Source organism: Hemitrygon akajei, chromosome 4, assembly GCF_048418815.1.
Source record: "Hemitrygon akajei chromosome 4, sHemAka1.3, whole genome shotgun sequence".
In the NCBI taxonomy this organism is placed as follows: Eukaryota; Metazoa; Chordata; class Chondrichthyes; order Myliobatiformes; family Dasyatidae; genus Hemitrygon; species Hemitrygon akajei.
In genome coordinates, this window is record NC_133127.1 from 131,424,832 (window position 1) to 131,569,010 (window position 144,179).

The 144,179-nt window shown below is 40.9% G+C and overlaps 3 protein-coding genes across 8 annotated transcripts; 2 read left to right on the forward strand and 1 right to left on the reverse strand.

Moving 5' to 3' along the window:
- Positions 1–14,834: 14,834 nt before the first annotated feature.
- Positions 14,835–26,437, reverse strand: ankrd49 (ankyrin repeat domain 49). 6 transcript variants are annotated; one of them, XM_073043322.1, is made up of 4 exons: positions 26,309–26,437; positions 23,209–23,357; positions 18,852–19,247; positions 14,835–17,567 (listed from the first exon to the last, which is right to left on the reverse strand). In XM_073043322.1, exons 3-4 carry the CDS (start codon positions 19,170–19,172, stop codon positions 17,103–17,105), a joined length of 786 nt encoding a protein of 261 aa, XP_072899423.1. In that variant the 5' UTR covers positions 19,173–19,247; positions 23,209–23,357; positions 26,309–26,437; the 3' UTR covers positions 14,835–17,102. The 6 variants fall into 6 exon arrangements, with proteins under 6 accessions (XP_072899423.1, XP_072899425.1, XP_072899424.1 ...); XM_073043324.1 differs by having other exon boundaries at positions 26,322–26,428; XM_073043323.1 differs by having other exon boundaries at positions 23,209–23,380; positions 26,322–26,391.
- On the forward strand, positions 26,376–105,489 carry mre11a (MRE11 homolog A, double strand break repair nuclease). The gene is made up of 19 exons (XM_073043319.1): positions 26,376–26,597; positions 37,459–37,591; positions 44,198–44,358; positions 45,785–45,872; positions 46,738–46,879; positions 51,517–51,631; positions 52,319–52,504; positions 55,307–55,478; positions 57,226–57,306; positions 58,856–58,982; positions 65,303–65,406; positions 68,389–68,562; positions 73,984–74,046; positions 74,530–74,746; positions 78,984–79,088; positions 81,043–81,089; positions 87,012–87,079; positions 95,920–96,010; positions 104,600–105,489. The coding sequence occupies exons 1-19, from the start codon at positions 26,578–26,580 to the stop codon at positions 104,651–104,653; spliced, it is 2,148 nt and encodes a 715-aa protein (XP_072899420.1). The 5' UTR covers positions 26,376–26,577; the 3' UTR covers positions 104,654–105,489.
- A 14,415-nt stretch (positions 105,490–119,904) lies between these two features.
- Positions 119,905–127,018, forward strand: LOC140726659 (G-protein coupled receptor 83-like). The gene is made up of 4 exons (XM_073043327.1): positions 119,905–120,504; positions 121,914–122,039; positions 123,671–123,804; positions 124,947–127,018. The coding sequence occupies exons 1-4, from the start codon at positions 120,124–120,126 to the stop codon at positions 125,569–125,571; spliced, it is 1,266 nt and encodes a 421-aa protein (XP_072899428.1). The 5' UTR covers positions 119,905–120,123; the 3' UTR covers positions 125,572–127,018.
- Positions 127,019–144,179: the final 17,161 nt, after the last annotated feature.

Below are 144,179 nucleotides of genomic sequence, written 5' to 3' on the forward strand. Positions count from 1 at the left end.
TCTGGGTGAAAAGGTTTTTCCTGAACTCTGTTCTAAATGGCCTACTCCTTATTCTTAAACTGTGGCCTCTGGTTCTGGACTCCCCCAACATTGGGAACATGTTTCCTGCCTCTAGCGTGTCTAATCCCTTAATAATCTTATATGTTTTAATCAGATCCCCTCTCATCCTTCTAAATTCCAGTGTATACAAGCCCAGTCGCTCCAAGCTTTCAACATATGACAATCCCGCCATCCCGGGAATTAACCTCGTGAACCTACGCTGCACTCCCTCAATAGCAAGAATGTTCTTCCTCAAATTTAGAGATCAAAACTGCACACAATAATTCAGGTGTGGTCTCACCAGGGCCCTGTGCAACTGCAGAAGGACGTCTTTGCTCCTATACTCAACTCCCCTTGTTATGAAGGTCAACATGCCATTAGCTTTCTTCACTGCCTGCTGTACCTGCATGCTTACTTTCAGTGACTGATGAACAAGGACACCTAGATCTCGTTGTACTTCCCCTTTTCCTAACTTGACACCAGTCAGATAGTAATTTGCCTTCCTGTTCTTGCCACCAAAGTGGATAACCTCATATTTATTCACATTAAACTGCATCTGCCATGCATCTGCCCACTCACCCAACCTGTCCAAGTCACCTTGCATTCTCCTAACATCCTCCTCATATTTCACACTGCCACTCAGCTTTGTGTCATCTGCAAGTTTGCTAATGTTACTTTTAATCCCTTCATCTAAATCATAAATGTATTGTAAATAGCTGCGGTCCCAGCACCAAGCCTGCGGTACCCCACTAGTCACTACCTGCCATTCTGAAAAGGACCCATTAATCCCTACTCTTTGTTTCCTTTCTGCCAACCAATTTTCTATCCATGTGAGTACCCTACCCCCAATACCATGTACTTTAATTTTGCCCACTAATCTCCTATGTGGGACCTTATCAAAGGCTTTCTGAAAGTCCAGGTACACTACATCCATTGGCTCTCCCTTGTCCATTTTCGTAGTTACATCCTCAAAAAATTCCAGAAGATTAGTCAAGCATGATTTCCCCTTCGTAAATCCATGCTGACTCAGACCAATCCTGTTACTGCTATCCAAATGTGCTGTTATTTCATCTTTTATATGTTATGTACCCCGTAACTGGGTGTCTTACCAGCAAAGATAGAAGTGTCCGTTGGAGTCTGGTGATACTATTTTCAACAATATTTATTAGCAAAAATATACAAAATAATATCAATGCGAATATACAGAGAATATACGTTAGCAATACTAAACCTAAAAGTGAGGGTATAAAAATAATCACTAATGAAACAAGCTCTATCGTTGTCTAGGGGATAATGAATTGTCAGATGGAAATATAAAGTTCAGTTCAGTTCATGCAGGCTGCGGTAGTTGTTTGCCGATGTGTTGCAATTGTTGGAGAGAGAGAGAGAGAGAGAAAACGTGTGAACAGTAACAGCTATTATCTTGCCAACCTTCCTTTACGATTTTGATCTGTCGATGTGTTGTTGTGGCCATTCACGTATGACCCCTTCGTCCTTTAGCTAGACCGTTCTTCTGTGGTGGACTCGTCACCCAGGCAAGGGTGGACACACACACAAGCCCCCACCGGTCTCGCTACAAAACACTGTGAGTTAAAATTTATCGACCCTTTGTTCGGTCTCCGATCTCCCACCCTGTCTCATGGGGGGTTCTGATGCTCACTAGCATTTCTTCTGGTGCGTCTGAGGGGTGTTACCCCAGACCTCACTTTTATCCCCACTCACGAGGTCTCAGGTGTCAATCAGGTTGGGATGATGTAACCCATCAAACCAGCCCACTCTGGTTGCCCCCTGAGGGGTTTCAATGAATAGAACAGTACCAAGTAAACAATCCTTCCCCAAAAGACAATAGCAGTAATCAATGGTTCCGCTCCTCTTTTGTTAGCTGTGTCTCTCTCTCATTAACTTTCATGAGCTGTTATCAATAACAACTGCCCTGGCAGCTTTCCTTTGTCTCTCTTACTTCCTTGATAACAGCATCGAAATAGTAGCGATTTGCGATTCTCCAAAAGGGGGGGGGGGCATGGGCGACTCTGCACCCTTCTGCCCATCAGAGCTGTTCATCCTTCGTAACATATAATTGACTCCAGCATCTTCCCCACCACTGATGTCAGGCTAACTGGTCTATAATTCCCTGTTTTCTCTCTCCCTCCTTTCTTAAAAAGTGGGATAACATTAGCTATCCTCCAATCCTCAGGAACTGATCCTGAATCTATAGAACATTGGAAAATGATTACCAATGCTTCCACGATTTCTAGAGCCACCTTCTTAAGTACCCTGGGATGCAGACCATCAGGCCCTGGGGATTTATTAGCCTTCAGTCCCATCAGTCTACCCAACACCATTTTCTGCCTGATGTGAATTTCCTTCAGTTCCTCCGTTTCTCTAGGTCCTCTGGCCACTATTACATCTGGGAGATTGTCTGTGTCCTCCCTAGTGAAGACAGATCCAAAGTACCTGTTCAACTTGTCTGCAATTTCCTTGTTTCCCATAATAAATTCACCTGTTTCTGCCTTCAAGGGCCCAACTTTGGTCTTAACTAATTTTTTCCTCTTCACATACCTAAAGAAGCTTTTAATATCCTACTTTATATTCTTGGCTAGCTTACCTTCGTACCTCATCTTTTCTGCCCGTATTGCCTTTTTAGTAATCTTCTGTTGCTCTTTAAATGTTTCCCAATCCTCTGGCTTCCCGCTCATTTTTGCTATATTATGCTTATTCTCTTTTATTTTTATACTGTCCTTGACTTTCCTTGTCAGCCACGGTCGCCCCCTACTCCCCTTATAATCTTTCTTACTCTTTCGAATGAACTGATCCTGCACCTTCTGAATTATTTCCAGAAACACCTGCCATTGTTGTTCCATTGTCATCCCTGTGAGGGTATCCTTCCAGTCAACTTTGGCTAGCTCCTACCTCATGGCTCCGTAGTCCCCTTTGTTCAACTGTATTACTGACACTTCCGATTTTCCCTTCTCCCTCTCAAATTGTAGATGAAAACTTATCATATTATGGTCACTACCTCCTAATGGCTCCTTTACCTTGAGTTCCCTTATCAAATCCAGTTCATTACACATCTCAGTCCTAAACTCTGCCATGAGCTCCTTTACCACTCCCCAGGGTTGGTTATCAGTGGTCACCTCAGCCAAGGGGCCCACTACCAAGGACTATACCCTGCAGATGAAGGCCTCCTGCACCTCCATCGCATTCTCCTCCCCTCTTACTTCTCTGATCAGCTCAACAAATGAGGGAGGGGGATGCATCTTACAAGACATTCGGAGACCCCAAGCGATCAGGTCCGGTGAATGGGTGCCTTTTGCCATTTGGTCCATTCGTAATTGATTCACCTCAGCCTTTTGAATGACCCCTCTACGCCGCAAGCAATTTATCTGCCTCTCTAGCCAAGAAATGTAGTCGGAAAGCTTCTCCCCCTTCTCCCCCCTCACAGTCCTCAGCAGCCCTGTGTCCACCGTGGAGAACTTCAGGTTCCTGGGAACCACCATCTCTCAGGATCTGAAGTGAGAGCAGAACATCAGCTCCATCCTGAAGAAGGCCCAGCAGCGGATGTATTTCCTGCGGCTCTTGAGGAAATACAGTCTGCCTCAGGAATTGCTGCTGCAATTCTACACTGCAGTCATTGAGTCTGTCCTGTGCACCTCCATCATTGTGTGGTTTGGAGCCGCCACCAAGCAGGATAGAACCAGACTACAGCGCACAGTGAGGACTGCCGAGCGCATTATTGGAGCCTCCCTGCCCTCTATTGTGGACCTGTACTCTTCCAGGTTGAAGAAGAGGGCGGGGAACATCATAAAGGACTCCTCCCATCCTGTGCACGGACTGTTTGATCTGCTTCCGTCTGGTAGGCGCTTCAGATCCCTCCGGACTAAGACTAATAGGCACTGGAGAAGTTTTTTCCCTACTGCGGTCACTTTGCTGAACAGTTAACTGCCGGTTAACTGTCAGCTAACTATTACTTGGATTGCACTACCTGTATGTATAATTTATATTTTTATTTATATTTATCATTATTATTGTTATGAGCAGAGAGACAACATCTGCCGGAAGTAAATTCCTTGTATGTGCATAGGTACTTGGTGATTAAAATCTGATTCTGATTCTGATTCTGATTGGGCATCCCATCATGCCAAATGCCTTTTCCAGTGCTTGTGTGTAGGCCATAGAGGTAACAAAGAGGTTCTGTGTCTTTGCTGATCTCACTACGTCAACAGCCAGCCCCTTCAAATTTTCAACCAATCTCTGTCTTTTTTCGTCATCAGAGCACTCCAGCAACCGAGAGGACTGCTCTGCCCAAGTCTCATACTCCTCTTCCTCTTTAGGGGGGGGGCTTCGTTCCTGAGAACAGGAAAAGCCTACGATAGCTGGGACTTTGAACCCGGGCATTTTGCCATTTATTCGCCAGGGAGGTAAGGGCCGCTACCAACTCAGAATTCTCAGCCCTCGCTGGAGTACTCATTAGACATTTCAAATCAGACCACTCCTTCCCCTCGCTCCCCACAGAAACAGGAACAATTTGTCTTTGAAGTCTCCACCCCCAGCTAGGGGAGACTCGGCTTGTGATTCAGCACGCTTGCCTTCACTCTCCTCCTTCCGGAAAGAACGTATAGCCCATGGCCCCCATCTCCCGGAGCTCCGATAGTACCTGGCAGTTCTACTGCTATTACATCAGTGCTAGTCTGAACTAGAACAAAGTCTTTGCCTGCCCTTTTATCAAACCTCCACTCCAGCCCTGCAGCACCATAACAACATAACCTAATCATTTTACCGAACAATAGTTTAACACAGACTTAAACACACAACCCACTGGATCAATGCTCGGGGCAATCTCGCAGCATCCAGTGAAAGTGATCCCGGACAAGCCCCCACAATGAAACACCCTGGTTTCCTCGGCTGCGTAAGTCCAGGAAAGACAACTTCCAGCCCTGCCAAACCTGTGAGATTGAGGCACGAGCCCCTCGCAAACCCTCGGTTTGTGAGTTTGCTGTGTCATTTGCTACCCTGTTACAAATTAATGCCATGAAATAACAGACAGCACACTGCATATGATTAAAGGAATTATATTTACGAATCTTAACTAAAGGGTTTGTAAAGAATAACAAAAGGAAAATGGCTCATTCTAATGAAACAGTCAAATGTGCACAAGTTGGAGCTCACCTTGAACTTCTCTGTCACTCACACGCTGGGCCCTCAGTAAACATGAAAACATACACTACCACCAGGCTAGTGGGGAGAGTTTAAACTGGAATTACTGGGGAGGTGGGAACCGAACTGAAGAGATGGAGGAAGGGGCAGTTGGCTCTCAAATAGAGAAAGCTTGTAGGCAGTGTGAGAGGGAGGATAGGCAGGTGATAGAGAAGGGATGCGCTCAGACTGATGGTTTGAGATGTGTCTATTTTAATGCAAGAAGCATCATGAACAATGGAGCATGGATCAGTACTTAGAGCGATGATGTTGTGGCCATTACAGAGACTTGGATAGCTCAGGGGCAGGAATGGTTACTTCGATTACCGGGCTTTAGCTGTTTCAGAAAGGACAGGGAGGGAGGCAAAAGAGGTGGGGACATGGCACTGATGATCAGAGATAAGTTCACAGCTGCAGAAAAGGAGGAAGTCATGGAGGGATTGTCTACGGAGTCTCTGTGGGTAGAAGTTCAGAACAGGAAAGGGTCAATAATTCTACTGGGTGTTTTTTATAAACCACCTAATAGTAACAAGGACATTGAGGAGCAGGTAGGGAGACAGATTCTGGAAAGGTGTAATAATAACAGGGTTGTGGTGGGAGATCTTAATTTCCCAAATATTGATTGGCATCTCCCTAGAGCAAGGGGTTTAGATGTGGTGGAGTTTGTTAGGTCTGTTCAGGAAGGTTTCTTGACACAATATGTAGATAAGCCTACAAGAGGAGAGGCTGTACTTGATCTGGTATTGGGAAATGAACCTGGTCGGGTGTCAGATCTCTCAGTGGGAGAGCATTTTGGAGATAGTGATCACAATTCTATCTCCTTTACCATAGCATTGGAGTGGGATAGGAACAGACAAGTTAGGAAAGCATTTAATTGGAGTAAGGGGAAATATGAAGCTATCAGGCAGGAACTTGGAAGCATAAAATATGGAACAGATGTTCTCAGGGAAATGTATGGGAGAAATGTGGCAAATGTTCTGGGGATATTTGCGTGACATTCTGCATAGGTACATTGCAATGAGACAGGGAAAGGATGGTCAGGTACAGGAACTATGGTGTACAAAGGCTGTTGAAAATCTAGTCAAGAAGAAATAAAGGCTATGAAAGGTTCAAAATCTAGGTAATGATAGAGATGTAGAAAATTGTAAGGCTAGCAGCAAGTAGCTTAAGAATGAAATTAGGAGAGCCAGAAGGGGCCAAGCGAAGACGTTGGCAACAGGATTAAGGAAAACCCCAAGACATTCTACAAGTCTACAAGATATGAGAGAATAGGACCAATCAGTGGAAAAGTGTGTATGGAACCAGAGGAGGTAGCAGAGGTACTTAATGAATACTTTGCTTCAGTATTCACTATTGTTATGAATGTACCACAGCTCTGAGGGGCCGAAGGGTGCGGGGGTAGCCCCCTCCTTTGTGAGAATCACAAGATCACTATTGAGTCAATTCAGGAGACACAGGAAATGAGAGAAAGACATGCAGAATCCACAAAAGGGTTAGAATGTGTCCTGGCCTCCGAAAGGCGGACCCATTGATACCGGCTATTGTCTCTTGGAGACAGACTTGTGTATTGCATCCTGGACGATGAAATCAAAGCCCCAGGCAATGAACCAAGGAGGAGGTTGGTGGAGGGATTGCATCATCCCCAACCTGATTGACACCTGAGACCCTGTGAGTCAGTATAAAAGAGGGTCTGTGGGAACAGCCCCTCAGACGCACCAGAAGAAATGCTAGAACTCCTATAACAGTGTAACAGCGAAAGCCGGTGGAACTAGCCCACGTGCGTCCTTTTCCATTTGCCTCGGAATTGGTGGGTCTTGCCACGGAAGCATGGCTTTAGCTAACCTCGAAGGGGAAATCAGTCCCCCAACGACTCTCGAAGGATTGACATCATAAAAGGAATGGGCAAGTTAAACCTCCGTCTTTCTCTCCATCCAAAAGGGCTGCAGCCTACAGCTTGACTGAACTAAAGTGACTTTTATATTTCCATCGGATAATACATTATCCCCCAGACAACGATATAGCTATTTCTTATTGATTATTATTATACCCGCACTTTTAGATTTAGTATTGACGAAGTATATTATCTGTATGTTTGCATTGATATTATTTTGTGTATTTTTATCAATAAATACTGTTAAAATAGTACCATCAGACTTCAACGGACCTCTCTATCTTTGCTGGTAAATGACCCAGTTACGGGGTACGTAACAATTGGGGTTCTCGTCCCAGGATTTGACACCAAATTGGGGGGGCCAGTGAATCGGGCTTGTAAGTCCAAACTTGGATCTGGTTACGCGGGTAGCCAGACGGGAAACCAGCAAAGATGGACGTGAGTGAATTTATAGAAAACCCGACTCTGGAGGCGTTGGAGGCGGCCACCAAATCAGACTTGATAAATTTGGCGAAGGGGTTAAACCTCGCAGAGGTGAGGTTGTCGATGAAAAAGCAGGAGGTGCGAAGGGCAATAACTCAGTATTATATTGGGAAGAATGTGTTTACAGCTGAGGTATTGGAAAATATCCCTGAAAAGGTACCAGCTAGTGTCGGCTCAGTTAGAGTTGGAGAAATTAAGGTTGGAACATGCAATTAAGTTAAAGCAGCTGGAAGCAGCTGAGAAGCAAAGAGAGCATGAACTTCAGTTAAAACAGCTGGAAGCAGCTGAGAAGGAGAAGGAAAGGGCCGAGAAAGAGAAGGAAAGGGCCGAGAAAGAGAAGGAAAGGGCCGAGAAAGAGAAAGGAAGGGCCCAGAAGGAGAGGGAGGCAGAGAAACAGAGGAAACATGACTTGGAGATGGAGAAGTTAAGGCAAGAGCAACGAGTTCAGGGGTCAGACCGAGAGGAGCGGTTTAATGTTAGTCGGGAGTTGAGGTTAGTACCTCCGTTCGAGGAGACGGATGTTGATAGTTATTTCTTGCTTTTTGAAAAGGTGGCAGTGAATCAGAAGTGGCCCAGAGATCAGTGGGTGGCGTTGTTACAAAGTGTGTTAAAAGGGAAGGCACAGCGGACATATACGGCGTTGTCCATTGAGGAGGAAGAGGAGGAGAGTTATGACAAAGTAAAGGCGGCCATTCTCCGGAGTTATGAGCTAGTACCTGAAGCGTATAGACAAAAGTTCAGAAATTTAAAGAAAGGATGGAATCAGACATATACTGAGTTTGCCTATGAGAAGGGTGTGCTCTTGGACCGTTGGTGCACCGCAGAAATAGTGGACGAGGATTATTGGCGTCTCAGGGAGTTAATTCTGATTGAGGAATTTAAAGGTTGTGTTTCGGAGGATATCCGGATGTATTTGAATGAGAAGCCGAATAAGTCCATCTCAGAATTAGCTAGGTTCGCAGATGAATATGCCCTAACCCACAAGACAAAGTTTTCCTCGAATAAAAGTTCCCAGAGAGACCGTGGGAACGATCGAGAAAATCCGCTGGCTGAGGCAGAGGTCCCGCCGGGAGCTAGTGGTAAGGTTGAGGGGAAAAGGCCAGATGGCCAGAGATTTCCGGGCTTGACCTGTTTTAATTGTGGAAAGGGGGGGCATATTGCATCTTGGTGCTTTGCTCCGAGGAAAGAGACAGGAAAAGGGAAAGCAGCAGTCCCTATCGGATGTGCCGTGGTAATCAGTAAATCGACAAGACAGCCCCGGGTAGACAGAGTACGAGAAGGGTCTGAGACTTGTTTGTCACACGGAACTGTGTCTGTGAGGGAGGGAGACCCACCAGTTCCCGTACGGATCTGGAGAGACACGGGGGCTGAGCTGTCGTTGATCAGCAGTAAGGTACTAGAGTTTGGTCGCAAGACGAGAATGGTAGCTGTGAAAGGAATAAGTAAAGGGTCAGAAATGGTGCCCTTACATAAGGTCATTATGGATTGTGAGCTGGTGTCTGGACCAGTTGAAATAGGGGTGCGATCAGAATTCCCGAGAACTGACGCGGACGTCCTTCTTGATAACGATTTAGCCGGTGGTAAGGTTTGGGCAGCAATGACGCTGACAAGCCGGCCGGTGAGTGCTGCGGCCCCGCCCCTAGATTCCAAGATCTATCCCGCATGCGCAGTCACTCGCAGCATGTCGAGAGAGGCAGCTGAGAACGAGAGCAGTTTAAATCAGGCCAGTATCGATTTGACCGAGACGTTTTTACCGACCCTGTACCACGAGGGTTTAGAGGGTGGTAAAACGAAGAGTAGTAAAGTGAAAGAGGGTAAGGGAGAGGAGGTAGATCTTCCCTTAGCGAGGAGAAAGGTTCTAGAGGCAGAAAATAAAGATGAGGAACCGTTGGAGCGGTTAAGAGGTCCAGAGTTGGACAGGGATGATCTGTCTGGTTTGGCAGAACTGTTTGAAGAAGTTGAAAATTCTAAAGGTGTTCCCGATAATGAAATGAGGGCAGTCCTAGATGAAAAGGATGCCCTTGCCTTGAAGAAGTCTGCTGGGTTGGCAGGTGAGGTTGTTTCAGCCCGCGGGGTTGAGTTTACTCCGGAAGGGAGTTGCCCAGAGAGTAACTGGGAGGATCGGGGGAACTTAGAATTTGAAAAGGGTACGGGTATTGAAAGCCTGGAAGAGGCCAATGTCCCGTTTGAGTGTGTCCAAGATGGGGATGCACGTGGCACTGAACCTAGTAATGGAGCTCAGAAAAAGTCTGAGGTATTTGATTCAGTTGAACGAGATGGCTGTCCTTGTGGGTCAGATAGACTTGGTTCAATGAAGAAAGGGTTAACCTTGGTAATAGTGGGAAGTGAGAGTTCCCAGGTGTTTGTGCTCGAAGGTGTGTTAAAAGTTAATGCGGAGCTTAAAAATGGGGAGATAAATATTATTATTGAAGGAAACGGGAAATCTGTAGTTCCCAAATCGAATGAAGAAATTTTAAACCCTGCAGATCGCTTACAGATTAAGCCAGGAGATGACGGGGCCCCCCCGTGCTATTGTTATTTCGGAGTGTGGTGTGAAAAGGCAGAATTTGAAATGCTGCTTGAACAAAGAGTTCGAACTGAAAACACATAGCCTGAAGGGTCCTGATAAGAGGGCTAGCCTCCTGTGTAAAATTAAAGAATTGGGTGGAAATTCAGAAGATGGTCTAAGTTTGGGACACGGTGTTGATAAAATAATTCCTATGGAAAAAGCGAGTGACAGTTTATTTTGCCAAAGTACCCAGGCTCCCCACGTGGAAACTAACCGGAAAAGAGGCAACGGTTAATGGGGACGCCATTTTTAAATAGCAAAGCCGGTTGTACGGGATTTTGACAAAGCATGTGAATAATAAAGACAACCCCATGGAAGCCTGCCTGTTAAGTTTGAAAGCAACATAAAGACTAGTATTTGCATGGACTGTTGTAGTATACCCGTAAGCTAAGATCAGAACTCTTTAGTTTTGTTGGCTAAAGAAAAATAAGACCTAAAAATAGATGGTTATTCAATTGGAGTCTTTAGTAGGGTACAAGATGTTAAGATATTAAAGGAAGTAACAATTGTAATCGGTAACAATCTAGATACTGAATTGAATGTATAACTGTATTACTCTGTAAAAGAAAAGCTTTTGTATTGTGTTAGATTCTAAAATCCTGTAAGACTCTGTACTACTTCGTTTTCACCGCTGGTGAAAACGCTTTGAAGAAAGGGGGTGTTATGAATGTACCACAGCTCTGAGGGGCCGAAGGGTGCGGGGGTAGCCCCCTCCTTTGTGAGAATCACAAGATCACTATTGAGTCAATTCAGGAGACACAGGAAATGAGAGAGAGACATGCAGAATGCACAAAAGGGTTAGAATGTGTCCTGGCCTCCGAAAGGCAGACCCATTGATGCCGGCTATTGTCTCTTGGAGACAGACTTGTGTATTGTATCCTGGACGATGAAATCAAAGCCCCAGGCAATGAACCAAGGAGGAGGTTGGTGGAGGGATTGCATCATCCCCAACCTGATTGACACCTGAGACCCTGTGAGTCAGGATAAAAAGAGGGTCTGTGGGAACAGCCCCTCAGACGCACCAGAAGAAATGCTAGAACTCCTGTAACAGCGTAACAGCGAAAGCCGGTGGAACTAGCCCACTTGCGTCCTTTTCCATTTGCCTCGGAATTGGTGGGTCTTGCCACAGAAGCACGGCTTTAGCTAACCTCGAAGGGGAAATCAGTCCCCCAACGACTCTCGAAGGATTGACATCATAAAAGGAATGGGCAAGTTAAACCTCCGTCTTTCTCTCCAACCAAAAAGGCTGCAGCCTACAGCTTGACTGAATTAAAGTGACTTTTATATTTCCATCGGACAATACATTATCCCCTAGACAACGATAGAGCTATTTCTTATTGATTATTATTATACCCGCGCTTTTAGATTTAGTATTGACGAAGTATATTATCTGTATGTTTGCATTGATATTATTTTGTGTATTTTTATCAATAAATACTGTTAAAATAGTACCATCAGACTTCAACGGACCTCTCTATCTTTGCTGGTAAGTGACCCAGTTACGGGGTATGTAACACTATGGATAGGGACCTTGGTGATTGTAGGGATGACTTACAGCGGACTGAAAAGCTTGAGCATATAGACATTAAGAAAGAGGCTTTTGGAAAGCATCAAGTTGAATAAGTCACCGGGACTGGACAAGATATACCTCAGACTACTGTGGGAAGCGAGGAAGGAGATTGTTGAGCTTCTGGCAATGATCTTGGCATCATCAATGGGGCGGAAGAGGTTTTGGAGGATTGGAGGGTTGAAGGTGTTGTTCCCTTATTCAAGAAAGGGAGTAGAGATAGCCCAGGAAATGATAGACCAATGAGTCTTACTTCAGTGGTTGGTAAATTGATCGAGAAGATCTGGAGAGGCAGGATTTATGAACATTTGGAGAGACATAATATAATTAGGAATAGTCAGCATGGCTTTGTCAAAGGCCGGTCGTGCCTTACGAGCCTGATTTAATTTTTTGAGGATGTTACCAAACACATTGATGAAGGTAGAGCAGTAGAGGTAGTGTATATGGATTTGAGTAAGGCATTTGATAAGGTACCCCATGCAAGGCTTTTTGAGAAAGTAAGGAGGCCTGGGATCCAAGTGGACATTGTTTTGTGGATCCAGAACTGGCTTGCCCACAGAAGGCAAAGAGTGGTTGTGGACGGGCCATATTCTGTATGGAGGTCAGTGACCAGTGGTGTGCCTCAGGGACCTTCTCTTCATGATTTTTATAAATGACCCGGATGGGTTAGTAAATTTGTTGATGACACAAAGGTTGGGGTGTTGTGGATAGAGTGAAGGGCTGTCAGAGGTTACAGCGGGACATCAATAGTGTGCAAAACTGGGCTGAGAAGTGGCAGATGGTGTTCAACCCAGATAAGTGTGAGGTAGTTCATTTTGGTAGGTCAAATATGATGGCAGAATATAGTATTAATGGTAAGACTCTTGGCAGTGTGGAGGATCAGAGGGATCTTGGCATCCGAGACCATAGGACACTCAAAGCTGCTGCGCATGTTGACTGTGTGGTTAAGAAGTCAGACGGTGTATTGGCCTTCATCAACTGTGGGATTGAGTTCAAGAGCCGAGAGGTAATGTTACAGCTATATAGGACCCAGATCAGACCCCACTTGGAGTACTATGCTCAGTTCTGGTCACCTCACTACAGGAAGGATGTGGAAATTATAGAAAAGGTGCAGAGGAGATTTCCAAGGATGTTGCCTGGATTGGGGAGCATGCCTTATGAGGTCAAATGAACTCATCCTTTTCTCCTTGGAGCAACAGAGGATGAGAGGTGACCTGATAGAGGAATGTAAGATAATGAGAGGCATTGATCATGTGGATAGTCAGAGGCTTTTTCCCAGGGCTGAAATGGCTAATATGAGAGGGAACAATTTTAACGTGCTTGGAGGTAGGCACAGAGGAGATGTCAGGGTCAAGTTTTTATTACACAGTGGGTGGTGAGTGCATTGAATGGGTTGCCTAAGGAACTCCTGAATAGGTACATGGAGCTTAGGAAAATATAGTGATATGGGTAACCCTAGGTAATTTCTAAAGTAAGTACATGTTCGGTACAGCATCGTGGACTGAAGTGCCTGTATTGTGTTGTAGGTTTTCTGTTTCTTCTGAATGTCGCTTGTAATTCATCTCGAACAAACAGGTCTCCCACTGGATCATATGCTATGACCAGTTCTCCCCAGCGACAAGATCTCCCCAGTGGCTACCCATTTCAAATCAACTCACTTCCAATTCGCATATCTGTCAATAGCCTCCTCTACAGCCATGATGAAGTCAAATTCAGATTGGAGGAGTAACACCTCATATTTCATCTCGGTAGCCTCCAACTTGAATGGCATGAACGCAGGTTTCTTTAACTTTTGGTAATTTCTCCCTCCTCCCTCATTATTCCTTCCCCAGCTTTTTGTTCTGGCTTTTGCCTCTTTTTTTAGTCCTGATGAAGGTCTCAGCCTGAAACGTTGATAGTTTATTCCCCTCCTTAGATGCACCCTGATTTGCTGAGTTCCTCCAGTATTTTCTGCATGTTGGTCTAGATTTTCAGCAGTTGCTGAATCTTGTGTTTACATATTTTTAGCAAGCTGTGGCTAATGCTATATTACAGGGATCCATGCTTTTGCCCTCTAGCTCTATTAATAAGATGTATATTTGTATGTTGTTTGATGATGCTAATCTAGATGGGATTGCACCCAAGAGCATGTAATGAGGGTTCAAGGGGATGACAGAGAATAAGTGAACCAGAACCCTTCAGATGAAATGTAATGTGGGAGAATGTCAGGTTATCTTCTTTGGTTCAGGTTACACAAAAACAGACGGTGAAGTGATAACTGGTGAAGAGAGAATAGTGAATGGTGAAATGATGATGTCCCGAAGATGAAGATATGCTAGTAAGACACACAACATGCTGAAAGAACTCAGTAAGCTAGGCAGCGTCTATAGAGGGAAATGGACAGTTATGGTTTCGGGTAGAGACGCTTCATCAGGACTGGAAGGAAAGAGCAGATCAAGTGTATTGGCACACATAGTGTTGATGGTCAACAAATAGATGTGGCAAGTAATTAAGACAAAAAGTATGATACTTTCTATTATAGAGTTAAATAAATAAGTCTAATCACAATTGTCTAGTGGTTTGGTTGCACGTTTAGAAGTAAAGAACATATTTTCCCTTGCTAAGGAGTCTTGGACCAGGATTGAGATTTAGCACTGAGATAAGGAGAGAATTCTGCATTCAGATGGCTTGCAAGAAAGTTGCCCCAGTATCTTTACTTTCTTGGGAGGTCAAGGAAGTTCAGCTTATCATTGAATGTTCTAACAAACTTCTACAGATGTACTCTTGAAAGAATCCTGACTGGTTGCATCATGGTCTGGTATGGTAATTCAAATGGGCTGGAACGTAAAAAGCTGTAGAGAGTAGTGTATGGTGCCCGACATCGCAGGTACAGCCTTCCCACCACTCTCAGCTGCGTGGGTGCACAGCCATACAGTGTTTATTATGCTCCCGTGTACTTAGCCTTTGCTGCCATGCAGCTAGAATTTTCTTTTTTATAATGTTAATATAATTTTGAAATTAAGCCAATTTACCTTTGAAATCTGCTAATATATTTGCAAAATACCCTGTTATTAGTTGTGTTAATGAATATGATCCATAAATTTTCTAAATAATGAATATACCACAACCTTTACTTTGAAACATTTTAGAGTATTTACATTGTCAGGGTTTCAAGTTGCAACAATATTACAAACTGTAACAATAAACACAGAATAGAAGTTAATAGCTCATTGTTAACAAACTGCTGGCCCGCTGAATGGAGATGCCATCTAAGTTTAAGTTTATGAAACATGAGATTTTCTTTGTTACACTGTATTTCATTATACCCTTCAATGAATAAATAAAAGTATATGATATTTAAATTTTTATTCTAAATAATCAGAGTACACATATTACAGAAAAAAAACATTTAAGGTGCCCCACATTTTTCAGGCCATGCAATAAGTTCCTGCTCAGAGCAATGGTTGGTCCATGCAACTGTAAAAAAACGTTAAGAGGGAACATTGCTCCCCACCATCAGCAGTTTCAACAAGTCAGTGATTCAGGTATTCAGACAATACAAAGTTTTCTATTGCACCATTCGAGTGACTTAATCTTGATTTTGTTCACAGAAGAAATGTTCTCTGTAGGAGACCACTATTTTGACTCAGACATAGGTCTTTGGTACTGGAAATTTTGGGCCATTTTAAATCCATAATTCTACATCTAGGGATTAACAACATCCAGAGAGTAGGAAAACTACCATGTTATGTGATGATTACATAGCAAGGAACAGCTTTCCCAGCAAACTGACTCATTCAGTCCTTGCAAAATTAGGGAGATGTATACTTGGAACTCATCACATTTTCCTGGACATTTAGAGAAACTCAAGCAACACCTGTTTTTAACTGGTAGGAAAACAGCAGAACTTTCCTGATCTTATAAAGGAATTATCAAAACTTTTCTAAAATGGATCAGCACTACCCAGGTGATGAATAATAGTCATGAACTTTATGCCAACAATGTGCCAATAAAGAGTTGATATATAACAGGGTTTCTCAAACAGGATTCTGAAAGGTCTATAGGGGATCCCTGAGAAATCATGATAAAAGAAACAAACATTAGTTTTTGATGTGAAATGGGGAGGCCATTGATAATTGGTGAGTGCCATATGGCACAGAGGGGAGGATGGTAGGCAGATAATTGGTGAGGGCTGTATTGCACAGAGGGAGGCTATTGATAATTAGGGAGCGCTGTATTGCACAGAGGGGAGGACAGTAGGCTGATGAGAAGCATGAAGTGCATTTTCTGAGCATTGAATGGACTCGCACAACTTGAGCTGTGACATCAGCCCCCCACCCCTCCCAACTTCCCTTTGCTTACTGCCAACTGACTCATGGGAGTGAACAAACTACCAGTGTGGTAGAAAATTGGAGTGACATTTTCATTCTAAAGGAGGAATGTTTATGCACTGTGACTCAGCTGCTAGCCTGCCACTTTGCTTTTGCTGTTGGACTGTGCAGAAGTTTATTGTATTGTGAAGTTTTTGTATTTTTTGTGGTTTTCCTGTATAGTCAATCATTATGCCTTTTTAAAAACATTTTATTAACCTCTATTTCACTGTGCCTAGTCTGCAGCAAGCAACTTACAAATGCATCAATGCAGGAACAGTGGGTCAAATAGCCTACTCCGGCATCTTTTATGTTATTAGATACAGTGGCCAAGAAATTCCTTCACACAACAATGAGAGAAAGTATTGTTCACTTACAAACAGGTTTAACCTGCATTTTTGTGACCAGTTTAAAATTTGATCACCAGCTTTCAACATTTTTCTTGTGCTGGGAACCTTTAGGGCAAACGTCCCAGTAACATTAACAGTGCAACAGTAAATGCTTGTCTCCAGTGTAATATTATGTACACATATCCAATGTTTCTCTTAGGCATTCCACTAAAATTACTTCCTTTTCACCTTACCAATAGAAATCCCAACTTACTGAGAGTAACACACTGATTTTCGTTTCAATGTTCTAACATCTCCCTTAGTGTTTTTCAATTTTGCAAGCTACATAGATGGAGAATCTGATACTACAGCATGGAGGAAGCAAAAGATTCAGATCAGAGTACTATTATAGCCAATGGAAAGTAGCTGGTTTATTTTTCTCAACTCATTACAACAGAATAAAAGACACTAACTTCAAAGTTATATCTTTTTCACCAAAAATTGCAACACGTTTTCAATAAGTTGACTAAACACTGACTTATGGGTAAATAGGAAATTGATGGTTTTCATATTGATATTGAAACAATTACGATATTAATTTAAACTTAAAGAGATGTACCTAATTTCTACTCAATAAAAATGACTGTGAGTTTGTGTTTAGGTGACTGTACTTTAAGGTGAGTCATTTTGGCCCAGGTACTGAATTTGTGCAGTGTTCTGCAATTTCAAAGAGGTAATAATGAATATTTGTTCGACAAGCAATATCATAGGCTGTCTCACCCAAGTTATTTTTTAGATCGGAATTGATGTAGTGATTCATTAACAACAATTCAATAACTTCCTTGGTGTCTTTACTTCCTGAAGCAAGATGTAATGCTGTATGTAAACCATTAGTCTGGGCATTGACATCTGCATCATGCTGCAGAAGAAATGAAGCTATTTCTGCATTGTTCCATTTACAAGCGCTGTGCAAAGGTGTCCAACCATCTATAGTACGAGCATGCACATCTGCTCCTTGAGCTATCAACTTCCGAACGACCTCAATATGACCACTGTAGGCAGCCCTATGAAGTGGTGTGTAGTGGTCATCATCTTTAACATTAACAAGATCTGGGTTTTCTGAGAGAAGTCTGCATACTATAGAAACCTAAGAGAAAGACAAACAGTTGTTATTACACACTCATGAATCTGTAATGCCTTTCCTTCATTCAGAATGTTCTTTGGATACTGAACCTACTATAGAGTACAAAATCATTAATAGCTATCAATAACCCTTTTGAATAGTCTTCTTAAATACAAACTTAATGAAGTTGCCATTATTAACACGTATCTAATGCTGTACAAGCATGCAAGAGAACATACAAATTCAACAATATGAAGTTTGGAAAGGTACATGGACAGTAGGGATATGGAGGACAATGGTCCGGTGAAAGTCGATGGGAGTAGGCAGTTTAAATGGTTTTGGCATGGACTAGATGGGCCGAAGGGCCTATTTCTATCCTGTACTTCACTATAACTCTAAGATATAGAAGAAAAATAAATTGAGTAATTCCAAACTATGTTAATATATTTAAAATTTCAGACTGGCAAAATGCTGAAAATGATGTGCCCCAGGATTTCGCTTGGGGTGGGGGTGGTGTTATATTTTATTAATATAAATGTCAAAATGAACAATTAAAGGACTTGTGAATTGTGATAAGTCAGGTAAGGTAAATTTCAGGATACAGAATAGGTAGATTTCTGGAAGAGGGTATTCAATTAGGGAAATACCTTTAGACACAAATATGCAGCATATGAAACATGTTAAAAAGCAGCTTATATTACTAAAAGCTGATTGCACATCAAAACCATTCCAAAGCAAACTGGATTAAAAAGGGCATTGGATATACAAAAAAAGTCATTGAATTTGTACCAGTTAGTGCTTTAAATGGACTATAGCATGTCATTTTGGATATCTTCTTAAAACTAATCCCAAGGAAGAAGAAAATTGAAGATTCTATCTTATGAGCATTTATAGATATAACGAAAGTTTGGAAAAAGGAGGTTTTTTTTAAACTGTAAGAGGAAAATAAGAAAATTCTGAGAAAGAGAATTTGAATCCAAGCAGCATTTTATCATATTCAGTGAAGTACTTCTGAACAGGTTCCTCCCATATCCCAAAGACATGCAGATTGGTAAATTAATTGAACAGAGTAATCTGCCTCAGGTGGGCAGGTGAGTGGTAGAGTCTGTAGGGAGTCACAAGGGAGAATTAGATTGGGTAAGAATAAGACTAACCTATTGTAAATAGGTACTTCAGAACTGGTGCAGATTTGATAGGCTGAAGAATCTGTTTCCATGCTATTTGTCTACCTTGTAATTTTTCATTTTTAGATCTTGGATCTGATGATTTTGAAGATTTCAATAATAGACAATCCTGTCAGACACCTACCTGGTTTTTCTCAGATGCCCAAAGTAATAGATTTGCTGGGTCATTTTCCAGCTCTTTCTCTTTCACTTTAAAATAAGCATCATTTTCAGCTTCCTCCTCTTCATCATCGGACTCTCCATGCCACAAACTGTGTGTTCCCACAGGTATCAGATGTCTATGTGTCTCTAATAAATCAAGTTGATTGAAGTAGTTTGCAAAGTCAGTAACTCCTTCAGGACCACACTCTTGATTTTCATCTTCTTCAAGTATTTTGTTTTCTTCTAAAGGTTTTGCAACAAAGGATTTCTTCACCTTAGGACTATTTTTCTCTTGCACATTCATTTTCTCTGAAATACTTAAATTTTCATGACTTCAAAATATAAATCTTGATTCAACATTGTGATTGAATAAGATCCACTGTGATGAAAAACAAAAATCGCAATTACCACTGACCTGGTACCATTCTTACATCTTTGTAAACTGTGTAGTGAAGGATTTTGTTTTACCAATTGTGGCAATCAAAATCACTGGCATATGTTGTGAAGTTCATTGTTTTGTGGCAGCACAACATTATAATACATAATAAACTATAAATTACAATAAGTATATAAAAATTAAGTGCTAAAAGAGAGGAAATAGTAAAGTAGCATTCATAGATTTGTTGTCCATTCAGAAATCTGATGGCACAGGTGAAGAAGCTGTTCCTGAAACATGCATATTGGTGAATACATGATATTGTAACTACACTTTACTTTAGTGTTAGTAATACTTGAAAATGATGGAAGTTGGACAGCAGTGGTGATTGCAACACTTTCATGGAGTCCAGATGGATTAAAAGGATTATGTATTAGTAGAACACGCAATAGTAGACATATATAAAAGATGATTTGAATGTAAAAATAAACAAGGGCTGCAGACTTAATGGACAATATGAGCTTTTCTAATTCTCAAGTATTTTTGGAGAAGCAAGAACATTCTTCTGCTGTAATTACATGATGCAGTTTTGTAAAGGTGGGATGCTAAGAGTTTTCCTCCAAAGGCAGAGAAGGAAATGGGTCCTAATCGCCACAGTAATAAGGATATGATGTTATGAGATACAGTAATAGATTAATACATTTACATCAACCAAGAGATTTTTACATCAGTACTCTTTTAATGGAGGACAAAGAGAAAGCACAAATAAAGTCAAAACATTACGTTTACAGAGAATAAAAATAAGCACAAGTGTAATTACAATTTATGTATTAAAATGAGAACAAGTACCAAAATTCAAGCCACAACAGAAATTAGAGGAAACAAAGCACAAACATTGAAGAACGACTCAAAATAAAGGCCAACTTTTTTGTCATATGCACAAGTACATGTATGGACAGGTGCAATGCAAGAACCTAACTGCAGAGAACCAAAGAAAAACAAGTATAAACTTTATTACAAATAACATCAATACAAAAATAATTGAAAATAAAATGGAGATAAGAAATAGGAAGGATGATTTGCAACCTATCCACGTTAGGCCAGAATTTGCCATCTAAACAATGACAGTCAAAAGAAATTTGTTTGGAAAATCTTCACATGTAAGCTTAGATAAGAGCAGATGTGGAGTTAAATCAGAAATCCACAAGCTGCTGTGCAAGATATATGACGACATTTTATTGCTGACCAAGTACACAGCATATGAAGCACAGTGGGTACAAATAAAACACACCATAGAAAGTCTTCCATTGATTATATTATGGTTATTATTCTATTATGGATTACTGAGTATGCCCACAAGAAAATGAATCTCAGGGTTGTATTTGGTGAAATATACTGTATGTAATTTGATAATATATTTACTTTGAACGTTGAAATCAAATCTTTCCTATTTCACTCTCTTCTTGAACACCAACTTTTCTATCATAAATAATTAACTAGGACAAGCACTGAGATTCACTCATGTCTGCTATTATAACTGTTTGTTTTCACTCCAATTGAATCCAGTACTTTATCACCAGTTATTTCACTTTCTGTAGCAGGTTTGCCAAAGGAATGCATTCTGAACTAGATTTGTTATTTTTACAAACCTAAACCTCATTGGTAAAGAAGATATAGTATATAATTACTTACCCTTTTCACTTATATGGCAGAGTTAAATAATTATATGGTTATTTGAAAAATTATGATCTTATGGCATAGAAGGGAAGTTGATCAGTCATGAGGGGCCTGTGGCCTACTTCTGTTCCTATTTTCTTGTGCTTTTTTGATGTAGCATTTTCATTGTCCCCAAACTATCATGTAAGACAACTGAAGACTAAATATGAAATAACAGATTATGAAAGCTGTTATAGTCGCTTCAACAGAAAATTGTGCAGCTATGTACTCAACTATTATAGACCAGAAAAAGAATCATTTTAACTACAAGAGGTGAACCCAAAAATCTTAATAAAACCAAAAGGTTAAAATAGGTTATCTGAGAAGTGTATCAATTATGCTGCTTTTCATTAGAATTGAAAAAGTAAAACAAAATTCTTGGGAAGAGGTGAAGTAATTACAACTCCTAAAGGAAAGCTTTGTGAAAGAAATGGAATGAAAATATGTGTTTGAAGTTGATTTCAGATATATTGGGTTTGCACTTGATTTAAAGAGTGAAAAGTGCGCCTGGTGATTTAGGTTATAGCCATGATAGAATTAGATAGTGCTTCAGTAATAAAGAGTGGCTATTTCAGGCCGAGATCCTTCATCTGAACTGGAAAGGAAGGGAAGAAGCCAGATAAGAAGGTGAGGGAAGGGGTGGGGAAGAAGTACTAGCTGGCAGCTAATAGGTGAAACCAAGTCAGGGGAAGGTGGATAATTGGAAATGAAGTTGAGAGGTGATAGGTGAAAGAGGTAAAGGGTTTAAAAGAAGTTGTCTGAAAGGAGAGGACAGTGGATCATGGAAGAAAGGAAAGGAGAAAGGGCACCAGAGGAAAGTGATAGGTAGGTGAGGAGAGAAGGGGTGAGAGAGGAACCAAAAGGGGGAGGAGTGAGAAATTACTGTGAGTTGGAGAATCAGGTTGGAGGCTGCTCAGACGGAATATGTGGTGGCCACCCATTTCAATTCAACTTCCCACTCCAACAATCAGTCCGTGGCCTCCTCTACTGCCACGATGAGGCCACACTCAGGTTGGAGGTGCAACACCTCATAGTCCATCTGGGTATCCTCCAACTGATGGACATCAATTTCTCTGTCCTCCCCTTCCCTCTTTATCCTACTCCCCATTCTGGTTCCCCTCTCACCTTTTCCCCTTCTCTCTTCTGTCCATCACCTCCCTCTGGTGCCTTTTCCCCTTTTGTTATGCCCACTGTCCTCTCCTACCAGATTCCACCTATCACCTCCCATTCTTACTTCACCTTGCCTTGTGTAGCTGGATCCTGGGCTTCCTGTCAGATCACTATCAGGTGGTAAGAGTGGGCTCCCTCACCTCTGCCCCTCAACACAGGTGCCCTTCAGGGCTGTATCCTAAGCCCCCTCTTTTAGTCTCTGTATACCCGTGACTGTGTCACCACCCACAACTCCAATTTGCTAATTAAATTTGCTGACAACACTACACTGGTTGGCCTAATCTCAAATAATAATGAGGCAGCCTACAGAGAAGAAGTCATCACCCTGACACAGAGGTGTCAAGAAAACAACCTCTCCCTCAATGTTGCAAAAACAAAGGAGCTGGTTGTGGACTACAGGAGGAATGCAGATAGGCTAGCCCCCATAGACAACAATGGATCTGGGTTGAGAGGGTGAACAGCTTTAAGTTCCTTGGCATCCACATCACCAAGGATTTCACATGGTCTGTACATATCAGCTGTGTGGTGAAAAAGACACAACAGCACCTCTTTCACCTCAGACAGTTGAAGAAGTTTGGTATGGGCCCCCCAAATTCTATGAACTTTCTATAGAGGCTTGATTGACTGGCTGCATCACTGCCTGGTATGGGAACTGTACTCCTCTCAATCACAGGACTCTGCAGAGAGTGGTGCGGACAGCCCAGCACATCTGTAGATGTGAGCTTCCCCACTATTCAGGACACTTACAAAGACAGGTGTGTAAAAAGAGCCTGAAGGATCATTGGAGACCACAAACTGCTACCATCTGGGAAACAGTATTACAGCGTAAAGGCCAGGACCAACAGGCTCCGGGCCAGCTTCTTCCACCAGGCCATCAGACTGCTTATGCTGACGTTACTGTATTTCTATGTTACATTGACTGTCCTGTTGTACATAATATTTATTAGAAATTACTATAATTGCACATTTGAATGGAGATGTAATATAAAGATTTTTACTCCTCATGTATTTGAAGGATGTAAGTAATAAAGTCAATTCATTTCCACTTCCCCACCCACCCACCCTTCTCCCCTCTCACCTTGTACTCCTTTGCCAGTCCTGATGAAGGGTCTTGACCTGAAACACTGCCTACTTATTTCTCTCCATAGATGCACTCTGACTTGCTGAGTTCCACCAGCACTCTGTGTACTTTGCTCATGATTTCCAGCATCAGCAGGATCTCGTGTCCTTCAGTAATAGAAGTGAATGTCCTTCGTGACAAGTAAAACAAAATGAAGCTGCTCACAATTGAAATTGGCAACATAATGTTTGCCTCGGCCAGCCGACATACAGGGAAATGCAATCAAGGTGCAGGAAAACAAAATAAAATTAGAATCAGCTTTAAGTACTCTGTGGTGAGAGAAGCAATATTTCAGACAAATCTCCTTTCACAAGTTTAAGTTAAGTATAGTGGGGCTGGATGGTGTAGGAAGAATTAAAGGAATAGGTATGTGAATGGGTACGATGCTAAGCTCAAGGACACTGAGCAGTTTAAACAACTCAGAAAGGATACCATCATGTACATAGCTCGCATCAACAAGACCTGGTTGCCAGGACAACTCAAGCTGTGGTGCTTCCAGTCCAGTATACTCCCAAGACTCATGTGGCCTTTAACAGTGTATGAAATCCCCATCAACAAGGTGGAAAAGCTTGAAAGAGTGATCAGCACACATGTGAAACACTGGCTTGGACTTCCACGATGCTTAAGTCCGGTTGGACTGTACAGGAAGGGCAAATTAGAATTATCAATTGCAAGTCAAATGCACCAAAGTAATGTTGGTCATGACCCTCACTGAATCTGAAGATACTGTTATTCGAACAGGGCCCCCCCCCCCCCCCGTGTGGCAACGGGAGGAAGTGGACCCCATCTGAAGCCGTTCAAGTGCAAAGTCTGCTCTTCGCTTCAGGGATGTGGTTGGCCAAGTCCAACATGGGAGAGCCGGTCTCGGGCTCGTCCCAAAGGCTCTTCAATGGCACAAGGCAACATCAGTGCAGAAGAGACGGCTCGTGGTGGAGGAGGTGAGAAGACAGGAGGAGGCAGAGCAACACGCCAGGGCCATCTCAGTGGCTAAGCAGGGCTAATGGACTAACTGGGAGAGCCTGGAAAAGAGGAAACTCAGTTGGCGCAACATCTGGGAGATGGAGGGATCTCCGCTAAGTTTTGTCATCAGAGCCATTTATGACCTCCTACCAACAACTCAAAACCTGAACCACTGGTGAGGAGAAGACCCCACTTGCTCTCTTTGTCAAGCACCTGGATCACTAAAGCACATTTTTAAAGGATGCACCATGAAGCTCAGCCAGGGGCGGTATACTTGGCGGCATAACCAAGTTCTCAGACAGCTGGCATCAATCTTGGAACAGAGGCAAACCACCGTAAACGCTCTCCCACAAACATCGGCAGGAAATATCCACATTACACGATTTGTACCAGCAGGCCAACCTCCAGGGCACCAAGTAACATCAAAGGATGTAAGCATTCTGCATGTTGCTCGGGTTTGGAAAATGGACGTGGACTTGGAGAAAAAGCTTGTGTTTCCCCCAGACATTGCGGCTTCAACACTCCGGCCAGACATAGTCCTGTGGTCCACAACAGCCAAGCTGGCATATGTTGTGGAATTGACAGCACCATGGAAAGATGGCGTTGAAGAAGCTTATGAGAGGAAAAAGACCAAGTACTCTGAACTGGCAACGGAAGCTGCTCAGAACGGCTGGAAGACCAAGATTTTCCCTGTAGAAGTGGGATGCAGGGGATTTGTTGCTACATCTACGACCAGTCTATTGAAGAAGATTGGGGTGAGGGGTGTCTCCCTCCAACAAGCAATCAAGTCCTTGTCAAATGCAGCAGAAGAAAGCAGTAACTGGATTTGGATTAAAAGGAAATACAACAACTGGGCTGCAAGATGAAGACAGGAGGGTACGGAACTGGGGGGGGTGGGGTGTATCTGGGACGCCAGGTAGCACCGTTGAGCCCTCTGGAGACGTCGTGGGCTTATCAATGAAACGTCAAAGAAGGAGGGTGCCCACCTGATGACCCCGATGATGTAGCTACCCTCCTCGTCACCACTCCAAGCCCACTGCCACCATCGAGAGTGCCGACTTTATCATAGGGATTGAAATATCAAGTCCTATTAGCTCTACCATGGGTCATGAAAAAAAATGTATTATGGTGTCTGGAAGAAACAAAAATTATAATAGTAGAACAACTCATTTCGCATTATGCTCATATTCCTAATACATGGGAGAGTATTCAGCCCATCAACCTAAGGCAGCTATCAAGGCTATCCTATTAATCCCAAAACCCCACATTTGTCTGTAATGTATTTCCTTGTACATGCCCAATATAACCCAGACAAACCGTCTACACTAAGGGCAAATTACAGCAACTTCAGGCAACCAGCACATCTTTTAACTGGGGAAGCAACTGGCAACAGAACACTTACAGGGAATCGACGAAAATCATGGGGACCATGCAAACTCTACTCCACACATATCGACCCACAACTAAAGGTCAGAATCGTACCCGGTTCATTGGAATGGTAAGGCTGTCATTCTCTGAGCGTGTCTATTATGATCCACGATAGTTAAACGCAATGCTACGGATTTGACAGGTTCAAATAAAAAAAAGAGCCGTTCCTGGACTTTGGATAGAAGCCCGAGGATAAAAAAAAGGGACAGAACTTTAAAGTGGGGTGGGGGCAATTGGCAGCTCAGATGTTGTAATACCACAAGGCGGACGAACAATTTCCATTTGTTCTCCTCATTGCTTGGTACATTACTGCAATCATTTTTAACCCGAAACCACCATTTGGGGCTCTAGGCAAAGGAAATGGAGTATGTAAAACGGCAGCTAGATCTGCGTTTCCTTGGGAAATTGTCAAAAGGGATAAAGAGCATGCTGGGCACGATTAGACAGCGGGATCAAATTATCGCAGAAACGGCGCATACTGGAATCTGAAACAAACTGCAGCTCTGTAGAGGCAAAGGGCTGGTCGTGACCTTGCATCAGGAATGATGCCCGAAGAATGTAGATGTTGATGCAAGGAGAAGTCAGGGCATGCAAAACCTCAGTAGAAAGGGGCCAGGGACAAAGGTATAACTAAGAGACACAAAGACTCGGACACCAGTGGAGTACTCACTGCAGTCACTCACCGGCCACCGAGTCCCGCTTCCCCCGCTTCTGCTTCCGGGGTGAACCCGACTTTTGGTTCCGGCTGTAGTTAGTGGTGAAATTGGCGGTTCGGGCTGGCGTTGCAGTTCAGAGTCTCACCAGGTCACAAACAAGAGTGAAGTGTTCCCGACTGCGCTGTCGTTTTATGAGGATCACGTTTCCCTCTTGCGGAGGGAGATCCGAGCCTTGTTTCCAGGTGCAGGTGAAACTGAAAGCGGAGCCGAGCAGCCTGTTGAGATGAGTGCTGGAAACACCTTGTAAGTTGTGTGTCAGGGAAGGTTTCACACTTCGTTTTCTTTTTGCCTTTTTGAGATTTTGGCAAATTTGTCAGTTTCGTTGCAAGGCCACTTAGAGGAATGTGCAGGGTCTCAATGTCATTTAAATAATAGTTTTATTTTAACACTGAATTGACTTTCATTTCTTACATCTTTCACATACAGAGGGGTAAAAATCTTTACGTCTCCGTCTAAATGTGCAACCATAGTAATTTATAATAAATAGAACAGTCAACGTAACATAGAAAGACACTTAAATCAGCGTGCGTCTGATGGCCTGATGGAAGAAGCTGTCCCGGAGCCTGTTGGTCCTGGCTTTTATGCTGCGGTACCGTTTCCCAGGATGGTAGCAGCTGGAATAGATTGTGGTTGGGGTGACTCGGGTTTCCAATGATGCTTCTGGCCCTTTTCTCACACCAGTCTTTGTAAATGTCCTGAGTCATGGGAAGTTCCCAACTACAGATGCGCTGGGCTGTCCACATAACTCTCTGTAGAGTCCTGTGATTCCCATACCAGGCAGTGATGTAGCCAGTTCTTAGGATTTGGGGGCCCATACCAAACTTCTTCAACCGTCTAAGGTGAAAGAGGCGCTGTTGTGCCTTTTTCACTACACAGGCCATGTGAGATCCCTAGTGAAGTGAATGCTGGGGAATTCAAAGCTGTTCACCCTCCTAACCCCAGATCCATTGATGTCAATAGGGGTTAGCCCATCTCCATTCCTCCTGTAATCCACAACCAGCTCCTTTGTTTTTGCGACATTGAGGGTAAAGTTGTTTTCTTGATACCGCTGTGTCAGAAAGATGGAAATATACCGAGTATTGTTATTTTTTCTGTTCTGACTAAAGACAACAAAATCATCAACTTTAATCTTAATGCATTTTTTTCTGTACAAGGATATTTTTAAGGAAATTATTTTAAACTTTACTAATTATAGTTGATGATATCTGAATATTACTAAGATATCCTCAAAGGGCACGTACAGATTTTACGACTGATAGGTTACAGTGATCATTGCTGCTGAATTGGGTGCATTTCAAAACAACTTGGTTGGCTTATTGACTGAGTTAAAATGATAGATTTGTCAAATGTTACTAACAGAAAGTCTGAGAAAGTATTCCATACACATACAACAAACAATCTGCTGGGGTACTCAGGTGGAGCAGCACCTTTGGAAGGAAAAAAAATTGTTGATGTTCTGTGTCGAAACCCTATAACAGGGCCTGATCCCTCTGCTGTTCATTCGGCCTTCCAGTTTTAGTCCCCTTTCTCTCCCAATCCTGGTTCCATCCGCACAGTTTGCAACAGGCTCCCACTCCTCCCCAATTTCCAGTTTGGTTCCGGTTACAATTCCATTTGCCTCCCTCGTAAAGGTTCCCATTTTTAAAAAAAGGCAGTCATGATGTAAGGTTTCAACTCGAAACCTAGACAGTTCCTTTCTCCTCACAGATGCAGCTTGACCTGCTAAATTCCTGCAGCAGATTGCTGCTCCATATTACATCATCAGCACTCTGTTGTGTCTTCGTACGTATGTTACGTATTTACAGACTGTTTTAGTACTTAATTAGTGGATATATCAAAATTCCATGCTTCATGCGCTGGACGAGTCTTTATTTCTCATTCTCACTCCCGTGCACCCTCACATCACGTGTTCTTCTGACTGACGACATCATCGCCTTGCTTGACAAGTGTCAAACTACATTAACTGACCTTACCATTTCAATACATGACATCGCTTCTTTCCTGAGAAATGAATTTGAATGTTTTAGAACACATTCAATTCACAGACTTAAACCATTTCAATTCAACACGCATTCTCTTGACATGCATGACTATAACCAAAACATTTTCTGTTTCAACTTAATAACTCTGGAACTGTAAACTTCTTTTTCAACTTACAACAGTTTTCTTTGTTTCAAAGTCCACAACCTAAAGGTCTACTGCAGTACAAGGTCATTGAACTTCAGAGGTTGTTTTCTAACCCTTTAAGGTTTCTGTACCGGTTTCTCTTCAATGAGTGGTAATGGCTTCTGCTCACTGTGAATCTGAGCTTGTCTGTAACTGTCCATCATATTGTCCTCCTGTCCCGGTACCTCTTTGTCAAATCCTTGAGTTTCCTCCTGTTTGTTAAAAGTCTCCTTGTGTTGAGCTTTTTTACACGTTTGGTATTCCTTGCATACCGTTAGAGATCAATTACCACTTGATTTCCTGTTTTCTTCACCACCTAGAGTGGTGTAGTGTTGAAAGGACTGGTGAATTTTTCCACTTTTCCTTACTGGATAAGCACAGTGTCCCCAGCTTTGACAGTACTCTTGTGCTCCTCTGTGATCATCTGCTTACAGCTTTTACTTTCCTGTTTGTTCTGCGTCCTGATCTCGTACCTCCAGTTCTGCTGTGTACCTCCTTGATGTCTGGTATCTCCCCTCTTATTTTGCAGTTATAGCGAAGGATTTTTCCTTGTAGTGGTATGTTTCCCACATCTGTACTCAGTCACATATTTTCTCAGTTCATGTTTCCAGTCAAGTCCTTCTGCTTGAGCGATCCCAATCCTTTTAATCAGTGATGCATTTTGTTGCTCCACTTCACCGCTTGCCTGATCCCACTTTGGCATTGTTTTCAGGTGTTTGATTCCATTACTCTTACAATATTCCTTGAACTGTTCAGATCTGAATTGAGGTCCAATATCTGATCTGATAGATATGGGCAGTCCATCTCTACTGAAAATGTTCTCCAGACTGTCAATAACCATCTCTATATTTGTAGAGGTCAAAATGTCATATTCATAAAATCGGCTGTAGTACTCAGTTACTACTAGAGTGGAATGGTTTGTTGGTAATGATCCAAGCAAATCAGCAGCTACCTCCTGCCAAGGACCAATCAGTAACAGTGCCAGTTTTAACGGTTCTGGAGAGTCGGGTCTAGATACACTTTGACAGCCGTGACAAGTTTTGCAGTATTTCTCAGCTGCTTTAATCGTACCAAGCCACCAACCCTTGGTTCTGAGATGCTGCTTTGTACCAACGATTCCCAAGTGTCCTTCATGAGCTCTGGTGAGTGCCGTTGTGTGCAGGGCTTTTGGTAACACAATCTGTGTCCCTCTGAGGGTAAGATGACCCACTACACACATCTCTTTCGCAATGGACGCATATGCCCTACAATTCTCAAAGTGTCTATTCATGACAGCTTTACGCACTTCCTGCAGCTCTGGATCTGTGGCTGAGGCTCTCTCCACTTCTCATGTTGTCAGAGCTTTAGGCATAGCATTCACATTTATGAACCTGACATTTCTCTGAATAATGCTTATGTTTCTTTTTTTGAGCAGTCTCTCCCAGTAGCCTCGACAGTGGGTCTGCAATGCTCTGTTTTCCTGGCAGGTGTATGACTCTGTAGTCATATGGTTGCAATCTGAAGACCCACCGCTATATGCATGTGCATGGTTTAGATCTTGGGCTGTATATCATCTCCAAAGGTTTGTGATCTGTGATCAGGTCAAATTTTCCTCCCATATAAATAAGGATGAAGTCTTTCACAGGCCCATGCTAGTGCTAATGCTTCTTGCTCTGCTTGTGAGTATTCTCGTTCACAGTCTGTGAGACTACGGCTTACAGAGCAGACAGGTACCACCTCTTCATTTTACTTTTGTATGAGTACTGCCCCCAGTCTGACCTGGCTGGCACCTGCTATTACTTTAGTTGGTGCATCTTTATCAAAATTGGCCAATATACCTGCTCTTGCTAGCTCCTCTTTTGGGGCCTTGAATGCTTGCCTCTGTTCTTCTTCGAACTTGAACTGTACGTCCTTCCTGGTCACACAGTCGTCTGAGTGGTTCTGTCAAAAGTTGCGAACTCTGGTATGAATCTGTTGCTGTAGCCAAGAAGGCCTGGGAAACTCCTCGCTTTGGTGGCATTTTGTGGTTCATGAGCCTCCGTTACTGCTCGCACTCTGTCCTCAGTTGGTCCGATGCCTTTCTGTGACGAGAATTCCCGCGAAAACCAGTCTGTCCATGTTGAACTGTCATTTCTCTGGGTTCAGTGTCAGTCCACACTCTGCGAATCTCTTAAGACAGCGTGCAGTCTCTCATCGTGCAGTTTTTGGTTAGGCACATGTGCAGTCACATCATCTGAGATGTTCTCATCTCCTTCAGTTCCATCTGAAGCATTTGCTGACTCATGCTGGTACTACTCACTGGCTGATGACGCACCAAATATCGGTCTGTTCACATCATTATGCACTGCAAATGTGGTTATCTCTCTAGAATCTGGAGTTAGTTCTAGCTGGTGATAGCCCCATTTCAAGTCTAGTTTGCTAAACACCGTAGTTCCATTCATACCCTGCAGTATCTCATCTAGAGTTGGAATGGGATATCTCTCCCTCATAATTGCTTAATTTGCCCTTCTCATGTCTAGGCACATTCTGATGTCCTTGTGAGGTTTTGATAAAATTGCTACTGAATTAACCCCAGGAGTTTGGCCTTCAACCTTCTCACTAATGTCCAGTTTCATTAGCTGTTCATTTTTTTTTCTCAACGGCTTCCCTGAAGTTGTAAGTTGTGAGTCTGAGTGGCTGGGTCACAAGCTTTACTTTTGGATCAATGTACAGCCTGATCTGCTTAGTGTTCAGCTTTCCTACCCCTTCAGACACTTTGGGTACTGCAGCTTAAGTGACTCTTTAATGTCTGTCACTACTGACACATTTTCTCCAATCTTTAACACACCAATGTTGTAGCTGTTTCTCTACCTAGGAGTGGTTCACCATTGCCTTTTATCACGATGGACCCTACCTGGTCTGTTCTGTTTCCAATATTTATTTCACATTCAAACATCCCCTTAACCCCCAGTGATGTCTCGATGAATATGGGTACAGCTTCCTCTTCTGCTTAGGAATAAATGAATGGCACTTTATTTTCTCTGACTTTAGCTTTTCCCACACATTTTCACCCAGTATATTACTTCTGGCTCCTGAATCTACTAACGTGCACAGATTTACACCCCCTAAACAAAAAGGTAATTTTTTTCAGATAACTTTCTCATTAACAACACATGCAAATACCTTCTGTTCATCCTCAACATTGTTCACTTTTTGTGTCTTTAATCCTTTTGTCTGGCATATTTTTGCAAAATGATCCTTACCAGTGCATTTTCTGAACATCTGTCCACGAGCTGATCACTTTGGTTTTCTACCCAGATGATCTGTGTTTCCACATCTGTAGCATTTCCTTTTATTTGTATTAGACTTTCTTTTCCCGTCTGTCTTTTTGCCAGGTGCTGTGTCCTCACAGTGTGAAAGATGGCACACAGTCTCTGGCTGGCTCCCTTGGAGTGACATGGCTGACAACTATTCCTCTACTTCTTCACATTGTGCCGCTATTTCCAGTGTGCGGGCAAGCGTTAGGTCCTGCATATTCTCCAGTAGTTTTCTCCGCACATAGACTGAGTTACATTTTCCCACTTTGGCGTCTCTGATTTAGTTGTCTGTGTAAGTTCGAAAATTGCTGTCTTTTGCTGCCTGCTGAATGTGAGTTGAACCATCTCACCTGATGAAAATGCTGCCGGGCAAACGTAGTGTTGACCTGGGGAACGAAGTAAGCATTCAGTGCTGCTGCATAGTCTGTGACTTGTCCTGTGTTTGGTAGTGTTGAGACTATACCCTGTACATCTGGTCCAGCAAGATGTGAAAAGTAGTCTCCTTCTTTGTTTTATGTTATCTGTTGTGTTACTGTCCACCATCAGTCCTTTACCGTTGGCAGAAAGTTCAAATGAGTTGACCCACCGTATCCATCTCGGACCTAGCATAGCTGGCTCAGTAAAACATTGGAAGTATTGGATCCCGGATTTTCCACTTTTATCAACTTACTTTAAAAATCTGTATCCTCATTGCCCCTGTTGTGTATTTGCAACCTATCCTCGTACTTAATCAGAGAGTGCATATATCATGACTCAGTGCTTCATGCTCTGAGCATGTCTTTATTTCTCATTCTCGCTTCCATGCTCCCTCATGTCGTGTGGTTCTGTCCCCAACTGATGACATCAACCATACCTGACAAGTGTCAAACTACATTAACTGACCTTACCCATTTCAATACATGACAATATACAACACATTTGTATTTACATTTCACATAATAGAGAGAAGAAAAATAATATAATTTCATCTGGTATGTAGGTTAGGGAAATGGAAGATGGAAATGCATGGAAACAGGGCCTTAGGTCCAACTGGCCCCTACACCACTCTTCCTGTTAGTCCCAGTTGCTCACGTTTAGCCTATAACCTTCCAAGCCCTAATGCTCCACTTACCTATCCAAATTCCTCTTAAAAGTAGGATTGTACCTGCCTTGACCCCTTCCTGTGGTACTCATTCCAGATACACATTACTTTCTGTGTAACCTCTCAAGTCTCTTTTAACTCTTTCCCTTGTCATCTTGTATCTCTACCCGCCGATATCGGGCTCCTCAACCCTGGGGAAAAGTCTATGACCATCTTCCTTATCCATACCCCTCATGATGTATGAACTTCTGTGAGGTGACCACTCATTCTGTTGCATCCCAAGGAATAAAGATCCAGCATGGATGATCTCTCCAGACAGAGTTCTGGTAAATAACTTCTGCACCCTCTGCAGCTTGACAGTGTCTTTCCTACAACAGGGGGACCAAAATTGTATACAATCTCCAAGTTGCAGGAACATCAATCGTTGCTGTCACCAGCAATTATGTCACTGCAATATAATGTTCCTCCTGCTGAATACGATGTGTGGAAGTCGAATCCGGATAAAATCACTCAGAGACCATATAAGTACTACCTCTTTATTCAAAGCACCTGGGGCTTACTCAAGTTAGTCGATCAAATAGGAATATTCTGTGACTGTTACTGCCTGGTCCACCAACTGACTCACAATTCCCCTTACAAAATGGATATAATCGTTCAGATACCCCCCACACACATACCTGGAGTCAGACTTAACTATTGCTTGACAGTACCGAGAGACAAATTACAGAATAGGTATAATGGCCTCATACACAAACAGGCTGGAGTGGTCCTATCTCTGCGCTTGACTGCACAAAGAAACCAGGATCTTGAAACACTGTCTAACTCTGAGAGGAAATGTGGCTCAGCATGGCTTAGCTCATCTGTTGATCATCAGCAGGTTCTTTCAGAGAAAACAGCCTGCTATGTTTAACTGGCTGTGTTAACCCTTTACATACTTTATCAGATACTCTGACTAATGAAGGCCAGCATGCAAAATGCCTTCTTCATTACATTGTCTACTTGTATGACCACATTCATGAACTGTGCACTTGTACTCCCAGATCCTCTGTTCCACAACACTTGTCAGTGCCCTTTCATTCACTGTCTAGGTTCTATGCTGGTTTGAATGTCCAGAATATGTCACCTCACACTTTCCTAAGTGAAGTCCTTTTGTAATTCCTTGGCCCATCTCCTTAACTGATCAAAACCACTTCACAAGTCATTATAACCTGCTTCACTATCAACATAACCCCTTTAGTGTCATCAGCAAAATTATTAATCATGACATAGAGCTTTACATCCAAATCATTTACATAAATATCAAATAACAGAGGTTCCCACACTGACTTCTGGGCCAACCCACTAGTCACAGGCTTCCAGTTGGAAAATTGACCTTCAACCATTATCCTCTGCTTCCTATCATCCAACCAATTCTGAATCTGCTTCACAGTCTGCCCCGGAATCCCATGCTACCTTTCCTTCCCGGTCAGGTTACCCTTTGGGGCTGTGCAAGCTCTGAAGTCCATATAAGTAACATTCACTGCTTTACCTTCATCTATTCCCTTAGTTAGCTCTTTGAAAAACTCCAAATGATTTGTCAGACATCACCTCCCATCCACAGAACTTGCTGACTATTCCTGATCATGCCTTGACTATCGAAGTGATTGATGGTAGATCTTGACCCTCGGAATTCCCTCCAGTAACTTCCCTACAACTGAAGTCAGGTTCACCAGGCTGTGATCCTCTGGCCTGTCCTTGCTACCCTTCTTGAATAATGGAACAGCATTAGTCACATTCCAGTCTTCTGGAACTTTATCAGTGGCTATCAACAAAGCAAGTATTTCTTTCTGTAAGTGCCTCTGATTTCTTCCCTGGCCTCCCATAAGATCCAGGCTTGCACTCGGTCAGGCCCTGGGAATTTGCTCATCTTAATGCGCTTCAAGGCTGCAAACACCTCCTTCCTCAGTACTTATCACCCTCAGTAAACACCATGGAGAAATTAACATTCAAATTTCAGTCATCTTCTGTGGTTCCACATGTAGGCACCCCGAATGGTCTTTAAGAGGACTTCATCTTTCCCTAGTCAACCTTTTTGCTATTAATAGAACTGAAGAACCTCTTGGGATTATCTTTTACCCTATCTGCTAAATCCATTTTATATCCTCTATTTGATCTCCTGATTTCCCTCTTAAGCCTGCTCTTCAGGTTTTTATAACTGTTGAGGGATTCATTTGTACCCAGCTACCTAAAATGATTCAAACTGCCTCTTTGTTTTCCTGACCAGAGCCTTAATATCTCACATTAGCCAGGGTTCCTTGAACTTGGTATGCCTACCTTTCACCCTAATGGGAACATGTTGCCCCTGAACTTTTGATATGATGCTTATAAAAGCGTCCCACATGCCAACTGTTTCTTTGCCTTTAAAGGTGCAGCACAGTAGTGTAGCAGTTACTATAATACTATTACAGTGCCAGCAGCCTGGGTTCAATTCTGCCACTGTTTGTAAGGATTGCTTGGGTTTCCTCTGAGTGCTCCAGTTTCCTCCCATGTTCCAAAGATGCATGGGTTAATTGGACACCTGGGTGTAATTGTACAGCATGGGCTTGTTGGGCAGAAGTGCCTGATATTGTGCTGTATCTCTAAATAAACAAACAAACAAAGATAAATAGAGTTGCCCAGTTGACCTCAACTAGATCCTGCCTAACGCCCAAAGTTGGTCCTGCTCCAGTTTAGGGCCTTAAAACCTGTTCTATTGTTTTTCACAGTTACTTTAAAACTAAGAAAATGGTGTTCACTAGACCCAAAGTGCTCCCCAACTGCCACTTCAGTTACTGGGCCTTCCTCGTTCTCGAAGAGGAAATCCAGTATTTCTCCTTCTTGAGTAGGTTCCAATATATTTTGTGTGAGGAAACTGTGTTGAGCCACCCCAATTCTGCCCCTTCCTGGCCCTATGTACTCTGAGTGACCTAGCCGATACCAGGAAAATGGAAATCTCTCACTAGCACTACCCTACCATTCTCAAAACTTTGTGTAACTTCTTGACACATCTGCTCCTGAAGTTCCCACTAACTACTGGGGGAAATCTATAATATAGCCCTACCAAAGTGACTAGCTCCTTCTTATTTCTGGATTCTACCCAAATGGCGTCTTTAGATGATCCCTCAAGAATATCCTCTCTAAGCACAACTGTTATATCCTCCCTTTTTAAGAAGATAACAAGCCCTCCACTCCTACTTGTTCCTGTGTCGTTCCTAAAGCATAGTATTGGATCCTGGAACACTGAGCTGGCAGTCGTGTCCATCTCTTGCCTATGTTTTTGTTATGGCCACAATATCGTAGTGCCTTGAGGCAATCCTTGCCCTCAGTTTGTCCACCTTACCTTTTAAGCTAAGTGCATTGAAATAGATGCAATTTGCCATGTGTCTGTCAATCCTTACCAATTTTTATCAATGCACATTAGAAAGCATCATATCTGGATGCATCACAGTTTGGTATGGCAACTACTTAGCATGTGGTGGAAAGAGACTGCGGAGAGTTGTGGACACAGCACATCACGGAAACTTGTCTCCTCTGCATAGACTTCGTCTATAATTTTTGCTGCCTCCGTAAAGCTTTGGCTTTACTGAGACCCCCAACCACCCCAGACATTTGCTGTTCTCCCTTACCATAGAACATACAGCACAGTACAGGCCCTTCAGCCCTCCATGTTGTGCCGACCCATATAATCTTAAAAAAAAGTACTAAACCCACACTATCCCATAACCCTCTGTTTTTCTTTCATCCACGTGTCTGTCCAAGAGGCTCTTAAATAACCCCTAATATTTTAGCCTCCACCACCATCCCTGGCAAGTCATTCCAGGCACTCAGAACCCTCTGTGGAAAAAAAAACAACTTACCCCTGATGTCTCTCCTAAACTTCCCTTCCTTAATTTTGTACATATGCCCTCTGGTGTTTGCTATTGGTGCCCTGTGAAACAGGTACTGACTATCCACCCTATCTATGCCTCTCATAATCTTGTAGACCTCTATCAAGTCCCCTCTCATTCTGCTACGCTCCAAAGAGAAAAGTCCCAGCTCTGCTAACCTTGATTCATATGACTTGTTCTCTAAACCAGGGCAACATCCTGGTAAATCTCCTCTGCACCCTCTCCATAGCTTCTTTCCATCTTCCATCTGGCTGAAGATTTTTTAAAAAAGCCTGAAAGCACATACTACCAGACTTGAGGTCAGCTTCTGTCTGCTGTTATAAGACTATTAAATGGTTACCTAGTTCAAGAAGATGGACTCTACTGACTTCACAGTCTACCTCGTTATGACCTTGCGTCTTATTGTTTATCTGCTGTGTTCTACCACAATGCACTCTGTAATGTTTTGGTCTGTATGAACAGAATACAAGACAAGCTTTTCACTGTATCTTTCAATTCCAATTTAAAGCAGAGGTCCTCTTTTTATTTTCAAAAAGTAGTAGAGGTATTAATCTAGTTTTGTATACTATATGCTGAATTGTTATAAATATTTGAGACACTTTATTAAATGAACTAGTTGAAGTTCCTTGTACTTCTCTAATGTTAACTATCTACTATCTATTTCATAATTATTACAGAGATGATCAGGATACTTTGAAAATTTTAATTGCAACTGACATTCATCTTGGTTATTTGGAAAAAGATGCCGTAAGGGGAAATGATACTCTTGCAACCTTTGACGAGATTTTAAAATGTGCACAGGATAATGAGGTAAGTTAACGTGAGCAACAGTGGTGCAGAAATGTGATTAACTTGATCATTAGTCTGTATGAAAAAAACAGTTTGTTTTGCAGTGTTTATTTTAACACTGCATTTGTTAAAAAAAATTATTTTTATCATATTGCTCTGCTGAAGTTGAGTTATACCTGTACATGTAACTTTATTTATAAAAATATGAATTAGAAATGAATCATAAACACGAGATTTTGCAGATGCTGGAAATCTAGTGGAACACTCAATGTTTGGGGAACTGAACAGTGGATTTTGGCTTTATGACCTGATGTTAGTCCCACTATTCACGATTTACAGAATCACAGAAAATTTAACAGAAGTACAGTAAACTTGGATAATTGAGCCATCAGTTAATCCGGGCAGCTGCTTATTTGGGACAACTCTTAAGAACAAAAACTAATTGAGAAAATAGTCGGGATTCTCTTCGTTTATTTTGGACATTATGCTGCTTAATTGGGAGAGGAGACGGTTGCCAGTTTCTAACTAGCTTTACATGTGTACACTTGTGTGGATATTAGAAACTACACTGTACTTAGAACAAAGTTTTTAAATAGTATCAGTTCTGTGTGTTCACAAAACTGATTTTTGCCACTGATTTTTGGCAAGAAATAGACAGTAAGGCAATTCTGAATGGTTTTGCTCACTGTGGTTTTAAGTGTTCAGGCTTTGAGATGCCACAAATGGCTGGGAGTGAAAATGAAACAATTTCAGTACTTCAAGTTATGAATTACAAAGAATTTGGAAGTATTGATGATGATCTTGAATGTTACAATGAATATGAAGATTTGGAGGTTACAGTTGTTGAAAGAGTTGAAGGAAGGAAGTTGATTATCTGTATTATGTGTCTCGATTTTGTTCAATTGCGTTCAATCCAAAGAAGATGGCAGTGTACACCAGATGAATTCCTCTCAGTAACGATAAGGAACTACGAATGTGCAGTTTTATAGTACTGTAGTAGCATTGGCAGTATCCTAATTTGTTCTTTATTTCATTTAAATTCATAAGTTGTTACTCAGTTAAATGGTAGTTTGTCTTTTTCATACTTTTTTTAAAACTATTTTCATGAAACTTTGGCTAATTGGGGCAGCTGCTTAATTGGGCCAAAATGTACTGACCCCAATGTGTCCCAATTAACTGCAATCCACTGTAATCCATTCCACTCATGAGTTTATGTACCAAAGAGAAACTATCCTGCCTAATGCCGCATTGTAGCACTAGGTCTATTACCATGTAGGTCACAACTCTTCTAGTACTTTCTAAATGTGAACACAGTTTTTGACTACTGGTCCATGCAGTCTGTTTATTGCATGCATTCAAATGTAGCACCTTCAAGGCTGATTTATACTTGTGCATCGCATCTACACAGTAGGTACCACATACCCTACGCCATAAGGTGACGTGCACCTCCCCAAAAAAGTAACTCGTGTTGTGGCGATGCAGACCGCAACAACTGTGATTGGTCCACTTGGTAGCATCACATTTCCTCCTACGCACTTCCGGTTGCTTCTTCTCTGCCATGTCTGTACACCGATGCGAAATAGATGAACCAAATCGTCATATCTACCTGCCGACATGCGAAAATTTTTGAAATGCATTTCCTCGTCCATGTCTCTCATGAAGAAACTCAACACAGTGGCATAGAAATCCCACTGCCAACTAGCATTTTGGCACACACCATAGCATACTCGCTATGGCGTAGGGCTACGCAGAAGTGAAAATCAGGGCTACGCATAGCCCGTATGCACAAGTATAAATCAGCTTCAGACCTTCACCACCCTTCATTTCAACTTTATCTCCATGTTACCTATAGTTAAATTTTATCCATTTCTAAACTTTCTGAATTATTCTTTATTCTGGAGACTTCACTAACCTCTCCTGTACTCTTCTTCCATTTTACTTTATCCACACTTTTCCAAGCTGTTGAACCCATCTCCCTATTAATTAGTTTAAAGTCCTTTCCACAACCCTAGTTATGCAGGTAAGACTCAACCTGGTTCAGATGGAGCCCATCCCATCAGAACAACTCTCGCCTCTCCAATTACTGTTGCCAATGTCCCACAAAGTCAAATCCCACACCAATTTTTGAGCCGTGCATTTAGCTCTCGGATCTTATTAATTATGCCAATTTGCTTCTGGCTCAGGTAAAATCCAGGTTGTTACCTTTTTAGTTCTGCATTTTAATTTAGTCCCTAGTTGCTCACGTACCCTCAGCAGAATCTCTTTTCTTGTTCTTCCTACATAGTTGGTACCACATCAACTGCATGTTTCTCCTGTCACTCCAAATTCTTCTGCATGTCAGGTGAAATGAACCCAGGCGGCAGGCAGACAACACTGCCTTCGGGACACTCGATCCTTGCTGCAGAGAATTGTGTCCATTCCTCTGACAATATTACCCCAATTACAACAACATTTCTCTTCTTTCCTTCCTCTTGAATGGCTCCCTGAACTATGGTACCACAGTTTGGTTGCTCATCCTTCCTACGACCCCCACTCTCATCCAGGGAACAACAATCTCAGGCCTGTTGGAAAAGGTCAAAGGCTGAGCTCCTCCAGCACTACCACCTGGGTCCCCCCTACCTGTCTCACCTGCAGTCATGCCGGCTTGTCCCTTGCCACAGACTGTTCTGAGGTATTAATCTAATGGGTATGCTGCATCCTGAAACACAGTGCCACCTCCCTGATGCATCACTGATCCAATTCATCAGCTTGAGCCCGAGTTCCTCAAGCAACCAACACCTGCTTTAGATGTGGTCATCAGGAACCACAATGGGATCCACCAGCTCTCATATCATGTAGCAACAACACTTCACCTGTTCCTGCAGCCCAAGATTATTTAAAATTGTAATTTGATATCTTTTTAGTTAATTACTTTATTAAAAAAAACCTTATCTGTTACTCACTTGTGCCTTCTTGCCAAAGCCTTGAACCTTAGACTTTTACACTGGCCCGCTCACACAGTGGCCAATCCAAAATGGCCTCTGGAACCATAGCCTCTGCCCCTTCTTGCCAAAGCCTCAGTTTCCTACTCTAACTGTGTCTGCTGACACAATGGCTGCTCTGCTTAAACCCTACTTTTTATTGGCCCAAGTGTAACTCATGCAGTGAGATTTGCTCTTTTTAATGGTTCCTGCTCTTACACAGATCTCACTGTGACCACTCTAGTGGTAGTGAGAGGAGGCCCTATTCTCCTTAACATATTTATAAAATTTCTGTAACTTCTTAATTTTTTTTGCCGAAGTTATCTCATCCTCCTAATTTCACTTGAGTACACTTCTGCATCCATTGTACTCCTCCAGGGATTTGCTTAATCCCAGCTGTCTGTATGTGACTCATCCTGATCCATGCAGCCTTTTCCTGGCCAGACACTCGATATCCCTCATTATCCCAGGTTCGCTGCTCTTGCCAGTCTTGCCTTCACTCCAACAGGAATATACAGACCTTGAGCTCTCACTCTCTCATCTTTAAAAGTTTGCTGCATGTGTAGTCCCTTTGCTCTCAAAAAACCTGCTCCCATTGACTTTTAACATATACAACAACTTGGAGGAACTCAGCAGGTCAGGCAGCATCCATGGAAATGAGCAGTCAACGTTTCGGGTCAACATTGACTGCTCGTTTCCACGGATGCTGCCCGACCTGCTGAGTTCCTCCAGCTTGTTTGTACGTGTTGATTTGACCATAGCATCTGCAGTGTACTTTGTGTTTCCAATTGACTTTTGCAAGCTCCTGTCTCAGGCTGTTAAAATTCGCTTTGCCCCAGTTAGGATCTCGAACCTGTGGACCAATTCTGTCCCTTTCCATAACTATTTTAGAACTAATAGAACTACAGTCACTGGTCCCAAATTGCTTCCCTGATATTACCTCAGTCACTTGCCCCTCCCTTATTACCCAAGACTAGGGCAAGCTGTGCCCTTCCCGAGTAGGTCTCTCTATGTATTGCCAAGAGAAGCTTCCTGAACATACCTAACAGATTCCAACCCATTTAACCCTCACAGTTTGGCCGTCCCCATCCATGCTAAGAAAGTTAAGATCCCCTACTATGTCAACCTTTTATTTCTTAAGCTCCGCACAATTTCCCTGCATATTTGATCTTTTAATTCCCATTTAACTATTTGAGAGCCTATAACATACTTGAAGTAATATGATTATCCCCTTTTTATGTTCCACCTGTAAGCCTCGCTGAATGATCCTTCAATAATTTCATCTCTGATTACCACTGTGATATTTCCTATAATTAAAAATGCAATATTCTCTCCTCTCTTTCCTCTGCCCCTAGCCTCCCTAAAGCACATGCACCCCCAGGACTGTAAGCTGTCATTCCTGACCCTCCCTTAGCCATCTAGCCATGTTTCTATAATGGCTATAATATCCCAGGATCATTCCCTGGGTTCCTCCCTCTTACCTAGGCTTTCCTCACTCGTGGCCTTTCTGCTGCCTGTCATACCTATTCAACTTGCTGTTACTGACGTCTGCATCATTTTCCAGCCTTTCATCTGCCTTCCTGATGCTTGGGATCCACCACTCAGTCTAGTTTAAACACACCCTAGTAATACCAGCAAATCTGTCTCCCAAAATGTTGGGATCCCTCCACAAAATCTCCCCCCCAAACTATTGAGTCCCTAATCACTATAGTTCTTCCTGCCTTCACCCATCCCTACCGAACCTGGGAGCCATCCGAGTGCCACAGAAACCCAAACCTACTGCTTGCCTCCCCCAGCTCTATTCAAAGTGGCCACACAATTTTAATTCCACGTCCCATTCTGATATGTCTATCCATGGCCTCCTCTATTGTCAAAATGAATCCAAACTCAGGTTGGAGGAACAACACCTTATATACTGGCTGGGTAGCCTCCAACCTGATGGCATGAACATTGACTTCTCTAACTTCCGTTAATGCCCCTCCTCCCCTTCTTACCCCATCCCTGACATATTTAGTTGTTTGCCTGTTCTCCATCTCCCTCTGGTGCTCCCCCCCTCCTTTCTTTCTCCTGAGGCCTCCCGTCCCATGATCCTTTCCGTTCTCCAGCTCTGTATCACTTTCGCCAATCACCTTTCCAGCTCTTAGCTTCATCCCTATAGATGCTGCCTGGCCTACTGTGTTCCACCAGCATTTTGTGTGTGTTGTTGTTTGAATTTCCAGCATCTGCAGATTTCCTCGTGTTTGCTCTATTCAAAGTGGTATATTTTTTTCGAGAGGAATAGTCGCAGGGTTATCTTGATTAACAGCCTTTTACTTTAACCTTTCCTGATGGTTGCCCAACTGCTTTCTGCCTGTACATTAGGTGGGGTGCCACGGTAGTGTAGTGGTTAGTGCGACGCTGTTACAGCTTGGGTTGTCAGAGTTTGGAGTTCAATTCTAGGAGTTTGTATGTTCTTCCCATGATCGCGTGGGTTTCCTCCAGGTGCTCCAGTTTCCTCTCATAGTCCAGTAGGTTAATTGATCATTGTAAATTGCCCTGTGATTAGACTAGGGTTAAGTAGGTGGGTTTCTGGGTAGCATGGTTTGTTGGGCTGAAGGGCCTGTTCAGCACTGTATCTCTAAATAAAATAAAAATAGACTGCCTTGCTGAGACTCGTCTATAAAACCCTCCACATCTTAGAAAGTCCTGAACTTGTCCATATCTACCCCCAGCTCCTCCATGTGTTCAGTCAAGAGCTGCAGCTGGACACACCTCTACAGATGAAGTCTTCAGGAACACTGGAAGTCTTCCTGATTTCCCACAGCCCACAGAAGGAAATGCCGCTGCCCTAACTGCCAATTGAATTCTCTGAGGCTAAAAACAAAATGCAGGAAACTTTACCTGTGCCTCTGCTTACCTCTCAGCCAATGTCTCTTCACTGTTTTATATTCTTCAATTAAGTTCCTTCTGTTCTGCAGACATCTATTTCAAAGCCCCCAACACAACTCTATGTCCAGCCAAATGCATTTATGTTTCACGTCCCTGGATTAACTTTCATTTACTACTTCTCTGCCCAATTGACAAGGCATACCATGTTTTCCTTGAGTTAAAGCTCTCCTCTTCACTGTCATCCATGTAGCCAGTTGTATCATTCATAAACTTGTTCTCTCTACATTTCAATCTAATTGATTAATATATATTCTGCAGTGTGCTGTATCTGATTGACCGCTAGGAAGCTAATTTACCATGAAGTAAGGTTTAGTTGCTTTTATGCTTAATTATACATATGTGACACATTTTTAAAAATGTCAAAATTCTATTATTGTAATAAGAAGCTATTAAGTTTTATTAGAGTATCATCAAGAAATAGTCACTGGTCCTCATAAGTGCCGCTTTGACATCAATTGTTAAATTAGTTTCAGCATTGAAAACTTTGATTAAAGACTTTTACTCGGTGAAAATCCATATGTAGATCCCAGCCCAGCTGCTAAAACATGAAATTATGTTGTCATGGCATTGTTTGAGTATCACAGCCAAAAAGCGGTTTCCCTGAGCAATCCAAGTACCCAGTTAATTAGATTATTTTAATAATGTTAAACCTAAGAATAGTTCTGGAAAATGTACATTGATACAAGATTAAACCAAAAAAAAATCATTTATTGGCTTGCAATTTCTTTCCATCTCTTAGGTTGATTTTATACTGCTGGGTGGAGACCTCTTTCATGACAACAAACCTTCCCGGAAGACTTTACATACCTGTATGGAGCTAATGAGGAAATACTGCATGGGAGACACTCCAGTACAGTTTGAAATATTAAGTGATCAGTCAGTTAATTTTGGTTATAGTAAGTAAGTACATTTTTATACATGATTTATTTACTGTAGTTTTTTTCCCCAAAATATGGAGTAAGTATAATAATACTCTTAGCAAATGAGTATTTGGAGAGGAGTTTTGAACAGTGACAAAAACTTGGCAATTTTGTTACATAATAAATTTAAACTCACAATTTCAGGAGATGAATTTGGTAGGGCTCTATTTTGAAATGGGAAAACAAAACTTACATGAATATATTGTTTTCACAGCCTCAGAAATTTACGATGACATCTTACAATAACTTACTACTTTTGGCATATAGTCATTTGTGTAGTCAATTCACACATAGCAAGGTACTGTAGCGGTGTGCTACACGCAGCACTGAAATAATGACACGGAGTCGGTAAACTGCAGTTAAAAAAGATTTTATTTGAACTTCGTGGCCTCGCTTTAAAGCCTCCCTGATCCCGCCCTCCCCGGGCGCGGATGCTGTAGGGGGCACGTATTCACAGTCCCGTGCGGGCTTTTCCCTTTGTTGGTGAAGCAGACCTGGCGCCCTTTTGGGACTGGCCTTTATGCCGGTGTGCTGGCTATTTGTGAGCCGGTTCGAGTGCACTAGGAAGTGGGTCGCCACAGTACCACAATATGATAATGACAGGTTAACCTGGTTTATAATATTAATTGAAAGGTAAAATTGGCTGCGAGACTGGAAGCAATTTCCCTGCACTTTTTCAAAATACCTTCTGGGGTTTATTTTGTCCTCCAGAGAAAAAGCTGTGCAACACTGCCAACAACATCGCACAAGTTTTGCCAACTAAAATCATGTAACTGGAGTAACATAATTTTCTGATTTGGAGAGCACTGTCAACTGACTGATGCTGGCTGATTACCAGTGACCTCAGAATAACGATAACCACTGCTTCTACTGTTCACTTTATTTTGGTAGAAAATCCTAAATGTATTCTCATAAATACTGCAAGTTATCCATTTGAAATCAACTACTCTAGTGCTTATCCACAGAACTGTAAATAAGACTAAGACTTCAGCTGCATTTACTTTAAGTACTGTACAAACTTTAATTTCAAATAGTTTGAAAGTGATTCTGTGAAGAGTTCAGGTTCAATTTCCCTTTTATATGTTGTTTAATTAATTTTAGCTGACTGTTCAATGAACTGCAGTTCACTTTAGTGCCATGGGCTGATTATGGCATTGCTGTCAGAAGAATGAGGTGACTTCCACTTTGATTTTACTTGCGATGTTCTTATTTTCAAGTATGCTATAACTAATCTCAGTCAAAACTCTAGATGCTTTATGGTTGATCTGAGTGAAATGCTGGGGAAATCTTATTAGAATACCACTGAGGCATAAATAGATTGAGTAAGAGAGGGCAATCGACTTAAATCTAAAACTGAAACTTGGTGTTACTCAAATTATAACTATAAATCGTTTTACTTTTTTCAGGTTTCCCTGGGTAAACTATCAAGATGGAAATTTAAATGTCTCCATTCCTGTTTTCAGTATTCATGGTAACCATGATGACCCTACAGGGGTAAGATTTGTGTTTTTAATTATTTTACACATTCAGGATCAAATGATTAATCAATTCTTGGCAGTGTCCTTGCCTACTGCTGTAAAATTGGTACATCAGATGCCACTCACATTAAAAGCTGCACTTTGAGGAAATTATTTCTGTAAGCAGGGCAGTATCCATTATATTGATGGATCCAGTTGGATAAAAAAAGAAATTGTCCACCTCATCAGCTTATAGTAGCAAATAATAGTAATTTAGTCTGGTTTGTTGAATAGAGTTTAATTATCTAAGTAAGAAATAGTAATGTCCTATCAATGGGCTTTAGCTAATGTTAGAAAGGAGTTAGTGGAAAGAATTTTTCCATATGAAAAGTTAACTTAACACAACTGCTCGCAGATCCACTGAGTATTTCAGCTTTTTCTGTTTTTATTTTGAATTATGAACTGCTGGGCTCATTAACATTTTTAAAATGCCGGTCTACCTGCTAGGACTAGGTGCCCTATGATCCACTTCAGACTGGAACTGGGTGCCGAATGCATTCAGAGTTTTATTGATTGGACATCGCTTCCACCTCCTTTCCTCTCATCCTATCTATGCCATTACTTTGAATAGTCCTAACTGTGTTGAGGACGCCTTGGATTCTTTCTTTAAATGTACTTTTCAATTCTGAGTTTATTTGAAATAAGTTGTAAGTGCAATACTTGTCTATTAAAATTTCTGAAACATTTAACCCAGATGGGCATTATTTAATGGATGAGATCATGGAAATTAAAGCAGTGAAGCGATTATTGGATCTTTCATTTGCTTTGCTACTAGGGATGACATTTGGTGTATGTTTGCCATCTTCTGCTGAGACTTTCTCTATATTTCAATTCTGTTACAGGCTGATGCACTGTGTGCTTTGGATATCTTGAGCTGTGCAGGATTAATGAACCATTTTGGGCGTTCTATGTCAGTTGAGAAGATTGACATTAGCCCCATTCTGATTCAGAAAGGAGGTACCAAGCTGGCCCTCTATGGGTTAGGTGAGTCTCGAGCTTAGGGAAGCAAAAGCTACTGATTTAATTGAATAGGTGTATAACCATGGTTTATTATAAACTGGAAATTTGCTCTTGCTCTCTGCAGACAGAAATTACTTGGATTTTATATAGTTCTACTGTTTGTCATTTAAATGTTGAAAGGCGAGCTTCTCCGAATGATACCAACATAACAGCTTTGTACAGTGTGGATACAGACTGTGGCAGATGATGTGCTTCAGTTGCGGGTTCAAAGTCACAGCTCAGTCATTCCCCACCCTTAGGCACCAGCCTGCCTCCACACCTCCTGGTGGGGTATTGGTGCAGGGAGTAGGGCATTCCCTTTTGCCAAGATGTCTCTGCTTTATGTGTAGCCAGTACTGTTGTAACTATAAAGCTCACATTTTACATTACAATAATAATTGTCTTTGGGCAAATTTTAATGTTCAGTCTAATCAAAAAGCATATGTGTAATCAGAGTCAGTCCCAAACGGTCAGGCATGTATAATGTATAATGGAGAAATATGGAAATTATCGTACAACATAGTGTTAAAGGTAATATGAAAATGATATTAGGAGAGCTGTTGAAATTCAACAACAGCCCGTTATATGATGAGCCTCACAAGTTTGACAGCTGGTTTATATTTTCCAGTGAGTGCAAAATTCTGTCGAAAGTGAAAGCTGTGACTTTAAGCTCCCCCTGTAAGTGTCACCGATACTGCAAACGCCAGTGAACTCAATTACTTAGAGAGTAATCTCCCTCACAGGGAGGCTTTTTTGTGAATGGGAGAAGCTGCAGAAAGCCAAACAGCCTGCTTTCTTTACCCAGCGGGTACATAATTAAAGTTTTCGGATGCAGAACACCAGTACTTGATCAGAAGTGGAAAGTGTAGCACAGGCCTTGTATAGCATTCTGTGTTCACTCAAGTGAAAAGCCACCATATTGCACAGAGCCCTGCACCATAACATCACCAGCATTGCACACTCTCCGTATAACCACACCCTCCAGATCATCCTTACTGGATATCTTTCTAAAGTCTCTGTTAGTAGCATAGCTCCAAATACGGTCTATCAATAGTCTGCTATCTTAGCTTGCTGCTTAGGGCTGTCAGAAGGTGAAGAAAACCGATCAGGTATGTATTGAGGAAAGAGAGGAAGAAAGAGGCAATTAAGAGAAGGAAGGCAAGAGAGAGAATGAGAAAAGAGAGCAAGAATGAAGAAGAGAGAAAAGGAGAGAAAAAGAGGGAGATAGAGAAAAAGGAAGAGTAGGTACTTGGTATGGGCGACTGCAGAGATAGCGGGGTAGGAACAAGAAAGGGGAGGGGCCGAAGGGGAGAGAGGGAGATGGCACTATGGAGTGTGATAGAGGTGAACAGGTGCTGGATGAGGAAGGAGGGTAGGGGAGAGTGGTGGGGGGAGGAAACTGAATGGTGAGGAGAGATACAGAATTTCAGAGGGAAGGAAGTAGGAAAGAGAGAGGTTGATATGGAGGGTAGGACAAGCACGCTGAGGTGCTGGAGAGAAAAGAAGTGGTAGCCACTGCTGGAGAGAAGTTAGGCACAAGGCATTATATTCTGTAGTAGTAAGAAATCAGCATGAAGGAAGATGAGGAAGACATTGGCAAAGGACATTAGCCACTTCCTTATACTTTGTCTACATATATATTGTTTCTGCACTGGAGAGCAACTGATTTTGTGAACATCAGAATCATTTATCCAGTCATTTATTATTATCCCATAACCCAGTGAAAGGTGGATTTTGGTATCATACTGGTAGAAACTTCTTGTTCTTGGAATATATGCCCAAGGTATCTCTGCCTGTTTTTCTGGGGTTAGAGTAAAGCATAATTCACAGTCAAATTTTGGCCATCACTGTGAGGACAGAGGAAATTGAGCAAAAAGACATGCTTTCCACACATCTGTCCAAAGGACTTTACCACCAGTGGAATGGAGTCCTCAAAATGCTTTGGACATCCGGTTCTTTTTATGATGTAGGCTGTGAGACAAGCTGCTTATGCATAGCAAACTCCCACACGCAAATAATATGTTTCGCTGTTGGTTGAGGAAGGACAACAGGATCTGTCTAGCTCTTCCCCAAGATATTATAATGAGAGCTTCAGTGTCCATAGGGCCTCAGATTCAAGTTGGCCTTAATTACCACAGCACCATTCTTGCAAGCTGAGATTACTGACCGGGTGCCAATGTATTACTAATACTAGTGATCTTCTTACTGTCCCTTATGGTACAGTATGGGAATAGGCCTTTGGCCCACTGTGCTGTGCCTAACTATCTAAACTAGTTGTCAAATGCCTAGCTAAACTAATCCCTTTGACCTACACAGGATTAGAAGGGTGCCATCACATTAATGGGATTGTACTACAGGTTCCCCTGTAGCCACCAAAACATTGAGGGGCAGATATATAAACAAATTAAGAAAACGTGTTAAAATGATAGGGTTGTTGTCATGGGGGATTTCAACTTCACTAATATATAAACTGGGACCTTCTTAATGCAAGAGGTTTAGATGGGGCAGAATTTAAGTATATCCAAAAGAGTTTCTTAAATCAATATGTGATGGTCCAATGAGAAGAGGAGCTGTACTGGACCTGGTGTTGTGTAATGAGTCGGGCCAAGTGACTGACCTTTCAGTGGGAGAGTAGTTAGGGAGCAGTGACCACAGCTCCTTAGCTTTCGGGATAGCTATAGATAAGGATAGGTACGATCCATGTGGGAGAGGATTGGAGTAGGGGAAATTATTAGGCAGGAACTAAGAAGAGTTCGTTGGGAACATCTTTTTTCTGGCAAGTCCACTTCGGACATCTGGAGGGTGTTTAAAGGTCAATTGTACAGAGTACAGGAAAGGTATGTTCCTTTTAGAAGGAAAGATGGGGATGGAAAGTTAACAGAACTTTGAATGTCTGGAGAGGTGATGAATTTAGTCAAGAGGAGAAAGGAAAAGTATGTAAAGCTTCAGAAATTGGGATCAAACAGAAAACATGAGGAGAATAAAGAAGCCAAAAAAGAACTAAAGGAAGGAATTAGGAAACCAGGAGGGCCCATGAAAAGCCCTTGGCAAGTAGGATTAAGGTGAATCCCAAGGCATTCTATACATACATCAAGAGTAAGAGGATAACTAGGGAGAGGACGGGATCACTCAAAGGATAAAGGGGGGACCATTTGCTTGGTTGTGAAGAATGTGAGTAAGATACTTAATGAACACTCTGCTTCAATACTTACCAAGGAAAAGGACATGGAGATCAGTGCTGAGTGTATAAATATATTAGAATGTTTAGAGGTCAAGAAGATGGAAGAGTTGGGCCTCCAAATAAGGAGGGATACAAGGGTTTTTTTTATATAAGATATGATGTATAAGCAGGAGTAGGGTACTAGGATGGCCAAAGAAGGGAGGATAAAGTGTAGATTAAGGGGTGTGTGTGTGTGTGTGTGTGTGTGTGTGTGTGAGAGAGAGAGAGAGAGAGAGAGAATGGGTGAAGGGATTTAGAAGGCAAGTCTGTCATCTGATCAACAGTACGGAGCAGAAGGTGGCAGTAATGCACCATTAAGCTGGGTGCCAACTGCCGTAAAACAAGAAGAAGGAAGAAGGAAGGGCCTCCTAATGAGTATTAATGGCTGGGCCCTTGACCAGTATCTTCATGTCATCTCCAGCCACAGTTGAGGTCCTGGAGGACTAGTGAGTGGCTAATGTTGTACCTCTATTTAAGAAGGGCAGAAGGAAAAATTCCAGGAACTATAGACTGGTGAGTTTCATGTCAGTTGTAGGGAAATTGCTGGAGGAATTTTTTAGGAATAGGATATATGAGTATTTGGAAGCCCATGGCCTATTTAGGGAGAGCCAGCATGGCTTTGTGCAGGGCAGGTTGTGTCTTACTAACTTGATTGAGTATTTTGACAAGGTGACAAGAGAGACTGATGAAGGTAGGGCAATGGATGCTGTCCATATGGATTTTAGTAAAGCATTTGACAAGGTCCCTCATGGAAGGTAAATCCAAAAGATTAAGGTGCATGGGGTCCTTGGTGAATTGGCTGTTTGAATTCAGATCCAGCTTGTGCACAGAAAACAGAGGTTAGTGGGTGAAAGGATTTATTCAAGCTGGAGGTTTGTAATTAGTGGTGTTCTGCGTGACTAAAACTGAAATCACTTGTATAAAGAAAAAAATACTCACTCCAATGTACTGCCTAATCATTACCAAAATTTTCAAATCTTCCATTGTTCAAAATGTATCAACCACCAATTTTAAGCTAACACTTTGGGACTGAAGACTAATTTTAGTTTTGTTTTCAGGTTGAATAATGAAATATAATAAATCGTGAATCAGATTTATTGCAAACGATAGAAAACCATTCCAGTTTAAGAGAATTGGGACAAACTAACAAGATTTTGAAATATCTGACACTTTAATTATGAGGGGGAAAGAAACAAATGTCAATGGAGAACAAATGTTGACATCAATACTTTTGAGACTCATTTAACTGAAGATATTCAGGATAATATTTAATAACACATTAAGCAGAAATAAGGCTGTTAATACCATTGGAGTTCTCAAGATTATTTAGTAATACACACCACATTGAACATGAAATTCTGTCGGTAGTTTGGTGAAGTGCTTTATGTGCTTTAATTCGTAGGAGCCATTCCAGATGAACGTCTCTACCGAATGTTTGTAAATAAACAAGTCACAATGCTGAGGCCAAAGGAAGAGGAAGACAGCTGGTTTAACATGTTTGTCATTCATCAAAATAGGCAAGAAAACAATCATTTTATGATTTGGTGAAAAGTAACATTTGTAAGCAACTTAAAAGAATTTGAATAAAATTTTTCCTTTAAATGAAAGCAAGTACAAATACAGAATGTATAATCCCAAATGCTTCTCTAGTTGAGATTTTCATTAACAGTTTTATGAAAAAGAATTTTAATTCCTGCTTCGTTCTCATAATGATTTACAAAGCATTGCATGGGATTTCAATCTTTGCACCATTCTGCACAGGAACATATACTCAGAAATTTTATAGATAATTTGACATGGGCAAGGTTTGGAGGTGTGGAATATCATTTAATATAGAGGATCCCAAATAGTTTGAAGTATGTAATTTTCAGGGTTTGCCTTAAGTACTGTTCTTTTTGGTGCAATCTCAAACTTGAGAAAAAACTGTCTTCAAGCAGAAGTTCATATCAAAGTGTTTTTAAATTCTGTAGTGAAATCAAAAGCTTATAAGCCAGTCTTTATTTGTTCATGAGCAGAGCAGACTTAACAGGCTATGTGGTCTAATTCTGCTCCTGTCTTAAAAATTCAGAATAATTTTATTTTCATCAGTAGTTACCACTGATAGTTTAAAAGAGTGAAATAAAAATTTAAAGTTAATATTGTGCTTTCAAGTATCTCTAGTACTGAGTGCAATCTAACTTTGTAATTATGTGTTTCTCAAACAGGAGCAAGCATGGAGCTACCAGTTACATTCCAGAGCAATTTTTGGATGACTTCCTTGACCTTGTCATTTGGGGACATGAGCATGAATGTAAAATAGCTCCCACAAGAAATGAACAACAGCTGTTTTATGTTTCACAGCCGGGAAGCTCCGTTGTCACCTCCCTTTCTCCAGGAGAAGCTGTAAAAAAGTGTGCATCTTGTTTTTGATTGTTACAGCTTTTCTAGCACAGGGTGAAGTGTTAATAGTTATTTCTGTTGCGTTAGCAATAGGTTTAAAAAATAGATAGATAGATACTTTATTCATCCCCATGGGGAAATTCAACTTTTTTTTCCAATGTCCCATACACTTGTTGTAGCAGAACTAATTACATACAATACTTAACTCAGTAAAAAAAAATATGATATGCATCTAAATCACCATCTCAAAAAGCATTAATAATAGCTTTTAAAAAGTTCTTAAGTCCTGGCGGTAGAATTGTAAAGCCTAATGGCATTGGGGAGTATTGACCTCTTCATCCTGTCTGAGGAGCATTGCATCGATAGTAACCTGTCGCTGAAACTGCTTCTCTGTCTCTGGATGATGCTATGTAGAGGATGTTCAGAGTTATCCATAATTGACCGTAGCCTACTCAGCACCCTTCGCTCAGCTACCGATGTTAAACTCTCCAGTACTTTGCCCACGACAGAGCCCGCCTTCCTTACCAGCTTATTAAGACGTGAGGTGTCCCTCTTCTTAATGCTTCCTCCCCAACACGCCACCACAAAGAAGAGGGCGCTCTCCACAACTGACCTATAGAACATCTTCAGCATCTCACTACAGACATTGAATGACGCCAACCTTCTTAGGAAATACAGTCGACTCTGTGCCTTCCTACACAAGGCATCTGTGTTGGCAGTCCAGTCTAGCTTCTCGTCTAACTGTACTCCCAGATACTTGTAGGTCTTAACCTGCTCCACACATTCTCCATTAATGATCACTGGCTCCATATGAGGCCTAGATCTCCTAAAGTCCACCACCATCTCCTTGGTCTTGGTGATATTGAGACGCAGGTAGTTTGAGTTGCACCATATCACAAAGTCCTGTATCAGTTTCCTATACTCCTCCTCCTGTCCATTCCTGACACACCCCACTATGGCCGTGTCATCAGCGAACTTCTGCACATGGCAGGACTCCGAGTTATATTGGAAGTCTGATGTGTACAGGGTGAACAGGACCGGAGAGAGTACGGTTCCCTGCGGCGCCCCTGTGCTGCTGACCACCGTGTCAGACCTACAGTCTCCCAACCGCACATACTGAGGTCTATCTGTCAAGTAGTCCACTATCCAATCCACCATGTGAGAGTCTACTCCCATCTCCGTTAGTTTGTGCCTTAAGATCTTGGGCTGGATGGTGTTAAAGGCACTAGAGAAGTCAAGGAATGTAATCCTCACAGCACAACTGACCCCCTCTAGGTGAGAGAGTGATTTGTGCAGCAAATACGTGATAGCATCCTCCACTCCCACCTTCTCCTTATACGCAAACTGAAGAGGATCCTGGGCGTGCCTGGTTTGTGGCCTCAGATTCTGTATTATCAGCCACTCCATGGTCTTCATCACGTGCGACGTCAAGGCAACAGGTCTGAAGTCATTCAACTCCTTTGGTTGTGGTTTCTTCGGTACCGGGACAATACAGGATGTTTTCCACTGTCTGGGTACTCTTCTCTGCTCCAGGCTCATGTTGAAGATGCGCTGTAGTGGTTCTCCCAGCTCAGTCGCACAGGCCCTCAGTAATCGTGGGGAAACTCCATCCGGTCCAGCCGCCTTGCTGGTACAGATCTTCCTCAGTTGACCTTCCACCTGTGCAGCCGTAATCCTGGGCGTGGTTTAGAAATATGATTTAGAAGTGTTATTTTTATGGTCTGTCTCTAACTTCCTTAAGAATGAGTTCCAAGCTTAGTTCCTGAACTCATGTAGAGCTTCCATGATGTACTTAGGTTGAAAATCTCTGCACATTGGCTTGACACAGATGAAAGTATGACATGAGATGTTAATTTTCCTACAACCTTTTTAATTCCTGTGTTTGAGATGAGATTTTAATGTTTTAGCTCAGGTTAAAGCTTATTATTGTATTATTTAGCAAAATAGACACATTACTGATCCAAATATATGCAGTGGCCCATTTGCAATGCAAAATGGTCCTCCCACAATAATTATTAAAATGTTCTGAGATATGAATATATCATGATTTATTGAATATGTTGTTAAGTCAGTGGATGGATGGACAAAATGAATTTTGTGCCAATTCCTCAGGATTGAAGATGATTTGCTTCCATTTTATTTTTGTGGTTTCTGTGGTGGCTGATGAAGCCTGTTTGAAAATGCATATTCTTGTCCAAATAACTGACAGGGCTGGTAGATGTTTGTGAAGTGGTGTGCATTTTCCAATATTTATGATGATCTCCATATGTTCTCGGTACATGGACTCATTCTCAGTACTATCCCCAATATTCAATCTTCCCTTTCAACTGTCATGTGTCAAGGTTCCTTAGAACCAATGTTGCATTTTTTCCTTCAGACACAGTCCAAAAAAAAACTTTTTATATTATTATATTATTGGGTCCATCCATTGGTGGCCAAATATTTCTATTAAATGCTACAGAGCCTTCCATCTTAAGCATACAGTTGTTACCCAAAAGTAAAACAGATGTTGAATCTGCATGCTTACCACTAAGTTTCATTGACTAAGTGAAAAATAATTTGACTGCAAAAGTCATATTGCCAATCCAGTCACATACGTTGACTACTGTGCTAAATTGCTGTTATTCTTACCGGTGGCATGTACTGTATAGTTCTTTCTGATATTAATACCAAGCTTCATCCACATAGTACTCAGCTGTGCGCAGGGATTAGGTGATATTGATATGGAATACCATTTAAATATCCATTTAAATGGTTACCATATATGAACGTTGTGCCTCCAATATTCTTGGCTATTTATTTCTCTCATTTAGGCATATTGGATTACTGCGAATCAAAGGAAAGAAAATGAATATGCAGAAAATTCCTTTGAAAACGATTCGTAAGTTCTTTATTGAAGATGTTGTCCTGGCGGATCACCCTGGCATATTTAACCCAGATCACCCTAAAGTTACACAGAAAATAGAAGCTTTCTGTGTAGAAAAGGTAAGGCAATGACCACTTAATCATCATCATTCATTAAAAGGTGATGCTGAGCATATACCAAAAAATATCTGGAGCAAGAATTCTTTATGTTGTTGCATGTGTTACGAACCCCGTAACTGGGTCACTTACCAGCAAAGATAGAGAGGTCCATTGAAGTCTGATGGTACTATTTTTAACAGTATTTATTAGTAAAAATACACAAAAATAATATCAATGCAAACATACAGATAATATACATCGTCAATACTAAATCTAAAAGTGCGGGTATAATAATAAATAAGAAATAAGCTCTATCGTTGTCTAGGGGATAATGTATTGTCTGATGGAAATATAAAGGTCAGTCAGTTCATGCAGGCTGCAGCCTTTGGTTGGAGAGAGAGAGAGATTTTTAGAAACTTGCCGGCTTTCCTTTTTTATGATTTTGATCCGTCAGAGTCTTGTTGGTGTACCCGTTCACTTGTGGCCTCTCCTTTAGCTAAGCCGTTCTTCCGTGGTAAGGCCACCAATCCCAGGCAAGGGAAAGGACACACACGGGCCCCACCGGCTGTCGCTATTAAACGCTGTCACGGGATTTCTAGTGTTTCTCCTGGTGCGTGTAAAGGGGTTGTTCCCCAGACCCTCTTTTATCCTTACTCATGGGGTCTCAGATGTCATTCAGGTTGGGATGATGCAATCCCTCAACCAGACCACTCTGGTCATCCCCCTGAGAGGCTTCAATGAATAGTACAGTACTCAATACACAATTCCGTCTCCAAGAGACAATAGCCGTTATCAGGGGTTTTGTTTTCGCTGAGGCCAGGACACATTCCAAAACCTTGTGGATTCTCTCTCATTTCCTGGGTCCCAGACCCGAATTAATAGCTATCTTGCGATTCTCATAAAGGAGGGGGCTACTTTGTACCCTTCAGCCCCTCAGAGTTGTGGCACATTCGTAACACATGATTCTTGATTCTTGAAATATTTTAGCAAAGGCCTGAGCTTTCTTGTTCTTGTAGCTGGCAAAGTATACAAGAACAAGGAGAAGAAATGGTTAAAAGGGCAATAGGATCTACATTAACAGACAAATTAATTTTAAATCCAAAGCACTGGAACTGGAAGATTTGGAATTATATGATTAATTTTACTATTCTGACCAAAGTTAATGATTTCATTCAGTAACTATCTAATTCCATTCAGTCCAAATGAAACTTGAAACATTGACAATTCCTTCCATTCCTTAGATGGTTCCCGACTCACTGAAAGACCTCTGGTTATAGTCCCACACAACCTCAGTTAAAAAAGCCTGCTTGCATTTACCCTATCTATACCCCTCATAATTTTGTATACCTTTGTCAAATCTCCTCTCAGTCTTCTACATTCCAAGGAATAAAGTCCTAACGTTTTCATCTTTCCTTATAACTCAGGTCCTTCAGACTCAGCAACATCCTCAGAAATGTTTTTATATCCTTATTTACATCCTTCCAGTAGGTAGGTGACCAAAACTGTACACAATACTCCAAATTAGGCCTCACGCAGAAGCCAGTATACATTCCTGTACATTCAAGTAGAGTTTCTGCTGAGCAGTGATTTGGGATATAGATGGAGGTGATGGCAGTACATTGAATATTGAGGATAGAGGGTTATGGTTTCGTGGTGCGTAGTTGAAGAATAAGGTTAAGATGGTGACAATGGTTGGAAGGTTCTTAATTAATCATTTATTTTGGAACATTAATCAGTCTTCATTTTGTTGTTGTATTTTATCTTTTAGGTGGAAGGATTATTGGATGTTGCTGAAAGAGAACGCATTGGAAATCCACGTCAGCCAGAAAAGCCTCTAATAAGACTGAGGGTTAGTTTCCTTAATTGATTTAGTTCTATTCAAATCACACATTCTAAAAAATAGAGCTAGTTACAAAGAACAGAGATGCAAAAGGATTTTTCCATTTTGATTAAGTATTAAGTGGATCACTGTTCTTTTCTAAAGCATGAGTTGTTCAAAGCTGCTTCTGGAAGAAAGTCTAGAAGTTGGAGTTCATGTGTCATTGAAGGTGTATATCAGCTTTCATGGTATTAATGGAAATGAGATTGGGAAAAGAACTCCAATGTGGTATGGAACAGGATGCCTTCATATATATGATTTAATGTGAAGTTTTCCCGGAAGACCTGTTTCATCATTGGTCTGTTTATAAATAAAATATCTTGATTGGGTCTCATTTCAAATTCTATTTTAATGAGAAACATAAAAATCCTGGTGAAGATTTAGTGGAAGGTCCAGCAGTTTAAGGACATTCAGATAACAGGATAAGATATTGGGGCTTTTATATTGAGAGATACATCATGAAACTTTGAAGAGATTTGCCTAAGAACTTTTTTGGAAAAAGATATAAATGAATTTGAACTAATCAACGTGTTACACAAGTTGATCTAGATAAGTTATGGAGTTGAGGAAATAAGTATAAATTGGGAAAATCCAAAAGTAGATTTGATGCTAAGAAGTTCTTCATTTTAACCTTCACAGTAGTATATTGGAGAGAAATTTGAAAGTCTTTTCATGATCAATGAACCTTAATAACTGATCTGGCCAGTTTATGATCTTATTGGCTGCTAGAACAATATTGTATGCTCTACTTCTCTGGCATTTTCTTAATAAGATGAAGGAGAATAATGGCATCTTGTCAGAATAGCACACAGGATTGATTTTATACATATATGCATTAAATAAATTAACCAAGGCAATAATTTCCTATCTTTCAACAATGATTATACTTCAAATGTCATAGAGTCATTGAGCAGTACAGCACAGATAACATGCCTTTCAGCCCAACCAGTCCATGTTGCCCTTGCTAGTCGCAGTTTCCTGCAACTGGCCTACATCCTTCCTCCACCAGCCTCAATACACCCCTCCATGTGCTTTCCAAATAATAATGTGTTTTTGAAAACATTAATGGCTGGCGTGCCTTCAGGTAGTGAAGGGAACTGTGTAATTGTACCTCTCTTCTAAAGTTTGGACCATTTGAAAATTAATGAATTATAATGGTTTATAATGAAATTTTATATCAATTTTAGGAATTATAATCAAAGTGCTCTCCGTCAAAAATTTGATTCATAATTTTGGATTTTGCTGTATTTGTTTTGTGTACGAATATTTAAGTTTTGTTACACTATTGCTTTAATTTGGCTGACAAACAACCTATCAGTGGGGCTGCTCTATGCAACATCCAGCATCTAATTTATTATTAGCAGCTGTTATTGGAATTTTAAACAAATTGATTTATTTATGAATCTAAAATTATCAAAATGCGGAGTGCTGGGTGTTGAAAATTACTCCAGGCAGTTTATCAGATAATGAAAAATAAATTGTGCTGAGCTTTGCAATTCCTTGTCTTGACACGGTTTAGGTGGATTACAGTGGTGGATTTGAACCCTTCAATACTCTTCGATTTAGCCAGAGATTTGTTGAGCGAGTGGCGAACCCCAAGGATATCATTCACTTTTTCCGGCAGAGAGAACATAAAGATAAAAAAGGTAAGCCTGCATTCTGTAGTTGATGACAAATGTGTGTACATTAGTGTTTGCCTATAACTGATGGAGTTGTCCATTAGTGTGTGCCTATAACTGTGATGGAGTGGTAGAGTTATACAGCATGCCCAACTGGCCCTTGCTGGTCAAAGTGCCTTCCTGAGCTAGTCCCAGTTGCCTGCTTTTGGCTTGTATTCCTCTGAAACTGTCCTATCCATAAATATGTCCAAATAGTCTTTTAAATGTTTTAATTGTACTTGCACTTGCCACTTCATCTGGCAGCTTGGTCTGCCGCTCTCAATGTGGAAGAGCTTGCCTCTTTGGTCTCCTTTAAATTTTTCCTTCTCACCTTAAACCTCTGCCCTTTAAATTTAGACTTCCTTATTTTGGGAAAAAGGCTGTGACTGTTTGCCTTGTCTATGCCCCTGTGGTTGTATAAATTTCTAAAAGGTCACCCCAAAGGGAAGGGTAAGGAGGACAGGAAGATCAATGTGGAGCATGTTAATTTGCTAGGGCATTTCAAGATAAAGAAGGAGGTAGTGTGTGGTCTCTTAAAGAACATTAAGGTGGATAAGCCCCCAGGGTTTGGTGGGATATAATATGGATATTTGATGGGTTTGATGGGTCATTGAGAGAGCTAAGAGATGAAAATGCTGGAGTCTGACAAATTTCTTTGGCCTCCTTAGCCACAGGCAAGGTCCTGGAGAACTAGCAAGTAGCTAATGTTGTTCTGCTATTCAAGAGGGGAAATACGGTTAATCCCAGAAACTATAGACCGGTGAGTGTCACGTCAGTGACAGGGAAGTTACTGGCGAAGATCCTTAGGGATAGGATTATGAGCAATTGGAAAACAATGTCCAAGTTTGTCCAACTTCTCCTCATAGCTCATGCATAGTCAGGGACATTCAGAATGGCATGTAATGGATTACTAACTTGATTGAATTTTTTGAGCAAGTGTCAAAGGTGATTGAAGGTAGAGCAGTGGATGTCGTCTCTGTGAATTTCAGTAAAGCATTTGACAATGCCCCTCATGGAGATTATCCAAAACACTAAGGTGCATGGGATCCATGGCTAATTGACCATTTGCATTCAGAATTGGCTTGCCCGTAGAGACAGAATGTAGTGGTTGATAAATCTTATTCTGGCTGGAGATCTGTGATAGGTGGCATTTTGCAGAAATCTGTACCACAACCTCAGCTGTTTGTGGTATATAAATGACATAGATGGAAAGTAAATGGGTGGGTTAGTAAGTATGCAGAAGATGCAAAGCTTGGTGGTGGTGTGGATATTGTAGAATAATGGCAAAGAATATAGTGGGATATGGATCAGTTGCAAAAGTATGGCAGATAGAGTTTCACCTGGCCAAATGTGAAGTGTAGATATGAGACTGCAGATGCTGGGAATCTGGGTTAATAAACCTCACCACACCAGAGAAAACAACCCAAGCTTGTCCAGCCTCTCCTCTTAGCACACGCTCTCGAAACCAGGCAGCATCCTGGTAAACTTGCAACCTCGGTTCTTGGTGTTCGAGACCATAGGACACTCAAAGCTGCTGCGCAGGTTGACTGTGTGGTTAAGAAGGCATACGGTGCATTGGCTTTCATCAACCGTGAGATTGAGTTCAAGAACTGAGAGGTAATGTTACAGCTATTTAGTACCTTGGTCAGACCCCACTTGGAGTATTGTGCTCAGTTCTGGTCGCCTCACTACAAGGAGGATGTGGAAACTATAGAAAGGGTGCAGAGGAGATTTACAAGGATGTTGCCTGGATTGGGGAGCATGCCCTATGAGAATAGGTTGAGTGAACTCAGCCTTTTCTCCTTAGGAGTGACAGAGGATGAGAGGTGACCTGATAGAGGTGTATAAGATGATGAGAGGCATTCATCGTGTGGATAGTTTCCCAGGGCTGAAATGGCTAACACGAGAGGGCATAGTTTTGAGGTGCTTGGAAATAGGTACAGATGAGATGTCAGGGGTAAGTTTTTTACTCAGAGTGGTTAGTGCGTGGAATGGGCTGCCGGCAATGGTGGTGGAGGTGGATATGATAGGGTCTTTCAAAAGACTCCTGGATAGGTACATGGAGCTTAGAAAAATAGAGGGCTATGGGTAACCTGAGGTAATTTCTAAAGTAAGTACATGTTCGGCACAGTGTTGTGGCCTGAAGGGCCTATATTGTGCTGTAGGTTTTCTATGTTTCGAAGACAAGTTGGGGAAATGATTATAGAGAAGCATAAATCTGGGGAAGGGTACTAAACTCTTTCAAAGGCACTGAACATACCTTAGAGCTCAGTGCAATCCATCATGGAAAAAATGTGAAATTACAGTCATAGTGCCTTGGTCAAGCCACCCCTCTAAACTGAGTTGCTGGAGAAGAATTGCAGATGTAAGAGTGGCTACTGTGACACTAATAGTCACTCTGACTGAGCTGCAGAAGTCAGCAGCTGTGACTGGAGATGTTCATGGCTCCGCAATCTCTAAGACCTTGCACAAAAAGGTATTTATGGAAAAGTGGCAAGGAATAAACCCTGACTTTAAAAAAAACGCATATCCTTGCCTGTAAAGACTTAGCAAAGCATAATTTAGAAGATGTTGTAAAGATGTGGAAGTAGTTATTGTAATTGGATGAGACTACAGTGGAACTTTCTGGTCTCAACACTAAGTGGTACATGTGACATAAATCTAATACAGCGCATCAGCCAGATAACACCATCCCTACTATAAGTATGGTGGAGGTAGATCCTATGGGGATGCTTTTCACCAGCAGGGGCTGGAAATCTGGTCAACATTGATGGCAAGATGACTGCTGCTAAATACAGAGAGATCCTGGATAAAAACCTGCTAGCTTCTGCCAGAAAGCTTAAAGTGAGGAGGAAGTTCATCGTTCAGCAGGACAATGACCCAAAGCACATTGCCAGAACAACCATGGAGTGGCTTCAGATGAAGAAAATTGATGTCCTTGAGTGCCCTGACCTTAACCCGATCAAACATATCTCATAAGTTCTGAAGATTGCTGTCCAGTGCTGCTCCTCAACTAACCTGGCACAGCTTGAGCAGTTTTGCAGGGAGGAATGGCAAATCTTGCTTAATCACATTGTGCGAAGCTAATAGAGACTTGTCCAAAAAATACTATTGACTGTAATAGCTGTGAGAGGTGGTTCAACTATGTACTGAGCTAAGTTGGGGTGAATACTTTTGAACTGCTGACATTTCAGTTTTTGAAGTTTTGATTTTTCATGCTTTACTATTTTCCTTTTTTTTGGGCTCTACTGTGGTGAGGGGAAGCATGTGATTCACAAATAACAGCTCAGTTAAATTTATCAAAATCTCTGGTTGTAATGCTCATTTATGTGAACAAAGGGTTGAAGGCAGAATACTTTTACAAGGCACCATATGTTCTCTGGTCAAGGTGAAGAATCTTATCCAATCAGGTTGCAGAATCTTCTCTGAGACTTTTAGGAGAAGTTCATATTTCTGTTAGTGGAGGAGTTTGGGAATAGTTTACAGGCTTAAAACTAAATGAGTCAATATAGTGAATTTGGCCTTTTCACCTTAGAGGGACAGAGGATGAGAGGTGGACACTTCATTGAGGAATTGAGTTTAAGTTTTCTAGATCTCAACAATAAAACTAAGATAACATGGCATTTCACTGAGACTTGATGGACAGATTTGGCAATAAGTGCCATGACTGCTTACCTTAGTAACTCTTGATTGGGTTGAATGGAATGTGTTCTGATTAAGTAACACTTTTACTGATACCAACTTATCTAGTTTGTTCTTTCATCAAATCCAATTTTTAAACCGTTGTGTTGGGTTTTGGAAGTTAGGCTTTAGGATCGCTAGTCACTTGTTGTTTAAGAGATTGACGTTTTTCGTATTTTCCTTTATCAGCATTGGGTGCATGTCTTGTTTTCCACTTTAATGCTTGTAATGGCTTCTTGTAATCAAATTGCAAAATTAATCTTGATAATATGTCTAATTTACTGCATTTGGTGCTCTCATTGTGGTCTCTTTTGCGTATGACCTCTCCAAAGTAGGTTGGTGATCATTTGGAGAGCACTTTCATTTGCTTTCTCAAGTGTAGACAATGAGTTTCCGGAAGATTCTATTTCCCTGTCACTTTAGTTCTCCATCCACTCCTACTCTCACCTCTGTCTCTGGCTTCCTGCACTGTTACATTGAGGCACATCATATACTTGAGGAGCAACACCTCATCTTCTGTCAGAGCACATTCTGGCCCAATATCAAATTCTCCAACTTAAGGTGTTGGAACTGGCCATTTTTGTCAGTCAATATTTTGATTGGTATGCCGTGAGTAGCTGAGTTAGCAAATTTTACACAAGAAGCATATTCTTGTGTAATTCTAACTGCTAATCCAGTTAGATTAGCAATTCTAACTGCTAATCCAGTTTGACATTAATACATTTGATTTCATCCTATCGGAGATACTCTCTTTGTTCAATATATCCCGTTCCTAGTTTCTCTTTCCACAGATGTTGCCTAATTTGCTGAAACGTTTCTTGAATTTTATGTTTTTATTTGAATTAACCAGAGTCTGCATCTCTTGATTTTAATAGTTTCCTACTTTTATTGATTTAATTCTTGGACATCCATATGTTAGCAATTGGAAAATTTAAAAAAAAATTAAGGGTTTGCGCTGTAGAATGTATTACCAATTTCAGGCTTGAAGATGAATGCTTTGGCTCATACTGGCAGCATGAAGATTTGCACATGGTTCAAGTTATGTTGTTATCTTGACAGCTTGCTGTTGAGTAAAGCCTGCTGGTTTCTGTCTGGCACCATGCTGATTGTGTCATGTCTTGGAGCTTTGTACATTTTTTAAAAAAGTTTTGAAGCATCTGCTGAACAGGAACATAATACACAAGGCATCTTTCCTACTTGTATTAATATATTTGGCTTTTTGGACACCTCTGCAAAGTTAACAATAGGTAATTTTAAATTATGAAGCAGAATGAGATGGAAATAAACTTAAGAAATGAGATTAATTCAATGTCAAGTTATCAAAAGTGAAATAGAGTGGGAAGAAAAAGCAGTACATTGAGATTGAAAAGCAAGAAAAATGTAACACTTAGTCTAATAGTTTTACAGTCTTTGGATATTCAAACTTCAGGAGGGATAGTTGTGATATTTAATTTTTGATGATGAGAAGATAGATTGGAAAATGGTAACACTCAAATCAGATCAAGTTTTATTATCGTACATGGATACTGTTGAATGAGACAGTGTTCCTCTGGTGCCCAAGTGCCTAACATATTTTCAAAATAGTGAGAGAGAAAACAAACACATATCGTTACGCAAGAAAACACAAGTACGGTCCAAGTTCCTAAGTGACATGCAAATTGACGGTACAGCTTCTGGCAATCCAGCCTGACCTTCCACCAGTCGAACACTGGAGGGCAGCACCAACAGGAGAGGCCAGCTCCCACCTGAACACAGACTCCACGCCATACCGCCTCCTGCGTCGTCTCACCTGGATTGCAGCAACAGGCAAGCGTGCTTGAGGCCTTGTCCTCGCTACAACCTAGGCCATGCTATGCCTCGTTGCCTGTCTAGCCACCAAACAAGGGAAACAGGTCTGCAGCATCTCACATTATCAACGTCCAACAGGGTCTTGCAATTGCAAGAGAAACACTCAAGACAGTCACGGTTACACTGCATGCTACTTTCGTGCACCAACTTCGATGTCTTAGAGTAGCAGGCAGCAGCTACACGATCTGCACCAGGTCAGCTCCCATGAAGCCCTCTCTTGCCCGTTGGCCAGCTTTGCCTTCTCCTGGCCCGTCGGCCAGTGTCGCCCTCTCCCAGTCCATCCACTGTACCCGTTGTTCTTGGAGTGCAGTATAGTTTAATGATTAGACTAAAAAAAATATTTCAAAAAGAAAAGTGCACCTTTGGTTGGCCCCCGAGAGGCTGCTGCATTCAAACACACCACCATCTTACCAGAAGATATTGTATTTCATAGAGAAATACCACAATTGAAAAGAAAAGAGATGAAAGGTGGGGTGTTGATCATATGAAATAAACAATGAAACAGCATAAACTGGGCAATAATTTCAAATAGTCTGCAGTTGCTCATCTTTTCTTTATCTGACATTGCTATGTTACTCATCCTTAAATAATGTAGAGCCTCAAGCTTTGCAGTTATCTTAATTACAGTAAATCAGATTTATTATCATTGTTTTATTTGGCGTGAAAATAGTTGTAGTCTTAAGTGTTTTTTCATCTCAAGGTAGTGGCTTTGTTTTATGGAGGACAATTCATAGAAAGAGAGTAATGGTGTTTGAGAATGCTTTATTTTGATATTACAGCAGATACAGAGATTAATTTTGAGAGAATTACAAATACATCTTTAGAAGGGATGACATTAAGAGTGGAGGACCTAGTCAAACAGTATTTTGAGACGGCGGAAAAAGTAAGTTAATATCATTTTTATACTCTGTCAATTATAAGTATATCTTCATAGCAAAAGTTATAGAATGTTTAAAAAACATTTTTGAATTTCATTAAGTGGATCCCTAAGATTTAGTTTTATATATCTGCCTTAAATAATAGTCTATTTTAAAATGATTGGAGTTAATCCCACTGATTTAAAAAAAAATCCATTTTGTGTTGATGGCCTTTTGCAGTTAATGCTTGTGAAGTTGCTTTGTTTTTGTTCAGTTGTTTTAGATACATGTAAACGTGATGAAAAACCAATTTTCTGTGAAAAGAGCAAGAACAATATAGATACAAAAACTATAGGCTGCTTTTCATCAATTTCTTCTATATTAGTATGTTGTCTTCAAATTCTGCAGCTGCTGTCATGGATTTGTGAAGGTTTTTTTTTGCTGTTACATAGTCCATTCGTGAACTTCTAGAGATGTACCAAGCTGTTACTATTTACAATCTTTACCCAAAAACTCAGTTTTATGTATGTGCATTGTTATTTTCCTGCATTAGTATTTTAAAATTAATGGATTTAAACTAGTTTTGAAATTGTGTGGTGTTTCAACTATTTTAACATGTATAATCAGCATTTTTAAGCATTACAGTAGCAGGATTCAGTATAAATTCCTTTCCAAGAACATTGCTAGATATTTATGGTGAGGTGTTTTTTGGAGATGACAGATGACTGGGAAGTGTTGTCAATTCATCTGTGTCCTCAGCGCATTCTATTTAATTTGTGTATTTTTGGTGAAAAAAAAATGGGGCAAAGGATTCGGAGTTCAGCATTTTGGTTGTATTAAATGGACTTCGAGCATCATAGAGAGCTGTCATTTTTTTCTTTATTTCTTCTCCATCACGTCAACCTTGATAGTATTTGACAATCTAACACTGATTGGCTATAACTAGCATTATCCTCCATGTTCTTAGCTTGTAGAGCGTTTACATGCCAATTGGTAGGACAGGTGATCAACTACCTTTGTATTAGAGCAATCCACTAGAATACTGATGCTTTACTACAGCTGCCTTAACAAATATATTTGGCAATTTGCTGTTTCATTGCACATTTAATATAAAGTTTTTACTGCATATTATCAATCCTATCAGGTAAGTTACAAAAACACATATCAAATCTTTAACAACAGCACAAAGATTTGGTTCTTACAGCAGTGCTTTCATATGCCATGTAATCGGGTACTTAATATGGTTGTGGCTGATATGTAAAGGAAGGCCAATCCTTTTACTTACAAGGTACCAGCAAATGGGTATTCTTGGACGTACACAATACGTGAAATGCTGTGCAGCATTATTTAACTTGAGTGTGATAGACTCATAAAAATGACTCGAGATTTGGGATTTGCACAGTAAAGCTGTCTTTAGAGTGTTGTGGGCTGCATCAGCATTATTTAAAAGGTTTCGTTTCTTCTGGGCCAATGCTGGGGAGTTAGAGATACCCACCTGTCTTCCCATTCACCCTTGGCCATCTTCTTGACTGATGCCTCCTTGCCTCATTTCATCCCTTTTCTTCCTTACCCTCACTCATCCATCTGGTATCACTCTGCCTACAATAATATTCACTGATTGCCTCTAAGCTGTGCACCTGAGGTCTTCTCTCCTTGTCTCTAATTGCTTTCTCCCTTTTATACTTCTGCTTCTCTTTGCCATTTCCCTAAGTATCCCCTTTTCCCCTGTGAGGCACCTCATCCTTCTCCTCTACAATATGTACCCCATCACTTACCACGATACAGGGAAAGGTTATTGTTTTAATTACGTCTATGTTAGTTTCCAGTAGAATAGTCTCATTGGTCTCGCTCACCTTCCTTATTTCCCTGTTGCTCTCAACTTTCTCAACTCTTCTCGCCACAAATATATTAAGGGATATTTTACTATAGCCAATTGATTTTCCAGCATGTCTTTGGGAAATGGGAACAAATTGGAGCAGCTGATAAAACCTCTCACGGGGAGGACATGCAAACTCCACATATCATCCCTGGTCAGGATCGAACTTGAGGCAGCATCATTAATTGCTACACATTCATGCTTTCCTCTCTCCCTTTGTGATGTTCTTTATTTGCAATGGTGGGGGATTATTGATGAAAGAGCAAATTTCCACTTCAAGGCTTATTCTGCAAAAATACAACCTGGGGCTCTGGTGTCAGTCTATCATCTGTGGAGCTCTCACAAAATTGGCTCAGGCACCCTGCACAGAGGAGTTAATATATAGGCTCTTGTTTCTCAGAAAATCCATACAGATGAAGGGTGTGAGATTTCTATTTGAACCATTGAGGTCAGATATGACACTTTTCAGTGATGCTGATGCCTTTCAAAGTAATCTCCTCCTAACTTCAATTGAAAATGATATTTGGCTCAGACTCCTCCTTACCCACATTAATACAGGCTGCCGGGATGTATCTATATGTTGAATCCCAAAAGCCAAAGACAATGTTATGAGCATTGCTGGGTTTAAAAAAAAAACTGAATCCCAGCAATTCCTGTGAAGTTATGTTCTAGACCATCTCTTAGAAGGGCTAATCATTTGAACATTCAGGGCTTGTTTCTGAATTGTTTCCACGTTTATTAACTGGAGTACCTGACTGTCGCCAAAATGTACTTTATCCCATGGTATGGCAACATTTCGGAGCAAGCTTACTTATCCAACTGCTTAAAGTTTCTGTGCTGCTTTTTGGTCCACAGAATGCAGCTTTTCTAATTTATGTGAGGTATAGACAAGTAATGCAGAGCAATTTGAAGTTTCAATTGTTTTTTAAAAAACTTTCACTTGTCTGTTTCCAGAAGTTCACAAAAATCTTGTTCATTTATTTCTTTGTGCAGCATTTTCCTCTGTCTCAGTTCTAATCATAAAAGTTGTTGCAAGACAACGAATTCCATGACATATGTCAGTGATAATAAACCTAATTCTGTTTGTTTTTAACTTTAAATTTATCTTTACGTTACCCTTTCTCCACTGCAGAGTATTCAGTTGTCACTGCTAACGGAAAGGAGCATGGGTGAAGCAGTGCAAGAGTTTGTTGACAAGGAAGAAAAAGATGCTATTGACATAATCGTAAAATTACAATTGGAAAAGACTCAACAGTTTTTGAAAGAGCGGCATATTGACAGTATCGAGGAGAAGATTGATGAAGTAGTAAGTAGTCCTATTGCTTTACCAATACTATCTGCACTAGAAAGTGCTGATTTGCATTTGTTAGCGCAATAATTTAGACAAATATCCCAAAGTAAACATAAGTGAACTAAATGTAACCCAAATCACAGAAAATCAGCAACATCTTGTTCAGTGGAGTGCTGTGTTATTAATCTGGGTCTTATAGAAAGTGAGGGCTACGAAGAAGTTTAGGAAGAGAATTCCATTGTTTACAGTCGAGGAAGCTGAAGGCATAGCTGCCAATGGTGGTGAAAGTGAAAAAGCTGGGAAATAGGGCATATTGGTGAGGAAAGAAGACTGAGAAAGGAGTGTAACATCTGTAATCCAATCCAACGGAATGGTTCAGAAAATCAAATGCATATGAATACAATGAATGTGAGTCTTTGGTGACAAGAAGCCATTGGAAGACAATGAAGAAATGAGTTAAGAGCATGAATAGATTTGAAAATGGTGTGTTCCAGCTTTCTGCAGAAAATACGATAAAGCAAAGTTAGAGATGTGGAAGGTTATGAAACTATATGTAACTTATATTAGAGAATATGGGGTTTGAAGTAAGGTTTACAATGAATGCTGTGGTTGCAAACAGCATGAGCCTGAGACTTTTTGAGAAAAATAAAGTTTGCAGATTTTATGCCTCTCTATGCCATGAATTTTTACTTGGATGTTATTGTAGCATTGTGACAAGGTGCATTGGTTTTAATTGTTCAAAATTCTCTCTCTTTGTAGAAGGAGCCAGTAGTTTGTAAAATATCATATGATTCAGATTCAGATTTAGTTTATTGTCATTTAGAAACCACAAACGCAAAGCAGTTAAAAAATGAGACAACGTTCCCCCAGAATGATATCACAAAAGCATATGACAAAACAGACTACACCAAAAAATCCACGTAACGTTTGGCAATCCCCATCCACAGTCCGGAGAGGCTGCTGCGTATTAATATCACACTACCGTCTAGCGCGTTCCCTGGAAAGGAGCTCCAAATCCACCAGACAAAAACAAGACCAAAAACTAAAGCTACAAGACCTACACAAATCCACATAATTACAACATATAGTTACAACTGTGCAAACAATAGCATAATTGATTAAAAAACAGACCATGGGCACAGTAAAAATAGTCCAAGATGTTAAAGGACTGTAAGTTCAAAAGAAATATGTGACAGAATGTTGGGCAGGCAAGGATAGGGGACTTGGGAGAGTAGAGCATGCCGTCTTCATTTTGAAAGTGGAAGCTGACATGTCTGCAGATGGTGAATTTGGAATGTGTGGGGCAGAGGTATAAGGGTTTGTGGACCCTCTGGAGATAATAGATTGTGAATGGAAGCTATGTCTGAATCTACTCTGCCAAGAGTTGAGTAGATAAGAGGGATACAGAGGTACGGAGAAGAGATATTCGTGAAGATTACTGCAGTTGTTGCTTAGTGCTACTCTGATTTAAATTTTCTGAACTGCCTACCTGTCTTCCTTTTCCTTGCTACTTCTGGGATGTTACTTTGAATCTTTTACTTTAACATACCCGTTTAATTCATCTGCCATCTATCTCCTTGTTGTTCATTATTAATTTTCCATTCTGATTCTCTATAGGATTAAACATAATTTTAAGATCAATAGAAACTTTAACTATCTGTGTTGTATTTAAGGCTAGATTTATCTCATATTCTTAATTCTTTTCTTCACTATTATAGTCAGTTTGTATTTCATCCGATCTTTTGATCCACTGTCTCATTTTACCCAGTCACATTTCTTTTAAGCTTGATGCTACTTCAAAGTTCAAAGAAATTTATTATCAAAATACATATATATCACCATATACAACCCTGAAATTCCTTTTCTTGCGGGCATACTCAGTAAGTCCAAGAACCATAATAGAACCAATGAAGGACCGCACCCACCAGGCAGACAAACAACCTTATGTGCAAAAGACAACAAACTGTGCAAATACAAAAGTAAAAAAAATGAATAAGTAAGCAATAGATATCGAGAACATGAGAGAAGAGTTATTGAAAGTGTGGGAACAGTTTAGTAATGGGACAAGTTGAACCTTTTAGTTCAACAGCCTGATGGTGGAGGAGTAATAACTGGCCCTGAACCTGGTGGTGTGAGTCCTGAGGCTCCTGCACCACCTTCCTGATGACAGCAGTGAGAAGAGAGCATAGGCTGGGTGGTGGGGGTCCCGGATGATGAATGCTGCTTTCCCGTGACAGTGCTTTGTGTAGATGTGCTCAATCGTGGGGAGGGCTTCACCCATGATAGACTGAGCTGAGTCCACTACTTTTTGTAGGATTTTCTGTTCAAGGACATTGGTATTTCCATGTCAGACCTAACATCATATGATGGGTCGTCCCATGGAATTATCTTTCCTGTGGGACTATTTATGTTCTGTGTGTCCTGAAAGACCCTCTGCCATTTCAAGGAAATTCACTGATCCCTTAAATTAATTGTTCAGTTCAGTTTTAGATATTTTGATGCCCATACAATTGCCATTTAATTTTAATAACTTTCCTCTCTCAAGCCAAGAGGTGCCTTCATGAAGAGCACATTAACTGATTGTGAAGCAGTTCAAAATACCAGACAAGTTGCAATCCAGATTGTTTTATGATTGGCTCCAGAAAATCTTTAACAAGTGGAAAAATGTGAAGCTCCAGCTTTTTTTGCAGGAATTATTTTTAAAGAAATGTAGCTATTGATAATACTCTGAGGTGCAGAAGGATTTCTGATTCTAGTGTATGATTCACAATGGGTGAGTATGCAGGTACCACATAAAATTTGGAAAACTAACAAATTGTTACTGTTTGTTGCTCGGGACTTGAATACGAAAGTAGGGAGGTTGTGCTTCATTTGTATAGGGCATTCGTGAAACCTTGTCTGGAACACTGTAAGGTAGCAGTGTCCCAAGGATGGCATCAGCTTAAAAAAGAAAATGAGTTTATATGAGAAGAAAACAGAAAACACTTCAGAACTAGGATGGGAAGCCTTGGAGATTTAGCTTGGTGGGAATAACAGCAGAGATAACTAAATGGATACTGTCTATTGCAATAACAAGGCAGTAGGTTCATGTCAGTTGAGAGAGAGAGGCATTTAAGAATGTAGATTGAAATGAATTAGATCAAGTTGGGTTTACTTTTGCTACCAACATGATCCTGGATTAGTGATCAGTTTTGTAAGAGGATTTGAAACACAAGATGATCCCGCAGAGTCTGATTATGGATGTCTCAGAAAGTTTTGCACCAGAAATGCTTGAGTTTATAACCCTTCCGTCATATGGAGTGGAGACAAGAGCCATAGCAACGTGGGAATAGCTCTACATCAAAGATATATGATTGGAAAACTAATAATTTTCAGCTTAATTTTTTTGTAAGTTGATGGCAATAAAAGAAACTATGCCTTTAGCTTCCTAAATACTCTAAAATAAATTACTTGGATCTAAGATTGGTGGTGCCTCCAGTTCCTGGTTACTGTCCAGTCTGTCTGGTGCACAGTTAGTTAAGTAGATTTTGAATAAAGACAGGATAGGAATCAAATGTGGTATCTGTGATCAGAAAGCTATACCAATGAGGTTGTAGTAACCTGATTGTGCCAGTAGATGGTGCAAGTGAGCTTTGTAACCGGTAAAACAGTCCTTTTGCTCGTGACCTTTTAAAATGTTTTTCAAGATATTAGAGCAGTTGTTAGATATAAATATTACATTATGTAGTGATTAACAGAAAAAAAAACTGCAAAAGAGCAATATCCAGTTGAATTTTACTGAAGAATTTTCAGAGCACCCCAGAAAGATCGCCTACAGCGTTACTTGGATCCAACTGGGAATAATCCCAGTCTCCTTTCACATTTTATGTTTGACCCACAACTATAAATCTGTTTGTTTAAAGGCTCTGATTTGAGACTGACATTCCAAGTTCTGTAGGCATGCCATTCTGAAGTCACTTTGCCTACTTCCAGTCCCCAAGGAGCTAGGTTCATTTATAGGGAAAATGTACAAATGATTCTGAAAATTTGCAGTAAAATGTGTGTAGAGGGTTAGCAGTATGAGTCAAATTGAGTTAGGATGTCTGCCAAATTTTTCTAGATTGGGTTATTGTTAGAATCAAAGATAGTCAACAAGGTTACAGGTCCTTCAGCCCAATAAGATTCAGTTTACACCAGTGTGACACATCCTATTTTATTGCCCCCCTATTCCTATCAAATTCCCTCAGATTCTGTTACTCCTATAACTTAAGTTAATTAATCAGTCAAGTTGGCCTTCTGTGGGATATGGGAAGAAACTGGAGCTCTGGAAGAAGCCCAGACTTTCAAACGGGGAGTGTGCTGACTCCACAAAGGTGGCACTAGAGGACAGGGTTGAATCCATATTGCTGAAGCTGTGATGCACATCTCATTACCGTCACAACGAACGCTGGTAAATGCATCGCCTATTGAATTATGCTGAGGATGCTGGCAAATTTAGGGAGATTTTTCACTCTGATTGGTAATATGCAACTTCTGATGACTTTAAAGAATATAGATATTAAGTGGTAATATGATCTAATTTAGTTTGATACCCATTGTAATTTCATTGCCAGTCTTCTTTCACTATTAAGGAATCTCATGAAATATTACCTTTCTGGCAAAATGCCAGAGGTGCCACATTGGCTGGTTTCACATGTGATATGTGGTTTTTGATCTGTTGGTCTTTGAGTTCTTTATAGGGAAAATTGTGTGGAGTTTTGGTTTTCTCTTATGACTTGTCAAAAAAAAACCCAGTGCTGACATTGTGCCGGCAGGTACATCAGGTGTTGGCATTTTCAAGCTTGAATGTGATGTACAGTTGCAATTGTTTAGCCTGCTGGTGCTCTTTGAGAGGTGAGTTCCTAGACCTGTAACTACTTGGGCATGATCCCAATGGCTGCCCGTATCTCAGGAATTGGACACCACTGCCACTGATGCATTCTTGTTGAGTTTTCTTCTTATCTCCATGCTCCTCCTAGTTTTGTTTCTGATTTCCCCAGCCTCTTCCTCTAACTTGTTTAATGTTAATGCAGACCGCTCTGCTTCTTTTCACATCAATCATTTCCATGTTCCTCTCTCCTCTGGTCAGATCTTGCCAGGTCACTCTAAATTTTATTTCCTTCCCCTACATCCCCTCTGCCCTTCAAAATGTCTGTGTACTTTGTCCACAGCATTGTCTGTTTTATCCAGTTTCTCCAATGCTGAGAGAACAGAGTTTATTAGAATGTTTAGAAGTCTATCAGTAAATAAAGTTGATTTAAATGATTTAGAAATTGCATGATTAAAGTTATTTGTTAAACATTTAGATCATACTTGACTGGGAGAATACCTGGTCTGGTTTTTAGGCTAGGCATAGATTTGATCATTTTTGTAATGTATCACACAGGCTGATTTGTCTCCGATCAATTTAACTTTCAGGTAAAGCAATTTCGTGAAATGAGAAAAAATAACACAGCAGAAGAGGATGAAGAGGTTAAAAAAGTATGTATTATACATTTTGTCTAGCCTTCAAACAATATATCTGGCGCCTTTCTCGTTCCCTGCTTCTAAATTTGAGCAATGTGGCATCACTCACTGGGCTGATTTTCTCTTGGTAAGCTGCAGCATGTATCCAGATTTTTACAATGACCTGTTGCTGGCCTGTGTATTCATGGATAATGCAAAGTTCTCTTCCCACATTCTCTAGCAACCTGGGCTACTTTCTAAGTCACAGCATTAAATAAACTTTTAATCAATTAAGTCAAAGTTTTAGCAATGTGGAATCTTGTTTCAATTTGTGATCAAAATTGTTTTCACATTAATTGGAAATATCAAATTGTGAAATCAACTTTTTTTTAGCTATTTTCAAATTGAATTCAATGTAAATTGAACATAATTGTCATAATCTGGTTGATTAATTCTTGCTTAGTGCCATTGCAATAAATAGTTTTTCTGATTCAGTATTTTTCCCTCCATTATTTAAAGGCAATCATTCGAACTAGGGCACATAGAGTTGAAGAAAAAGGCGTTTCATCATTTCGTAGTGATGATGACATGGATTACATGGAGAATATTGAAGATAATGTAGATTCTGATGAAAATGTATTGGGATCTACGAGCAGGCGAGGAAGAGGTCGTGGAAGGGGCACCACCAGAAAACAGAGTTCCTCCACTGGAAGAGGAGGATCTAGAAGAGGGGGCAGTAAGAGTTGTTTACATTTTTTACCAATGTAAAAAATTGCCAGATTGGAGAAGGTCAGCTGGTCCACTAAACCAGACCCCAGAACATGCTGACAGCGCCATCATTGTCAAGCACTTCTTCCTGTCCTCGTTGTCATAACTTCTTAAGAGAGATTAATAAGTGAAGTTATGTTCAGGAAATTCCTCTGTGACCTGGTTGAGTCAGGTAATCAGTATCACTTCAGGGTAATCAAAATCACTTCAGATAATCAGTCAGACCAAATGTTAGGAATTGCTTTACTACATTTTGGTAGCATATAAGCAGCACTGAATTTTAATGGGCTTTCGGGCAACCCTGAATAGGCTAAACATGCTTCTGGTCTGTGAGGTTCATGTAAAAAGAAAGTGTACATTAAGTATTTGGACCATTAGGATTACTGATTTAGATGATTATTCTGGTGGAAGTGCATTGTTCCCTGATTGTGGCAGCACATAAACTGGGTAATGAAGAGGGTATATGGCATATTTGCTTTATCACTGGGGTGTTGATTAGAACAGTCAGGAAGTCATGTTGCATTTGTCTAAAACTTTGGTTAGGCATACTTGGAGCATTCTGGTTGCCACACACACTACAGGAACGATGTGGAGGACTTGGATGGGCTGCAGAAGAGACTCATTAGGGTGTTATCTGGATTTGAGACTATTGGAGGAAAGGCTGGATACACTTGGATTGTTTTCTGTGGAGTGTAGGACACTGACAGGTGTTGTGACAGAAGTGTATAAAATTATGAGAGGCATAGGTGGAGTAGAGAGTCAAGAGTCTTTTTCCTGGGGTGGAAATGTCGAAGACGGGATGATATACAACAGACAAGGTAAATTTATTATTGAATTACGTGTATCTCACCATGTACAACCTGAGATGCTTTTTCTTGCGGGCATACTCAGAAAATCCAAGAAACATAATAGAATCGATGAAAGACAGCACCCGACAGGATGGACAAACAATCGACGCGCAAAAGACAAACAGTGCAAATGCAAGAGAAAAGATTAATAATTAAGTAAGCAATAAATACGGAGAACATGAGATGAGGAGTACTTGAAAGTGAATCCATAAATTGTGGGAACAATTCGGTGATGGGGCGAGTGAAGTTATCCCCACTGTTTCAAGAGCCTGATGGTTGAGGGGTAATAACTGTTCCTGAACCTGGTGCTGTGGGTCCTGAGGCTCCTGTACCACCTTCCTGATGGCAGCAGCGAGAAGAGAGCATGGCCTGGGTGATGGGGTTCCTTGATGATGGGTGCTGCTTTCCTGTGATAGTGCTCCGTGTAGATGTGCTGAATGGTGGAGTGGGTTTACCCATGATGGACTGGGCCACATCCACTACGTTATGTAGTGGATAGTGGATGGTGTGTTCCTTACCAGGCCATGGTACAACCAGTTAATATACTCTAAAACACACATCTGCAGAAGTTTGTCAAAGTTTTAGATGTTTTGCTGAATCTTCGCAAACCTCTAAGGAAGTATACGTGCAGCCGTGCTTTCTTTGTAGTTGCCCTCGTGGCTGGGCCCAGAAATTTGAAGTAGCTGACCCTCTTCACTTCTGATTCCCCTGGTGAGGTCTGGCTCATGAACATCTGGTTTCCTGCTCCTGAAGTCAATAATCAGCTCCTTGGTCTTGCTGACATTGAGTGAGAGGTTGTTGTTGTGGCACCACTCAGTGAGATTTTCAGTCTATCTCCTATATGCTGATTCGTCACCACCTTTGACTTGGCCAACGACGATGGCGTCCTCAGCAAACAAATATGGCAATGGAGCTGTGCTTAGCCTTGCGCTCAGAAGTATAAAGTGAGTAGAGCGAGGGAGCTAAACACACAGCCTTGTGGTGTACCTGTGCTGATGGATATTGTGGAGGAGATATTGTTGCCAATCTGAACTGACCAGGATCTGCAAGTGAGGAAATTGAGCATCCAATTGCTCAAGAAGGCATTGAAGCCAAGGTCTTGCTGATTATTGATTAGCTTTAAGAGGATGATGGTACTGAATGCTGAGCTGTCGTGGATAAAGAGCATCCTGATCTATGCAACTTTATTGTCCAGATGTTCAGGATTGAGTGAAGAGCCAATGAAATGGCATCTGCTGTGGACCTGTTGTGCCAGTAGGCAAAATTGAAGCAAATCCAAGTTGTTTCTCAGGCAGGAGTGGATATATTTTATCAACAACCACTCAAAGAACTTTATCACTGTGGATGTTAATGCTACTGGATGATAGTTATCGAGGCAGGTCGTTATATTCTTAGGCACCGGTGTAATTGAAGTCTGCTTGAAACAGGTGGGTACTCAGACTGCCAAAGTGAGAGGTTAAAGTTATTGGTGAACACACTAGCCAGTTGATCAGCACAGGTTTTTAGTACTTGGCTAGATACCCCATCTGGGTGAGATGCTTTCAGTGTGTTCACCTTCTTGCAGGATGTTCTCTCGCTGGCCTCAGAGACAGGAATCACAAGGTCATCGGGGGCTGTGGGAGTTTGTGATGGTTCCTCCTTGTTTTGATGGTCAAAGCGAGCATAGAAGGCATTGAGGTCACCTGGGAGAGAAGCTCCGTTGTCACCTGTGTCACTTGGTTTCACTTTGTAAGAGGTAATAGCATTCAGGCCCAGCCACAACTGTTGAACATCCTTCAGTAATTCAAGTTTGGTCTGGAATCGCCACTTCGTCCATGAGATGGCTTTCTGGAGATTGTACCTTGACCTCTTGCATCTTACTTGGTCACCAGACTTGAATGCCACTGATCTGGCCCTCAGCAAACTGCAGATCTCATAGTTCATCCAGGGCTTCTGGTGAATGATTTTGAGGGGACCCACTGGTCTGTAACTGCTTTAATAAAGTCTGTGACATGGTGTATTCATTCAGATCCACAGATGAGTCCTTGAACACGGCCCAGTCCACTGACTTGAAGCATTCCCCACACCTCCCCTGGCCGCCACTTGTTGTCCTGATCTCTGAAGCCGTGCTCTTTAGCCTCTGCCTGTATGCAGGTGGGAGGACAGCCAAGTGATCAGATTTCCCGAAATGTGCCTGGGCTTGGAACGGATGGGGTAGATGTAGCTTTCAGGAGAAAAGTTAATGAGGCAGATTTTTCTTCCACTGAGTGTAGTGGATATCTGGATTGCCCTTCCAGGGGAGGTGGTAGAGGCAGATGAAATCGCACTGTTTAAGAGGCATTTAGATGGGTACATGGACAGTGGTGACCAGAGGGATGTAGACCACGTACAGGACAGATGGATCAGTCTCAATTTGCATTGTGGGCTGTATGGCCTGTGCCTGTTCTGTATTGATTGTTCTATGTACTTTCAAATTAATGCAAACTTTTTCCAAGTCATGTGATTCCAATACCACTTGAAGGCCTGAAGAGAGTTCTCACATTATAAGCCACCTTTTGTGGCTGTTTTCTATATCAGCTCCACGTCTAATTTTGTCAGCATCTGATGTCTTACCAATTTTAAGCATGTCCATATGGCCATGTATAAACATCTCTTGCTCTCACACTTAAGAAGGAAAATAGTATTTCAAACAAGTTTTATTGAAGAAAATGGTTTGCACTGTAGTTTTCTTTGAGACAGACTCTGTCAATTTGCACATTAAGCAGTGTTAACATCCATATGACCGTCGACAGACGTGATCCAATTTTTATAGTACCACCTTCAAATATCAATGATAATAAATAATGTTATATATTTTATGTTTTATGTCTTAATCATATAAATATATTTCTTTTTGCCTCATAATAGCACTGTGCATAGTTTTTTTTTATAGAGAATGCACTTCATCCTTTGTGCCTTTGGAAAAAGTGCTGTGAAATCCTAGATATGCAGTGATTTCTGAAGCAGGCCAACATCACTCTCACCCACCTATCTTGAAATTTAACCATCAGATTGTTTTGTAACTTCTATTGTCTGTGTATGTTTTCTTTCAATTAGTTGATTCATTATTAATTATTTTACAAAGCAATCAATTGTTTGCATTTAAAAGAATTGTAACTTGATTAACTGGCCAACTATATATACAGTATATTCAGTTATAGTTTGATATGGAAAGTGCTCAATCATGCAAGTAAAACACTTCTTTGTCTCGTTTGACAACTGCTGTCAAAGTACGTTTGTAAAATAATTTAGGGCTACTCTGGGGTCGCAACATTCTTTTGTGATTATGATATAATAATCTGAAATAAGCTAACATGATTTTCTCTTATGACTCACTAGGAAGCAGTGGAAGGGAAACCAGCAAAGAATCAAAGGCTCCCAGCAGCAGCAAGGCATACAAGGCCCCAGTAGTTACACAATCAAGAAGTGTACCAATCACAGAAGGTAGACAAAAGTGTAATCCTGTCACTGAAGATGCCTTGTGTATAAAAATTTTATTTGGAGTACAATATCTAATTATTTTATACCAAGCTTTTTCTTTGTTTTCCATTGGTTTCCTAATGTAATTATCTTCATTATAGAAGGTATAAAATAATACTATTACATAACATATTAATTATGTTTACATAACTTTATTATTATATGCAATAACTAATTCAATGAAAGTAAATTTAAAATTAGTTACCATAAGATTCTTGTTCCTTGGATTCAGCCCTTACTCACCCATGTGGCTCATAGTGTCATAGAACACTATAAGACAGAATCAGGCCCTTCAGCCCATCTAGTCCATGCCAACTATTAATCTCATTGACCTGCACCTGGACTATAGCCCCCAACACCCCTCCCATCCATGTATCTAACCAAATTTCTTTTTAAATGGTTGAAATTGAATCCACATCCACTACTTCTGCTCGCAGCCCATTCCACACACTCACCACTTTCCGAGTGAAAAAGTTCCCCCTCGTGTTCCTCTTAAACATTTCACCTTTCACCCTTAACCCATGACCTCTAGTCTCATCCAACCTCAGTGGAAAAAGCTTGCTTGCATTTGCCTTATCTATACTCATAATTTTGTAAACCTTTATCAAATCTCCCTTTATTCTTCTACGCTCTAGGGAATAAAGTCCTAACCTATTCAACCTTTCCCTATAACTCGGCTCCTCAAGTCCTGGCAACATCCTTGTAAATTTTGTCTGCACTCTTACAATCTTATTTACATATTTCCTGTAGGTAGGTGACTAAAACTGCATACAATACTCCAAATTTGGCCTCGCCAACATCTTATATAATTTCAACATAACATTTCAACTCCTGTACTCAAAACATTGATTTATGAAGACCTTTCGTTCTGACAGGAGTACACAAACTCTACTCCTAAAATTTCACTTTCAAAGTGCGGTAAACCTTTGCCAGACATCAAGCTGTCCCAATCCACACTTGCCAGATCCTTTCTGATACTATCAAAATTGGCCGTTCTCCAATTTAGAATCTCAACTTGAGGTCCAGACCTATCCTTCTCCATAATTACCTTGAAGCTAATGGCATTATGATCACTAGATGCGGTGTTCTCCTATGCAAGTTTCTGTCATCTTCCCTGTCTCATTCCTTAATAGGAGTTCTAGAGCTCTATGCACTGATTAAGGAAACTTTCCTGAAGACATTTGACAGACTATCCCAACCAGCCCTTTTACAGAATGGGAGTCTTAACCAATATATGGAAAGTTAAAATCATGTACTGTCACAACCGTATGTTTCTTGCAACAGTATGTGATCTCTCTACAAAGCTGCTTCTCTAAATCCTGCAGTTTACTGGGTGGCCTGTAATATTAATTAATATGGCCATCGCTTTCCTATTCCTCAGTTCTACCTATATAGCTTCTGTAGATGAGCTCTCCAGTCTGTCCTGTCTGAGCACAGACGTGACCTATTCCCTGACTAGTAATGCCACCCCTCCCCCTTTAATCCCTCTTGCTCTATCACGTCAAAAGCAACGGAATCCTGGAACACTGAGCTGCCAGTCCTGCCCCTCCTTCAACCAAGTCTCACTAATGGCTACAATGTGATAATTCCATGTGCTGATCCATGCCCTAAGCTCATCTGCCTTTCTTACAATACTCCTTACGTTAAAATATACACATAAGGGATGCGTGCCGATTTGATCTGTGGAGTTGTTGAAGTGGTACAAATCATGCTGAATAGACACTTTTCAATACTAAAGTTTATGCTTTAAGTGTGATAATCTTGAACAGTCCGGCCAGACATCAATGTAAATTATGTATTCTAGTTTTGTTGAACTACTTATAGTTTTTGAAGCTGCTTGTTTACACAAGGCTGCTACAAAATACAACTTTACACCATTGTACAGAACATTACCACTAACCAAATTTTTCTTTGCCAGCTTTTAAAGCAGCAAGCCAGCGGCGAGCACAGACCACACCCATAGAGGTACAATATTTAGTCTTTTATTAAACACTTGGTATTTATTTGTAATGTTTTCAACTTGATACAATGTTGCTGGGAAACAAGAGTAAGTACAGCCATTCTGTCAGAGGGATCGGTGACAGGGAACATAAGCACCAGCCAGGAAAAGGAACAGGGATCTAAAAGGAGAAAAAAAGAGTAGGGAGGGCGAATGAAAGAAAGAAGCTGTTTGTACTTCTGAGCTGTCCTCTTCTTCATTGAGCTCTGCCCTGTTACTGACTTTTTAATTCTTATCTTGGCTTGGTAAGTTATTCCTCCAGTCCTATAGTTTTCATCGTTTTTCTGTGAAGTAGTAGCTTTGTATTCACTCTGTTGGACTGAGGATTGGCTGATGGTGAGGGAAGGCAGTGGGATTTGAAACTGACCTCTTTGGAGATGGAGCAGTAAAGATGACCAAAAAGTCATCTTTATATGATTCTTTTGCAAAAAAATTTGAATGCAAGAGCATTTTCAATCATAGTGGGCCCTGATGAGAGGTCACCTGAAATATTGTGTGTGAGGGTAGTTCCCTACATAGCTATGATTATGTTGACAATAGAGAGATTTCAATGAAGGCTCACCAGATTGGTTCCTGGGAAGGAGATTTTCACCTATATGGGGAAGTTAAACAGTTTGGGCATTTAAGATTAGTTCTTGTTCTTCCATTGATGTAAACGGTTTGAAAAAGTAGGTATTTCCCCTGCTGTGAAGTCTCAAACGAGATCTCAGTGTCAAAATAAAGCAATGGTCATTCAGCACTGAGATGAGAGGAAACCTAGAGAATAGTAAGTATTTCAACCCAGCATTGTCATGGTCATGGCTGTGGACAGCCACTGCACATTCAACATGGGGATTTGGGTCACAAAGGGATCTACAGGTGTAGGTTTAGGACAGGAAAGTGGCACTGACATTAAAGGTTAATGATGACTGTAGCAGCCAATTCTAACAGATCACTTGCTATTGATGGCGACCTAGCACGGGTTGTTATCCTTTATGACACGCCCTCTAGTCACTCCAGTAATGATGTTCCAAAAGTCAAAGAACTGTATTCAATCCTTAATTAGAAACTAGCAAACCTATATGGTCTTGAAGCAATGAAACTCAAGCGTAGCTAAGCATAAGTGAAGCGGTCAGTAAAAGATATGACATCAGTCCCCAGCTTCAATCTGTCCAGAACAAAGCACCAATACGTAACTTATTCCCTTTGCTTGTACCACAGCCCCACTCATGTGACTAGTTACCATAATACACATAATAACCACGCAAGACCAAATACAATGCAGATAGAAAACAGATGAATGGCTGCTATGTTCCAGCCTCCTAATTATTATAATAATTATATTATAAAAATTATAACTACATGCAGTCAAAACACATGAGACATGAAATCTTAACATTCACATAAATGTCCTCTTTCTGGTAAGTGGTCTATTCTGGATCGTGATCTTCTTTTGACGAACCAGATTGTCCCTCTTGACTGCATTCAGAAAGCTCTGTCTTGAATTGCTGCTGCCAAAGCTCATCCAAGTGCAAAACTGAAATCCTGTTAACTGTCAGCTCTGGCCATCACCACAGTCCTCTTTCAATGGTCCATTAACAGCCCATCCCAGCATTGTTCTGATTCATAGGGTTCATCATTAATACTGCAAATCACTAGCACTGGCTCAATGCTTCAGGCGCATTCTCCACTATCAGCAGCTCAATTTCTGACTCCATTTCCGGCAAATGAATATGCTTCTGGTGAGACCATTCCTGAAGATCTTCTGACGAGTATGTTTCTTTCTGGAGAGGCATATGTTCCTGCGTACGGATTTTAAGCAGTTCACAATAGTTTACATTAAGCAAGCCACTTCCAATCCTGAAACGATGTAGCTATTCTCAACCTTCTCTTGACCCATGGTGCATAAGAAAATGGGTGTTCCTTTTCCTGTCCGGTTGAGCTTGTTCATGAAGCTCACTGTGCAGAATACAGCTGTACTTCCTTGATGTAGGAAAGCATAAGCGATCACTGTCTTGTTACTCTTAGAACTTCACCTGAACTGGAACTATTGGAAGTTTACAGTCATGATCACCAGCCCCTGTAAGGCCATTAGATACCAGGGCTTTACTGGCTGTTCTGTTTGATTCTTTCACAACTTGTTTCAAATTTGCATCCTTTTCATCAGTTCCGGGCTCAGTTTTAGCTTCACTTTTCACAGAGGCCACAGTCCCTTCAACTTTAGAATGAATTTGTGACCTAGTCTTGTTCACACCTTTGCTTACTGCCGGTGGTGTATTTCCATACATTGGGTGTGTAGAAATCTTCCACTTGTTTTTTTGATAAACTCAGCAAGGTTGGTGAAAGTAGCCTTAAGAGCAAAACATCCCTAATCTCTTTATCCCGAATCATATAAGGCAACTTCGTTACAACAATTGATATACTAATTGGCCTGTCCAACTCTCGCATATACCGAACATCTCCCATTGCTTTACAACAGCCTCTTAAGAAAAAGATTGTGGTCTTGAAGAGTGTTCACGTCTTCTTATTTGAGCCTTTTCCATGTAGGGTGATGCAATTTTGTGCTTATTACCAAAATGTTCCTATAGTAAAAGCCTTTATGTAAGCTAATCTCCGGTTGGCTTGCTTGCAACTTTTGACAGTCCCTCTAGGGTGATCTCTAAAGAACTGTTCAAGAAAATAGAGTCGGTTGCCATAATCATCAGTCTTGCCTTCAGTGCTATTCTTGAAAGCACTCATAAATGAATGAGACTGTAGTGGATCACCATCAGTGATTAGAATCAATCTTTTAGTAGTGTGTTGTTATTGCACTACTAAGCTTGCTATTTCCTTTTGTGTCCTTATGACCTCCGGTGTAGTATTTAGACTTTTGTCATCTGAAGCATGAGCATCATCATACTGTAAATTAATGTCCTTAGAACCACCTTGTGCTATTGGATATGGCATAGGTTCAGAGTGCCTCCTTGCTGCAGGCTGAGAGTGAACATCCTGAACTACCCCTAGGCATCCAAACTCTGGGCTCATAGAGGTTTGAGGAGCATGTGCATCCACATTGACATCGAGTATGTTGGATTTTCTCTGTGCCATGTCAACATAGGAATTCACACCATAGAACTGTCCTGCTGAAGCCTGTTTAGCACCTGCAGCACTTAAAGCCTTCATCGTTTTCATTCTGGACATCTTCCTGCTCCTTTTGTCTCCATAACTGCTTTTCGCAGCTGCTCCTCTTGCTCTTCCAACACATGTTTGTCTTTCAATAGTTGTTGCTGTGCGAATGATGCAGATAAATTAACCTCCGCTTTAATGCGTGCTAAGGTGGTATCAGATGTACGAGATGCTCTGCTAGTGCGCACATCAGATGCAGTGTCTTCAAGGTGCATGTCATCCTGAACATCAGCAGCTTTATACGTAGTCAAAGCATGCCCTGTGGCTTTATAAATATTTTTCATTTCCTCCAACAATTTGACCTTCAACATCGTATGTTTGTTTCAACCATTGTTCAGCCTCTGCCGTGACTGTATTAATAAGAGTATCAATGTTTGCATAGCTTTCTGTTTATCTTGCTCAGAGATAGACATTAAAGACAACAGCAAGTTACGTTGCTTAGCAACATCTTCATGAATACTTTTTAAAATCATCCGAATGAGACTGCACTCGCGAGACATTCTGCTTTTCTTGTAAAAGACTTCTAATTAACGGCATTGAATCTTTAATCTTCTTAACAATTTTATAGTAGTCCTTCTGAACATTGTCAGTTGTAGTTGCCAAAGCTTTCCCAGTAAGTTTTAATTTCTCTTTTAGTCCTGACTTCAAGGTCACTGCATCCAGCTTGACTTGTGTTGTTTTCCAAGTGTGTGAACCAGACTGTTGGCAGAAAAAACTACAGTCTACAAATCAGTGAATTTGAATGATTCAAGGACAGTAGAAGCAGACAGACCAATTGTCTTCGTTCTTGCCATGAGGTCAAAGGAGATGGAGGTCTCCATTTTGTGAAGTAGCTTGGCGTCCTGCACTTTGTGAACTGAAGTTGCTTGGCTTGATCACTGTTTTAAAGTGGGCACAATGATGCTCCAGGTAGTCTGCTAGACTAGGGATCTTTTCCAAAAAGTAAGTTACTTGTGAGGTGATCTTTGCTTGTGCATACTTGCAGGTTTTTGAGTGTTGGGGTCTGTGTCTGCCCTGAGTGATTTGAAACATAGTTTAGAATGGTGTTCCAAACCCAAACACACAGCATGAATCAACAAAAGGCCATTACTTGCCACAAGCTGCCACTGGCTACGGTGCTTCTAATTTCACAGTCACGTCAGAATGCTGATGTTTGTTTGGTATAACTATTTGAATATTTTGTTGACAGAATGTAGCGGTCAATTCTAGCGAATCATTTGCCGCTGTTACCGACCTAGCATGGGTTGTTAATCTTGTATGACGCACCCTCCAATCACTCCAGTAATGATGTTACAGAAGTTGAAGAACTGCATTTGATCCTTTATTAGCAACTAGCAAACATACATAAGACCATAAGACATAGGAGCAGAATTAGGCCATTTGGCCCATTGAGTCTGCTCCACGATTCAATCATGGCTGATCTTTCTTTCCCCTCCTCAGCCCCACTCACCAGCCTTCTCCCTGTAACCTTTGATGTAGTGTCCACTCAAGAACCTATCAAGCTCTGCCTTAAATACACCCTTATCCAATCTTGAAGCAATGAAAATTAAGCGTAGCTAAATGAAAATTAAGCAGTCAAAAAAAGATCTGACATCCGTCGTTCTCCAGCTCCAAATTGCCCAGAATAAAGCACAAATATGTAACTTGTTTTTACCATGCCCCCACTCACGTGACTAGATACCATAAATGCACAACACAGAAAACAGGTCCATGGCTCCTACAATGGCCGTACGAATAGCAAATAATCAGCAGAGGCCAAAATCTAACTATAGGAATTTTTTTTGTTATTGATTGGTACTGGTTTATTATCGCCATATGTACCAAGGGACAGTGAAAAGTTTGTCTTGCGTACTGTTTACACAGATTAAGTTATTACAGAGTGCATTGAACTGGAATAGGATGAAACAACAATGCAAAATGAAGCATAACAGCTAAGGAGAAAGTCCACTCTATGTTTTAGGAGCATCTTCTCCCCCATCAGATTTCTGAATTGACAGTTAATCTATCTACACCACCTGAATTTTTGTTTGTTAGTTTATTTTGCGCTACCAATTTAATTTAATTTTAAAAGATATTATTGTAAGTTTTGGTTATTTATTATGAATTGCAATGTACTGCTGCCACAAAACAACAAATTTCACAACATACGTCATTGTGTTAAACCTGATTCTGAAGTGAAGGACTAAAGCGCTGAAAGGTATGAGTTAAGGGGAAAGATTAAGTGGCCTCGGAGAGAAGTAGGGAGCAAGTGTAGAAAGCTCTTCTATGGTTTTTTTTAGGAAAGTCACAGGAGTAATAAATTTGTCAGCTGACATAGCAAACTAAAGCACGTAGGGGTATGCTCTCCTTTCATATACTCCACAGTTTGTAAATCCGATCCATGAGGCTATTACGTCCATCTCCCTTGGTGGTGATGCGGAATGATTGTACTTAAGCTACAGGTTTCTCATGTATTTCCACAGTATCTGCTATTAGTGAACTGAAATTACATGATAATTCATTACAAAGTGAACATTTAACTACGTTTAACATTGATACTGAATTTTGCAACATACTGAGATTTTACTCAAAGTGTAATTATTGAGGCAATTAATGTTCTGCAAAAGCTTTTATATTTTGCAATCCACACTTTAAATCAAACTTTATTTTTGCAGTATGGCATCAGAAACATAAAATTATAAAGTATAAACTTACAGATATTTAGAACTTTAAAATGGGCATATGTTAATTTTTGCACATTGCAGGTTATAAGTAGTGATGATTCAGATATGGAAATTACTTCTTCATGTACTTCTTCAAAGCCAAACCAAAGGTATGTATGATATGCATGTCTTCAAAACTATGGGATAATAACTTTTAATGATAAGTACATTTTACTGGAAACTGAGAGATACATCCTTCCTGATACATTAAAAATTATAACATTGTACTGGTTTAATGTAAAATTGTGGTTACATTTTACAGATATTTAATGCAAATTAAAATTAAATCAACATGCATGACAAGTAGTTATTGAAAAACATAGTAACTGATGATGATGTTTGTTCACAGCAACTATAGTAATCCATTGCTCTCCCTGAAGGACATTTCATATAAATATAATGTAATATAATTTACATTCTGTTTTGAGGAGATAGTAATAATTTTAAGAACAGTGAAAGTAATTAAAAAGCATTTTCAATTTAGAATGGGTTCTGTTTGGTTTCAGCTTTTGTGAAATATTGTGAATAAAAAATGTGCATAAGCAACAAACCTGAACCAAAATACAAAGATGGAGTTTGTGTTTGTTTTATCTGTACACTCCAGATGAAAATGTTCAAATTACCACAACATATCCTGGAAGATTTTTAAAGGCATGCTATGTTGTTTAAATCAAATTTTCTATCATTTTTAAAGATGATTATAAAAAAATTAGTCTCATCTATGAAATAATAACAATTCCTCAATGTAATAACGAGAATTCCGAATGCTCTTTGATCGAAACCATATAAAGAGTGCCTTTAAATTGATCATGAACTTAAACAAGTTATAAATACCTGATTTCCCTAGAAACTGAATTAAGAACACCAGTGTAAAATGTAAACAGTTCAGAATAGTTCCTGTTAGTTTCAGTGACTGAGATGTGGTTGCACAGAGGTGGAGGACCAGGTGCATTCAGTTGTTTATTATCAAGTTATTTTCAACTTCATTAAAAAATATTCTTGAATACATCAGTGAATATCTTTTAAATGCAAAGAGAAAAATAATTTTGATTATTTAAGCAGGTTGCTGTGGTCCATGGAAAATTCTAAAGTTGTGATGTCACAAATGCTTTTAAACAAACAACATGAAATCTAAACTATTTAGAGCAACTTGCCCCGTATTTCCCAGTTGTCAGTAAAGCAGAAAATTATCCCACAAGGTAGGAAAAGCAAGAGTTCAGTCAATTTGCATTAATGTAATATGTTCTATTTTCAAGAAAGTCTTCACTTATCTGCCAGAATGTTATAATAGGCACTTCAGCCACTTCTTGCAGTGTAAGAAAATTCACCAAATTCTATATACTACTGCATTAATTCTACCTACAGAATTGCTACAAAGATAAGAGGAATATAATAAAGTGGCCACTGAGTTTAGGTCTGTGACCTTGTGCTGTTGTAGTATGTCAACTTTAAGATTTGACATGTTGTGTATTTAGAGATGCTCTTCTTCACGCTGTGCTATTATTTGCGTTACAGTCACCTTCCTGTCAGTGTGGCCATTCTTCTCTGACCTCTCATTAAAAATGTTTTCGGCCACAAAAATGCTGCTCACCGGATTGTTTTTGTTTGGTCTTCACACCATTCTCCTAAACGCTAGAGATTGTTATGCATGAAAATTCCAGGAGATCAGCAGTTTCTGAGAAAATGAAACCACCCCGTCTGGCACCAACAATTATTCCATGGTCAAAGTCACTTAGGTCACATTTTTTCACCATTCTGATGTTTGGTCTGAATAGCAACTGAACATCTTAACCATGTCTACATGGTTTTGTGCACTGAGTTCTGCCACACGATTGGCAGATTAGATATTTCCATTAACAAAGTGGTGTACAGATCTACCTTATAAAGCTGGCACCGAGTGTGTATTTTGCGATTTAAATGTAAGAGATTTCGTACTAAAGAGTTTTTTGTAATACTGACTTTTCTTTGGCAGCTCCCAAAAATACTGTTATGGTATCCTAGTATGATAGCAGTACCTACATCAGGTTGGTGTTTATTGATTGTTATGGTATCCTACATCAGGTTGGTGTTTATTGATTACAGTTCAGCTTTCATCACAACCATACCCTCCGTTCCAATCAACAAACGCCCAAATGTGTACCTTCCTCTGCAACTGGTTCCTTGATTTCCTCACCAAGAGACCGCAGTCTCTGCAGATCAGAAATAACATCTCCTGACTGACAATCAGGATTTGTGCTTAGCCCACTGCTCCACTCTCTCTACATCCACGACTGTGTGGCTAGGCACAGCTGAGACGGCATCCATAAATTTGCTGATGACACAACTATTATATATTGTTGGCAGAATTTCAAATCAGGTTAGGTCAGCTGGTTGAGTATTGTCGCAACAACAACCTTGCACTCAGTGTCAGTAAGATCAAGGAATTGGTTGTGGACTTCAGGATGGGAAGTTGAGGAAACACACACCGATCCTCATCAGGGGATCAGCAGTGGAACGGGTGAGCAGTGTCAACTTCCTGGGTGTCAACATCTCTGAAAATTTGTCCTGGACCCAACAATTGATGCAATTACAAAGAAGCAAAGCAGCTATATTTCATTAGGAATTTGAGGAGAATTAGTATGTCCCCAGAGATGCTCGCAAATTTCTCCAGGTGTACCGTGGAGAGCATTCTAACTGGTTGCATCACTGTCTGATATGGAGGGGCCACTGCACAGGATCAGAAAGCTGTAAACTCATCCAGCTTGATCATGGGCACCTGCTTCTCCGGCATCCAGGACGTCTTCAAGGAGTGATGGTTCAGAAAGGTGGCATCCATCATTAACGACTGCTATCACCCAGGACATGCCCTCTTCTCATTGCTACCATCAAGGAGGGGGTACAGGATCCTGAAGACACACCATTGGGTGTGTGTTATTTACAGTTTTATTTCCACAATAATATTTACTGTAATTTATAGTCTTCATCATTATGCATTGCAATGTGCTGCTGTCGCAGAATGACACATCTTACAACATAGTATGCCAGATATTACACCTGATTCTGCTTCCATAATATGTCTGTGTTTTTATTAAGCTGAGTTCCTTCATCTGTCCTTTGACATGCATCTTAGAGTAGATTTTTCTTTACAAGTACAATTGCAAACCTGGTGTTGTTTGAAATGGATGCTATGGTTGATGGGTTATGAACCTGCTCCAAGTTTCATATCTTTTGGAGAAAATGAGGATCTTTCCCAGAGACACGAACTTAGCAATAAATGATAGAACTAGTTGTTTTGTTAAACAGTTCCATTTTAAAACAGCCCTTGTGATTTCCGGTTAAGATGGTGATGGTTTAGTCGCTAAAAGCTATCGCTCCATTTTATTTCTTACCTCCGCACTCCTTTTCTCCCTTTTTTCACTCCAAACTGTTAAACTTTTTATTCTCACATCTGCCTGCGAATAAGCTTGTTTTACGACAGCTTCAAAGACCACCAAACCGGGGAAGAAAGAAGTTCCAGCCGCTGGCCCCTTGGGCGAGAATATTATCTTGCTTTTGGAGTAGCACAGACAGGAGATAATAGCCGAATTTAAGTCTTCTATTAGTTCGGTGAATTTGAAATTGGATCATATTACGTCCACAGTGGTCTGCGAGCCGAGTTTAAAAGAGTTATGAAAGAATTATATAATCGCGGATTCAGGCTTTCCCTTCAATTTCCAGCTCGCCTCCGAATAATTCTTAATAGTGGAGACAAAAAGTGGTTTAACTAGGCTTCAGAAGCTCAGAAATTTATTGATGACCTCCCTGAGGCTTCGACTCCCTCTGGTTCGGTCTGATTACTTACATTGGTGAAGTACTTTTTTTTCCTCTCTTTTTCTGACGTTTCTTTCTTAAGTCAGTAATTTTTTTTCATAGTTTTTCATGGGTAGGTTATTGGGTAAAATCTGTTTAGTTTTTATATTTTTTCTTAAACACTAGTTCATATCTTTTTTTTTGGATTATTACCTTGAGTTAAACTTATCAAATTTTGGTGGAATGGTTTTTCTTTTCACTATGTATAACTTTAATGCTAAAAGTTTTCTTTTTTGTAATTGATGCAAAATGGAGCTGATGATCATGTTAAGAAACAGGAAGTGGGATTATGGGGTGATTTTTTTTTATGAAAAGCTTGATGCTGCTTTTCGGTGGCTTTCTTGTTCTGGGGTTTGAGGGGGAGAAGGAACTCTAACGCCAATATTATTCATAGAACCTTTAGACATTTGTATTATTCAGGACGTTTTTTTGTCCTGTTTTTCTTGTTTTATGATTTTGCTCCAGAGCTGTTACTTGAATTTCAGACAATGCTTATGCCTACTATCCTCTATTTTTAAAGTACAATGGTTAGTCCGTTGAATTTTGTAAGCTGGAATGTTAAGAGATTGAACCATCCTGTTAAGGTGGGTTAAGAAGGAAGGTGTTTTCACATCTTAAACAGCTTAACGCTGCAATTGTTCTTTTTGCGAGAAACACACATTCATAGTTCTGATAACTCTCGTCTTTTGTCAAGATAGGTGGGGCAGCACTTCCATTCAACTTTTCAAGCTAAAGCCAGGGGAGGTTTCAATTCTCATAAATCAAAATGTTCCCTTTGAGCTTCATAATAAAGTATCTGATACAAATGGTTGTTTTATTATTGTTTCGGGGAAATTTTTACAACACACTGGTAGTCTTGGCTAATTTATATGCCCCTAATTCAGATGGTGTGGAGTTTTTTTGATCGTTTCTTCTTTTTATTGCCTTTGTTGAGTTCATATTCTCTCATATTGGGTGGTGACTTTAATTGTTGGTTAGATCCAGTTTTGGATCGATGGTCCTCTATTCCTAGATTACCAAATAAATCTGCTCTACCAATTCAGTCTTTCCTTTCTAATTATGGTATCTTTGATGTATGGCGTTTTCTTCATCCAAATGTGAGAGATTTTTTTTTCACATATCTATCATACTTTCACTAGAATTGATTACTTTTTAATTGATAATCAGTTGATTCCATCTGTTCGCTCTTGTGACTATCGGAGTATATTGTTTTAAGATAATGCCCCAGTCACCCTGTCTATAATTCTTCCTGGTTTCCCCCAAATGAATAAGCATTGGCGTTTTAATCTGAGATTGTTGTTGGATAATGATTTTGTAAAATTAATGGAGGACCAGATAACTTTTTAAAAAATACTAACACATCATCTGAAACCTCAAGTCAGGTTGCTTGGGACGCTATGAAAGTATACCTAAGGAGTTAAATAATTTCATATACTGTGAATTTGAATAGGAAGACCCATAAAAAGTGATTAGATCTGGTTAATCAAATTAAAGCAATAGACCATCTGTATGCCCAGACTAAAAATCCGGAGCTGTATAAGAAATGAGTGGAACTTCAAACTAAGTTTGACCGTATTTCCATTCACCCAATTGAACGCCAACTTTTGGAAAGTAAGAGCCAGTTTTATATCCATGGTGATAAATCCGGTAAATTTTTAGTCAACCAACTAAGGCGCTCTAAAGTTAAACAACATATTACAAAAATTCAAATGGAAATTGGGAACATTACCTTGAATCACTCTGAAATTAATGATACCTTCCAGAATTACTATTCTCAACTCTATACTTCTGAATCCCTAAATGATAATATTTCTGTTGACCATTTTTTAAATAGTTTAAACATTCCTACGCTTTCTCCTGATCTTAAAGCAAAATTGAATGAACCATTATCACTAGAGGAAATATCATCAGCTATTTCTGAACTGTAGTCTGGTAAATCTCCTGGACCTGATGGGTTCTCTGCAGAATTCTATAAATCATTTCCCTCACTGCTTTTGCCTCAACTAATGTTAGTTTTAGCTGACTCGTTTAAACATGGTAAATTACCAGCATCATTTAATGAGGCATGTATCATTCTTCTAGCGAAAAAAGGTAAAGATTCAATAGAGTGTTCCTTGTGTAGGCTGATTTCTTTTCTAAATGTTGATGTTAAAATTTTGGCTGAAGTTTTGGCCGATAGATTGGAGAACATTCTACCTTTAATTATTTCTGAAGACCAAACTGGTTTTATTAAAAATCGTCTCCCTTTTTTAATATACGACGTCTATTTAATATTTTATACTCACCTTCAGGTGGGATTCCTGAATGTGTCATTTCTCTAGATGCAGAGAAAGAGTTTGATCGTATGAAGTGGAATTATCTTTTTGCGGTTTTAGAAAAGTTTGATTTTGGACAAAGTTTTATTACGTGGATTAAGTTGTTATAGTCGCACCTCACTGTTTCTGTCTTGACTAATTCTCAGCAATTCCAACCTTTTATTCTTAAACGTGGCACCCGGCAAGAGTGTCCTTTAAGTCCCTTACTTTCCGATTTGGTTACAGGGCCATTGCTAATTGCATTTCAAAGTTGTGCTGAATTGACGGGTATTTGGAGGGGGGGGGTTTTGAGCGCAAAGTCTCTCTGTATGCTGATGATCTTTTACTATCAAACCCAACTACCTCCTAATCCCCAGTGTTTTCACACCTTAACAAATTTAGCCAACTTTCTAGATACAAACTTAATTTACATAAGACTGAACTTTTTTCAATAAATAGAGAAGCATAATTACTAGAATTTTATAACCTCCCTTTTAAAGTAGTAAATAATCAACTTACTTACCTTGGCATTACAGTAGCAAGAAATTATAAGTGTCTTTTTGGAGAAAGCTTCACTAATCTTTTAAATCATACAAAACAGAGTTTAGCACAGTGGTCATCCTTGTCCATGTCTTTGATAGGTCGAATTAATGTTGTTAAAATGTATATCCTTCCTAAATTGTTATACTTTTTTCAATCTTTACCAATTTTTATTTCTAAAGCATTTTATGATTTGTTAGATTCTATTATTTTGGCCTATCTATGGAAGGGCAAACTTCCCAGACTAAGTGAAGCTGATCTTCAAAAACCTAAAAGGGTAGGTGGTATGGCCTTGCCCAATTTTTGTTTATATTACTGGGCAGCCAACATACGTTGTCGTATCCTTTGGTCTTACTTTTATAATCAGTCTGACTGCCCAATATGGGTGGCAATGGATCTGAACTCTAATACGAATCTCTCCATCTCCATTTCTGGGATCTGCAGTTCCTTGCCATCTGCCTAAATCAATTGTTAACTCTGAGAATATGGGCTCAGTTCAGAAAACATAATGGGCTTCACGGTTTCTCTCTCTACTCCTATTCTACATAATCATCTTTTTCAGCCTTTTATGCAGGATTTAACATTTCTAGACTGGCACAGAAAGGGCATTAGGTGCTTTGAAGATCTTTCCATAGATAAGCGCTTTACAACTTTTGAACAATTGTCTGTAAAATGTGACCTACCTAACATTTATTTCTTTAGATAGCTCCAAATTAGACATTTTATCAACCGTTTAATATCAAACTTTCCTGAGGTATCCGTTAAAACATGTTGTGGATTTGTTTCTTCGTATGAATCCATTGAGTAAAGGTTTAATTTCTACTATCTGAGATATGTTAATGACAAAATTAAAACTGCCTGGGAGCATGATTTAAATTTTTCTTTGTCCGACGAGGTTTGGGATTCATTTCTCAAGTCAGTCAATCCAACTTCTGTATGTACTCACCACTACCTTTTACAGTTCAAGGTGATACACAGGGCTCATATGTCTAAAACTAAATTGTCACGGTTCTATCCTGATATTAGTCCCTGTTGTGATAAATGTAAAGGGGGCGAGGCCTCTCTTATTCATATGTATTGGGCTTTTCCTACCTTGGAGAAATTCTGGATAGATTTTTTTTTAACTTTATCTTATATACTTGCCATTTGGAACCTACGGTAACCCTCTGATTGCTCTTTTCGGTACTTCGGGAGAAGTTGACATGCATCTGACTCCAACTAAGCGTCGTACATTGTCTTTTGCCTCTCTTTTGGCCAGAGGTGCAGTCCTTCTTAGGTAGAGAGATGCTGCCCCACCCACTCATGCTCAATGGCTTAGAAATATTACGTCCTGCTTAGACCTTGAAAAGATTCATTATTCACTTCTTATTTCGGACATAAAGTTCCAAAAGGTGTGGGGACCTTTTCTTGAATATTTTCATAATTCCCGTTCAGATTAAAGGTGCATCCCCTCCCTTTTTGCCATTTGCATTTAAGTCCCTTACTACCAGCTTCTTACGGTTAAATTTTTTTTAAATGTGTAAACATACTATAGATTAGGTAGTAGGCAATATACCTTCTTTTTATAAATACAGCTCTGTGGTGATATAGTTCTGATTAACTTTTTCATATTTCATAAGGTTGGCTTGGAGTTGGGTAGTGGGAGGGTGGGGTGGTAACTGACTTTATACGATTCTTCTATGGGTGTTTTTCTTGTTATGAACTGTACTTCTGATATGTTTTGCACTGTATAAACCTCTTTTATATTATTTTGTTTTGTCACATTGTAAAAACTCATTAAAAAAAATTAATTAAAAAAACAGCCCTTGTATTTCATTCACGGGAACTGGGCTAGCTAATGAAAATAAAATGAGAGAATGGCACACGGACTATTTTGTCAGAACCTCTGACTTAAGAGGAAAAGGTAGCTGGGAATTTCTATTTTTACATTTTGTTCAGTTTGACGTAAATGCACATAACTTGTTTCTTATTGCAGTTCTGCCCATGCTGTTACTCCTGCAGCTTTCTTTCAAAAATCAAGTTATGATCAGTGTATCCTACAGATAGATGCAGACTACTGAGCAATTAGCTTCATGTTCTGATAGCCATAAGCAGTAATCTTTTGAATGTAAAGTCTGCATGATGTACATTTATTGCCAGTATACAGTATTAACTGTTAGGTTTATGCATTAAAACAAAAACATTCAAACCCTGGTCTTATTTGGGTTTCAACATAGTCTCCTTTGAATGTTAAATGGTACGGAAACTAAATGCAGTTGCTGATTAGTGTTCTTATTTCATTTGTAAAGGACTTCAAGTACGTCAGAATCTTTCAGTAAGAGAGGCCTACAAAGCTTTTCTAAAGGAGTAAATTTTTGTGATGATGAAGACGATGATGAGGTAAATTTATCTTTCTTCTTTGTAAACTAACCAAGGTAATGGTTTCCTTTTGTGCCTTTTTTGTTTTAAACCTTCCTCATCCATTTTGCAGTAATTGCTTTCCATTTTCAAAACCTCAAATATACTGCTGTTTCCTTTAGCTTCTAAACTACTGACCTGTCTCCAGCCTCTCTTTCAATCCCCTAAATCCATCCTCAAATCCATATTTCCTTCAACTTTTATATTTGAATATTTCCAAGCAGGTTCCTGTTTGTTATCAAAGCTGCAGAAGTCATTTGGTGTGATTGTGGTAAAGCTTTGTTTTCAGTTTGTGTGCTGGCTTTGATACATATGATGTCATTGTGGTCCGAAGCCTGTCACTCAGCTGGCTAGTTCTGTTTTGCCTGGTTCCATCCGTTTGATAGTCAGCAGTGTCTGTCTCTGGCCTTGGCGCTCTCCTATTTCAACTTCACATCCTGGCTGTTGATGACACTAGCCAATAAAAAAAAACTCTTAACTAACCAATGTCACTCTCAATCCGGCCACAATCTCTGATTGTTACATTGCGTATGGCAGCCCTGCATGAATAGAATTCTCCCCTATCTAACTATTGGGAAGACTGAAGCCATGGGATTGGTTCATGCTTGATTTGTTTTTCTGGTTCTGTGGGACCATTCATCCCTGAAGCTTAACAAAGAAGTTGTTCCACAGAAGCAGTTAGATCTCAGGTAAGCAGTCATGATACCCTGTTCCTGAACTGTCCTGATACCTCTTTGGCAATTTATTGCTGTATAAATATCTTTACAACGTTTAAATGTTTCAGATGATCAGGGCATTTAAAGCAATGGAAAGGAATCCAGATAATTAAAAAAAACATTCTTAAAAGCAAATTTATAAACATTAAGCCAAGAGGTGAGATAGCAAGTGGCATATTCAGCATTTTCCTTTTGTGTTTTAACTCTCTGCAACAGATGAGCAATTCACTGCTTTTATATCTGGCTTTATTTGATTTCTCTCTCTCCAACTGCTCTCATTGATCTTAGCAGCCAGGTGGCCTTGTATGCGGCACCTAATCATAACAACCGTCCTGTCAGAAATATTCCCTTTATCCTGTTCTACCCTCCACCCACAGCAACGTAAAACTAGCTTGCTTTTGTTTTCACTCTCCCAGTTCTGATGGGATGGCAGTGTGGCTCAGTTGGTTTTGCTGCTTTCCTTCAGCTCCAGTGGCCTAGGCTCAGTGTTGACCTTAGTGTGAAGGTGGCACGTTCTGTGACAGTGTGAGTTCCCTCTGGTCTAATTTTCCTCCCATATCCCACAAACTAGTTTTGAAGGTCAATTGGAACTGGCACATGATTGTGAAGTCGAATCTGCAGAAGTTGGTGAAATGTGGTGGTGGTGGGGGTGGGTTAATATAAATTGACATACAGAGGCAAGTTGTTGATCAAGGATTCCTTCACCCATAATTTGAGTTACTGCTAAGTATAAGTAACTTTGCAAGTCGCTGAAGAATCACTTAACTTTAAAATGTAACAGTACATTTTATCTCAAGTTGTCACACAGGTTGGTTGTTTAATTGGAAAGTATACTCATGGTTGCATTGTTACAATATTTAACTTTTAAATGAGGCCTTAATTTGAGGTTTTGGTTGCCTAACTGGGTGGATATGAAGTATTCTAGGTCAGATTTCTGCAGGTTCCCTTTTATTCTGGACAGTTTTTGCTCCTTATCCAGTCCTACACCAGATTAATTGGCAAATTCATCTCCTTTGCTACTTTAGATTTTTCCTGTATGAAAGCTGACTTTCTTTTCCCATCTGAAAGACAGATATTAATTATGTAATTCATCGTCTGTGAAATATTTTGGGATATCCTGAAGGGTTGAACCAGTGCATTAGGGTAACAGAAGTAGCTTTTCTCAGCCAAATTCAGCACAGAATTATGGTTATATATCATTATGTGCTGTGCCAGATGACACAGGCAATCATGATCTATCCATGACTATGATTGTTGGCAAATTTTTCTACAGAAATGGTTTGCCATTACCGGCTTCTGGACAGTGTCTTTACAAGAAGGATGACTCCAGCCATTATTAATACTCTTCAGAGGTTGTCTGCCTGGAGTCAGTGGTCGCATAACCGGGACTTGTGATATGCACCACCTGCTCCCATGGTTTCACCTGACCCCGTTCGGAGGGGCTGAGCAGCTTGCCCAAGGGTGACCTGCTGGCTAGTGGAGGGAAGGAGTGCCTTACACCTCCTTCGATAGGGACGTATGTCCACCCCGTCACTGTGCTGGTGTCCCATTCAATTCAAAAATAAGAAAGAAGTAATGACATGGAAAACGGAAGCTTTCATTTACCCTGGATACGTAGGCATTTGGAATTTAGGCTGGGTGGTCATTTTGATAGATATTTTTCTGGGTGACAAATCCAATTGGCCTTTGACCATCTGGAAGTTGCGATCTCTCGGGGAGCCCTCTGTACGTGGGTGCACCGTTTTTCTTCTGCCTGCTTTGTAATTTATGAATGCCTGATTTTTAGACAGTCCATCCATATGAGCAACTGTTTGGGAAACTAGCAGGATGGATAGGCGTGGATTTGCATGGCTGCAGGTGTCTTCTGTTGGGTGGAAGTAGACATTTCTGCATGTCTTCTTTGCTCACTCACCCAACCCCTGAGCTGCGACGACTGATCCAAATAGAGTTGAGAGCACCGAGAAGACTCACTCACCCACTCGAGTCAGCCACTGAAGCTGGCTGGCACCAGCTCTTCCTATGCCGGCTCGTACTTCTGCCACAAATTTTATTTGACCCTCTTCCACATTATACTTCTGTTCCTTTCATTTCTACAAACTGAGGTACAAGCATGTATCAGGAACAGAACCCTGGCTTAATCTGGGAAGGATCTGTTACTAGTTTTTAATTGTATCACAAACATGAGGTGGCTTCTGTGCCATTTAAAAGGATCCTTGGCTGCAGTCAATTGAAATAATTTTATGGTTGCATCACGTTACAGTTTTGAATCCCTTAACCGGCCTGGGCCATGGGGGCACTGTAGAGATGAGGGCTGAACCAGTTGCCTCCATCTCTCACGATAGTGGGCAAGTGCCTGGGTTGCAGCAGAGCTCTCTCCAGTCCACTCTGCAATGTTGTCTGCCCATTTTCCCCTCTGTCTGCCCCTTTTTCTTTTCCCCTGCACCATTCCCTGAAGAATAGTCTTTTGTAGAAACATAGAAAACCTACTAAACCTGCCGAACACGTCCCTACTTTAGAAATTGCTCGGCTTACCCATAGCCCTCTATTTTTCTAAGCTCCATGTACCTATCCAAAAGTCCCTTAAAAGACCCTATCGTATCTGCCTCCACCACCATTGTCGGCAGCCCATTCCACGCACTCACCACTCTCTGCATAAAAAAACTTAACCCTGACATCTCTTCTGTACCTCCTCCCAAGCACCTTAAACCTGTGTCCGCTTGTGGTAGCCACTTCAACCCTGGGAAAAAGCCTCTGACTATCCACGCGATCAATGCCTCTCATCATCTTATACACCTCTATCAGGTCACCTCTCATCCACCGTCACTCCAAGGAGAAAAGGCCGAGTTCACTCAACCTATTCTCATAAGGCATGCTCCCCAATCCAGGCAACATCCTTGTAAATCTCCTCTGCACCCTTTCTATGGCTTCCACATTCTTCCTGTAGTGAGGCGACCAGAACTGAGCACAGTACTCCAAGCGGGGTCTGACCAGGGTCCTATACAGCTGCAACATTACCTCTCGGCTCCTAAATTCAATTCCACGATTGATGAAGGCCAATACACCATATGCCTTCTTAACCACAGAATCAACCTGCGCAGCTGCTTTGAGTGTCCTATTGACTCGGACCCCAAGATCCATCTGATCCTCCACACTGCCAAGAGTCTTACCATTAATACTATATTCTGCCATCGTATTTGACCTACCGATATGAACCACTTCACACTTATCTCAGTTAAACTCCATCTGCCACTTTTCAGCCCAGATTTGCATCCTATCAATGTCTCGCTGTAACCTCTGACAGCCCTCCACACTATCCACAACAGCTCCAACCTTTTTGTCATCAGCAAACTTACTAACCCATCCCTCCACTTCCTCATCCAGGTCATTTATAAAAATCACAAACAGTAAGTGTCCCAGAACAGATCCCTGAGGCACACCACTGGTTACCGACCTCCATGCAGAATATGACCCGTCTACAACCACTCTTTGCCTTCTGTGGGCAAGCCAGTTCTGGATCCACAAAGCAATGTCCCCTTGGATCCTATGCCTCCTTACTTTCTCAATAAGCCTTCGATGGGGTACCTTATCAAATGCCATGCTGAAATCCATATTCGCTACATCTGATGCTCGTCCTTCATCAATGTGTTTAGCCACAGCCTCAAAAAATTCAATCAACTTCATAAGGCATGACCTGCCTTTGACAAAGCCATGCTGACTATTCATAATCATATTATTCCTCTCCAAATGTTCATAAATCCTGCCTATCAGGATCTTCTCCGTCAACTTAGCAACCACTGAAGTAAGACTCACTGGTCTAATATTTCCTGGGCTATCTCTACTCCCTTTCTTGAATAAGGGAACAATGTCCACAACTGTCCAATCATCCGGAACCTCTACCATCCCCACTGATGTTGCAAAGATCATCGCCAGAGGCTCAGCAATCTCCTCCCTTGCCTCCCACAGTAGCCTGGTTTACATCTCATTCAATCCCAGCGGCTTAACCAACTTGATGCTTTCCAAAAGCTCCAGCACATCCTTTTTCTTAATATCTACATGCTCAAGCTTTTCAGTCTGCTGCAAGTCATCACTACAATCACCAAGATCCTTTTCCACAGTGAATACTGAATTAAAATATTCATTAAATACCTCTGCTATTTCCTCCAGTTCCATACATACTTTCCCACTGTCACACTTGATAGGTCCTATTCTTTCACATCTTATCCTCTTGTTCTTCACATACTTGTAGAATGCCTTGGGGTTTTCCTTAATCCTGTCCGCCAAGGTCTTCTTATGGCCCCTTCTGGCTCTTATGACTTCCTTTTTAAGCTCCTTCCTGTTAGCCTTATAATCCTCTAGATCTCTAACATTACCTAGCTCTCTGAACCTTTTGTAAGCTTTTCTTTTCTTCTTGACTAGATTTATTACAGCCTTTGTACACCACGGTACCTGTACCCTACCGTAACTTCCCTGTCTCATTAGAACGTAGCTATGCAGAACTCCACACAAAAATCCCCTGAACATTTGCCACATTTCTTCAGTACTTTTCCCTGAGAACATCTGTTCTGAATTTAAGCCCTCCCACTGAGAGATCTGACACCTGACCAGGTTCATTTCCCAATACCAGATCAAGTATAGTCTCTCCTTTTGTAGGCTTATCTACATATTGTGTTAAGAAACCTTCCTGAACACACCTAACAAACTCCACCCCATCTAAACCCTTGCTCTAGGGAGATGCCAATCAATATTTGGGAAATTAGAATCTCCTATCACAACAACTCTGGGGAAAACTCCTGTGCTCCACTTTAACGTAGTCCCATTGTGTCTGTAACATTTAAGTTTGAGCCATGTGGGATCTTGGTTTGAAGTCCAATTCAAACGTTGTACTTCTAACAGTGCAGCAGTGTTAGCGCAAATCTGTGCTCAAATATCTGGAGCAGGACTTGCCATTCACAACCTTCTGATTTGAGTCACTGGTCACAACTATGATGTTTTGAGTGACACATCTATTTTTTTTTCAGATTTAACATTGATTCTTTTTTTGTTTCCCTGCCCCCAGGAGCAGCTTTTTAATAATCTTATGCTGCGAGGGAATTAGTGAGTTGTGACTGGATTTCTTCCAGCATGTGAATAAGGAATAAGATAACTGATGTTGTTACATTAATAAAAGATGCCAGTTTGATAAGTGACACAAATTTCCGCACCTATATCCTATTAAATTTATAAATGAGTCTTACTTCAGTTTCTTAACTTTAATATGAAAGAAAACTCCATTTCAAGGCTCAAGGTTCGATAAACTGTAAATTATACTTAACAACAAACCAAGCCAGGCTTAATTAAATTTATGGAATTGAGAATGTTAGCCTGGAACAAATTGTTGTGTCATTACAATTCCTGAATAAAAGAGCATTGTTAACTGTATGTCATTGTAAAATAAGAAAACAGTTCAGTCAGTCATTAATTTACCCTTTGCCTAAGAATATGGAGTGAGATTCTGACTCATGGTGTCATTTAATGAAAACTAACTTCTTTTTAACCATAGAGACTACTAATTCTGTTTTGATACTTGGCATGTGCCTTCCACTGTTTTATCTTGATATTTAATGTATATCATAAACCATATCATAAACTTGTATACTTACAGTGCATTTTTAATTGAGTGTGCAAACTATTGCTTGCAGCTGCACTTTTATAATAGCTATTTGTATTTCTGTACTATATTTGAAATAGATTTGGAAGAGTATCACATTTAGTCTTGTTATATGGCGGGTCCAGTGTTTACACTTAACACAACATTTAGACTCAATGTTAGACTGATTAATTTGTTGCAGTGCCTTGAGAGAAACCTCCATGAATGTGGTTGGATCTTTTTATCAATTAAGTCTTTGTATGTGAGTTTGATGGATTAAATGTATGTAGTAGTTTTCATTAATTTTAAACTAGCCTGGACGAGAAGACATTTTTGCATCATTTGTCACCAATTATCTTTTGGGCTCTTAAGTTTGTTTCAGGATCACTTTACAATTCCAATCTAGAAATATTTAATACTAGTTTAGCAAGGGCTGAATTGAAATGGATTGACTTTATTTCTTACATCCTTCACATACATGAAGAGTAAAAGTCTTTATGTTACGCCTCTATCTAAATGTGCAATGTGCAATCATAGTAATTTATAACAAATAGAACAGTCGGTGTAGCATAGAAATACACTCAAATCAGCATGAGTTAATCAGTCTGATGGCCTGGTGGAAGAAGCTGTCCTGGAGCCTGTTGGTCCTGGCTTTTATGCTGCGGTACCGTTTCCCAGGATGGTAGCAGCTGGAACTGTTTGTGGTTGGGGTGACTCGGGTCCCCAGTGATCCTTCGGGCCCTTTTTTCACACCTATCTTTGTAAATGTCCTGAATCATGGGAAGTTGACAACTACAGATGTACTGGGCTGTCCACACCACTCTCTGCAGAGACCTGCGATTGAGTGAGCTGCGCAGTACTGCTGGGTTTCATGGACAATGAGCCTCAAGTATTTCTGCATTGGTTACAAATCTGCAAATGGGGGAGGGAAACAGAGCTCTGTTTAGACTACTTAAATGCAGCTAACTTATGAGGGTTGGTGAACAGAGAGAATGAATTTTAACAATGATCCAGAGGGGGCCAAATATGTTTCCTGAATATTGATTCAGACACAGCGTGAGAGGAAAGGTATAGGTTTTCCTTCTCAGACAAGGGGAAATGATTCTCTTCTCTCTCCCCCCCCCCCCCCCCAAGCATTACCTCAGAAGTAATTTTTACTTGCAGTGTAGGTGGGGAGGTTGTTATTTGTCCACTGGTCCATTACTGCAGCCTGAATGATTTTCCTGTTCTTTATCTTCTGTGCCTACACCCAGGTGTAGAATTCAGACTCATGGATTAACAAAATTATTACTTTAAGTGATTCTTTCTTTTAGTTGAAATGCTAAATAACATTCCTCCGAATGTTTCCACTGTGCTATTTCTATAAAATCGAGGTTGTTCGATGTTGCCATCCCTTGTGGAGCTTTAGTACATTTGGCAGGATAAGCAACGGCATCTGAAAAATGTTTAATCAATCATGGTGTACTTTGGGACATCTACAAATGCAACAGATAGTATAAATGGATGTTATTTCTGGCATTAAGCCCTGTTTAGAATCGATCTATTTGATCAAGGTTTGTCATTTAATTCCAATCTATTCTCCTTCAGCTTTGCGGTTTTCTTGCTCCTGTGAAAACCTCAGATTTTTAAATATTCTATATTAAAGCGTGACATAAATGCAAATTGTAGTGGCATAGTACCAAAATTGAAAAAATGTTATTTGAAGCCATATGAAGAAATGTTTCAGTCATAGGGTGATTCTGTTAACTTCAAGCTATCCCTTAAAGTTATATAATTTAGAAGTTGTTGAAACTAAATAATATATTTCTACAATGATTTATAAATTTTGTTCTTTTAATAGGCTTAATCAAACTTCTGAGTGTGTGGGAAATTTGTGCCTGTAGTTAACTTGCTGTGAATAAATTGAGTTAGCTGAAACAGCAATGTTGATGAAAAGAGACTGTCTTATCTCAGCACCTTGCTGTTTCCTCACTACCTGTTTTTATTATTTTAGAGCACATTCAGTTTTTTCCATGAAGTGATGTTACAGCTTATCTACCTTTTGACTGACCATGCACCATGCATGACCACAGTGTTTAAATTGTCTCTTTAAGATATAGATATTTAATACATTTTGATTTCAAACTCTGGCTATCACAACCTTACGGCTATTAACTGATTACAATTTCTGATTGTACAGATTTCTAAAAAGTGAGACTAATTTTATCAATGCATTATGTTTGTACCCAGGACGAATACGATCCCTTTAAAAGTTCTACAAGCTCAAGAAGAGGCAACAGATAACTTGTCAATCCTCTGGATTGTGCTGCCGTTTACATTCTGGATTGTTGTTAGGAATTTGATTCAGTATCATTGTTCTTGTAACAATGTTTAAACAAGTTTTAAAATTTAAAAACACCTATCATTTGTATGTTGATGCACAGTATTAGATATGAATACTTTTTTGTGAGCTACATACGAATGTATATTGTTTAAGAAATCTGATCCACTCTGAATCGATCTTCGTAAGAAGTCTATTATTTGAGAGCTTCATCATGATGCTTCTAAAATAGTCTCCAGCTACCCTGAAATTTTGTTATACTAATTGGATAATCTGTCAATTAAAAAATATCTCGTCAGTGTCCAGTGGATCTGCAATGAATAATAAAATATAAATTACTGATGCAATTAAAATAATATTGCAATAAGATTTGTGTGATAAAGGCCTGTTTCTCACTGCCATTCATTACTTAACCTTTCATATATATTAATAGCCCCTTGTTTGGAATTATGCATGCATTATCTTTACTTTTGTTTTGAAATAGAAATATTGATCATCTTGCGTCATTTAGTACAAAATGTTATTTACTTAACCTGATTTTTTTCGGGTAAAAAGTAATTGGTTTAAAAACGCACTATTAAGATGTGAATTGTGTTAACAATTAATCTGTTGAAAGTTGGCTTGAGTTGTTGAATACACTATAAATAGTTGTGTCAAAGGCTGTTAATGTTCTGACTGTACTTTTGATCGAATGAAAGACTTCATGTAAAAATGTTTTAACTGCGAAGTTTTGGGTAAGAAATAATTGGCATAAGAAAATTGTATAAAAAAATCAGATTTTATAAATATTTTCTGAAAAGACTTTTGTAATTCCTCTCTCTACATCAGTGCCAGACTGGCGGAGTGTTCTGGAGGTGGAAGTAACAAAGCAAGTAAAAGTAGTTTCGTATTTTGACCCTTCTCTACCATTCATGGTGGGCTTACTTCAGTTTTACCATCCTGAGATATCCTTGTCCCGTCAGAATTGAAAAATCTATTAGCTGCTGACTTGAAAGTAACTGTACTCCACAAATAGAGTAGAAGAAGCACAGCACAGAAACAGGCCCTTTGGCCCATCTAGTCCATGCCAAAAGCATTTAAACTGCCTAGTCCCATTGACTTGCACTGGGACCTTAGCCCTTCATACCCCTGCCATCTATGTACCTATCCAAACTTCTCGTAAGTGTTGAAATCAAACTTGCATGCACCATTTGCACTTGGAGCTCATTCTATGTTCTCAAAGCCCTCTAAGTGAAGATTTCCCCCTGCCCCCACATGTTCCTGTTAAATTTTTCACCTCTCATCTTTAACCTATGGCCTCTAGTTGTAGTCCCACCCAGCCTCAGTGGAAAAAACTTGCTTGCATTTACCCTATCTACACACCTCATAATTTTGAATGCCTCTATCAAATCTTCCCTCGATCCTCTATGTTCCAGGAATAAAGTCCTAACCTATTCAGTTTTTCCTTATAAGACAGGTCCTCCAGTCCTAGCAACATCCTTGTAAATTTTCTCTGAACTCTTTCAACCTTATTTGCATTTTTCCTGTATGTAGGTGACCAAAACTGCACACAGTACTCCAAATGAGGCCTCACCAGTGCCTTATACAACTGTAACATAACATCCCATCTCCTGCACTCAATACTTTGATTTTTGAAGGCCAATGTACCAGAAACTCTCTTTATGACCCTATCTGCCTGTGCTCCCACTTTCACTGAATTATGGACCTATATTCCCAGATCCCTTTGTTCTACCACACTCCTCAGAGCCTTACTGTTCACTGTGCAACACCTCACACTTGTCTGCATTAACTTCCATCTGCCATTTTACAGCCCATCTTTTTCATCTGATCCAGATCCACCTGCAAGTCACTGTCCACTGCACCCCCAATCTTGGTATCATCATCCGCAAATTTGCTGATCTAGTTAATCACATTATCATCCAGATGATTGATACAGATGACAAACAAAAATTGAGCCAGCACCTATTCCTGTGGCACTCCACTAGTCACAAGCCTCCAGTTGGAGAGGCAACCATTTATTACCACTCTCTGGCTTCTCCCACGAAGCCAATGTCTTATCCAATTTACGACCTCATCTTCAATGCCAAGCGATTGAACCTTCTTGACCAACCTCCCAACCTTGACCAATGCCTTGCTAAAACCCATGTAGACAACATCCAATGCCTTGCCTTCATCAACTTTCCTGGTACCTTTCTCAATAAAACCTGTAAGATTGGTTAGACATTCCCTAACATGTACAAAGCCATACTGACTATTCTTAATCAGTCCCTGGCAATTCAAATAATCAAATATCTGGTCCCTTGGAATACCTATCAATAACTTTCCCATTACTGATGTCAGGGCAGAAAGGGAGCCATTAAATACTTTGGGAAATGAGATTGTTAAAGGGAAGCCTGCTTGTGATGGTGCTTGTATTTGCCTGATGACTTTGTCATTATTGATCGATATTACAAGTTTGGGAAGTGCTGTTGGAGTAGTTTAAGTGAATGAACACAGTGCGTTTTGTTGATGTGCCACACAGCAGCCACTGTGTGACGATAGTGGAGGGAATGATTGTCTTTGGTGGTGTGTACAAAAGAGGTCAAGCCCAGGATGGTGTTGAGCTTTATAAAGAGTAGTTGGAGCTGCACAGAAGTATCTGCTTTGTAGATTGCATAGTGTCAGGAGTAGCTGGCACTAAAGTAGCGCACGATTTCAATTGTCATCTCATTAAAGTCCTCATGCTCCAGCAAAACTTAACTTTCTTTGGCTTCCTCTCCAGTTATTAACTATTCCAATAGTCCACCTCACTAAAAGTTGGAAACAAATTTATTATTGAAGTACAGATGGCACTGTATACAGCCCTGAGATTCATTTTCTTGCAGTCATACTTAATAAATCCTTAATAAAATAATAAGCATAACAGTCAATAAATGACCACACCAACTGGGGTGTTCAACCAGTGTGCAAAAGACAACAAACTGCAAATACAAAATTAAAGAATTAATAATAATTATAAATAAATAAACGATAAATTTTGAGAACATGAGATAAAGAGTCCTTGAAAGTGAGTTGTTGGAATGTTTCAGTGATGGGGCAAATGAGGTTATCCCCTTTGGTTCAAGAGCCTGATGGTTGAGGGGTGATAACTGTTCCTGAACCTGGTGGTGAGAGTCCTGAAGCTCCTGTACTTCCTTTATGATTGAAGTAGCAAGAAGAGAGCTTGTCGTGCATGGTGGGGGTGCTTGATGATGGATGCTTTCCTGCAACAGTGTTTCATGTAGATATACTCAATGGTTGGGAAGGCTTTACCCATGATGGACTGGGCCATATCCATTACTTTTTGTAGGATTTTCCATTCAAGGGTTTTGGTGTTTCCACACCAAGCTATGATGCAGTCAGTCAATATACTGTCCACTACACATCTATAGAAGTTCATCAACGTTTTAGATGTCATGGTGAAACTTAGCAAAATCCTAAGAAAGTAGACGCATTACCATGATTTCTTTGTAATTACATTCATGTGCTGGGGCTAGGACAGGTCCTCCGAAATAATAACACCAAGGAATTAAAAGTTGCTTACCCTCTCCACCTCTGATCTTCTTGCGCTGTTATGGCACAACTCAGCCAGAATTTCAATCTCCCTCCTGAATCATCACCACCTTTGATTCGACCTATGACAGCAAACTTGAGTACAGCATTGGAGCTGTGCTTTGCCACACAGTCATAAGTGTAAAGTGAGTAGAGCAGGGGACTAAGCACACAGCCATGTGATTCACCTATGCTGATGGAGATCATGGTTCCCAGTCTGAACTAACTGTGATCTGCAAATGAGGAAATTGAGGATCCAATTGCACAAGCAGGTATTGAGGCCATGGTCTTGGAGTTTATAGATTAGTTTTGAGGGGATGATAGTATTGAATGCTGAGCTGAAGTCGATAAAGACATTCCTGACGTATGCATCTTTGCTTGCCAGATGTTGCATGGTTGAGTGAAGAGCCAATGAGATGGCATCTGCTGTGGGCCTTTTCCTCCAGAAGGCAAGTTGAAGCTAATATGTTTCATCACCAACCTCTCAAAACACTTCATCACTGTGAATGTAAGTGCTGCTAGACCAAAGTAATTGAGGCAGGTTACCATGTTCTTAGGCACGGGTATAATCGAAGCCTACTTGAAGCAGGTGGGAACCTCAGACTGCCAACGCAAGAGGTTAAAGATCTAAAAGAACACTCCAGCAAGATGATCAGCACAGCTCTTCAGTACTTGACCAGGTACCCTGTCAGAGGCGGATACATTTCATGGGTTCACCCTCCTCAAGGCTGCTCACACGTTGGCCTCAGGGACTGAAATCATAGGATCATCAGGAGTCTGTGATAGTTCTTCCACATTTTGTTGGCCAAATTGAGCATGGAATGCATTGAATTCATCCGGAAGTGAAGCCCTGTTGCCTACGTTGCATGATTTAACTTTATAAGAGGTGATAGTATTCAAGCCCTGCCCCAATTGTTGAGTATGCTTTGTTGATTCAGATTTAGTCTGGTATTGCCACTTTGTCCATGAGATGGGTTTTTGGAGAATTGCACCTCTCTTGGTCACCAGACTTGAATGCCTCTGATGTGGCCCTTAACAGATTGTGGATCTCGTGGTTCATCCAGGGCTTCTGATTGGCAAAGACAGAATGAATTTGTGGGGACACACTCTTTGACAACTGTTTTAATAAAATCCATGACAACCATGGTATATTCATTCAGATCCACAGATGGGTCTTTGAACACAGCCCAGCCCACTGACTCGAGCAATTCCGTAGCTGATTCTTCCCACCTCCAAGGGCTTAGGTAGCTCTTCCAGATGAAGCAGCATTTTACTTGAAGCTGTAGTTCATCTGTAACTCTTCAAATCAAGTGTACTGCATTGGTCTTCATAATGTGCTCTTTGCACTGGAGAACCAAACACAGATTGGTGACTGCTTTGTGGAGTACCTTTATTGTGACTGCAGGGATAGCCCTAAACTTCAAGTTGTCTGTCACTTTAGTTCTCTATTCCAGTCCAACTCTGACTGTTTCAAGGAGGCCTAACGTAAAGTTGAGGAATAGTACTTCATTTTCTGCCTGGGCAGATCACAGTCTTCAGAACTCAGTATTAGTTTTAGCAATTCCAGATAACTTGCAATTTTCACAAATGGCCAGCTTTACTGTACATTATTCATAGAGTCACAAAGAACTACAACACGGGAATAGACCCTTTGGCCCACCTGGTCTGTTCCGATCTGCTTTCTTCCTGGTACCATCTACCTGCACCTGGATCAGTGCTCTCCATATTGCTCTCATCCATGTACTTACCCGAACTCCTCTTAAATGTTGCAGTTGGACCTGCATCCACCACCTCCGCTGGCAGCTTGTTCCACACTTGTACCACCCTTTGAGTGAAGTGGTTCCCGCTCAGGCTGCCTTTCAATATTTCACCTTTCACCATGAACCTAATTCTAGTCTCTTCCAACCTCAAACAAAAAAAAAAATCCCTCTGTACCTCTAGAAGATCTCCCTCATTTTCCTGCACTTCAGGGAATAAAACCCTAACCTATTTAATCTTTCCCTATAACCCAGATCCTTAAGTCCCATTAGCATCCTTGTAAATTTTCTCTGCACTCTTTAAACTGTATTGATGAACTCCCTGTAGGTGACCAGAGCTGCACAGAATACTTCAGATTTCAACATCAACATAACATTCCAACTCTTGTACTCAGTGCTCTGATTTATGAAGGCCAGTGTGCCAAAAACTCTCTTTACGACCCCATCTACTTGTGATGCCACTTTCAAGGAATTATGAGTGTGTATTCCCAGATCCGTTTGTTGTATCGGACACCTCAGCCCCTACCATTTACTAAGCCCTACCTGATGTGTCCTCCCAAACGACAACACCTTAGATTTGTCTACATTAAACTCCATCTGCCATTTTTCATCCCATTTGTCCAGAGCCCACTGCAAGCTTTGATAGCCTTCCTTTATACCCCTAGCTTGCTGTCATCCACATATTTGCTCATCCAGATTACTACATTATCATCTAAATCATTAAATAATAAAGGACCCTGCACCGATCCCTGTGGCGAACCACTAATCACAGGCCTCTGGTCAGAGAGGATTCCATCTACTACCACGCTTTCTTCTGCTAAGCCAATGTTAAATCCAATTTACTACTTCATCCTGAATGCCAAGCGACTTAACCTCCTGAAACATCCTCCCATGTGGGACTTTGTCAAAGGCCTTGTGAAGACCCATGTAGACATATCCACTGCCTTTCCTTCATCAGCCTTCCTCATATCCTCCACAAAACTCTATAAGATTGGTTAGGTACAACCTACCATGCACAAAGCCGTGTCCACCATCACTAATCCATCCCTGTCTATCCAAATACTTATGGAGCTTGTCGATTAGAATACCTTCCAAAAATTTACACCCAACTGACGTTCTTAAAGCCTTTCTTGAATAACAGAACAAAATTTGCTATCCTCCTGTCCTCTGGCAACTCACCCATGGCTAAGGGTATTTTAAATACTTCTGCCAGGGCCCCTGCAATTTCTATACCAGCCTCCTGCGAAGTCTGAGTGAATGCCTTGACACGCCTGAGGACTTTATCCACCCTAATTTTCTTCAAGGCAGCAAGCACCTCTTCTGTAATCTGTCGATACAGTCCATGACTTCACTGCTCTTTTGCCCCAGTTCTATCGATCTTGTGTCTGTCTGTCTCCCGAGGAAATACACATGCAAAAAATTCATTCAAGATCTCCCCCATCTCTTTCAGCTTCATCCATAGATGACAACACTGATCTTAAAAACAACCAATTTTATTTATCCCTTGCTCTTCTTTTGCTCTTAATATATCTGTAGAAGCCCTTGAGATTCTCTTTCATCTTGTCTACCAGAGCAATGTCATGCCACTTCTCTCTCTTAAGTGTTCTCTTGAATTTTTTATACTCTTCAAGCACCTTATTTGTTCCTTGCTGCCTATACCTGATCTGCGCCTCCTTCTCCGTCTTAACCAAGGTCTCAATATCCCTTGAAAATTAAGGTTCTATAAACCTATTAGCTTTGACTTAGCAGGAACATAAAAATGTTAAATTCTCAATATTTCAGTTTTGAAGGCCTCCCACTTACCTCCCACTGTCTCAATCCACAGCTGCCAGCTCTCTTATGATGCCATCAAAATGGGCCTTTGCTGATTTGGAATCATAACCCAAGGGCCAGTTCTACCCTTCTCCATAATTATCTTGAATGTAATGGGATTATGTTCCCCGACTCACACTTCTGTCACCTGCCCTGTCTCATTCCCTAAGAGGAGATCTAGTATTGTGCTCTCTCTAGCTGGGACCCCTATGAAACTAATTCAGACTTCTTTAAGTCTGTGAAATTCATTGCCACAGAATGTTGTAGGGGCAAAGTAATTGGATATATTTAAAGTGGAGGTTGACAGTTCTGATTAGTAAGGGTGTCAATAGTTACAGGGAAAAGGCAGGAGAATGGGGTTGAAAGGAAAGATAAATCAACCAGGTTGGAATGGCAGAGCAGACTTGATGGGCTGAACAGCCTACTTCTGCTCCTATGTCTTATAGTCATATCTGCCAGGTATTTGCATCATTTCCCCAGTGGTTTCAGGTTTCAGCATGGCTCTGACCTGCATTTCCAAACTTTAACATGTCCCTTTGTTGACATTCTGTCTTGCTGTCCTCAATAATCTATTAAGCAATAGCTCTGTAAATCAATTCTGCATCACCAATCTTGTCCTTCCCCATTCTTTCTGCATCTTCAATCTACCATGTTTTTCACTTTCTCACTTCTGGTGAAGAGTCTATAACCTGAAATATTAACTCTTTCTCTTCATAGATTCTGCCTTTTTGTAAAGTATTTCCAGGTTTTTCTGCTTTTATTTAAGTTACAGGGCCTTAAGGACGAGTTTCCCTATGGTAAATATAAAGAGGGGCCTGGCAGGTACTTAGATTGTTTTTACAGTCCTGTCCAATGTTAGGACCTGCGAAGTTCACACACTCTGTCACATTCCACATTGGTGGTGGCTTCACTTCTACTCTGTCTTTTCAGGCTGTTTCACTCTGTTCCAACATCTCTGGCTCCCTCCCATATCTCTCACATATTTGATCACAGTTATTTTCCTCATTATGTTTCAGTGTGTCTTTCAGTTTTTATTGCTAGCTTACACTTACTTTTTCTCTCCTACTTTTCATTTTCTATTTGTCTCAGTCTGGTTTAGTTTTTGGCCCTGAGAGACAGACAAGCCTCCAAACCACGATAAGGGTGTGGTACTCTTGGAAGGTTCAATATATATGAAGGCATAAAACTAGACTGGACTGTGATTTGCTGGAGGAATAAAATTTAGTGTATCAGGCATTTTTAGTCAGAGAGAAATCCACTCCAGTATTACTCTATGGATATTGTAAACAAGAGAGAATCTGCAACTAATTATCTGCAGGCTCTGGAAGTTGCTTCTGGCACTGCTGAAAGTGCAACCGATCTTAGGATGGAGTTTTGGGCACACATTCCTGAAGGAAGGAGAGAAGTTGTCTGTCTACATTTTCAGGTTGGAGAAACTGCTGCACTGTTTGTGCCACAAAGGCCTGAGAGAAATTCTTTCCATTCTTGTGGGAACAAATACTCCCATTGTGAGAAGGCTCCTGGGAGCATGCAAGGAGAAAAATGGAGAGAGCTTATTGAAAATCTTGTCCTTTCACCCTGTGTTCAGAGTTGCTTTTCAGAAGATGCAAGTTTCTCCTAAGCAGGGTGATGAGCAGAACCGAGGAATTGTGTGGTGTACCCAGTCTAAACCTGTCCTGTTACATCCTGGAGGAGTGACAGGAACCCCAGAATTTGTTGGAATGTCCGAGGAATGGAAAAGAAGATTAACTGAGAAGATGTTGGGACATGAAGGTATGTTTTCTACTGACCAGTCTGATGTTGGTTACTCCAGGAGTACTTGCCACACTATTGGAGAGACTGATGGCACCCCTTTCCAAGAGAGGTCTCGTCGGTTAGCACCAGCGGAGGGTGAGGATGTTTGGCTGCACCGGCTTAAACTGATGGAAGTTAAATTTGGCCAAGGACCTGAGCTGCTGGAAGACATCAGTGATGGACAGGCAGAGGAACCCTCCAGTAGACAGGAAGGGGTGGTTGAAGCTGGAGGAGCTGAAAACGAGATAATGAGGTCTCAAAGAGTCAGGAAACCCCAGATATGCTGGCCTATGACGCACCAGGAGAACAGTGTTGCGTCTATCCCCCAAGTGAGATATGACCCTATCATTCACAAATGGATTGCAGGTCCTGACATCATGAAATTCCTTTTGAAACTGTTGTTAACGATGGGCTGATAAGTTTCAAAGTCATGAGGACTATTTTTGGTGGGGGAGGGGGGAGTAGAGAGTAACGCCCTGGTTAATATTTTTACTGCTATGCTGTAGGTATTTCATTTTAGCAGTTCTGAAAGAGCAGTCTGTTCCACTTTCAACATGTTTGGGTTTGAGCTGAGATAAGGGGCTTTGTTGTTCAACTTAAGAGTGTGGTGTCAGCCAATCAGGATGGTGGAATTGGGATAAGTTTCTAGAGAGCACTGGGCGGAGGGATTTTGTGACGGACACTGGTGTGGGTCGAGGTCTTTTTTGGCAGGAACTGGGAGAAGACAGGAAGGAAGATGGCTGAGGATGGTTTCCCTGTTACACAAGGTGCTTCGTGCAGATGAATGGCTTCAAGGAGGAAGGACCAATACTTCCGTGGGAGAGCCTGTTTGTTCGAGATGGATTTTGAGCGACATTTGGAAGGTGATGTGTGATTTCATGCAAACCGAGGGTCCAGAGCACAAGTTACGGACAAGTTCAAGATGAGCTCCAACTCATGCACATTTGTTTGTTTAATTACAAAGAGCTCTTTCTGTTTTTTTTTGCTTTAATAACACTTTGGTTAAGTTAATGTTCATACATATAGTTCTTTATAAAATTGTGTGCAGTGTACGATCTGTTATTTCTTGCCAACGGGCGATTGCAGGGGAGCAGTAAATCAAACAGCATTCACACAAACTGGGGTTTGGATGGGCAAGACAATCCAAATCCACGGGTTTGGCGGGACCAAAGTCGTATACACCCTAGAGCATGGGTTTCTCGCTGCGGAGTCCAGTGGCCATTAGCAAGGGGCTAACGAGTTGCATTTCCAGAGGTGCCTGGTAGAAAGGGGTTTCATGTGGTTGCTATGTCCTGCACTATGGGCAGGATTGGCGGCACCCTACTACAAAATGCTCCCTGGGACCTGGTAACTGCAATAAGCAAGTGGATCGATAACAGTCAATGAAAGGTAAAGCATGGAAAAGGCTATTCTGCCCAGTGTCGCCATGACAACTGTCAACCACCTAAATACACTGCTCCTGTTTTAATCCCATTTTCTTATTCTCTCAACATTTTCAAACTGTACCTGGTTTCTCCCATTCACCAGGATACTAGATGCAATATACACTCAGTGGCCACTTGATTAGGTTTAGTTAATAAATTTGTGGTCTCCTGCTGCTGTAGCCCATCCACTGCAAGGTTTGACATGTGCATTCAGAGGTGCTCATTTGCACACCACTTTTGTAAAGCGTCGTCTTCCTGCCAGCTTGAATCAGTCAGGCCATTCTCCTCTGACTTCTCTCGTTAACAAGGCGTAGTTGCCCACAGAACTGCTGCTCGCTGGATGTTTTTGTTTTTCCACACCACTCTCTGTAAACTCTGGAGAGTGTCGTGGATAAAAATCCCAGGAGATCAGCAGCTTCTGAGATACTCACACGGCCGGCACCAACAATCATCCCAAGGTCAAAGTCACTTAGATCACATTTCTTCCCCATTCTTATGTTTGGTCTAAACAACAAATGAACCTCTTGACCATGTGCGCTTGCTTTTATGCATTAAGTTGCTGCCTTGTGATTGGCTGATTGTATTAGTGAGCAGGTGTACCTTATGAAGTGGCCACTGAGTGTATGCATGATGTGCATCATGATGTTTCAATAACTTGAAGGCTTGGCCCCTGTTTTACTGTACCTAATAAAGAGTGTACGAAGAGCTTTTAACCTACCAACCTGCAGATCTTTGGATTGTGAAAGGAAACTGCAGAATCTGGAGGAAGCCTATATGATAACAGGGAGAATGGGAAAAAGCCACACAGACTGCACCCACGGTTAAGATTGAACCAGGGTCTCTGGTGCTGAGGCAACATCTCTACCAGCTGCATAACTGCGCTGCCTATGGAACATGCCACCATCTATATAGCATCAACATAAAAATAAATGCTGATACAAAATCAATGTTGTGAACCAAGTTAATAAAATGCCTCGTGACAAATAACATAAAAAGTTTAGCAAATCAGCATAGTAAACTCCGCTGGTACCTTCGTGCTGTTGCTCTTCATATAATGCCACATATACTGTAAGTAGATCTTAAAAACAAAATTAGAACAATACTTTATTTGGGGGTGTGCTACAGACTTCCTAACGGTCAGCAGGAGATTGAAGAGTGGATTTCTAGGTAAACTACAGAAAGGTGTAAGAATAGTAGGGTTAGAATGGCACGGTTTTTCAACTTCTCCAATATTACCTGGGATTGCCTTTGTGTGAACTTTTAGAACTATAGCCGGGGATAGTGACCAAAACTCTTAGTTTCAAGGTAGTTGTGGAAAAGGATAAATCCTACCAGAAACTGAATCCAAAATTGTCTTGGTAATAGGTGGAAGGGTGTTAGAAGAGGGCTGTTCTCGTGACTGGAAGCTCATGGCCAATGGCTTGCCACAAGGATCACAAGAACACAACATAGGAATATAAGAATAGGAGCAGGAAGAGGCACTTGGCCCATCAAGCTTGCTCCACCATTCAAAGACATGGACCTGGATGATCTAGGCATGGACTCAGCTCCACCTACCTGCCTTTTCCCCAAAACCTCAAATTCCCCTGCTATACTAAAACATATTTAATGAGATAGTCTCCACTGCTTCCCTGGGCAGTAAATTCCACAGGTCCACTATTCTCTAGTAAAAGCTGTTCCTCCTCATCTCCATCCTAAATCTCTTTCCCCAAATCTTGAGTCTATACCCCCCAGTACTAATCTCACTTACCAGTGGAAACAACGTTCCTGCCTCTATCTCTTCCATTATTTTAAATGTTTCTGTAAGATCCCCTCTTATTCTTCTGAGCCTAACCATAGGTGACTAGATCTCCCCTCAAAGGTTAACTTCCTCAACTCTGGAAGCAACCTGGTGAACCGCCTTGAAAGCCAGTATGTCTTACTTCAAATAAGGAGACCAGAACAGCACAAAGTACTTTAGGTGTGACCTCACCAGTATCCTGTACAATTGCAGCATTATATCCCTGCTCTTAAATTTAATCCCTCCAGCAATGAAGAACAACTTTACATTTTGCCCTCTTGATAACCTGTTACACCTGCAAATCAATAATTTGTGGTTCATGCAAAGAAACACTCCCAAGTATTTCATAATGGCAACATGCTGCAATATTTCAGCATTTAAATAATAATCTGATATTCTATATTTCCATCCAAAGCAGATGAATTCACATTTACCAATGGTGTACTCTATCTGCCAGATCCATGCCCACTTATTTAACCTATCTATATCTATCTGCAGACTCTCCACATCATCTGCACAATTTGCTTTTCCACTAAATTTAATGTCATCCATTTATTTATTTCCATTAAAAATAATAAAAAAAAACCTCTGCCATCCTCCATACTTCCCTCCAATCACCTTAAGATTATGTCCCCTTGTATTAGCCATGTCTGCCCTGGGGGACAAAAGTCTTTAGCTATCTGCTTTTTCTAATCATCTTGTGAACCTCTATTGTCACCTCTCATCCTCCTTCACTCCAGAGAGGAAAGCCCTAACTCACTCAACATTTGCTTATAATACATACCCACGAATCCCAGCATCATCCTGGTAAATCTCTGCAGCCTCTCTAAAACTCCCACGTCCTTTCTATATTGTGTCAACCAGAAATGAACACAATATTCCAAGTATGACCTAACCAGGATTTTGTTTATATAGAGCCAACATACCATACACCCTCTTAACAATCCTACCAACTTGCATTGCAACTTTGAGAGATCTATGGACGTGAACCCTAAGATCTCTCTGTTCCTCCAGAGTGCTAACAATCCTGACATTAACCTTGTATTCTGCATTCAAATTTGAACTTCTAAAATCAATCACTTCACACTTGTCCAGGTTGAACTCAGTCAATCAGTGTCACATACAACAATCTTCTACGCTATCAACAACCCCACCAATCTTTGTGTTCATCTGCAAACTGATTATCAAGTTTGCAGATGACATGAATATTGGTGGTATTATTACTACAGAGGAGGGTAAATCTTACTCCACAGAACAAGGTTGTAAAATGAGCAGAACAATGCTGGAAGGAATTTAGTTCCTAAATGTGTGATGACCAATGATTCTTGAATAAACCCAATGAATGGTCAGAACTTAAGGATTGTTAAGGAACAAGGGATTTAAGTGTTCAAATCCAAGGATACCTGAAGGAAGCAGCACAGGTGAATGGAATACACCCTAAATAACCAGAGCACAGTCATAATTTGGACGTGGGTAGAGTATGGTGTGCAATTGTGTTTGCCAGATTACATGTGAATTTTCTGTACACACTTGATTCACCAGGATGCTGCTTGGAATGGAGTGTTTTATAATTTAAAAAAAAACAGGATAGGCTGGGTTTTGTTTCTTTCTGTGGAAGAGACAGACACGGGAGCTGACTGAAGTACATACAATCATGCTGGTTAAAGTCTAGGTAATAAGAAAATTCTGCCCATGGCAGAGGAGTATCAAAACAGAGTAAAGGTAAGGGTAAGAGGTTTGGGCGGGGGGGGGGGGGTGTCAAAGGAAGATTATTTTCACTTGAGAGTGTTTGGAGTCTGGAATGTAATGGTGGAGGTAGATACAATCACAATATTTAAGACATATCTGGAGGAGCATTTGAATTTCCAAGGCGTGAAAGCTATAGGTCAAGTGCTGAAAAAAGGGATTAGTATAGATGGGTACTTAAGAGTTGCCTTGGACATGATGGACTGAATAACCTGTTTCTGTGCTCTTTTTCTTTGAGTGTATGAAATCCTTGCACCTCAAGATTCCCTTTCCTTGTTCACCTCCTTCTCATACACAGTGATGCAGGTTCATGACCCAAAAATATCCACTACCCTTACGCCCCCAACAGCTACTGGCTGACCTGTTGAGTTCCTCTAGCCACTTGATTTGTTTCACCCCAGATTCCAGCATCTGCAGTCGATTTTTTAACTCCAGATTCCAGCATCTGCAGTCTATTTTAAATCCAGATTCCAGAATTTGCAGTCTATTTTTAAACTCCAGATTCCAGCATCTGCAGTCTCTTCTGTCTCCCCACAGCCTCTACGGTCTGGTCTCTGGTAGATCCAAATAATACTCCCGAACTTTAATGCAGTCACGAAGAAGTCTAAAGAAAAATAAAGAATCCCTCTTGTAATCCCACGCAAGCCAAACGGAAGGCATTAATGAACATGAAAGGTTACTTGCAAGCAATCCGGGAATACTAAATCGAAATACTCCCGGGTTTTATAATTACTCTTTAAAAAAAATCTAGGACAAGTCGATAGTCATTTGTATGAAGGTTTTATGCCGTTTTGAAATGACGTTGGCGTCGTCCGCATCCTACAGTGAAGCAGATTGAGTTAATGAATAAAATTACTAGAGAGGAAGATAAACTTGAATGGCTACTTAAAATAAATATCTGAGAGCAATATCATTGGCGACTGAGTGTAGATTGACACAGAGAAAGCGCAAGAAAAGGATGTGCTACTCTGTTTAAAAAGTTACTGGTAATGCAAGAATAATTCTGCTTGTTCAATTTATAATTTGAGCACAACAAATTGAAAATTTAAGGGAGGGCGGAATATAAAGCAAATCATCGCAAAGGGAAGACTTAAAGAATTAAAGAGTCAGTTCTCTGACTGAGGCATGCCTAGTGCATTGAAGGGAAAATAAAACAAAAGGTGATGCTATGCAATCTTCAATAAACAAAAAGCGATGGTTGACGAGGAAAATACGTCAGCATGTTATAGGAGCCAAGGCATCAATTGGTTACAGTACGTGTCACCCTGTGCGTGGGTTTCCGCTGGGTTCATATATAAAAGAGCTCGCACAGTAGTCTCTCGGCGGCTGGAAGGTATTGGCTCAGTGTGACCAAAAACACACTCCAGTACCTGTCAAATTGAACTGCACTTTCTAAAAGCGCTGCCAACGGGTTGACTTTCAAATCGGTTTCTTATTTAAGACCGAACGGGGCAGATGACAGCGCCGCTGCAACTTTTCAGACACCAACTTTGCCACGATTTGACGTGCTATAAATCCAGAGAGTGTCTGTACATTTCTTTTGCATCACAATGACCCGTTATATGTGGCTCTCTGTTCCTTACGCAAACAAAGCTTTTCAAAGATCAGACAATTTACTTAACATCAGTTTCTCCGGATTGCCTTTAATGGCTAACAGGTCGGCTTTCTTTCCTTGGGGCAACTTTACTCTGGACGATTGGGAGAGTTTTGTGGGGTCGGCAAAGTATGAGGCCGAGTCCCAAAATGCAACCGTCAAGGCTTTGCTAATCGTAGCATATTCGGTTATTATAGTGATTTCCCTCTTTGGAAATGTTCTTGTGTGCCAGGTCGTGATAAAGAACAAACGGATGCACTCTGCCACCAGCCTGTTCATTGTTAATCTCGCTGTATCGGATATCATGATAACTCTTCTTAACACTCCTTTTACACTGGTAAGACTAAAATTATTTATTGGAGGGCGGGTGCAATGTTTGAACTTTATCTCTTTCATCGCTTGATTTCACCGAAAATTATATGAAGTCAGAAATGCAAAACACATCCACGCGTATTAGGGCGCCTAATCTGTGTAACGATGTCTATTTAAAAAAAGAAAGTGCATTATGGAGTTTGTAGGTTTTCTATGAAATATTATACCCAACTGCTCGTGCATTTGTAGATTCTGAATAAAAGCCTTCAGCATGCTGCTTCAATGGGGCATATTCAAGTATGAAACATCCAATGGCGGGCAGGCTTGGTTTCTATTTTTGAGCGTGCTTTCTCTTCAAGTTACGAAAAACTGTCATGCAAGTGTGCGGCAAATGTAAAACAAAAAATACTTCAGAAACATGCTAGTACAAATCGAAACTGAGATAAATATAATTGTATCTCAGGCATGAAGTAAAAGCAATAGCGGAGGACTACTTTCATACTTTCCGTAGACAGTCGCGTCTTTGGCTTTGCCCAACACCGGCTCCTAGGTTGTAATATGTCTTTATAATTTCTTCTATATTTCGCCCAAGTAAAATGGGATCCAATCCATGTGGAAATGTTGTTGATAACAGTAAAGTTCTGACCATGTCCTAAAATGTGCACCTCTATCTCCAGCTGTGCATCCAGATCCTGCAATGTACGGTGACGTCAAACGTCAAAAGATTTTGCAGTTGTGTAACCACTTGGATTGCCCAAATAAAGCTGTGCTCTCTCGGTATTTTGCAGCTTCTAGATAATAGATTCAGCAATCTCAGTCAACCAGTCTTTCCCGTTTGTGTTAGAACTGGCCACGTCTCACGTGAGGTCGTGCACCCGTAACGTTAATTCGCTTTCTCTCTCTCCGCAGATCCTGTCTGTTTTCCGGGTATATCCCCTGTCCCGCATCTCACAGATTCAACGCGTTCTGGGTGTTTTGAACTGTTCGTGTATTTGAGGATGTGGCGCGTAGAGTTGTGTCACCTGGACAACTTTGATGGCCGTCTTAACTCAGACATCCTCCCTTAGCATTGTCCACCCCCCAGCTCCTCACCACCCACCCCCCGGCCACATACACAAACGGCTCAAAACGGGCTTATTTCCTCACTTTTCCATTTCTGACGAAAGGTCCTTGACCGGAAGCGTAAACTCTGTCCCTCTTTCCACAGATGCAGCCTTGCCTGTTAAATTTTATCAGCACGATATGCCTTAGCCCTAAACTGCATTGTTACCGACTGAGATGCAATACATCCGGTTGGCAGCCTGTTCCAATGTCTCTCGTGTGGTCAACATACAGTAGCCGCGAATGAGTAATAAACTGTATTGTTTAGTGTACGTTTATTTTACGGTGTTTGAAGTGCTACACGAGTGATCCTCTTCTATTTTCCATCGATAGGTTCGGTTTGTTAACAGCACTTGGGTTTTTGGGACGGTCATGTGCCACATCAGCCGCTTTGCCCAGTACTGCTCCCTGCACGTGTCCACCCTCACTCTGACAGCCATCGCTTTGGACAGGCATCAGGTAACCGGCCGCTCATCCACAACGGTCCAGCCCGGCTTCCCAGGACGTCTAAACGCGCCCATTGTCATTTCTGAAGCTCTTCAGAGCGCACAGCCACCGAGAGAAACGTGAACCTGATACTGTTTCCCCCCAGCAAATTACCGTTAGAAGTGTCATTTCATTCAGCAAAACTGACCAAGGCTGATGTTAGCTACTGCCTTTAGATGTTGGTTTTGCATTGACAGTGGAGTTTTGTATGTATACATATACACGTGTGTATTCCTATATGTATATAGTGCATATATGTACAAAATATATGCACATATATCTGTTCATTTCCCATAGCTCTCTATTCTTTCTCAATTCCCATGAATCTGATAAAACCACATTTTGTAGCCGAGTGCAGCGCCTTACGGGGCAGCACGCTCCCTATCTGATCTCCAGGCTCAGTCGCGACCACACAAAGCCACCCCGCACCCAGTGGCAGACTACTTCACTTATGATTAGGTGTCCTCTTGTGCGCAGTTATATTGTGACCTGAGATCGGGAGCTAGAGCACAACCGCAAACCTCCTAAAACACCGCAGTGATTTCGAAAGATGGCCGGTCCCCGCAGTTCACTGGTCCTCACTCAGTCCAATCCCTATTTCAATCTCTTCGCAGCTATCAAGCGCACATTGAACCATAGGACAATTTTTACCCAGTGGCGAAACGAAACACAAAGGAAATCTTTAAAAACATTTCATTTGTTCAGAACTTGGAACTTGGGCAACATACGTCCACAACCTGAACCCCGTCCCTCGAACGTCTCACCAACCGAGCCTTGCATATCTTGTCCTGATAACAAATGCAAGGTACAAAATTGTGGGATATTTCTAAGTTCTTTTGAATCGATGTTAGTTAATAGCAATATTTTTCTGTTAACAATTCAGCGGTTATTGATAACAAAATCTGATCCAAAAGCGCATAGCGACTCGGTAGTTGTTGATTTTAAATTCCTTGCTCGTTTCCCTTTCTATTTTTGTTCATTCCCACGTTTTATTTCCTAATATCCCAGCATATAAGTCGTTCTGGACGTCAGCCAATTAAATTCAGTTACGCAGCACCAGCGCAGTCCGACTGGGGCTCTGCGGCAGCTGTTTGGGTTGATGTTGGCTGACATATTCTTTCTGTTTCAAGGCTGCAAATAAAGCCAAAGCTTCGAGACCTTGCCCTGAAACTGGGATGCAGCGGAGCAGAAGGCGGAGGGAGCCTAGCGCACGCACGCTTTCTGCCGCCCACTTCCAAAATCATCTCAACTCGCTACACCGCGTGAGCGAGCGATTTTAAATCCACCGAGATTTCCGCGGAATCTCCTTCCCGAAATTGCGTTGAGATCTGCAGTTAATTTCAAAACGCGAGGGAAGTCATGGCCCCTGACGTACTGTGTGGGCAACGATAGCTATATCAACGGTTTCAAAATCCCACATCTCTGTTACGTTAGCTGTAGCTTTCGCTTAAATAGTGCAACCCGCTATTGGACAGAGCAAACTCAAACACAACGTTTAATGTTTGTAAATTATCAACTGATAACGCATCAGTATGAGTGATGGCAGGCTGTTTTGTTTTGGATCATTACCCGTGTTAGAAGTTAATGGTTTTTATCTTCTGTAGGTTATTATGCATCCGTTAAAAGCACGCATGTCAACTGCTAAGGGTGTACTATATATCAGCGTCATCTGGATTATGGCGAGCTGTTTCTCACTTCCTCATGCCATCTATCAAAAGCTCTTCAAATTTGAATACAGGTATATTTGCATAAATGATTATCGAGGTCCGGCTCCCTGCGTACCTTTTGTATTTTAGTACCAAAAGATCTTTTAAGTATAAAATTAGATTCAAATCACTGGTCTCCCTTACGTCACTGACGATTATATGAAGCTGTGACCTGACATATTTTACACCGAGCCTATTTGGGAAGAGGTTGATGAGTTTTGATCCCCAAAGCTTTCCACTGCTGGGAGTGTTCACCTGGTCTGCGTTTGTGGGAGTAACAGTAACCAAGATTAAGTAGTCACAACTCTATTATTTCCTGATGCCAGCAGAAACTCACCGTTGCATAAACAGTTACTCTCCTTTAGGAATCTGATAATCACTTTGTCCTCTGCAGTCACAGGTTTAAACATACAACCCATGCTGATACCTCGGTACAGCAATGATTGGACTTACTCCCTCTTTCAGACTAAACACAGAATGAGGCATCATCGTATCTTCCCCGGTGTTAGCAAAATACCTCCTAATGCTATTCAGCAATGAAAACAGAGTTCTCCCGGTGTATTAGTCAGTATTTGTTTCTCAGTCAATGTCTCAGAAAATGACCATGCCAGCCTGTGTTACTGATGGGATCTTGCTGTCTGAAAATTAGCTGCTGTCGCATTTCTCAGCATTAAAAACGGCCAGTGTTGATGAAGAGTGTGACAGCTCCGGTATCTTCGTGGCCCAGCAGCACCTGGAACGCCCGAGCTTCTGGAAGATGTGTAAACATCCATATTCTTTACATTTAGTTCAATGCCAAGTCTTCATAAACTGTGTAATCTAACACCCAACATTAGTTGGATGTTCAAACAGATTTCCCAATTGGCTTACTTTTCCTTATTTTCTGTGGAGTATGATGTAGTTATGTCAAATTAACGTGTTCATTCAATCCAGTCACATTTTCCTTGTATCTTAAAAAAAATCTATCATCATAAGACTTGGTGAGTAGGATTTGTTTAAGAATTACAGTTAGTGTTGATAATCGAACTATTTATTGCTGGCTGTTGTCGAAAATGCAAGGAAAAAGTCAAGTAAAATGTACAAAATGTTATTAAATGTATGACAGCTCACTTAAAATGATTTATTTTGTTATAAACTTGTTAATCCATTGATAATCATCTGTTTTCATTTCCAGTAAGGAAAAGATTCGGAGTTTATGTGTCCCAAACTTTCCAGAGCCGGCAGATCTGTTTTGGAAGTACCTGGACTTGGCCACATTTATGATGTTGTATGTGCTGCCCCTTTTAATCATCACTGTCACATACACTACTGTGGCCAAAAAGTTATGGTTTCGCAATGCAATTGGAGATGTAACGACAGAGCAGTACTTTGCACATCGACGGAAGAAGAAAAAGACAATTAAAATGCTGATGCTGGTTGTGGTAGTATTTGCTGTCTGCTGGTTTCCGCTTAATTGTTATGTCGTCCTCGTATCTAGTCAAATAATTCATACAAACAATGCTCTCTATTTTGCATTCCACTGGTTTGCCCTGAGTAGCACTTGCTATAACCCATTTATCTATTGCTGGTTGAATGAAAGTTTTCGTTTAGAACTTAAATCACTCTTGAATATATTCAGAAGAGAACATGAAGTGCAGGAGCATATTCTCCCTTCTATGGTCCCCTCTTACAGATTAGCCTGGCCAGAAGAGAGTAACTACAAGAGGAGACAAGATCCTCAGAGTCTTCACTCAAACAGTAACATCCAGTCAGGAAAGACAGACATTTCCTCAGTTGAGCCAGTTGTAGCTATGAGCTAGAAATGGGAGATCTGTCCATTTCTGCCATCATCTTATGAGAAAGTAGTATGTATGGTTCTAAGGAGCTGATCTATCACAGTGACTTTGTGCAGACTTTTTGTGCTTTGTTAACAAGCTGGCAATATTGAAAATAATACTTCATTTATCTATTGTCTTAATCATGATAACATACATTTCTCCAAAACATTCACCAATGAGCTCATGGGTTAATTAGCCTTGTCGTGCAGGGAGGAGGAGACAGATTGAGACAGTGGCCTACATGGAGGGGGACGTATGTTAGGTGAGGACAGGATCGGAAGATATTATTGGTGGTGCCAGTGCAGTGCAGTGGTTAGTGCTTCTGCCTCTCAGCTCCAGGGATCTTAGTTCAATACTGACTTCAAATGTGATCTCTCTGGAATTATTATACTCACACTGTGACTCCCACCCCCCGGGTGCTGCAGTTTTTTCCCTCAGCTCTCCACATTCCCCAATGATTTCCTGCTTTCCCCGTTTGCTCTAGTTTCCCCGTTTGCTCCAGTTTCCCCTGGGTGCTTTGGTTTCTCCCTAGGTGCTCCTATTTCTCCCAAATCCCAAAGATGAGCTGGTAGCTTACCTGGCCACCATCAATCAACCCTGGTGCTGGTAGCAACAAAAAGGAAGCGAGAAGAAATGGATAGGAATCTGAGACAGAGTAAGGTGCAGGCTACAAGGAGGTATGGAGAATGGTAATAGGGCTGATGAGATTACATTGCATGAAGCTGGCATGGACTTGATAGCTTAATGACCACTTTATCAAACGTTATGTTGCTAAAATTGTGGAGTAGTCAGTGCCTTTAAGACTGAGCTTATAAGTATATAAAGAATAAAACAACTAATCAATGATATGAGTATAAAGACAGCAAAATATATAAGATGCTTCCAATGGTGTCTTGTAGGAATAATAGATGTGACACAGTTAGCTAGAATTGCAATTATATGCAAGAGAATGCACAGTCATAAGAGGAACAGACACTACTGAATATATTAATGTAAAGTCAAACTGCTTAGGCTTTAAACAGACATTCAACATTATGGGCACACTTTCCAATTTGCTGGAACTGGAGAGGATTGTTTGCCAGTGGTGTGATCTGAGAACTCAGGCATAGAGGTCAACAGGGCTCAGTGCATTTTTTATCAATTCATTCCAATGTTATGAAGATCCTGTGAGACCAATTGACCTCTGCCTCAAATCCTGATTACACGTTCTGGGAGCACCATATATCAATCTGTGAATGTGTAGAGTCTATTCACAGAAACATCAGGCATTGTGATATGCTTGTATTTAAATGGACTATTTTGTTCTATAATCGAAGTTGAACCTCTTTATGGTATGGAATTTTTGTTCATAGATATTTTAATAATTTATAAAACTGTAAATAAGTGCTGTTCTATCCACACTTGAAATAAAAATTCCAACCAGTGAAAAGCGTAAAAGCTGCTCATTAAATTTTTGTACTTTTTTTGAATAATTGGTATTGATTGCAGAGGACATTGGTTAACCAGTATGGAAATTGTGATTAGTTAATATCACTAATGGCTCTAGATATAGTGCATCTTTAAAATCATAACCACTTATTTAAGGCTTGGACCATGTTTTAACATGCTAACTCTTTGTCTGAGTATTCTATTTTGAAATCATTTTTTCTTTCAAAGTAATAAAGATAATGAAGCATTGAAGGGGTGTCTATTAAGCAAGCTATTTACAGTGGATATTGAATATAAACATCAGCATATATCAGTTTACTTATGGATAACTGATGATCTTCTGTGCCTTTGCTGACTCCAGGTGTGACCACACCAAGGCACTTGACTTAAGTCTGATGAGATTATTATTCAACACCCAGCTGTTCATATCTTCAGCACCATCATAAACAGTATTCTTGCTGATTATAGTGGTCTCTGTTTGAACTTCATCTTAGTTTTAAAATTCTTATCCTTGTTTATAAATGCTTCCATAGTATTGTCCCTCCTCAGGTCTGTAACCATTCCTTGATCAACAACCTCTTGAGATATCTATGATTCTCTGTTGCTAGTCTCAGATTTTGCTTTATTATTTCACAATATCTTCAGGTGAATTAGAATCAGAATCAGGTTTACTATCACTAATATATAGAAACATAGAAAACCTACAGCACAATACAGGCCCTTCAGCCCACAAAGCTGTGCTGAACATGTCCTTACCTGAGAAATTACCTAGGGTTACCCACAGTCCTCTATTTTCCTAAGCTCTGTATATGTTTTTAAATTTGTTGTTCCTTGGCAGCAGTGCAACGAATAAAAAATTCTGTGTTACAAGAATAAATAAATAGTGCACGAGAGGAATAATGATGTAGCGTGTTCATGGACCATTTGGAAATCTGATGGCAGAAGGGAAGAAGCTGTTCCTAAGACATTAAGTATGGGTCTTCAGACTCCTGTATCTCCTCCCTGATGGTAATGATGAGAAGAGGGCATATCCCAGGTGGTGAGTTTTCTCAATGATGGATGCTGCCTTCTTGAGGAAAAGTCTTTTGAAGATGTCCTCGATGGTGAGGAGGCTTGTGCCTCTGATAGAACTAGCTGAGCCCACAACGCTGCTCAGCCTACTGTGAGTGGAACTGCAATATGAGGTGGTAACGGAAATAAGCCAGAATCTTCTCCACATACATCTGTAGAATTTTTTTAGTCTTTGGAGATGTATCAAATCTCCTCAAACTCCTCATGAAGTACAGCCATTGGCATACCTTCTTCATGATTGCATCAACATTTTGGGCCCGGGATAGATCTTCTGAGATGTTGATACCCAGGAATTTGAAGCTGCTCACTCCTTACGTTGTTGAACCCTCAGTAAGGATTTGCATGTGCTTTCCCTACTTCCTCTTCCTGAAGACCACAATCAGTTCCTTGGTTTTGATTATGTTAAATTTATGCTTGTTGTTGTGATACCACACAAACAGCCAACCTGTCTTGCTTCTGTACTCCTCCAGCTGGCAAGGACTTGAGACATGGAATTCCTTTTATGAACTTCTCTACCTCACTAATTCCACCAAAATGCATTTTAAAACCTCCCACTTTGCTCTACTATCTCCTAATGTGGCTCAATGTAAAATTATGTTCAAGCTTTGTATTGGAGAGCCTTGCTGTTTTGAATACACTGTTAAATTCCATTAAGCGTGTCTTATTACTTGCATGATCTTTAGTTTACGGAAATACAAAGAGAGAAAGCCTGTCTAAGATACTGAAGTTTTGGAATGGACTGTAGTGTTTGATGGACTGTAGATGTAGGTTTCTTTGGGAGGTTGCATGGGTGGGGGCTGGGGCTGGGGCTTCTGCTGGTGCAAGTGGGGGGAAGGGTGGGAGGGTCAATGCTTCTGCTGGAGAATGTGGGGGAGGAGCTTGGTGGTTCTGAAGTTACTGTCATTCCTTCTTTGTGGTTCCTGTTTCGTAGATGTCTTTGTCACGAGTAGGAATTTCAGGTCATATACTGAATGCATTCTCTGAAACTAAATTGAACCATTTGATTTGAAAAGTATATAGATTGAAAGCAGGTAACTGAGGGCCAATTAGCTTAATGTCTCTAGTTGGGAAAATGCTTGAGCCCATCATTAAGGAAGAAATAGTGGTTCTACTGTGCAGACACAGCATGGATTCAAGAAGAGCAGACCTGCTTGATACACTTACTGCAGTCTTTAGAAAATAATGAGGGTAATGTTCCCTCTAAGGTGTGCATGTGTGCATGCACGTCTTTTGCTACTAGTGCACAAAGAAATTTAAACTGTGCACAAAAGGTTGTCGCCCTCTATTTCATTGGCATGTTAAGTATATGTCATGATTGTACACAATCACATTTCCTTTTCCGGTTTCTGATGGGGATGATGTTGACAACATAGAGTTTACGATGATTTGTCTGCAGATTTTGGAACTGGCTTATTTATCCTGTTTTTTATTGAAGAAATTATTGATTCACTGTGTCAAATTCCAAAGAAGCAAAGGGCGTGAAGCGCAAAGGAACTGCTAATTCATTTAAGATGGACTGGCTTAATGAAACAGTAGAAACTGCTGCACCTAAAGCTCTTGAGGTCAAGAACATGCAGCTACGAGAAATATGTGCAATGCCAAAACTGGTGTTACCTGCATGTATTGTTGCCATGCAAAAGTTGCTGGAGAATTTGGCAGTGGGAAGAAGTGGAGTGATATTTGGAAAGATGACCACTTAAAGTGTCATTTTGCAAACAAAACATATACACAGTGTGCAAAATAGGCCTGCTACGTATGTATTGTGACAGTGCAGATGAACGAGAGTGAAGACAATCGAACCCAGAAGTTTACTTTCACTTAAAAGTTCAATGTGTAGATATTGTTGTCACTGGTCATTATAAACTAGAGGGAACATTGATAGAGGGGAACAGGTGGATGTTGTATACTTGTATTTTCAGAAGGCATTTGATAAGCTGCCACATTAAAGAGAAGCTGGGGCAATGTATTGGCATAGATAGAGGATAGTAGGCAGAGAGATGGGATGAATGGGTGCTTCTCTGGTCGGCAGTCAGTGCTGAGCAGAGTGTTGCAGAAGCTGCTGCTGGGCTCACAAGTGCTCACGATATACATCAGCAATTTGGAAGAGGGGACTGAGTGTATCATATCTACTAAGTTTGTTAATGATACCAAATCGAGTGGAAAAGCAAATTGTGCAGAGGATGCAGAGAGTCTGCAGAAAGATAGAAAGGCGAAGTGACTGGGCAAGGGTCTGGAGGATGGAGTACAATGTTAGTGAATACTTGGTCATCCACTTTGAAAGGAAAATAGAAGTCAGATTATTATTTAAATGGAGAAAGATTACAGCATGCTGTTCTGCAGAAGGACTTGCAAGTGCTTATGCATGAATGCACAAAGTTGGTTTGCATGTGCAACAGGTTATCAAGAAGGCAAATGGGATGGAATTTAAGAACACAGATATTATGCTGCAATTGTAGAGGGTACTGGTGAGAACTGTATGCCGTTCTGCTGCCCTTACTTGAGAAAAGATACCCTGGCTCTGGAGACAGTGAACTAGAGTGACTCGGAGGTGGAGGTGAGGGATTAGCCTATGAGGAGAGATTGAGTTGCCTGGGACTATACTCACTGGAATTCAGAGGAATGAGCAGGAATCTTATAGAAACATATAAAATTATGAAAGGAACATATAAGATAAACAGGAAACTTGTTTCCACTGGTAGGTGAGATTAGAACTATGGGTTATAGGCTCAAGTTTCAGAGGAGCAGATTTAGGATAGAGAGGAGGAAGAACTATTTTTCCCACATAGTGAATCTGCAAAATTCTTTGGTCAGGAAGCAGTAGAGGCTACTTCTTTAAATATATTTTAGACACAGTTAGATAGACTTCTTACATGCTAGGGGAATTAAGGCATATGGGGAAAAGGCAGTTAATTGGAGCTGAGTCCATGACAGTTCTTACTGAATGGCAGAGCAGGCTCGTCAGGTCAGATGGTTGACACCTGCTCTATTTCTTATGTTACAAATAGCTTCATTGAAATTCTCTATGTCTGTCCTTTTCTTATATTCCTTGATTTCTTCAAATGCTTAGCAAATCTATTCTTGCCTGGCCATGCCAGTAATGGCGGTGCAATTCATAATTACAACCCTGTGCAACAAAATCCTCTGACTCCAGACTGCACTAACACTCTTAGAATCTCACACTTACAGTATTCTTTCCAGACCTTTCAATGACCAGAAAAAGATTAGATTAGATTCAACTTTATTGTCATTATGCCAAGTACAGATACAAAGCCAATGAAATGCAGTTAGCATCTAACCAGAAATGCGATGAATTACTTACAAGATAACTGCAAATAAAAAGTAAATGCTATGGCACACAAATATAAAAGTACTGAGACAGTACAATATGGATGCAATACTGCTCAGTGCTGTGATGTGAGGTTCAGCAGGGTCACAGCCTCAGGGAAGAAGCTCTTCCTGTGTCTGCTGGTGTTGGAGCGGAGACTCCTATAGCGCCTACTAGATGGGAGGAGAGAAAAAAGTCCATGATTAGGGTGAGATGCATCCTTGATAATGCTTTTCGCCCTGCCCAGGCAGCATTTATGGTAGATGTTCTCAATGGTGGGCAATTGGGTGCCGATAATCCGCTGGGTAGTTTTCACCACATGCTGAAGTGCTTTGCGGTCTGATACAGGACGATTGCCATACCACATTGAGATGCAGTTGGTGAATATGCTCTCAATGGTACAGCGGTAAAATCCGTCAGTATCCTGGGACAGAGGTGAGATCTCTTGATGCTCCGCAGGAAATAAAGGCTCTGTTGTGCCTTTTTGATCCAGATGGAGGAGTTCAGGGACCAGGTGAAATCCTCAGAAATGTGGACATCAAGGAATTCGAAGCTTGATACACGCTCCACTACAGCTCAGTTGATGTAGATGGGGACTTGAGTGTGGCTCCTAGCATGCCTGAACTTCACAATGATCTCCTTGGTCTTCTGGGTGTTAAGGGCCAGGTTGTTGTCGGCACACCACACGGCCAGGTGCTGGACCTCATCCCTGTAGGCCATCTCATCATCCCTTTTGATCATACCAACCACTGTGGTGTCGTCTGCAAACTTGATTATGGAGTTAGAACCATGTACAGGAACGCAGTCATAGGTGAAAAGGGAGTACAGAAGAGGGCTCAGCACACAGCCTTGAAGCATGTTGGTGTTCAGGGTGAGAGTGGAGGAGAAGAGGTTGTCTAACATAACAGATTGGAGTCTGTTAGTCAGAAAGTCCAAGGTCCAATCGCAGAGGGATGAGCTGATACCAAGCTGGCAAAGTTTGGCGATCAGCTTGGAGGGGGTCACAGTATTGAATGCCAAACTAAAGTCAATGAAGAGCATTCTGACGTAAGAGTTGGGGCTGTCCAGGTGGGTCAGGGCAGAGTGAAGTGCTGTGGAGATGGTGTCCTCTGTTGATCTGTTGGTGCGATAGGCAAAAGCTATTTTCAATTGCATTCTATCATAAGGTAAAACCCAATTAAACCTCCAAGTTTTTTTTATTGTAAAGTAAGTGACACCTAGTTTTCAAATCACTTTAGTTCATGTTTACAAATACTTGATAACATCCTAGTGATCTCTACTGTTTCAATGGCTGAACACAGAAAATTGGGACTAGCTGGGTAGGTACCCTGGACAGCATGTACTAGTTGGGCCAAGGGGCCTGTCGTTCAATTCAATTAAAGTTTAATTGTCTTTTAACCATGCATGAATTCTCATGAATGCAGCCAAACGGGACAGTGCTACTGCGGGGTCACAACGCAAAGACACAGTACCAACAGTCACGCAAGATCACAATCATGTAGTACGAGTCCCAACACCTACCTTCCCCTCCCCCACGACGCCATGGCTTGATGTATCCAAGTCAACAAACCCATATAAAATATCAGTAAAAATACAACGATGCAAGATATGCATATATAGTCTGGACCCCCCAGCCCACTGCTATCCTCTGTCGACTGGCCCCCGACACCCGCTAGGTGAATCCCTGCCTTTGAGGCTCACTCCCCACATATACAAGTAGATATATACAGTAGATTAGTAAAAACACAAGCAGGCTAAGTTATGTGTGTATTGTCCACACCCCTCAGTCTACTTTAAATCTTTTGTTGGCATAACTGCACTACGCTGCCCCTGGTAGAGTGCGATGGCTCGGACACCTCTCCTCCGGAGGCTGAAAAGCAAGCGTGTTATATTGCAAAATTTCAGTTGCTTCAAAACCATTCCCAAGTTCTGCAGTCTTAAATTACACATGGCAATCCATTTGTGGCCTCACTAAGATTTGATTTGATCTATATTTATTGATAGTTATTTGAGGTGCTGCTTTTAATGCCTTGTGTACCTGAAGCACTAAATTGATTTTTAATAAAAAATAACTATCACACATTTCTCTCTCTCTCTTTAGAACACTTCTCCTCAAAGGATGATGGAAGGAAATTCTTTAAGTATTTTTAAGGCAGTAGTAAGTAGAAACTTGAGAAGTAGAGGGGTGAAAAGTTACTGGGAGTTAGCAGAAATGCGACACTGAGGTTTCAGTTTGATTTATTATCAAAGAATGTATACATTATACAACCGTGAGATTTGCTTGCTCACAGGTAGCCACGAAGCAAGAAACCCGAAGGAACCCAATTAAAGAAAAAAAAGACCAACACAAGGAAGGAAGAAAAAACACAAATCTTGCAAACAATTGAAGCGCGAAGCAACATTCTGAAGCAAATTGACTCTTGAGATCTGAACCCTGGAGCAGCACTGAGTTGGCCCAAAGCCTCACTTATCAGCGGGCACAGATCTTATTAGCCATCAGAGTGATTAAGGAGCCAGGTGGTCCACTCCTGCTCCTGATTCATGAATTTGCATGTTCGAATTAAGAGCACCATTGCTTTCTTGTGACAAGGCCTGCTCAGTGATTTGTGATGTGTTGTGCAGGCGACAGCTGGTAGAGGGTAAAATCAAGGAAACAAAACTCTGCCACTTCGTGAGTACCTTTGCTTCTGCTGATTCCATTACGTTGCTGCACGCCCCCCCAAAAAAAAAACCAGCTGAAGGAAACCCTGGTCCTTGTGCTGAATGTGTGACCACCAGAAGTTGAGCAAATCACCCACAAAATGGAAATGACATCTTAGATGGAGAATAAGTCCCGGTCGCTGTCCTGCAATGCATTTTCAAATAAAATCATTGTGGATGTCCTAAGTCAATGTAATGTTCAATAATTACTGATGCAATTAATAGACCAAAGCTTTTACTTCCCAGATTCTCCACAGATGAGTAAATGTACTGCAGTTTGAATTACCTTTAATATTTTGTTTACCAAACTAAGAAACCAGGAAGAGTCTATCATTATAAATGTAATTTTCTTTTGTAACACAATATTATTATATAAATTGAAAGAATTGGAGCATTGTGAAAGTGCAATAAAACATATTGAAATTTGAATGGCATTAATAATTACACTAATGTTATTTTTTAACTTCATATTATCTGTATCTTTTATGAGTCATTTCCTTTTCACAGAGATTCCTGCTATTGTGCTTTAGAAAAAAACTAATCCTTTTAGCATTTGTTGTTACAATCTTTTCTATGGCTTGATGGACAGCAGTTTGCTTAGAATTTTCTCAAATGTTATGTGAGTTATGCAGTCTGATGTCTGTCATTCCATTTGAATGTTTATGATAGCACCAATTTCTATAATACGCATGAATGCCTGTGGTCTCAGTGACAAAATTATAACAAGAGATTTTCCAGTTCTTTTGATTTTGAAAGAGAGATGCCTAGAGATTTTTTAAAATTCTTGTTCTCTCCACTCCAGTCATCTATTTTTCTTTAAAAAAACAGCATCACTGAAAATCATATTATCTACTTATTATTTTGTTGCAATTTGTGGAATTGGTTGCACCTTTCCAAATTTATCAATACTTTGAAAAGTATTTCATTGGCTGTTAAATGGTGTGAAAAGTGCTAGTTATTGCAAGCTGTTTACTTTTATATTGCTTTCTTTTGCTTCACTACAGAGTCGGTACTTGTAATAAATGCAACAAATTCTTTAACTGAATTACACACGTTGACAGATGGATTTGCAATTATGGAAGATATTATGAGGGTCAAGGGCAATACAATCATCCTATATTGCTTCTGATGTGAGTTAGGTAAAAGGGGAGTCCATACTCCCAGAACACACAAAACCCATCAACTTTAGTTTTATCATTGCACATAAGACAAGGATTTGCCTATGGAAACAGCCATGTCATCCTTACAATAGATGATGGTGCCAGGAGAAAACTAAAGTTGTGACAGTTTCTATTATTCAAAGGAAAGGAGTCTATTTGTACAATCCATGTGATTTGATTTACGCTTTGAAATTCTCAACAATGCTTCTGCTCGTTGATAATATTAACTGGAGACAGGGGTAGTACCGGTATGTCATTCCTTTGTTCAAGAAAGGTAATAGGGATAATCCTCGGAATTATAGAGTCTTACATCAGTGGAGAGGATTCAAGTTTTTGGACAAGCATGGACTGATTAGGGTTAGCTGGAGGCTGATTAGGGTTAGTTGGCGTGGCTTTGCGAGGGGGAGGATGTGTTTCACATGCCTGATTGAGTTATTTGAGAAAGTGACAAAACAACATAATAGAGGAGTGCAGTATGATGGTTGATTCCATTGTTGGAGGAGCAGATAGCAGATTCTGTCGATGTGAAAGAGACTCTTGGTTGGCATGTTGCCACCCCCCCCCCCCCCCCCCCCGGTGCCAGGGTCAGGGAAGTCTCAGATCAGGTCCACAGCACTCTGAAAGGAGAGTGTGACCAGCCAGAAGCTGTGGTACATATTGGTACCAAAGATATAGATAGGAATAGGGAGGAGGTCCTGAGGAGAGAGCTATAGGTAGAAAGCTGAAAGACAGGACCTCCAGGGTAGTAATCTCTGGATTGCTGTCTGTGCCATGTGCCAGTGAGGGTAAGAATAGGATGATTTGGCAGATGAATTTGTGGCTGAGGAATTGGTGAGGGGGGCAGAGTTTCATTAGGATTTCTTCTGGGGATGGTATGACCTATTTAAAAAGAATGAGCTATACCTGAACCTGAGGGGGACCAATATTCTTGCTAGAGCTGCTGGAGAGAGTTTATACTAATTTGGCATGTCACGGGAAGTGGAGTGATAGGGCAGAGGATGGGGCAATTGGTATACAGGTAGATGTTGTGTGTAATGAAACTGAGAGGGAGGACAGGCAGATAATAGGGCAAAATTGCAGTTAATTGGATGAGTTGAGGTGTAACAAGGAGGCAAAATCAAAACGGATGCTGAATACAGACTTGAAGGTATTATGTTTGAATGCACACACTATATGGAATAAGATAGATGATCTCGGCAGGTGTGACATTGTGGGCATCACTGAGTCATGGCTGAAAGAGGATCGTAGTTGGGAGCTTGACATCCAAGGATACACATTGTATTGAAAGGACAGGCAGATATGCAGAAGAGGTGGGTGGCCCTGTTGGTAAAAAATGAAATTAAATCCTTAAAAAAGAGATAGGATCAGATGATGTACAATCCTCTTGGGCAGAGTTAAGAAACTGCAAGGGTAAAAAGACCCTGATTGTCATGGTCAGTCCATGAAGCCCGAGTTCCGGTTCACGGTCTGGTCCGTGGACTCCGGACTCCGGGTCTTCCGGCTGTCCCTTGTTTCAATTGGGCTTAATCATAGGCACCTAATGCTTATCTTGGGGCTGGGAATTTAAGTGGTCCTGGGTTTGAGTGTAGGTGTGGGGTTGTCTTGACAGTATCCTGTCCTTGTCTCTGTGGGGTAGTCAGGCTGACTTTGCTGTTACCCTGTGGTTGGATCTGTCCCTTCCCTTCCCCTTCTTTCTGCTACCCTTTTGCCTGGAGCCTCACCTGCTACCTTTTGCCTGGAGCCTCGCCCGCTACCCTTTTGCCTGGAGCCTCACCTGCTACCTTTTGCCTGGAGCCTCGCCCGCTACCTTTTGCCTATTCTCGCTGTCAAGTTCTACTGCCGGAGCTAGACTGGAGCCTTGCTGTGTCCAGATAAGGAATTGTCTTTTGTTGTTTGGAACTGTCTCTTTGTGTCCTCAACTCTCACTAGGTAGGTCTGCCATTTGCTGCTATCTTGATTTGGAACTGTCTCTGTGTCCATGCCTTTGCTAGGTAGGTCTGGCTGTTTGCCACTACCTAGTGTTGGGAACTGTCTCGATGTGTTCAACTTTCTGTGTATGTGTCCCGGCCCTACGTCCTGTTCCCAAGGAAGGGTCCTGGCTCTGTTCTGCATTCCTGTCTCCCAAGACCAAGGCTCTGTGTTCTAGTCTCCCAAGTCCAAGTGGGAGCTTCATGTCCTCATCCAGCTCAGGAGTCTCGCGTCCTGCCCCCACGTCCAGTTCTGTATCCTTGCCACATCCTGTCCTCACCTAGATCCGGAGTCCGAGCCCGAGTCAAGACACAGATTCCGGATCCCTGTCCAGTCTCTGGCTCGGATTCCTTGTCCAGGTTCCAAGTTCCTAGATCCTCGTCTAGGTCCTGCTTTCCTGGTCTAGTCCTAGCCCAGGCCCTGTATCCTAGTCTTGTCCAGCGTCATTTCTTCCCCACTTCCCTTGCTTTCTTGACACACCTAGACCTGTTCCTAGTACTTCAGTGTCTGAGTCTTGCGTTTGGGTCCGCTCCCAATGCCCACCCTATGACACTGATAGGAGTCCTATACAGGCCCCCGAACAGCAGCCAGGATGTGAGATATGTATTTCAACAGGAAATAGAAAAGGCATGCAAAAAGGGCAATGTTAGGCTGGTAATGGGGGTTTCAATATACAGATAGATTGGGAAAATAAGGTTGGTGCTGGATCCTAAAGAGGGAATTTGTAGTACGCCTATGAGATGTCTTTTTTGAACAGCTTGCATTTGAGCCCACTACAGGAAAGGCAATTCTGGATTGGGTGTTATGTAATGAACCAGATTTGATTAAGGAGCCTAAGGTAAAGGGAGTCTTAAGAGGCAGTGATCATAATATGATAGAATTCACCTGTAGTTTGAGAGGGAGAAGCTAAAGTCAAATGTATCAGCATAACAGTGGAGGAAAGGGAATTACAGAGGAATGGGAGAGGAGCTGGCCAAAGCTGATTGGAAGGGGACACTAGCAGGGCTGATGGCAGAACAGCAATGTCTGGAGTTTCTGGAAGCAGTTTGGAAAGCACAGGATAGGTACATCCCAAAGATGAAGTATTCTAAAAGGAGGATGACCCAACAGTGGCTCACAAGGGAAGCCAAAGACAGCATAAAAGCAAAAGAGAGGGCACATAATATAGCAAAAATTAGTGGGAAGTTAGAGGAATGGGAAGCCTTTAGAGACTAACTAAAGGCAACTAAAAAATCTATAGGGAGACAAAAGATGAAATATGAAAGTAAGCTAGCCAATAATATAAAAGTGGATACCAAAAGTTTTTCAGTCATATAAAGAGTAAAGGAGAGGTGAGAATGGATATTGGACTGCTGGAATACGATGCTAGAGGGGTAGTAATTGGGAATAAAGTAATAGTGGACAAACTTAATAAGTATTTCACTGTGGAAGACATTATGTAAACCAGTAATTTGAGAGTGTCAGTGGGCAGAGGTGAGTGTAGATGTTATTACTAAGAAGAAGGTGCTTGGGAAGCAGAAAGATCTGAAGGTAAAAAGTCACCTACACCAGATGGACTATACCCCTGGTTCCAACCGAAGTAGCTGAAGAGATTGTGCAGGCATTAGTAATAATCTTTCAACAATCTAGATACTGGAATGGTTCAGAGGACTGGAAAATTGCAAAAAAAACGCACACAAAATGGCAGAGGAACTCAGCAGGCCAGGCAGCATCTATGGGTAAAAATACAGTCAATGTTTCAGGCTGAAACCCTTCGGCAGGACTGGAGAAAAAAAGCTGTGGAGCAGATTTGAAAGTTGGGGGGAGGGGAGAGAGAAATACCAGGTGATAGGTGAAACCTGGAGGGGGAGGGATGAAGCAAAGAGCTAGGAAGATGATTGATGAACGAGACAGAAGGCCATGGAAGAGAGTAAAAAGGGGGGGGGGGACGTGGAGGCAACGGGCAGGCAAGGAGATAATGTGAGAGAGGGACGAGGGGATTGGAAATGGTGAAGGGGTGGAGGTATTACTGGAAGTTTGAGAAATCGATGTTCATGCTTCAGGTTGGAGGCTACCCAAGTAGAACATAAGGTGTTGTTCCTCCAACTTAAGTGTGGCCTTATCCCGACAGTGAAGGACACCATGGATGGACATATTGGAATGGGAATGGGAAGTGGAATTAAAATGGGTGGCCACTGGGAGATCCCTCCTGTTCTGGTGGATGGAGTGTAGATGTTCAGTGAAGCAGTCTCCCAATCTACGTCAGATCTCACCGATATACAAAAGGCCACACTGGGAGCACCAAACACAGTATATGATCCCAACAGACTCAACGGTGAAGTGTCACCTCACCTGGAAGGACTATCTGGGGCCCTGAATGGTGGTGAGGGAGGAAGTTTAAGGGCAGGTGTAGCACTTGTTCCGCTTGTAAGGATAAGTGCCAGGAGGGAGATAAATGGTGAGGAACGAATAGACAAGGGAGTTGCGTAGGGAGCAATCCCTGCGGAAAGCAGAAAGTGGGGGGGTGGGGGGGAGATGTGTTTGGTGGAAGGATCCAGTTGGAGTTTACACATGGCCTGTACTTTTTTCCATAGATGCTACCTGGCCTGCTGAGTTCCTGCAGCATTTTGTGTGTGTTGCTTGGGTTTCCAGCATCTGCAGATTTTATTTTGTTCGGAAAATTGCAAATGCCATTCAACTCTTCAAGAAGGACGGGAGGCTGAAGAAAGTAAATTATAGGCCAGTTAGCCTGATCTCAATGGTTGAGAAGATGTTGGTGCATTATTAAGGATGAAGTTATGGGGTGCTGTGAGGCACATGATAAAATAGACCAAAGCCAGCATGATTTCCTTATGAGGAATTGATGGCTTTGTGACCAAGTTTGCTGATGATTTAAAGATAGGTGGAGGGGAGGGTAATGTTGATGAAACAGAGGGACTTAGATTGGGAGAATGGCAAATAAGTGGCAAATGGAATATAGTGTTGGGAATTATATAGTCCTGAACTTTGGGAGAAGGGATAACGGCATAGACTATTTTGTAAATGAGAAGATTAATCAAAAATTGGAGTTGCAAATGGATCTGGGATTCTTCATGCAGGATTCCCTAAGGGTTAACTTGCAAGTTGAGCTGGTGATAAGGAAGGCAAATGCAATGTTAGCATTCATTTTGAGAAGACTAGAATATAAAGGCAAGGATGTAATGCTGAGGCTTTATAAGGCATTAGTCAGACAACACTTGGAGAATTATGAGTGGTGTTGGACCCCTTATGTAAGAAAAGATGTGCTGGCATTGGAGGAAGTCCAGAGGAGGATCACAAGAATGATTCCAAGAATGAAAGTGTTAATGTACGAGAAGCGTTTGATGGCTCTGGGCCCTTACTTGCTGGAGATTTGAAGAATGAGGGAGGAACCTGTTTGAAACCTATTGAATATTGAAAGGCCTAGATAGAGTGGATGTGGATATGCTATTTCCTATACTGAGGAAGTCCAAGACTGGGGGCACAACCACAGTATAGAGGGTCATCCATTTAGAACAGAGATGAGGAAGAATTTCTTTAGCCAACGCGTAGTGAATCTGTGGAATTCATTGTCGCAGATGAGTGCGGAGGTCAAGTCATTGGGTATATTTGAAGTGGAGGTTGATTAGTCAGGGTATCAAAGGTTACATGGAGAAGGCAGGAGACTGGGGTTAACATGGATAATAAATCAGACATGACAGAATGGGATAGCAGATACAATGGGATGATTGGCCTAATTCTGCTGTTATGTCATATGGTCTTATGAATGTGGATTTTAGTAAGGCATTTGACAAGGTTTCCCATGATTGTCTCATTGAGAAAGTCAGTAGTGATGGAATCCTGGGAAGGTTAGCTGCATGGATTCTGAATTAGCCTGCCCGCAGGAGACAGAGAGTGACTAGCGGTGCTCTGCAGTTATCTGTTTTGGCACCCCTGCTCTTTAAGATTTTCATAAATGACTTGGATGAGGAAGTGGAAAGGTGGGATAGTAAGTTTGCTGACGGCACAAAGGTGGATGGTGTTGTTTTTAATGTAGAAGGTGGTCATAGTTTACAACAGGAGATTGACAGGATGCAGAGCTGGTCTAAGAAGTGGCAGATGGAGTTCAGTCCAAAGAAGTGTGAAGTGATGCACTTTGGAATCTTGGAGTATTGTGTTCAGTTTTGTTCATTTCATTATGGGAAGGACGTGGAAGCTTTAGAGAGGGTGCAGAGAAGATTTATCAGGATTAGAGAGCATGTCTTATGAGGCAAGACTGAGCTAGCTAGGAATGATCTCTTTGGCGCAAAGGAGGATGGGAAGTGATTTGATGGAAGTGTATAAGATGATAGGAGCATTGATAGAGTGGACAGTCAGAAGCTTTCTCCCAGGATGGAAATGACTAATATGAGAGTATAGGGGCATGTCAGAGGTAGGTTTTTTTTACACACAGTGCATGGAACGCACTGCTAGAGTTGGTGGTTGAGGCAAAATATTAGAACAATTTGAAGAGGCTCTAAGATGGGCACATGGATAAAAGAAAAATGGAGGGTTATATACGAGTGAAGCATTAGATTGATCTTGAAGTAGGTTCAAAGGTCAGTACAACACTGTGGGTTGAAAGAGCTGTACTGTGTTCCATGTTCTATGTTTCGTGTTCTGTGGTTTGAAATACATCAGTTTGCTCCACCTTAGAAGAAAGTAATAGGGCCTTAACTGGGAAAAATTGTGAATACTCCTGGTAATTTGAAGTGTTTTAATAGTCCTTTCTGATGTTAATACATCATGTAATATTCTAAGGATAGCTAGCACAAATATTGAAAGGCTTCTACATCCCAAATATAAAATAATCCCTCATACCAACATTATATTCTATGGGGTAATCTGACTTCTTGGCATAACTTTTGTGTAAAGAATCTTTATAGCACAGCACTATGAGACATCTTGTTTGGGCTGATATACATGTATGCAATACAGAGAAATTAATTTCATGAAGATTATAGTAGTGTTTGGATTTACATCCCTGATCGAGACACAGCAATATGGATTAGTGCCAAATAATTAAAGTACTGGCTAAATTGTGAATGTAGCTGGATGAATGTAACTAATCTGCTTAGTTTCCTCAATAAAAAGCTGTATTTTATGCATGTAGTGTAAAGTAAACATAAATCCCAGATTTTATTTAGCTGAATAGAAATAAGTGTTGTTCTCTGCACAATAGGAACAGATGGCCATGATAAAGATACAGTACTATTATGACACAACAAACCATTTTTCTCAGAATGTTCTCAGCTTTAAAAGTAGTGTAGGGTCACCTTTAGAACAGAAGTACCTTCATTGTTCCCACCCTCTTATGGAATTGACCCTGAAATTTCCATTATCTGCATACTGGTTTGGAAAAACACCAGTTGTTAATTCTGACAGTTAATGATGGTTGATACATGCACGAAAGCCGTGCTTACTGTGACCTTCACTTTGTTTATGTTGACCTTTTTCCGGGTCAAGAAAAATGAACTTACTGGCACCTCATGTTTTGAATGAATAAACCTCCTCTTCTGGAATATTTGCAGCATTTAGTAAAAGTCAGCAAATAACTTTTGGCAATTACATCATTTTTGTTTTGGTACAATTTGAATCAAATTTTGATTCCATCATGGGCACTAGCCCACGACATTTTCAAGCAGTGAATGCTTCAGAAAGGTGACATCCATTATTAAGGACTCCCATCACCCAGGACATGCCCTCTTCTCATTGCTACCGTACAAAAAATCTTCCATCCTTGGACTCACTTTACACCGCACGCTGTCGGAGCAGTGCTGCCAGGATAATCAAGGACACGACACACCCAGCCAACACACTTTTTGTCCCTCTTCCCTCCAGGAGAAGGTTCAGGAGCTTGAAGATTCATACGGCCAGATTTGGGAACAGCTTCTTTCCAACTGTGATAAGACTGCCGAACGGATCCTGACCCGAATCTGGGCCGTACCTTCCAAATATCCGGACCTGACTTGCACTACCTTACTTTCCCTTTTCTATTTTCTAATTATGATTTATAATTTAAATTTTTATTATATTTACTTCGATTTGTACTTCAGGGAGCGTGAAGCGCAGAATCAAATATCGCTGTGATGATTGTACGCTCTAGTATCAATTGTTTCGTGACAATAAAGTAAGTAAGGAGCAGGTACAGGAGCCTGAAGACACATGCCCAGTGTTTCAAGAACAGCTCCTTTCCCTCTGCCATCCGTTTCTGAATGGACATTGAACCCATGAACATTACCTCACTTCTTTCAGTTTTTGCACTATTTTTAATTTATTTAATAGACATCTATATACTTCATATAGTTGATTTATTTTTTTCTATATTTATCATGTATTGCACTGTACTGCTGCTGCTAGGTTAGGAAATTTCACGACATATGCCGGTGATGTTAAACCTGATTCTGATTCTTGAGTATCCTTGAATAAACCTTCGCAGGTTTCATTGAAAACTGTTAAGTCTCAATCAGTCACCAAAACTGATGTTCCTGTGCACAACTACATATCAATTAAATGAAAGCACACACATGGGAGATGGTTTAACTGACTTTAATTTAATTCACATTGCAATGAGAGAGAGAGGGAAAAAAACAATATGCATACATAGACAACCACACGTGCACAGACACCAAGATCAATACATAGTACTGGGCGGGGGGGGGGGTTCATGCTTTAAGAGAAATAGATTCATACATTACATTTCCTCCCCCTTTATATTAATGCAAAATAAACTGTACATGTACAAAACATTAAATTTCCCTTTCATAAATGCATTTTCCAAATAAACATGCTTTCACAATAACAGTCCATAACTAACTTCACAGTTCTAAGGGTTCAGTCTTTTGGGGGAGGCGCTCTGTTCCTTTCAAGATAGCGCCGCTGCACCTGTGGAGTGGCATCAAGTTTGGAAGGTGTTTTGTCTG

What these genes read in the sequence shown, in the direction of transcription:
- LOC140726659 (XM_073043327.1), top strand. Translation starts at nt 120,124, where the DNA reads ATGACCCGTTATATGTGGCTCTCTGTTCCTTACGCAAACAAAGCTTTT. An exon ending in TCGCTTTGGACAGGCATCAG is followed by an intron (nt 122,040 to 123,670) that starts GTAACCGGCCGC and finishes TATCTTCTGTAG; the next exon opens with GTTATTATGCATCCGTTAAA. An exon ending in CTCTTCAAATTTGAATACAG is followed by an intron (nt 123,805 to 124,946) that starts GTATATTTGCAT and finishes TTTCATTTCCAG; the next exon opens with TAAGGAAAAGATTCGGAGTT.
- mre11a (XM_073043319.1), top strand. Translation starts at nt 26,578, where the DNA reads ATGAGTGCTGGAAACACCTT. An exon ending in TTTGTCATTCATCAAAATAG is followed by an intron (nt 51,632 to 52,318) that starts GCAAGAAAACAA and finishes TTTCTCAAACAG; the next exon opens with GAGCAAGCATGGAGCTACCA. An exon ending in ATTTTGAGACGGCGGAAAAA is followed by an intron (nt 65,407 to 68,388) that starts GTAAGTTAATAT and finishes TCTCCACTGCAG; the next exon opens with AGTATTCAGTTGTCACTGCT.
- ankrd49 (XM_073043322.1), bottom strand. Translation starts at nt 19,172, where the DNA reads ATGAATGTGCAAGAGAAAAATAGTCCTAAGGTGAAGAAATCCTTTGTT. An exon ending in GGGCATCTGAGAAAAACCAG is followed by an intron (nt 17,568 to 18,851) that starts GTAGGTGTCTGA and finishes TCTTTCTCTTAG; the next exon opens with GTTTCTATAGTATGCAGACT.